This window comes from Stegostoma tigrinum, chromosome 14, assembly GCF_030684315.1.
Source record: "Stegostoma tigrinum isolate sSteTig4 chromosome 14, sSteTig4.hap1, whole genome shotgun sequence".
NCBI lineage: Eukaryota > Metazoa > Chordata > Chondrichthyes > Orectolobiformes > Stegostomatidae > Stegostoma > Stegostoma tigrinum.
In genome coordinates, this window is record NC_081367.1 from 24,172,299 (window position 1) to 24,291,549 (window position 119,251).

A 119,251-nucleotide genomic window follows, 5' to 3' on the forward strand; every position below is an offset into this window, starting at 1 on the left:
TATAAACACCTCGGTCTGAGGACTTGCAAGCACATCAGCAGGAGCAAGATATTAATGTACGTATTTAATTAATCTTACACATATTTCTAGGCAATAAGTATTTCATTATATCTATTTACATTCAACATTGTATGAGGGAAGTATGAATAATGTGCTACTTAAAAGTGCTTCACATTTTGTCCACAAAGTCTAAGGTTGAACTCCATTATTGACATATTTATCCACAAATTATAAGCAACATTGCTTGATGCATGAGATGTTGTTTTAGGGATTGTTTTTCCAGAATATTTAATCACAGGATCCTCCTTTAGTCATCTGGTTGGAATGCTTATATCTCCTGTACAATTACATTGTTTTATGTTTGCAGGTGCACGTGCCACTGTGAACTACACAAAAGGTCATTTTCAGCTTTGAAAAATTGGCTAGAACAATCATTATTCACAAGGTCCTTTTGTCTTTTCCTATTATTGAGAAGTTGCACAGGAAAGTTTCGCTGTGAAATTCTCATGTTAAGTTTTGTTGCACTGTTTCCTTCTGGTTCATATATTAGCTTATCATATCCTATTTATACATATACACATCCAGATGTATTTCTTTAACTGTAGACATGTCTTCCTCATTTCTGCTTATAAATATTGCTTTGCAGGCAGCCTGCTCATGAGAACATAACTTTTAATTTGCCAAGTTTTCATATTTCCAGAGATTGATTAATACATTCATGGATTATATCATGCAGACAATTCTTTTGGTATCATCATTGAAGGGGTTTTAATTTTCTTTTCTCATCCTTCCTAATTAGTGAAGTCAGAAACAGCATATCAATGGGGTAAGCTTTGGCACTAATGCAATATAAACACATTGAAGTAAGCTTCTGACTGTCCAATAGCAAGATTCTTATCTTGCTTTTTCTCAATTTCAAGAATCTAATTTGCAATTCTTGTCATATTTTGACTTGCCATTGTCTCTATCATTCAAGGGCTGGGCAAATTCTGCCCACAGTAATGGTCAAGCACAAATCAGTTGCCTGATGTAACTGTCTGTTGTTCAATTATTTCAGGACACAACGCTGTGCATGTATAACAGGATCTCCTGCTGAAGAACAGATCCAGTTCTTGATGTTTTACCTCCACAGTAAATCTCATGGTCAAGCGAAGAGGTGTGGGATTTGAGATAGGGCTGGGCACTTCAAATGAAACTGCCTTCAATAACCAAGGCTCCCACTGCCATCAGGCACTGAAGCCCCATTCAGTGCAACAGCCTCCCTCTCTCACTCAACATCAAACCATTTAGGCAACCTGAGAGCTGGGTGGGCTGGTAGAGAGGCAGTGAGGGTGGCAGTAGTCCATCAGGAAGAGGCTCAGTCTTAGGTAGATCAATAGAGACTTGTCCTAAAGTGAGCCTGAAATTTGGCAAGGTAGACCGTGAGTAATTGACATAGGAATAGAGGTGTCAACCATCACTCACGAATGACATTGCTGAGGAGTTTGAGCTGAGTGATGCCACTTTCCTCAGGCAGATCTCTGCTTCACAGAGTTCAGACATTCCCTACCATTGTTATACCAAGCTCTCCCTATTTGCTATTAGTCGAACTTTTCATAGCCTGGTGCCTGATAGTTCATAATCCGACTGATACTCCAATAGATGTAATGAAGTTGAGAATAGCAAAGGAGTTGGGGGTCACACTTATTAAGAGATAATCCAAGTATCTTTAGAAAACATGCGTAGTGACTGCTTTTAAACAGTGCCTTATGAGGTCAGCAGACCAGGCACAGTGATCTTTGACTTTTTTCCACAAGCTCAGGGTGAATCAACATGTACTGGATCCTCCAACTGTTTGAGGAGCAGGGAATTGGGTTGTTCTTTTATCTGCATGCACCTTCACTGTTCTTGAAGGCTCATGATAGCTGGTCAACATCAAGCCTTGCCAGACTGTCATTTATCACAAGTAGAAGAATGCCCACTTAGTGGAACTCCAGGAGTTGCCCTTGTCACCGGAATTATCAATTTTAGCAACAAAGATCTTCAAGCAAGGATGTCTGTAAGTTTCCTTAAGCTTGCCAGTGCTGTGGGACAGTACACTGACTGGAAGAGACATCTTCAACCTCATTTCAAAGATGAATATTGACCAGTTAGGGGAGACCCACAGAAGGTGGCTTGCTTCTACTCTTCCCAAATATAGAATGGCTTTCTGTAAAGATGATATTGAAGACATTGGTAATAATGGGAACTTTGCAACCTTGTGAGCCATAGAATTCAGTAAAGGTTCTTTACTGCAGGATCCACCTAATCACTAGGAGGAAGCCTAAGGCTACCTACAACTTATCAATTCTGTAAGCCTCCCTTCTCGTTCACATGAGGAAGAAAGATGAAAAACTGAGGATCTGTGTCGATTACTGAGCATCCTTCAATGCAAAGGCGCATAATGATGCTTACCCCCTATCAGGATTGGATAAGCATTGCAAGTTCTCAAAGCTGCAAAGTATTTCTGCAGTCTCAATCTGGCCTATGGCTACAACCAGCTATGCATGCTGAATAATCCTGGTGGCCAGCTCAGCGAGTGAATAATGAACAACACACAAGACTATTAAAGATGGTGTCCAAGAGGACCGAAGAGGGAAGTACCGAGAAGTAGATTGACTAACTGTAAAGGTGACAGGCCACAACAGACTTTCCAATTATCGCATGCATGTTTTGAGGTTAGAATATCAAGGGTCAGAATAAGATATGTGGATCCCTGAATCCCAGGGTCATTGAGTGACTGAACAGCGGAGGCCATACCTCTGTTGCTGAACCAATGGTTGGAGGTAAGCCTCAGAAACTGGTTAACAGAGGGGAGTTGCCTGAGGCCAGCAGTCTGTTGGATTGATATGGAGGGAAGGAGCTCACCCAGTGGTATTGTTGGGCTTGAAGTATTGATTTATGGAGGCAGATAGTGAATCAGAATCCTGGAGTGACCTGTGTTTTCTGAATTCAATGGGTGCTATCAGTGAAAGGAAGCCTATGCCCACCCACAAAAATATGGCAGGCATACCTAAAGCAAATAACTAAAGCAAACATTGCGAGCAATCGTGACTCTTAGACCCCTGGCTGACCGAGTCCCCCAACATGGATGATCCTGCAGAAAGCCGGAAACCTTAGGAGGCACGTATAAAGGTAGCCTCTTAACTAGGTCCTCTCCAGCAAATGCTGAATATCATACTAACCCATACCATACGTACAGATTGGTAATACAAGGAGATTGGTAAGTAGACACAAACATTCTATTCATCATGGCATAAGTGAACCTGCTAATCACGCAACTGCTGAGCGCACAATCACTATGTGCTGTGTAGTTGCAGGGAGGGCACATTTCTAGTAGGGAAGAGTATGATGGGACATCCATCAAAGGTAGCAATGGTGATGGAGGGCACTGAGCAGTCAAATGGACTCTTGACTGGGAAATGACATCTTTTATGGAAGGAGGGCTATGGAAAGGTGCAGCAGATAAATGAATCTTCAACCAAGTGTAAGCAACAGCTTTATTCCACGTGCATACTGTCAGTTATTCCTTGCTTATCCTTAATTTTCCTTCCTCTTTGTACTGACATGCCAATGGAATAAAGGGTACCTGTTTCATGATCTTTGGGTCTTCCATATGTTGAAATCTCATTTTACATATTATTATAGGAACAATTTGCATTATTGTGGATAAATGCAGGATATACAAACATCACTCTACCACTTTAATGGCAATTAAGTGCTAAATAATTTGTTTGCAGGTGCAAAGTTCAACTAATTATTTATTCTAACAGGGTAGTTCCCCCATCCAATCGTCTTAAGCTGTTCCCAATCATCTCTCATTACAGAAAGACTTTTACTAAATCCATATTTTACAAAACTTCACATTTCATGTTTCTGACTGAAAGTTTTTAAATTTACAAATATTAGATGAAAGATGTTGTAATTCCATTGTAAAGAAACTCCAAACATCAGCATCGCAACATCAAGGTGACAACACATTGTATGCCAATAGCAATTCAAAAAATAGGAGGGCTATTAAAGAAACTGCTGATTCACTATTGCCCACTGTACGCTATCTTACAAAGTCAAAGTTACTGCCAAAGTGTTTTTATTTCGGTTGGATGTCAAATTCTTTTGTGTTTTTGTTACATTAATTTAGCAGCACTGCATGATGAATTCGCTTTGATGTTGTACAAGACTAGATTGTCTGACTAACAGATTTCCTCCACAATAAACAGAAAGGTTTATTTTTGCTAGTTATTGTGTCAAATATAACAGGTAAGGCAAAAAAAAGGCATGGTAATGAGGCACCAAAAGGAGTGTAGTGAATGTGGCCTAGGAAGCTGCTGACAAAACAACAGCAAGCCCTTTTTCAAAATATACAGTTAAGCAACATTGAATGAATGTCCTAGATCTGATCTTTCAGTGAAATTGTCACTGCTACCAACAACAGTGCACTATTGCACAAATGACAAAGACAAATGTAAAGTGCTTAAAGCATCCTGAAGGCATAAAACACATTGTGGGAATAGAAGATTTAAGTTCTTCCTTTACTCTAATGCAAATATTAATTCTTGGCAAACAAGTTTTTAATCCATTATTTTAAACCAATATTATCACATTGGACTCAAGTAACATGTGAAATCAATCATTTGTTTGTTGCTGTTCGTGGGAGTGCGTAGGGATGTTGGTGGTGACAGGTGCATGCTAAGGAAGGCATCATACATTTAATTGAAAGTTTGTTTTAGTACTTTGCAGCATTTTATTTTAGATTTTCTCAGAAACTTACCATATAATCAACTAAAAATACACCAACATAGAATCAATTGAGTCCTAAATGTGTTAATTACAATATTATCAGTTTCTGGTCGTTATTATATGATGTTATTAGTTTCTTCAATAGTCATTTCTGTAACATTCAATTAGTTGCATGCTCCAAGTACAAAGCTACAAATTATACATTTGTCGAACATACTGGCGTACTCTTCAAACCAACTTTCAAGTCATCCAAATGAGTAGACTGCAGTCTCTAAGAAACTATAAATGTATATGCAACTGTGCGAGTTATAAACATTCTTAAACAGACGTCAAGGCTTTGTAAACGAGCACTTCTACCATGCGTAGTGTAGGCCCAACTAAAAGCTTTAGATAGTGCAATCTTACTCCTAATACTTGCATTGGTGATCAAGAGAAATGGAGAGCTTTTTCATGCAGGAGACAATTCCTAGATTAGATAGGATTCCAGTTAAGATCTATAAATAGGAAGAAGATGTGGTCCTCAATAGACTTGCAGATCTGCTTGCAGCATGATGGGAGAATGGGATCTTTTATTATCTCCCTCTATGAAATGAGACAAAGATTTTACTGTTCAAACTAAAGGGAATCACCTTATTCTCCGTTGCAGGAGGAGTCTTGGACACACAGCTCCTCATAGACTCGTTCACGAGGCCTTCAATACAGACAGCCAGACAGACTTGAGGGTACATTGATAGTGGGATGCCCTGCAAGCCTCCTCTCCATTCTTTGTAAAGCATGTGAAAGCCAGGAAGTTTCAAAAGTTGAACAAAAATTTTGCACTGTGTCTATATCCAATGCTCTTACAGTAGTGCATGTTCTGACGCAAACAGTCAGTTTTTTAAAATGAAAAGGAACGACAGGAAATATACACATCCTTTTCAAATTAGTCTCTCTAACCTGTATTGACTACTAGCTTACTCTAATGAAGAGCTTAGAGTTTGTTTGCTGATTGACTTCCGTACATCCAACACAAGGGCACAATGTAGCTCGAAGAGAGAGTACACGAAGCAGAAAATGCCTTCAGTCTTATTTGCCTGAAGAGCACAGAGGTGCATACAAACATTGATCATGAGGAAATCACAATCCACTGCAGATTAGCACCGACAGCCTTAATCTCAGGTTCTGAAAAACAGTCACTGGACACAAAATGTTAACTGATTTTGCCCCACGACCGGAGATTTCCCCAGCAGTTTATTTTTGTTTCAGATTTCCAACATTATGCAAAATGCCAGAGTCCACCAGGATGCATACAACACTGGATCAATTCACCTGGGCCATCTCCAGCACATCCCTCACCTTCCTGGACCTCTCAGTCTCCATCTCAGGCAACCAGCTTGTAACTGATGTCCATTTCAAGCCCACCGACTCCCACAGCTACCTAGAATACACCTCCTCCCACCCACCCTCCTGCAAAAATTCTATCCCCTATTCCCAATTCCTTCGCCTCCGCTCCCACGATAAGACATTCCACTCCTGCACATCCCAGATGTCCAAGTTCTTTAAGGACCGCAACTTTCCCCCCACAGTGATCGAGAATGCCCTTGACTGCGTCTCCCGTATTTCCCGCAACACATCCCTCACACCCCGCCCCCGCCACAACCGCCCTAAGAGGATCCCCCTCGTTCTCACACACCACCCTACCAACCTCCGGATACAACGCATCATCCTCCGACACTTCCGCCATTTACAATCTGACCCCACCACCCAAGACATTTTTCCATCCCCACCCCTGTCTGCTTTCCGGAGAGACCACTCTGTCCGTGACTCCCTTGTTCGCTCCACACTGCCCTCCAACCCCACCACACCCGGCAACCGCAGGAAATGCTACACTTGCCCCCACAACTCCTCCCTCACCCCTATCCCAGGCCCCAAGATGACATTCCACATTAAGCAGAGGTTCACCTGCACATCTGCCAATGTGGTATACTGCATCCACTGTACCCGGTGCGGCTTCCTCTACATTGGGGAAACCAAGCGGAGGCTTGGGGACCGCTTTGCAGAACACCTCCGCTCAGTTCGCAACAAACAACTGCGCCTCCCAGTCGCAAACCATTTCCACTCCCCCTCCCATTCTCGAGATGACATGTCCATCATGGGCCTCCTGCACTGCCACAATGATGCCACCCGAAGGTTGCAGGAACAGCAACTCATATTCCGCCTGGGAACCCTGCAGCCATATGGTATCAATGTGGACTTCACCAGTTTCAAAATCTCCCCTTCCCCTACTGCATCCCTAAACCAGCCCAGTTCGTCCCCTCCCCCCACTGCACCACACAACCAGCCCAGCTCTTCCCCCCCCACCCACTGCATCCCAAAACCAGTCCAACCCGTCTCTGCCTCCCTAACCGGTTCTTCCTCTCACCCAGCCCTTCCTCCCACCCCAAGCCGCACCCCCATCTACCTACTAACCTCATCCCACCTCCTTGACCTGTCCGTCTTCCCTGGACTGACCTATCCCCTCCCTACCTCCCCACCTATACTCTCTCCACCCATCTTCTTTACTCTCCATCTTCGGTCCGCCTCCCCCTCTCTCCCTATTTATTCCAGTTCCCTCTCCCCATCCCCCTCTCTGATGAAGGGTCTAGGCCCGAAACGTCAGCTTTTGTGCTCCTGAGATGCTGCTTGGCCTGCTGTATTCATCCAGCCTCACATTTTATTATCTTGCATACAACCCTGTTCAATGTCAACTGCTCCTGCGGCCTCAGAGGCATGACTACCAAAATTCACGTATGCAACCTAAGAGGGCTGCTGTCACTATCCTTTCACAATGATTCTCAACCGTCTTCTTATGGAAAGAAAACAAGATTGCCGGAATGCCTCTCAAATGCTGTCTTTCGATTTAGCCTGTGTTAGATGGCACAATGCATTTGTGTACACAGTACAATAGGGGGTCTAATGGCCCCAGGGTGTTCATGCTGGTCAGTAGATCTGACCATATGAAACCCATTTTCTGGCTTTTGGCCCAAATCCCTGTAAGTGACAAGTAAACATCTAAATACCTAAAATGTTGAGTTATGCGTGCTCAGTCACAGCAGTTTCTAAACAGTTTTGCACTGTCGTTGGTGTTCAGGTCATGGTCACATCTATTAGAACAGCCTCCCTTGCTCACTGAAGCTTATAGAACATAAAACATAACAGCACAGTACAGGCCCGTCAGCCCTCGATGCTGTGCTGACCTGTCATACCGATCTCAAGTCCATCTAACCTACACTATTCCATGTACGTCCATATGCTTATCCAATGACGACTTAAATGTACCTAAAGTTGGCGAATCTACTACCGTTGCAGGCAAAGCGTTCCATTCCCTTACTACTCTGAGTAAAGAAACTACCTCTGACATCTGTCCTGTATCTTTCTCCCCTCAATTTAAAGCTATGCCCCATCGTCCTCGCCGTCACCATCCTAGGAAAAAGGCTCTCCCTATCCAACCATCTGATTATTTTATATGTTTCAATTGTAGCCACTGCCAACTCTTCTGCAGCTCTTTCCCCATCTTGCCTGCCATCTCAGTTCATGACCTGTTCCCTGATCCTCCCACTTGCTTGAGGCCTATCCCATTCCTTGAGGTTCTCAGTTGCAACCAAGACTCTTGTCTCCCTTGCCCTCTAGTGAAGGATGGGGCAAATTATTTTAATTAGCCAATCAACAACTAGACTTTTAAAAAGTAGATTTCTTCAATGGTTGGCTTTGACCCTATCAAGTGTTTTCAATTCCAGTTTGAAAAGGAACATAACTGCAACAGCTTCAATCTTAAGAGTGAGCATGAACATCACTGCCAGTACCTGAGGAAGTATAACAAAATGAACTTTCCAACTCCCACCTGTCTGGCTGCTGGACCTACCAGAGTTTGTGCAATTGTGGATGGCAAAGGTCAGGAGTGGGGAGGGAAATCACTTTCAGCAAAACCAGGCCATGTTTCATTGCCTTGAGTGACAGCAGGCTATTGTATTATGTAAATTTGTGTACTGGAATTGGAAGAGCTCTATTTCCTTGATAATCAATTGGAGACCACTGGCAACAAATCATGCTGTCAGCTCAAGAAAACTTCCCAGCTGTAGCTATCATGCCCTGATTCTATCTATAGGGAACGCCAAAAGGGAGGACTACCAAGTTAAGAACTGGCTGCATATCTGGTGAATCCAGTGTCAAAAATAAAAACAACACATAGCTTGTTTCAAAGAAAGCCATACTGCCACACAACATGACAGCATGGATTGTTTTAATGTGCCATTGCTTCCAACGTCTGAAATGCTGTGAAGCCTTGTATAACTCTGGTGTCAAAACACCAGAGTGCTGTATAGTGCACAGTTCATCTCTAATCAAAAAAGTAGATGAGTCTTTGCCACTACAAAATAAAAAGTAAGTTGCTGCCTCCTCAGGTGACATAATACTTTTAGTCAGGCTGCCCCCGAAACCCTCCAATAATTGCAATTCCAACATTCCCATTCACCAGCAGACCTACACCATCCACCAGACTAACAACTGTACTATGTGGCTTTTATTTTTACATTGTGGTTTAAAAGAAAATTAAGCAGTAGCATCTGCATGCCAAGTCAGTGTCACATTAGTGCAGTACTTACAACATGTCAGTTCTGTTGAAAATGGGCATGGATCAAAAGTAATTTCTACAGATACTGCCAGATTATTTCCAGCATTTTCTGGTTGTAATCATTGAGGTGGTATAGGTTAACTTCTGGTGGCATTAGCTGCCAACACAGCTTTTAAATAAAAAAAAAAGCACCAGCTATCACTGGTTGGATACTACAGTAAGTAGGTAGCTATAGTCCTACCAGGACATAGGAGTGCTCTCTCATGACGAATAAAATAATAACTGGTGGTGCTTTAACCAGAGGGTCACCGCACCTCAAAAAAAAATAAAAGGGAGTCTTTCGTGGTAACCTCAGCTGGGCCAGGAATGGAATCCACACTGTTGGCATGACCCTGCATTGCCAACAAGCTGTCCAACCAACTGAGCATGCAGCACCAAATTAGCACATTGTAGCATTTAACCTTGCTTATTCATCTTCAAATTTCCAGCCCATCACTTAGGCCAATGCTTGGAGGCAAGGACGGTTGGATTATACAGAAACCTGAAAAATAATTTTCTCCATGCTACTTCAAAACTACTCAAATAAATATTGATGACATTTTTGTGAAGTTACAGGAGTGAGAAACTTCATACAGCCTAGATCTAGAAGTTATTTTAAACAAAGTCTCCTTAAGTCATGTTCATAAAAACATTCACCAAAAAAAAAAGTTTATAAAACTCACTGATCAGATGCCAGAGAACATTGGTATTAAAACAGTTTATGAACTTCCAATCTTATGTACATTAAGATCTAATGTTTTTAGTGCAAAGTGACCTCTTCAAAAATGGGGAAAAAGTGACAAGGATGCAACCCTGGAAATCTAAAATATGTTTAAAATATTTTTACATTTAGTCTTTATCCCTGTATATAATCGTGTACTCAGACTTATGGAACAGTGCCAGAGAAGGAACTTAAAATCTGAAAACACTAGCTAGTGCCAATTTTGGAACCAGTGAAAAATCTACATTTATAGCCTCAAAAGTGCTTTTCTTACATGAAAAGATTTGTGACACATGACAGTCAAGTAGATATGGTACTGAATTCATTTAAGATGTTAAAAACATTTCCATTGCTTATTGCAAATGTTCTACAATTTGTTCAAATTCATAGATCAGATAAAACCTGTATGTCGAACCAGAAATTCCTATTTAGGCAGATTAAACAAAATCTTGAAGAGCATTTAAAAAAAAGGATGATCTTCATACCTTACATATGGGGAACACAAATTTTAATGTTATGAACTTTCACAAATAAGCAGTGAGGCATCAGCATTCAGATAGGACACCAATTTTTTGGTAGTATTTAATAACAGAAAGGTTATTGGTAATAAATGATTAGATTTTAGCGTAAAGCATTCTTTCAAATCAGATTGCATAACATGTCAAAATACCAGAAAGATCTTTGCTATAATAATTATTCAGGAAACCATGTTACTTCCTCGTGTTTCAATAAATATTAATACACAATTACTCCAACATTTAGTCAAATAATTTGAATTGCTTCTGAGAATTAAGAAGTGTTTATTATTGAAAAAAATATGGCAGCAACTTGCACAACAAAGTAGATATCAAATTTTTAAAGTTTGTACCCCAAAATATTTAACTACAAACTGGTTAAAATTTAGCCTGGAGAGAGAGAGTAGTGTGAATTACTGTGCAAATCTAGAGGTTTGCTGACCTTTTCCATGTCCGAAATTACTATATGGAAGCTCCATAATGAATGAGAACGCTGGGCAACTTTCCAATAAAAAACAGGACAGTGGTTCTACACAACTAAGATATATGCAAAACTGAATCAGTGTAGAATTATTTGAAACTTTGTTTTATCTTGGATAAGAGCACATTGACATTTCTCACTGAAACAACTTGACCATTTGCCCAAACAAAAATAAAAACTGTTCAACATTTCCACCTAATATTTCAGAACTTTGTTTTGATCTAGTAATACATGGTCAAAAAATAAAAAATAAGAAGAATCGCTCAAATGCTTAGTGTTCCTCTCAGGTGCAATACTATACGTGTATAAAACAAATATTAAAATTCTGTATACAAAAGACCAAAATCAAATATTCAATGCAAGGTAAAAAATGTATCCATGTAAAGCTATTATTCATTCCATTCTTAAAGTCAGGTGTTTGTATACATTAGCACTGCACTTCACCAAGCCACTTGGAAGGCAGCAACTCGACATTTCCTGCATTTATAGTGGAAATCCATTTGAAACTTGTCCTATCGAAATTGGTTTTTTATGGTTTTGAAACTTGTCCAATGAAAAGGACTGTCCCTGCATAAGCAAATCAGAGAAGAAAAGCTGTTACTTTGTAAGTCATACCAAAGTATCACTTCAGTTAAACAAACGTCAGTGTAGATAAAGCATTGCAAATTTTAACAACTGCTTTAAAAAAAATTTAGAATTTAAGACAAATACTCCCACAAACGAGTACTAGCACCTGGGATGCAAGTCTGTATATGTTAGACCCAAAATGGTTTTCCAAACAGATCTATTGAAGTCATTTTAAAAACTGACCAAGAATCCACAACCTCTACAACAGATGTTCTAAATAGAATTTCACCATATTGTGGATTGATATCTCATCTATTGGTTCCTGTCTGGAGCTGCCTGAACCAATCCACTTAGAGGAACTGTTACTGCCCACTCTACAAGCAGAATTATCCTTTTTTAGGGGACTAGGAGAGCAGCAGCAGAATCTTTCATTTGCCACCCACTCCACAGGCTCATGGTTGCCTTGTTCAGCATTGGAACGTAGCCAGATTTCTTAAATTCAAATTAGCACCAACTCAGCACAATTGATTTCCTGTTAAGTGAGATGAGACCCCAAAATGAAACAGTTTGAACTATTTTAGTCCATGTAGAAATAAAAAAAGGGAGGAATTTGACAGAGTAAAATTGTCGACAATGTTAGCAAAATTAACATACAGGTATATTGCAGCTTTTAAATAGCTGCACGTAGGACTTTTTTGGTTTGTGGCTATAAGTGCTTAGCATATTGAATATGTCAGCTTGCAAGTTCAGGAACAGAATGCATTTGAATAGCCAGGGCTTGTTATGACAAGCACGCACGCGCAGAGTCTCAGGCCTTTCAGCGGCTCTCTTTTGGAGCACGCACTCCAGCCTTCTTGCTTTTCCTCAAAAACATGTCACATTATTCCAGAAAATGATGTCAGAGGATAAGTTACATTTTCAGGCTACAGTAAATTCGGGTTGTGTTCTGCACATGCACAAAACAGCTTTTAACAAAGTAAGTGTTACTTTGATCATAAACCAATTTCTTCTGAGCTATCCCCAAATGCTGCCACTACCACTACTAGATCATACTGGCAGATTGACTTGATAAAAAGAAAGAAAGAAGGGGGAGATGAGCAAATTCTTACAGCCTTGTAGTCCGATGAACATGATCCACAGTAACAGTCAGTCAATCACACTGACTGTCCTCAAACCGGCCTCAAGCTATTCATTTGTATTAAAGAATCAAATCAAAGAAGCCAGACAGATTATCTGGCATAGAATGAAGCATGAGAAATCTAGAGTGACAAAACCTCAGCCTTGTTGACACTGCATAGCCTCTTTACCAAGATCTGGGAATTTGTTGCAAAATGGGGAGAGCTGTCTCAAATGTGGTGAAGCAACAGCCCAGTCGTATTTTTAGAATCACAGACTTTACAGATAATGGCTAGACAGCACCTTCATTTTTGGTGGATTCTGTCCCATCAGTAGGGGGTGCCCTGAATATTAACTGGAGGCCAAGTCTCATTGCATCCGGTCAAATATAGCCTAGTTAATCTACCACAACATCATCTGCAGCAGGTGGTGATGGAAGAAAGAAAGAGTCCTGTCTCCACACAGAATATGCTACAATGTTATGCAACACTATGTTAAAAGGATAGAACAGATCTAGTAACACTAGGAGATGCCCATGGACCAAAAAAAAGTGGAACAATGTGCCCTCAGCCAAGCACATCTCAAGTTACCATCGAACCGGGGGTGGGGGAAACTAACCCAAGTTCAAATGTAAAGTCCAGCAGCACATGCCAGGAAGAACACCAAACACAAGAAAGTCAACCAGGTTAAAACTATAACCACAAGTCAACTTGCACTGCCAACAGTAGAAGCAGTAAAACCAATAGACAGAGCACAGCAATTCCATACTCACTGTAGATTTGATTTCTGTAGGTCCTCCCACACCCAGTCATGAAATGATGCTGGACAATTAATTAAACTTAGCAGGGATGCAGTTCCCCAAATATCCAAGATGGGGAACAAAGTACACCATTGTTGCAAGTACCTTGCAATCTTCAACCAGAAATGCCAAATGAATAATCCATCCTGTTACCTTCAGGTCGTCCCCAGGATCACAGGTATCAGTCTTTGCTGCACTTAAAAAAATAAATCACTCCAAGGAAAAAAAACCAAGAAATATCTAGAGGCCCGAATACTGAAAAATGTTTAACATCTGCAGTGATATTACTGAAGACTTGTTCCAGAACTTGCCGTCTCTCGCCAAGCTATTCCAGCTCCAGTACAGCTACAAGATTTGGGCAATATCCAGGTTTGGGTTAAATGTGTGGTGGCAAACAACATGTACACAAGTGCCAGCCAATAACCAAGAGAATCTAACCACTGCCCCTTCACATGAAAATCATTCTATGATCACCAAATCCCCAATGTCAATCCTCAGATATTACTATTGACCAGAAAGTCAACCGGATTAAGCAAATAAATACTGAGGCTATAAGGACAAGAACAGGTCAGAGGATGGGAATTCTGCATCAAGGTAACTCACTTCCCAGACTCCTCAAAACCAGTCCAGCATCCTTAAAGCATAACGCTCCTTTGTTATGGAATACTTGCCACATGCGCGGATGAGTGCAATTCCAACAGACAGCTTGATACTATCCAGAACAAAGCAGCCTACGTGTTTGTCTGTGGATGTGGTGCTATTCACTTATTCCGATATCAATACTCAGTAGCAGTAGCGGCAGCAGTCTGTACCATCTGCAAGATGCACTGTAGAAATTCACCAAGGGTCCTTAGGGAGTACCTTCCAAACCCAAACTATTATGATCATCCGGAGAAAACAAAAAGTTGCAGATAAATGGAAACACCACTTCCAAAGAAAAAATTTCCTCCATACCACGCCATCCTGACTTGGAAATGCATATTTAGTTTCACTGGGTCAAAATCTTGTAACTCTTCCAAGAATATTTTGGATCCATACCAAGCAGACTGCAGTGGTTCAAGGCAGCAGCTATAAATCAATGACAACCAGGGATTGACAAATGCTGGCCTTGCCAGTGAAACTCTCATACCACTGAAAATGAATAAAATCAGGTCAATTTAAAAATTGATGAGCCTAACAACCAATCTTGGTTTTGTAATATCCTAATCTCAAGTACTTTTAAAAGAACTTGAAGTGGTTTGAGAGATGGGATTGGTCGTTGTTTGTATTTTTTAAAAAAATAAAAAAGTATTAAATCCCTAAACTCCAGCCAACTGTGTAATTTTTCCATTTCCTTTGTCTCAGTTAACCAATGTGCTGATAGAATCACAAAGGCTGCACAGAAGACATTATGTAGTGCTTGAAGAGTTTTAAAAAGTGGTTATTGAGACAAATTTGCAGACAGACAATTGGGAGGTCCATAAATATTTAAGTTCATACCAAGAAACTTCAAGGATCTGATGGTATTACATTGGGAAATGCCAAACATGTATATTTGTTGCAATTTAAAAAAAGACCTTTTTTTTCCCCAGAGCTCCTTGTATCTGTTAAATGCCCTATTAGTTGAAGAAAGAAGGAAGCCCCAGTCAACTCAAAAACAAACAACCAAACACTAAATTCCATTGAGGGGCAAAGTGATTCAATAAAGGGAGTTCGATATTCTGTGCAAGTTTAGGGCCTCCTTTCTCAAAAGACGGGAGGGCATTTAAAAAATATTGCTAAGTCTATAAATAGAGATGGTACATAATTCCGACAAAGAGTGATTGAGAATGCTAAAGCTTGTAAACATTTATCAAATTAAGTGACAAAGAACCAACATATGATTCAGCTAAATATGTAGTCATGTATGATGGACCATTGCAATTCCCAGCAAACTTTATCAATTGAAAATTAATTTGTCAAACTGCTAAAATTAGTACTTTCGAAATAAATTGTTTTAAACAAATGTTAGTGTTTTCATATTGATGTCAATATCACTTCTTTAAAAAGTTGCTTACCTGTAGGATTGTGCCGTACAAAATAGACGAATGGTTTGTCGACCACAAATGAAGGAATAATCCTCAAAGATTTTACCATCATAATTGCAGCTGTAATAAAAAAGCAAACTAGCTGAACCACAGCATTTAGGCATTAAATAAGCCATAAAAAAAATAGTATTACAAAGCAGATCAATACCAGCCATGTGGTATTTATTCTAAATGGAAGATCCACCCCCCCCCACTTCATTGGATTCAAAACACCAAAAACAAACTAGACAGTTAAAGTAGTCTGCAAACAACCTGAAGCTAGTTCATAGTTTGGTGTGCAAAATTATAGTTGTATTTGGAAAGCATAATTAAGACCACACTTGCAGTTTCCCCCCCCCAAAATCTTGTTAGTGGCAAGATTGGTTTTGCTTGTGACTTTATTCATTTCATTGAGCACAAGGGCATCAGCTAATACGTAGAGGACAATGCAGAACAGTATCTGGAACTACTGCATTGCAGGAGACTTAAATATCCCCAACAAGTGTCACATTACCATTTTGCATGAGTGGATGACACACACACACACAGTCATGAAAAACGCTCCTTCAAATAAAAAAAGCTTTTCCAAACTGTTGATCAAGACATGGAGGAGGGAAAGGTATGTTTCCAACCTGTAGATGCAACTCAGTTGCACCGAGTCCGTCAGCACAGTGGGCCTAGAGAAATCAGTGAAAAATCAAAGGGTTGCAGAATTTAAGCTCAAATTTTAGATTGCTATCTTGTGCTGGATTTAAAAAAAGTTAGCATTCAAAACTAAGTTTGCAAAAAACCAAGGCCCCTTGACCAAATCTCCATGAAACATTTTGACCAATTTCAGTCATTTATGGGATGGATCAAGGTTTGTTTTCAGCTACACAGTGAAATCATGAGTCTAGGATGATGATCTGGCCACAAGTTAAAAACAGATCTTCAAAAATTGCTAAGGAAACCCAGAATCTAGATTGTTTACCTACAAAACACTCAGAATGGAAAATACTAAAAAGCTGACAATTTATTCAGTTAACAAAATAGCCTAAGCCATGTACAGCAAAAAAGGCATTAAAAATAATTGTCAGGCCTGAAGTCAGTATTCTTTCTGCTTCGAATGTTGCCTTCAGATGGGTGCAACACAGTCCATGTCATTCACAAAAAAGTCAAGTTGGTTTTGCACTGCAGCAGAACCCAAGAAGCACATTTACAGCTGCAGCTGGAAAATAGGTAGATGAGCATTCAGACTCTTCAGGCTCCTCAGTTGGAGGATGTAGGGAGTGTAGAATTGCCTCAAAAGGAAAAAAAGAAAACATAACGAAACAAAAACCAAACCATTTGTCATACAGCAAACAGCATTGCCAAGTTTGGCAAGAGCCTGTGGCTCCCCAGAGCTGAGAGGTCAAGTTCCAGCACATCTTAACTACTAACTGACTGGGACAGTAATTTGACAACCTGTCAATCTGGGAGGAGGAGTTTGACCAAGTCATGGTTATCATTTTTAACCTGGATTCGCTATTGTTACACCTTTACTGTAGTGGCATGCTAGAAGAAATCAAACCTTGTGTTTTCCAGAAATTCCAAATTGCTGGAATAGTCATAAGTTTTGGAAATTACACAAATCCCCCATTTACTTGATTTTTTGGACAAAGGCTGATAAAGCATAGACTCTTTGTACAAGGACTACCATTTCTTAAATTTTAAAAACATCAACCATCAGCATATAAAACTTCACTCAACTCATAACCCCTTGAAAACACCACTACAGACAGGCAAAAGCCAAACAAAAAAAAAGGGTGTCATGAGCAGAGGCATAGGATGGAAAGGCAGCTCAGTGGTTTGCTGAGTTGATCATTTTGTGGCTCAGAACACTACTCCCTCCCTTCACCAAATACTGTCACATATTTTCACAAGACATAGGCAACTGATTCCCACTTAAAAAGATTCAAACATATCAATTTGAAGAAATCAAAAGCTTCCAGCAACTGGAGGGGGAAAATGGCTTTAGGCTTAAAAAACCTCTTAGGCAGTCCAATGGTTGCAGCTGAAAAATAACCATTCACGAGCTTTTCAGCTACCTGGGAGCCAAAAATCACATTGCTGTTCACAGCCAGAAGGTTTGTATCATGGATAAAGTCGACATTAACCCATGGACTAGCTACTGGTTGCCAGCCAAAGTGCCATTTGTACACACTCCTTGGCTCCAGCTCATCTGCAAACTAGGTTTCCACTGCTGTTAAGCAAGCACCTACGTAAACTGTGCTTACAATAATAAAAAAAAAATGTTTCTTGCTTGAGAATGCCTTTAACAGTCCTTGGGTTTTATAAACCAGTACTTCCCATTTCAGTTCACAAAAGGAAAATTAGAGCACCCTATGGATAATATTCTTCAGGCAATAGCCTACTATTTCAACAAAATAAAAGTCAGGTTATCCAAATGTGACTCATCACAAGACTGAATTTAAAAGTGGTTTACTCTTAAGTACTACACCTCCGACAATTGTAAGTGGAGTGCCTGCTTCAAATTTTAGCTAGAAACTTTGATTCAGAAGCAAGCATAGCACCAAGTGAGCCATGGTGCCAACCATCAAAATGGACCCTGAATTAAAGCACCTGAGGAATGCATTCTCAGTTATATCAAGTTGCATTAGATAACTACACATCTGGTGTGGTTATAATAAAAGCAGAGTTTTAAAAATAAACTCAAATCATTGACCAATTGCTCTCATGCATGGCAACTTTTGAATTCAAGCAAGTGCATATAAACAAACTAGAGTGGAAATTTAAGAGCTTAAAAAACCCACAAACACTCTTCACAAGTAGTCATTTTTGGGATTCAACTTGTATGTGGATCACTAACTATACTGAAGCAGAAACTCTTAAGTTTGTTCTGGCAACACAACTGTTACTTCACGTTTGTTCAACAGATGTTTGTAATCCTTCCCAGAAGTAATTACTCACGTCAAGCTCACAGTAATTGAGCGATGTTCAGTTCTACCATGACAAAGTCTATTTCTTTCAGAAGGAAAATGCTTTTCCTTCATGGTTTAAGACAAAAAAAAAGCTTAAAAACGCCAAGAGACTTGCCTGTTGCTGCTGAAGCTTTAGTTCCGTCTTCATTCACTTCAATCTTGGCCTTTTGTAATACCTGTGAAACATACAGCTCACCAGATCCTGCAACAAGTTATCAAAAAAGGTGAAACTGTACATAAAAATACTTCTGGAAAATTTTTTTAAAAGCCTTAAGTACTTACTGCAAATCTTTCCAAAATTTGCCTTAGTTTTATCAAACATATCTGTGATTCCAAGAGCTGAAAGGGGTTTCTCCAAGTTGATCTCTGCCTCAGCGGTGAACCTACAACATGAAACATTTTAGGAAAAAAAGTGTGCAAAAGACACATTTGCTGGTTTGTAGCAAGTCTTATTATAGGAAAAAGTGAAGGGGACAGTCAGAATAAAAGGGGATCTTTAGGCAGGTATCCAGTCTCAGTGTGCAAATACATAGCTGTTAGTTGAAACAAGATTATATTCTGAATCAATAGCAATTAATCAAACTGCACATGAAGTCTAGAACATGGCTATTTGCTTTTCCATTTTGAAGCACGAGTGTAAAAAACTTCATACTTACTTAGGGACGACGATATCAAGTTTTTTTTCTCTCAAAATTCCCTTCCAGTCATGTATAGATTGTACATTGAGGTGAGGAGTAATTGTAGAGAGTGGGATATTATAATCTTCAGGGACAACAACAAACATACTGATTGTGCCGCCATGGTATGGCATCTCAAGGATATAATATTTCACATTAGTTGGTGTGATGGCCATACCTACAGATTAAAAAAGGAAACTCTCAAACCATTGGTCATGTCAAGTCCCTTTTAGTCAAGAGAAATTCTCATGTTCAAAATCTAGCTGACCAAAAGATCCCATGCATACACAATCTTTTACAAGTTAATCAAATTCAAATTCAATCTTTAAAAATAGTTGGGTTAAAACACAACCTATTAATTTTAAAAATAAAAAAAAAGTGTGCAAGCTACCAAAGCAAAGCTCAAATTAAAAAACAAAAAAAAAAGAAAAAAGGGCTGGCACTCCTCTAATAACATTTCTAGTAACTGCGCAAAGTTTATTAGTAATGATGCAATTTTTATCATCCTAAGAAAAACAACTGGCATCTATTATGTCTGCCGTGAATGTTTAAGCTAATCAAGTTGTGGGGTAGAGGATGGATCAAATTCTTGCACACTTGTGCATTTCTCTTCATGGATAATCTTAAATTGATTGTCAACAATTCCTATTGGCCTCAAAATTACATCTGAGAATTGGATTTGGTATTGCAAATTTAGCAACAATGGAGTACCTTGCAAATAGCCAAAGTGGATATGCTGCTCAATACAGTCCACCAATTTTTAGGACATCAGGAGTATATACCCAACACAGAAGTTCATATGCCATGTCCCTCATGAGCAGACAGGCCATTTTGACTCAACAGCAGCACTGTTAGTGATGAGCATGTTCACGTTGCTACTATAGAATAGGGTAAAAGAGCTGCTTCACCTGTTGCTCAGATTTAAGATGCCTTATCTTTATTTAGGCACATTTCAGGACTTAAGAATGCCAGACTTAAGCCTCATGATTTTGCATTATATACAGCAGGAAACAGCCTAATCACAGTAGGCAACTTGCTAGATGGCTTTAACATGCCTATTTTAAGGCATCAGGCTTGCACTGCCTACCAGTGAAGAGCCTAATATGCCAATGCAGGTGTAATGTTCATCATGAGAGAGTCATACATCCCAAAGACGGGCAAATTGCCTCAAACAGCATGCCCTATTCTGCTGTGTGCAATTAACAAGTGACAGACTCTACCCAAGCAGTCCCTGCTTGCAAAGTTCATTACTCAGAGTCCAAAAATTAATAGCAATCTAGTTGCAGAATTGCATTTAATGAATCCAGAGAATGGGCTAATAATGGAAGACAACCAACCAATTTAAGATGTGTCATCAGGTTCACATACTGGTGGTCATGCATATTAATATTATGATCCTGTTCTTTTGCACAGAAAGAAGATTTGTATCATTTAAGTTGAAATGATAAGCAGCCAGACATTCTTTGTTACATTCAGGGCAAAATCTTTTGCTCCGAGCTAATCTGCCTGGTTTAAAATTTAACCAAAGCTTGACAATTAGCTATCATAACTTATGGCTATGCCTATACCAAAAATCCACTTGCCAGCCAAAATCATTCATAGCAGGCACTTTTCTCTTTAACATTCCTGCATATAGAATACATCTCCAAAGTTCTCTGCTATCAAAGAAAAAAGCAGAGCAAAAGAAGTGAAATGTGGGGAGTTGGAAGAACACAGGAGGTCAGGCAGCACCAAGAAAGCCGCTGTTTCAGGTCGGGGTTAGGGTCCTTCAGGGGGAAAAAAATCCTGATCTGAAACATTCCTTTCCTGTTCCTCTGCTCCCTGACCTGCTGTGTTCCTTCAGCTGCACACTTTTCTCAGACTCCAGCACCTTACTATCTCTAGCTTTTTTTAAAAAAAAAGCAGAGTTAAAGCCACACAGATTAGCAAAGATCAAAGTTTCATTGCTGGTCAGTACTAGGCCAACTCCTCCGCTGGGGTGGCAGCAGTGACGCAAGTAGCCTTGAAATACCACATAGAAATAATATCATTGGTCAGGCTGGGAACTTTGGCCAGATTACAAAGCCACTGTTCTCTGATACTTAACATAGGGAGGGAGGTATGAAATAATTACCACTCACCCCCAATAGACAATAGCTCAAAACAAACAATGTGACCCTACACACAACTTAGTTTCTTAACATATTGCACTTTATGGATTCAGGAATGCAAATATAAAGCCTGCTGATACATTTTGCTGCTTCAACATCTTGCACAGATTGGATAATTTCCAAGTGTATTGACCAATCCAGCATCTGGTTGAAAAAGGTTACACACAGACATTCTAATTAATGCCACACTTACCAAAGTTGAAGGTTGCTTTTTGAGACATCATTGGAACTTGATACACACTTCCATCAGCTGCATGGAAATCCCTATTGTGAGTATTTTCTGGGAGAAACCTTGACTTCCACAAACCCTTGAAAAAAAGTGCACTGACCACCACTAGCCTGGTGGTTCCACTGAGCATCGATGGTGAAATCAGATTTGTAATCATACCTAAAAAAAAAGTTATTACTTCAGTAAAACAGATACTTGAATGTAATCCACAAAATTCACTTTATGGTTAAATCCCATTGTTGATGGCAGAAACTGCACATAGAGTATGTAAGCACCAGGTACAATTTCATATCACACATGTACACACACACACGTCAGCCAATCATGTTGATGGTCTCTCCACTATATATATAGAGAACATACCTCTGGTTTGATTTCTAGTCCAGAGGTTGATTGCTGATGCAGCTTCCACAGGATTGTCATAATGCACATTTCTCACTACAGCTTGATACAGGACTTTAATCTTTCTACGAAAAGACTGTTCTATTGCATAGTCACTGGGTGCAAATATTCCATTGGCAATAGTTATTATGCTCTGATTTCTGCTCTCGGTTAGAGGCTTGTGTATCCTTCTGACTTTCTTGTAAATACCTGGTAAGAAATTGATCAATATTTTAAGTTACCTTGAAAGCATACCTTTTGTTGTACTATTTCACTAATTGCATACAGTAATTGAAATACTTGTATGCAAGATGAACCCAAGGAATATCTAAGATGTTTCACCCAGTCACAGGATATTATTTGAATTGTAGGTGTTTTTACTATGTAAATATAACCAACAACATTTACATGGCTACCATGTAGCTGTGCAATCAATAGCAATAACAGTGACTTCTAGAAAGATGAACTACATTATTCAGCAATACAAATAGGAACTCTTGTCTGAGAGTCAAAACGTCTTGTATAATTCTTTATCTAGTAAAATCAATAATTACTCAGCCATGTTGCCAAATGATTATGGAAAATTAAACTTGATGTTAATGTTTGGGATGACCGAAGTTGCGTTAACTGAATTCACGTGATAAAGTTAACAGAAGAAACTGACACTTCAATTTTGAAAGAATATGCCTAGAAAACCATAAGAACACCATCAAGGACATGGTTACTGGATGAAATTCAAAAACATGTTCCTTGCTTATCAGAGTGCAATTGCAATCAGCATCTGCTGAACAAATGTAATGTCAGCTGGAATTAAGATCAGATTTTAAAAAAAACTGGATTCCAAGTACCACAGGCATTATAAAATGTCTACCAAAACCATCATTTCACAGCAGTGCCTGAAAAATATTAATGCTTGTGGACAACTTGCAAAAAAGCAGCAGTTACATATACTTAAATCCATTTTATTCAAGTCGTTGTGTAGTAAGGACTGAGCTCAAAAATCATTGCTAACTGATTAGGTCATGCCTATGTAAGTGAAAACAGACCAAAGGGACAAAGAAAACACTAAGTGCAAAAGATAACTCTAACCAAGGCTGTAGTGTATTCGAAGTGTGACAAGAATGGAAGTTAGCCACCATGCCTACATCCAGGTAACTGTTAAGGTGAACAGACATTTGCTAACTTAAACGAGCACTAACAAAAACAAAAAGGAAAGTGGATCAAACATCAGAGACTGAACAATGGTATTGGAAGCCTCTTCTATAGTCATCACAATCCTAAAAACAATAGCCACGGGAATGAGAACTTATTTTCCAAAAATCAAGGAAAACCCAAAAAGTTCTTTTTTTGCCACTATGGTCCAAGTTGAAAAAAATCTCATTCAAAATGCTGAATTACAAAAGAAGAAGAGGCAGTTGATATCAAGTGTTATAAATGCTAAAAAGATTAAAACGAACCATAAGAGTTGTATTTCAGAGCAATGTTCAATTGCTGTCTTGTTCTTGCACCTGCACCTAGCTGCAGCATCCCAAGTACAGAGGCAATTCCATGGGGAGATACAATTGTGTTCTCTGTTGGATTGGAATTAACAACATGATTGAAAACCTTCATGCCCAGGTCTGACCCAATTTCTGATATTTGGGTGTGCTTCCATTGACAGTGGACAGATTCCACAAGCATGCTGAGGATCAAGATGCCTACTTTGCCCATCATGTTTACAATATTAAACTTGAAAGGCATCTGCAAGATGAAGAAAAAAAAAATTAGTCTGCAAACCGGTTTAAAAAAGTGAATTTAAAGTAGTCAACTACTTCATTTGATTGCAATTCAGCTATGAGTTAAATACACAATATTGATATTATTTCAATTTTTAAAAATAATGCATTCCAATTACACCACACCCTTACATATTTTTCTAGAATTGGTCAAGTTGTGGTATTTCACAAATTGATGAAGTTATATAAAGGATTAGAAAATCAAGTTGAGTTTGGTGCATGTAACAGTCATTGTCCTTGAATCATTTTCTGTTGCATTTGTGATTTTGTAACTTATTGACTGGAAACTTAGTATTAAATTTTCAATTAATTGCCCAATTTACCCAAATATTGGGGGTTCAAGAATATTTAATTCTTTTCTCAACGTATTAAAAAAGGAACACTTAGAACAAAAAGCAACAAACAAACAATTCACCTTCCTTTTTGCAATTGGTTTCAATGCAGTTACGTGAAACATGGCAGAATAGATGGACAAAGTGAAAAATTGAGCATTTGCCAGGGATGCGTTACACTGAAATGTTGCAGGTGCCTTACAATTTTCCTCCAAAATAGATTACCAGACCGATTGTGCTGGTTTTTCTTGCACCTAAAAAGTAATTCCGAGGACCTGAGGAAGGTCAGCTAGCCAGTCAGGGGCTCAAACACGGTAAATATCCAGCTCCATTGCAGCTAACTGAAGAGATCTACCAAGTATCCAACAACAAAAAAGTAATTAAGATTAAATCCAAAATGTCAAAGGCTCAGAAACAATTTTCAGGCTTCACTATTTGTATTTGTTACCTTCAAACAAACCCAAATAAAATGTTAGTATGTAAACTGCTATTGTTACAGCATAGGAAGCAGCCATGCAACCCACAATGCCCAATTTACTCAACATGTAACCAGTCACATAGCATCATTTGCCCATCTTCCCGTCACATTGTTCATTTTCAATAAGATTCTAACTCACTCCAGAGTGTCTTAACTGAACTTGCCACCAGCAGACAAGCAGTGCCTTCTCAAGCTTAACCACTTGACTAAAAAAAATCTTTATTGCACTTTAGCAAATTGCTTAGTGAAATGAAAAGGAGATTCATGCAGGTCTTGATAAGAGAACTGATTACACAGCTGAAGTGAGAAGATACCAGTTTAGAAAGAACTTGTGAAGAGAGAATCACAAAAGGGATTTTCATGGGCGCCTCTTGCACATTATTCAAGCTCATCATTCCTGCACTAGCTTGGTAAGTGAGCATCATCTTTGTGCCATTCTCCTGATTTATACCCATAACCTTGCGCTTCTTTTTATTTTAAAAGAGCATAATGTGCATTCAATGCCTTCTTGAAAGTTTCAATTAAACATGTCTCCACCACATTTCCAGACTGCACATTCCATCCCTTAACTACTCACTAGGTGTTAAGTTTTTTCTCACTTCATACTTGCTTCTTTTGCAGATCACTTAATATCTATGACCTCTACTCATTCATTTTATGAGCAGGTATAGTTTCTACCAAATCAACTCTATCCCGCCTGCTTGGGATTCTGAAAGTGTCTTACATGATCAACTCCTCTTAGTTTCCTTCTCTTCAAAAAGGAGAAGATTCCCAACTGTTTAATCATATCTTATCAAAACAATGTGCTGCCTGAAGTGTGTTCCTGCAGCTCCATTAGAGGAGGAGAGTCAACATTTCAGCCTGGACCCATCAACTGAGGAACAGCACCAGAGGAGTACAGAGAAATTAGGAAGGACTTAAATACAGAATTAGTAAGGCTAAAGAGTGCCATGAAGTGTCCAACAACAGGGCCAAGGAGAATCCCAAGGTTTTTTATGCTTAAATTAGAAGAAAGAGGGTTACAAGGGAAAGAGTGGGCCCTCTCAAGGACAAAAAAGGGAAGTTGTGGAGCCACAGGAAGTGGGAGAGATTCTTAATAAGTACTTTGTATCAATACTTACCAAGGAGAAAAACTCTGATGTTGAGGTTGGGGATGAGTGTGCAACTACCTGAGAGAATGTCAACATATTCAAGGAGGATGTTGCAAGTATCCTAAATTGCATTAAGGTAGACAAGCCTCCAGGGCCAGATGGTGTCTATGCCAGGTTAGCGAGACCAGTAACTGGGCAGTGTTCCACAGGGATCAGTCTTGGGGCCTACTGGATTGTTTTCACTGGAAAGACTGACAGAGAGGGCCTAGAGGTCTTCAAAATCATGAGGGGCATAGATAGGGTGGATAGTCAAAGGCTTTATCCCCAGGGTTAAAATTTCAATTACAAGGAAACAGGTTCATGGAGAAAAGGGGAAAAAAAAAGTTAAGGGAGATGTGCAGAAGTTTTTCGTGCAGAGACAGTAGTAGGATCCCGAAATGCACTGCCAGAAGCAGTGGAAGCAGGCACATTGGGATGCCTCAAATGTTACCAATGGTTACACGAATAGGAAGAGGAGAGAGATAGGGACTGAATAAGAATAGGATTTTTTTTTCAGAAAGTTTAGTCAGGGAACGTTATTGGCACAGGCTTGGAGGGCCAAAGGGCCTGTTCCTGTGCCATATTCCTGTTCTTCTGTTCCCTGATGCTGCCTCGCCTGCTACGTTCCTTCAGCTCCACACTATTGACTCCAACTCCAGCATCTGCAGTTCTGGCTGTCTCTTCATTCAACCAATCCTGATATAAACTGAAAGTTTCTCATCCCTGGAACCATTCTTGTAAATTGCTATTCTACATTCTTCCTCGAAGATGACACCCAGGAGAACTGTACACTATACTCCAGCTGAGGTTTAAGCATACAATTCTTTCACTTCTATTCAATGCTCTTAAGACAAGGAAACTGCACACTTTCTTTGCTGCTCTCTTAACTTGTCCTTCTACTTGCAAGAAGGTCTGCACGTGAAGACCAGGTCCCTGTGATTCTACATCACTTAGAATTCTAACACCGATTGTCTATTAAAACCGAAAGAACTGCGGATGCTATGAATCAAGAACAAAAACAAAGATGTTGGAAAAACTCAGCAGGTCTGGCAGCATCTGTGAAGCAGAAAACAGAGTTAACATTTCAGGTCCGGTGATCCTTCCTCAGTTTTCCTTCCAGCCTTCTCTACTCAAAAGAATATGCTTATCTTCTCCACTACACAAAGACCTCATCCTATTCTTTTAGATCATTTCTGCATCCCCCAGTACCTTCATTTCCTGATGGAAGGATGGCACCCTGAACTGGATCCTGTGCTGAGGCTTAAGTTTCACACAGACTGCCTGCTCTCAGATCCAAAGCTTAGAATACACTGCAGTTTATTAACTACACTCAATCTGTCCTGTTACCTTCAGAGACTTTCATATACCTGCACATCCCTCTATACCACCTTAAATTAGAATCATTAAAAAGAATAATTTTACATTGCTTGCCATTGAACTTCATATGCCACCTGTGCAACCATTCCACTAACTTCCTGCCTGTTTGAAGCTCTGTTTATAACATTTCAGTTTTGTATCAGCTACAGATATAAATTTTTGCCACCTGCACTCTTTTACAGCATAAAGGCATCATTTCTAAGACCAGCATACATTGTCCTCAGTGGCTTGCTCAGCATTTCAGAAACTCAGAGTTAGCATTACTGTTGGTCTAGAATCACATGCAGGCCAAACAGGATATTGATCCACAGCCATACAAGGGATGTCAGTAAACCTGCATTTTTTAAAAAAAGGATGTTGTGGTCACCATTACCACCAGTAAGTTTTCAACTGCAGATTTAAAAATTGTGATTTAATTCTACAGCTGCTACAATGGAATCTGAACCAGTGTTCGCAGGACATGCCAGAGGTCACTGGACTTAAAACTATTTTCTCTTCAAAAAGATGCTGCCAGACCTGGTGAGTTTGCTTCTACAACAGAAACAGAGGCTACTGGCCTACTCATCCAATGCCATTACCGCTCCACCACTGCCTCAACAAGTCAGGTGAGCAGCACAATATTAAATACCTTCTTGGAGTCCAGGCACAAAGATAAAACATCCTCCTGATTTAGTTGAGCACGAACCAAAATAAAAAGAAACCCATGTTAGTTTTGTTTTTAAAGATTTACACTCGTCCGTAGCAGTCAGGAATTACTGAGAGAGAGTACCCACTCGCCCCAACCAAATAAGTAAAATCAGTAAACGTTGCTGTGTTTCAAACCTTGTCTTGGAAGAGGATGCATTACAATTCTCCAGCCCTCTAGCACCACCTACTGGTCTAAGCCAGACGAAAATATGGCCAATGCCTCTGCAATTTGCACACTCACTCCCCACCCTGACCACCCCCCATATTCTTGTGGACATGGCATTTGGATCAAAGGACTTTTGCAAGTTAAGCTGCAGTAGCCTATCCAATAAACACCTTATCAATTGTAAAATCTCCTGGTGTCTGAATGATCTTCATCACAGCCAAGGTGTTCTTGTCCTTAAAGATACAAGTGCATTCATTTAAAACCTCTGCTTTTATGTAAATCCTTGTTTGGCCCCTTTTGCCACCCTTTGGCAATTCCTTTGTTCATACTCCCCGTTTACTTTTCTGTACATTGTACATGCAGCTCACTCCTCAAACTGTACTGTCTGCTGGACATCTGTCATAAATAGACTTAAAGTCTCAATTTCTACCCTGAGTAATTCAGGGAGTTCAGGATTTGTTTGCTTTTTCACAGCAATCATTGATTGTGCCTGAAGCCTAGAAAGGCAGTCCACTGTTCAGCTATAGCTTTTCCTGCCAACCTTTGCAAGTTATTCAGCTGCGATCGGTTTCTTACCTCAAGTTGGCTTTTGTCCAATTAATTTTTAAAAACAAAAATCAGGATCACTCTGAATTATAGGCCGAATGTGGAAGGAAGTGAACACAGTCTCCTACGTCACCTGCTTTTGTTTTAAAGAATGGACTTTATTCATAAAAAGTGTGATGCATCAATCACAAATGCAGTTTGGTTCTACACTGGAGATGCTAAGAGCTGCCAATGCTGGAGTCAGAAAATACAGTTGGAGCTGAGGAATACAACAGGTCAGGCAGCAAAGGAGCAGGAAAGCTGAAATTTCAGGTTGCGACCCTTCTTCAGAAAAGAAAACAACAAACCTTCCTGCTCCTCATGCTGCCTGACCTGCTGTATTATCTACAAATACATATTGGAGTTTGACTCCATCCAAAAAAAAACCCAAACCAAAAGGGATCTTTTACTTCAGCATGACTATATTTACACGCATCTGACACACTAGGAGGATCCAAAAAGTGACCGGATCCACAGGGAGACAGTAGGAACTGCAGATGGTGGAGAATCTGAGATAACAAAGGTGTAGAGCTGGATGAACACAGCAGACCAAGCAGCATCGTAGAGTACGGAAGCTGACGTTTCAGGCCTAGACTCTTAAAAGGGTCTAGGCCCGAAACGTCAGCTTCCCTGCTCCTCTGATGCTGCTTGGCCTGCTGTGTTCAGCCAGCTCTGCACCTTGTTACCTTGGAGCCACAGAGGTTTTTCTGCTGAACCTCAGACAGTGGTCTTCCCTCATTGTACCTTGGTGGCATATAACCACTTCTCCACCTGCAACCCACCACCCCCCCCCCCCCCCCCGCAAAGTTTGCCTGATCTGCTTCATTCAGCAGGACTTGCTTTCTCATGAGCACAAACATCATGTTGTAGAAAGTTTTCCTAAATGCACACACCACTCTTTCACCCTTACACTGCTGATATCCTGCTACATTCAAGACAAGTGTCACATTACAACTAATTTTTGCACCTTGCTCTAAGAATATATAGTATTAATTCTTAGCCTGTATAACCTTTTATGGGTTAACGGCTTAATAACAGTGTTTACAACTGCATGCATAGTTGTCTACAAAATTTAAATAAATATAATTTCACTAGAGCAGAGGGAAAACCATGAAGATATATGTAACAACGACTAATAAATTTCAGGTCTTCAGAATAGCTTCCAGTTTATTTATATTGTTGGATAGCCAATTTTTTTGTGACTCGTTTACTTGTACATCGAGGAAGATTTTTTTTGCTGCAACTCAATCCTATGTTTCTTTCAATGGCTCCATTTCGAGCCACCGTTCCCGCCTCCCCCAGAAGTATTTTTTGCGCTTTGGGGGTGCATCTCAATATGCAAATACTAAAACGTATTTCTCCTTAAGTACACCTCCCGCCAAACCAACACCACCAAAAATCACTGTTAATATGGCTGGTCTTGAGAGAATTTCTTGCTTTTCTGTTAATTCAGCAGTATTTAACAATTTGTAGAATACGTTGGCGACACCACCTCTTATAATACAGGTTGATCCTTCGGTTTTCCAAGCTGTTCAAACCATGGCCCTTTGTTTATCCCCACTGCAGTGGACTGACTTGCTTCTTTTTTTCGTTTAAAAAAAGGCTGCTTACTCAACGTCGTTCTAAAAATGCAAAATATTTTCCCCCAATCCATCGAAGGAACAAAATGGAAGAGATTTGCATTTTCAAAGCGAAAAAAAGATGCAGACCCAGAGTATGTTAGAATTCTTGACAAAAAGTGACTCGCAATCACTTTCTGAAATCAAATTGTACAGTATCTTTATTGGTAAGGTCACAAAGGACTTCAAAACAGCACAACCAAACTTACCAGTGTCATTAAACACTTGCGTTATTGCATTTCAGAATTTTATAGACTGGATCCCAAATATTGCAGGAGAATGTTGTAATTTTCACACCAGTGACTTGTGGGACTAAAAAAACCTGTTTTAAATGGTCTCCCTTTAAATTGCCTCATTAATCCAAACTATCCGTTAATTTAGTTTGGTTTACCACTTGCAAATAATCCAACTGCGATGCGGACATTAACAAATTTCAAACTGCAATGACCATTGCAAAACAGCACTGGTTTAGCTTAAGAAGCCGAATAAAAACTGCCGGGATTACAAGAGTGGTATTAAACGTGCCCAGTGTTTCTGCAAACTATTTAAGGCCCTGAATAACCTGCATTGTTTCAAACCCGCAGACAGGACAGAAGTACGGTTTCTAGGACTTTTTTCCCCCCCTCCTTAAAAAAAACGAAACTACGTTTCACACCAATTATCTTTTCTTTTCAATTAAAAAAAGGGACAACTCCACCAGATCTGTGCAATTCCTACTCAGGAAAACTGCACGAAGCAATAAATATGAATCATCCCCACCCCCATGTAAGTAACTGAAACAATTGCCAATTTTTCAAAACAATAGCTTCATTAAAGACAAAATCCAACATTTAAACACACTAAATTAATTATTTTCGGTGCGGACCCACTTACACAAAGACCACGCTCGATCAACTCGAATAATCCACCGTTACAAGCGAATAACACTTCAATATATACTTGTCTTCTGTCTCCTCCTCACAAGTGGGGACAGCCAGAGGTGGGAGGCTCCACAAAACCTGGAACTCATTCACAATCCCAATCCTGGCGGTTGGAGGTGTCAGAGATAACAACCCTGTGAAGCTGAATGAACACGGCCGGCCAAGCAGCAACAGAGAAGCGGGAAAGCTGACGTTTCGGGCCTACACCCTTCTTCAGTTAAGGGGTTTCAGCCGGAATTCAAATCCTATTGGTAATCCAATCCGGGTTTTTACACCGTCCGCCGTTCCCTGCGCCCAACGCTGTGTACATCATGAGTGACAGGTCAGTAAATGTGTATCGTCAGTGCCCCCGAGGGGAATGGCTCTTATCATCAAGTACGGAAAGGAGACACCTCGTACACACAGGGCTTTTATGTGCAGCAGTTGTGTGGTGACCCACATAAAGAGCATTAATGGAAAATCGCCAATATAAACGGTTCCAGTTGATTTGGCTCTTCCGTTAAAACATCCCACGTCTGTGCTGCGAACATTGCCCAGAGTCATTTCCGACCACTGCCTTTACAAAATTTCACCAGCTCCGACCGTTAAAGCAACTCGACGTTCAAGGAAAAGAATTCATTTAGTTTGAAAAAAAGAGTTTCGCCCTTTCAAGATGAGGCATACTTTTAGAACTGAACTTGGGAATTATTCGTACCCAACAATGAATTGTTTGGGAGCTTATATTTGCAGTGCCGTTTAGTTTAGCTGTGCACCTATTACCTATTACAAAATCTGCAGAATTGCGTTAACCAAACTTTATTTTCAATATAGCAGTTTATCAAATGGTGAGGCAAAAAAATGCAGACCTCAAGTACGTTGCATGTGCATGGTCTTAACACTTTTCAAAACAGATGTTAGCAATTAATTTTCATCCTGTTTAAACTACAGGGCACGGGTGCCAGCCTTGCAACATTATTTGCAATTGATTGGGAGGCAAGAGAACAGAAATAAAGGTAGTTTACTTTGGGGCAATATGACAAGTTATCCTGAAAGCTTTTGAGTTGGAGCTTCGGTTTTTCATGATACAAATCAATAACCTCAGCTGCATACCATTTCAGATGCTGCAAGAAAGGACCCACCCTTGACATTGTATCAGAGATAATGGGAACTGCAGATGCTGGAGAATCCGGGATAAGAGTGAATACGTTCCCTTCTGGACCATGTCTTTCATAATAATGGGGTGCTCCTGAGATGCTGCTTGGCCTGCTGTGTTCATCCAGCCTCACATTTTATTATCTAAGAAAGTGTAGAGCTGGATGAACACAGCAGGCAAAGCAGCATCTTCGGAGCACCCCATTATTATGAAAGACATGGTCCAGAAGGGAACGTATTCACCCTTCTTTGCCAACAGGGGCCTTGAAATGTTGGCAGGTGAGTTGGTGGTAAGGAGTGCTGTGTTTATTCCTACTGACAGGTAAAGGAAACAATGCCACCAGTCTCAGTTAGCCTGGACTGAGTTAGTGACCCAGGTCAGTTCAGTGGCTGAGGTTAACACAATGTACAACAGTGCAAAGGGAAGGTTAATGATCTTTTGTGATCAGCAAATACCACTGTGCCTCTGCTACCTCACACTCACGTGGCCACCACTTGCTCGAACTCTGCCACTGCATACACGTCTCAACAAAGCTGGACCTTGCTCAGTACTGCACTCATCATGCCCACTCAAGTTCTGATTGATCTCATTGTTCCTAAGCTATTGTTTTGTACCATACTCTGTGCTTCCTATTCATTAGGGAACGCCCTTACAATCTCTCCTGAACCTGCATCATGACTAACTGTTCTTCCATTCACTGCCAACATACTCAGTCCCTCCCTTTGTTTCATTGCAGGGAACTGATGTCTCCCAGCACTCCAAGTGATAGAGCTGTAATTTCCAGATTGGTTGCACCTGACCTCCGGTATTAACTGTTGACAACCCCTGAGCTGGAAATCTGGAATTGGATGAGTCCCTTGTCTGATCATAGCAGTTTTCCCAATGAACTGGTTTTCCTTGATCCCACTCAGTAATGCTCACCTTTGACATTTAATATGGCAAATCGATTGAAACACATGAAATGTAAACTGCTGATACATGTTTTAAGTGCTCCACTAATGTCACATTGTGCTTATACAGCAACGTCTGTAGCTCCACAACTGTTCAGTACTCCAAACCAGAAGCTACCACCTCTTCCTATGGGTTAAATAGGAATGCAAGTAAGTAAACTCCAAGTAAGCATAAAACCAGTGAGCGCTAAGAAAGTAAATTAGGAATCATAAGATGCATCCTATGTAGATGTAATGAGATGGATGTGTGTCCCTACTTGCAAAGTGAACTGGCAGAAGTATGCAAGATGTAGGTGTCCCTAAGCTCCAAAGTGAAGTTTGAAAGGCTGAGATGATGTGGGAGTTGAGCCTTTGGCAAACCTACTGAAGTGATGAAGCTGGCTGTCTTTCCTAATTGCCAGGACAAAGAGTACAGAAGGATGGTGCCCATTGAGTAAGTAGGGTCTCATTGTGATGAAGGCACACTTGAATAAAGGCCCTGAGAAACCGGCAGCAAGCTGCTGCCACCAATTTACTACTCACTTAAATATCAGAAATTAATGCTGTCTCATGTCTTGAAGGAAGAGAGAATTGAGAATGCATGGAGACTTTATTCAATGTGATCTAAGTGCATGGAAATAAGATAGTTACAGCTCATTAGCAAGATTCAGAATTCATCTTTTGAACCCTAAGGGAAGAATTGAATTTTCTTTTCTCAAAATCAAAATCCAACTGTTGCATTTTTGCCATATTTTCCCAATTTTCTCACAATTGCTCACTCCATTCCAAGGAGGGGAAAATTTCACCCTATATCTTTTGAACTTAGAAAATTGAGAGAATAATTGTGGTTTATAATTATTAGGGATTTGAGAAGCTAGGTACAGTGAAACCATTTCACCTGATGGGAGAATCAGGAACCAGATTTTTAAATCGGAACCAAGCCGTTCAGAAATAAGAGATAACAAAGTGTAGAGCTGGATGAACATAGCAGGCGAAGCAGCATCTTAGGAGCACAAAAGCTGACGTTTCAGACCTAGACCCTTCATCAGAAATGGAGTTTGTCCGGAGGGAGGAGGGTAACTTCTTCAGGTTAGGCATCACTAGAAGTGGCTTCGCAGTGAGGTTAAAATTGTATCAGGGATAATGTGAACTGCAGATGGTGGAGAATCCGAGATAACAAAGTGTGGAGCTGGATGAACACAGGTCAAGCAGCATCTTAAGAGCACAAAAGCTGATGTTTCGGGCCTAGACCCTTCATCTCTCAAGCCATTCAGAAATCTTCTTCACACAAAGAATCATAGAAATTTTGAGTTCTCTTTATAAAGTTGTGGATATTGGGTCAATTGAAATTTCAAAACAGATACATGGACTTTTGTTAGCGAAGGGTATCGAGGGATATGGAACAAAAGTTTGCTAAATTTGTTTTAGTTTCAGATCAGCCATGATAAAACAGGCTCAAGGGACTAAATGGCTTTCTCATGTTGCTATGTACACATAAAAATGGTGGTTGTGATCTTTATGAATGTACCTTATTTGATCTTTGAGCAAACAGTAACTCAGCCAAAAGTCCAAGATATGAAATATATAATACAAATGCACAATGTCTTCAGGGGTTTCTTTGGTTCCACAGAGGCTTTAGATTTTCATAAGCCATTCATTCATTCTGTTGATGTAAAATATACTGAGGAGCTAAGTAATAAAGTAAATATATGTAATTTTGAGGAAATGACTGTCATTCTAAAACAGTCTGTTTGAAGGTCTGGTTTAGTAATACTGAATCACCATTACATCAGTGTTCATTTTTTTTAAAGTTAACTTTGTATAACCCAAGATGTTAATTTTGGTTTTCACTGGGTTTTGAGGCATAATGGAATCACCCAACCTTCCGTTCTGTAATTGACATACTGCAATTAAATCCATTGGTTAGAGTTTGTTCTCATGATTTACAGTCAAGTACATTTCAAACAGATGACTTCTTTAATTCTCATGTTTTGACAGGAAAAGCAACACAGGCCTAAATTTTCCTCCCATTTGCAGCTTATTTTGTAATGGGCTGTATTGGTTGAGGAAAACAGAGCCAAGAACAGTCATACCATTCACTCTCTTATGGTACTTTCTTTGATCCTAATTCAGGTGAAAAATGTCACCTCATTTTACGTCATTGATATCAACATTGCCATCAGTATTTATTTTAGCTCTGACAAATGGGCATCACTGATCTCAAACGTTAATCTGAATATTATGGGGGAGAGCATGGTGGTCAGTGGTTAGCACTGCTGCCTCACAATGCCAGAGACCTGGGTGCCAAACTAGCCTCGGGTGACTGTCTGTGTGGAGATTGCACATACTCCCTGTGTCTGCGTGGATTTCTGCTGGGTGCTCCGGTCTTGTCCCACAGTACAAAGATGTGCAGCTAGGTGTATTAGCCATAGCTAAACATGACTAAACACAATTAGTGACATGTTTATGACATTTTGTGCCTCATATGAATGTGGCAGGTTTGACACGTACTTTGGGCATACCTTGAATGGTCATTCACGCAAAACCTTTTTTAAATACATCCTATCTTCAAGATGGAGTCATGAGAATTCATGTGACAAGGTCAGTGAGAATTTTGAGCTTCCCAGTCATGATTGTTTGAAGAATGACATGCATTAATTAGCTTTGTGTAGTTGTGTGAGGGCAATTTTCCTTGTTTGCTGTAGTGGCACAAGTGAGAACAGGAGATTTGCAGCTTTCATGGAGCTTAGGGACTAGTAAGAGCAAGGGAGAAGGAATCCCAAAGGAACACAGAGAGTTGAGCTGGAAGTTAGAAGGATTGAAATGAGAAGGGACTGGCATCTGTGTGTGTTGGAGGATAGAGGTGGTGGGAACTGTCAGTCAAATAAATAAGGTCCCTAAATTGCTGTGTCAGTACTTATCCAGATTTTGGTCCATCTCAGGGTTTTGGCTGGCAGAAACCTACCGGGGCTTTGAGTTTATCCACAACATTTCAATTTATCACAATTGGGATTCCTCTCAGACAATATCCTTTACAACGCATGAAAGGCCTCTGAATCCACAATCTCAGCCGTACCACATAGATATAACACTGGACACTAGCATGAACACGCAATAAAAAGGAAACAAAATATTGTTTCTTTCGCTATAAAACATGATCACTATCTCCCCTGTAACCATCAAGGTGTTCCAACCATGGAGCATGCTACTATATTTAGTTTTCTGACTAAACTATTTTCAAAGTAATGTGAAATCTTTAGAAATGAAATCTAAATTTTTACCTGTGCTGTGACATGTTGGCTTTTATTAAGAGAGGTGTGAAAGACAAAGGTACGAAGTTAGGCTACAATTGTACAGGACTTTGTTGAGTGTATATCTAGAGCATTGAGTGCCGTTTTAACTCTCATTTTTTAAGGAGAACTTACTTTTGGACCTGCACTGAAAGTTCATGAGACCGGGAAGATAGAGTTGTCCTATGATGAGAGACTGAGTAAAATCTCTGGTGTTTAGAGAAATGAGAGAACATCTCATTGAAACATACAAAACTCTGAAGGGGTTTGACAGGTTAGAGACTGAAACATTGTTTTCCTCAGGCAGGGAATTTAAAACAAGTGGGTACAGTGCAGGATGAAGTCCAATCGATAATTTATGACTGAGGAAGGAGAAATTCCTTCACTCAGAGGGTTGTGAATATTTGAAATTCTTAATCCCAGATGGCTGTGGATGTTTCATCATTGCTTATATTTATGACTGGCATAAATAAATGTTTGGTCTTAGAGAATCAAAGAATATGGGAACAGTGGGAAAGTAGTGTTAAAGCCCAGCATCAGCCATGATCTTACTGAATGGCTGAGGAGGCTTGATAGACCATATTGCCTATTGAAATCCTCATCACATGTTCTTGCATGCTAATTTGGACCAACTGAATGTTGATTTACAGAGCATATCATTGTATTGCAATGAGATGTAGCAACTTTATGATCAAGGTGTCATAGGATGTCTAAATGCATCAGTTCCTTCCACATTTTTAAATCTAATTAACTTCCCAAATGTATTAAATGCATTGACTCCACTTCATTATATTGATTTTTCAGGAACACCTCAACTGCAAATATTTGATGAGTAATCTAACATACATACATCTCGGAAATTGTTTGGTCTTACATCAACCACTTTAAAGTTGGTGTCTAGTTGGCCTGCTTTGAAGCTTTTTCATGTTTTCCATATATCGCCTATCAATTATGTTTTCAACTCTACCTGTGTAATTTTCTCTCTAACACCTCACATATGCTCTATCTCTGCTACTGTAGCCACCACACATCAAGGCTCATTCTCTACCACACTCACTACTGCCTGCAACATCTTCCCTCTTTGCTGTCATTCCATCGTCTAAGCACTGACACCACTAACTCTACATGCCTTCTGCGTTGCTTCCTCACACACTCGGGACACCACCCAACTTGCACTGAAAGTAACAGCTGTACCACCAATTTCAACTCCCATAACACCTGCCTTTCTTTCATTCCAAGAGAAAAATAGCTCCCAATAGAGCAGAAAGGGTCAAGCTAGGTAGTGGGCTGCCTAACCTTTGGCTTTTCACACCTTATAAGGAGAGCATCCAGACAGAGGAAGGCTGGACTGCTATTGAGGGTTGCCCTTGACATAATATGCTATCTCCCTTGACTGACTGAGTACAGCTGACAACCATGACAAGCTTCCTGGCTTTGAATCTGCATTAAATGGAAAGACAGAACAGTAGTAATATGAGCCCAGTACATTTAACTGAGGAAGTAAGAATAAAATGATGTCAGGGCATTGCAAGCCAGGGATGCCGTGAACACCTCAGGTAGGTTCAGGGAAAGGATAGTGCTATAATAGTGAGTGAAGAGCCTGAAGATGCAGCCTGGTCCAGTCCATGAATTGGGTATGTGTCCCTGAGTATTAAGCTTTCTTACAGCAGCATTACCATGGTAGTTGTTGCACAGTCTAATGTGCAGCATTGAAGTGCAGAAGCACCCTGTAGGTGGATTGGAGATGTGCCATGATGGCTCTTCGAGACACGTGTTGGATGCCAATGTCTGTGGAGGTGGAATATGTGTGACTGGTGCCATGGATCATGATCTGAGATATTGATGCCCAGTATCCAACATAGAGGTCCTTCAGAGTAAGCAACATGCTGAAGTCATCAATTACCTGCTCTGACTTCCATACTGTGAATTCTCAACTCCTAACTTGTTTGATAAAATAGGAGGTTGTATGCTGATGAAGCAAGGCATTAAACAGATTACAATCCTCCTTAATTGGCAGCTTCCCACAGCCTAGAGAAAACTTGCCTTGCTGCTTGGTCATATAAAAACTGGGGCAAGGTGTTCCTGACATTGAGATAGGCCTCGCCAGACCTCTCTTCCCATTTGCCACAAATCCCACTATAGCCCATATCACCCAGATCCCTATAAGATTCTGTTCCGTGAAACCATTATCAATTGTTGTAAAAACCTATCTGGTTCACCAGTGTTACAAGATCGATAGCAATGTGTTTGACTCTTAACTACTTTCTGGTCTAATTGAGGGATATTTCATATTAAAAAGGCATTTGAGTGGGCATATGAATAGGAAGGGTTTAGAAGGTTATGGGCCAAATGCCAGCAAACTGAAGGATATTCCACTTTTAAAAGGCATCTGGACGGGTATATGAATAAGGAACGTTTAGAGGGATGTGGGCCAAATGCTGGCAAATAGAACTAAGTAAAATTGGGATGTCTGGTTGGCACGGTTGAGTTGGACCAAAATGTCGGTATCCATGCTGTGTAACTCTATGACTCTATGATTCTGAAACAGCCTATTCAGCCATACAGTTCAATGGCAATTGGGGATGGGCAGCAAATGCTGGCCTTGCTGGTAATGCCCATATCTCATGAAAAAATAAAGAAACATATATTCTAAGTCTCAGGTCATTGTTAATTCAGGCTAATACCTATATGCCTCTTGTGCTCAACAGCCTTGGGCAATGTCCTTATCTTTATGTACAACATTATCTTCCAGGTATGCTATTTGGAAAATATGCGTGTTACTCACTATAATGGCATAGTAGGAACTTGCTGCAGCCTGAACAGCCAGAGGGATTTCAAAACAAATTGTAAACCACATCTTTTGAGTATTGCAAAACTGATTGTTGATCGTACAAAGAAGAATAACTGTAACATTTTAAAAATGATTATTTCTAAAAAGATACATTTCATGCTGTTTTATTCATTCCAGATCAGCGTGGCCAAGAGAATTTGAGAGTTTGCCAAGCTTGTGATGATTGAATCACCACTTGATGCAAAACATATGCAAATTTTTAAAAAGTACAAGTTTTTGAAACTAGGTTTGAAGTTTTAAACCATCTGCAAGCAAAGTGAATGCATTCACTGCCACAGCCACAAGACCACCTTCACAAATTTTACAATCCAACAATTCTTAAAGCAAAAAACCAAAAGAACTGTGGATGCTGTAAATCAGGAGCAAAAACAAAGTTGCTGAAAAATCTCAGCAGGTCTGGCAGCATAATTGGAGGAGAAAACAGAGTTAACATTTCGGGTCCAGTGACCCTTCTCCTCCACAGATGCTGCCAGACCTGCTGAGCATTTCCAGCAACTTTGTTTTAGTTCTTAAAGCAAGTTTGCCGCGTGTACTCTCAAAGTATGGTTACAACCAGTTAACTAAAACGTTTTGTTTCTTAATGTGTGCTCCAGTTTATTTTAAGAAAAACATAAACTGATTCTGTTTTATCAGCATTGAGATATCCGGATACTCAAAACAGGAAAAAGAATTGACAAATCTCTATATATTGCTTTTGCGTTCAAACTTGCTTATGCTCTGTTCAGCCCAAACACAGTCTCCAAATATTTAACATTGGTTATACATTTAACATGCATTTGGCTCAAGACCAACCTTGTGCAATCTCTACTTTCCTTTCAATGTGGCCTTATTCCTCAATTGCTCATTTTCACAGATCTGTTTAGGTAGATGTGTAATATTTGGACCTTCCAGTTTTCAAATATTGCATTTTTCAAGCCTGTTTGGCAGCCAGGCAGAGCTGATGTCACTCATGCACCTGAACTGTTTTGTGAGATTGCCAAATAGCAGTTAAACAAATCAAATTCTTGAGTTAGGATCCCTGGTTTCTCCAGATTCCCTAAGATTACACTGAGTACAATTGAACTGCTGTCCTGAAAGCTGGCTCTGCTTTCACTGATCAGAGGAGTCTCGCAGATCTAATGTATAATTAATTAGAGATACTCGGAAACTATATGAACAGAGAAGGCAATAGCGGAAGATTATTTTCCTTATTTCATTGACATGGATGCTGTAGATCACATGTTCACTAAAACCCAACAAGTGAACTATATTTTGATAAAGTTGTGGGCTGACCAATATGTGACTTTTACTGACAGCAATGTGGTTGCTTCACTCTTACCTAATTAGAGATAAATGACAAATAACATTTTAGTGAGTGACACCCATACTCACACCCACCACTGCATCATTAATTGTGTCTTGTGTGGCTGTAAAACTGAACAGCATCAATTCGCCGCATGTTTATAGTGAATTCATCAAACGTGCAAAGTGGAGATTGTATTGGATCACAATGCTGTCGATTTTCTAACCTTGTTTCGATTTTTTTTTTAAGCATCTTTTGAGTTACTTTTTTAAACTTTCTGCCAGTCTTACAGTATATTTTAGTTAGTGTGTTTTTCTGCATCATGTACCTTCAATTTGCCATTTATCTCACAATCCTGATAAATTTTGATTTCCTCCTATCTTTAAAATGGATGTTTTCCTTTCCTTATGCTTTGCCTCTGTGGTTTATTAATTTTTTGTGCTTTGTTTGCATTTTTATTTTGTTGTCCATATCTTGCACTTTGAAAATAAAACACAAAACAATCTACAAGAATACCAGAATAGCATGTCTTTTAAAGGAATGGGAGATAAAGAAGAAGGGTAGCATTTTTGTTAATGAGTGACTGCTGAAGAAAGTTTCAGTAGGTTCAAGAACAGAACTGATTTGGCTAGAGCTGAGGAATAAGAAATGTGTAATTAGATTGCTCAGTGTAATAGAAAGATGAACAATTAGTCAGAAAGATACAGAAGCAAAACATCAGCAAGGAAATTATAGAGAAGAATAACACAGAGGGCAGTTATAACAGGAGAATTTAAGTTACTATATATCAACTAGAATTTTGATAATGGTTGGGGCAACAAGCAAAAGGCATTCCTAGATTGTGTTCAGGAGAATTTCCTACATCAAATGTGTTTAATCCAACAAGAAAGGAGGCACTACTAAGTGCCTGGTTCTAGGGAATGAGGTGGACTAAGTAAATCAAATGACAGTAGGGGATCTTTTAGGGTACTGTGATCATTGTATCATAAGGCTTAGGATGACAGCAAAAAATCACATTGGTCAATCTAGAGTAAGAAACATCAACGAGCAGAAAGTAGTCTTTAATGGGGCAATAATAATGATATGCTGGGTCGACTAGAATTAAAGATTGGAAACTGAACAGTGGAATACTTTCAAAGAGGACATGCTCTGAACACAATCAAGGTGTATTCGGACAAAAGGAAAAAGTAGAACAAACAAATGTAGAGCTCCCTGGATGAAAAAGGAGACAGAAACTAAACTAAAGAAGAGAAGATGTGTTTATGAAAAGTGTCAAGAAGCGAATACAGTTGAGGATCAAGGTTGTAGACATGCTCGCCGAGCCGGTGGGTTTTGTCGCCCTGCAAGCTAACATCATCAGTGCACCTCCACTGAAGCATCGATGTTCTGTCCCGCTTGTTATTTTTATGCCTCGGTTTGCTGGGGTGATTGGTATTATATCCGGTTTTTTTCTCATTGAGTTAGACCCTGTGTACAAATCAATGTGTTTGTTGATGGAGCTCCAGTTGGAATACCAGGCCTCCAGGAATTCCCTGGCATGTCTCTGTTTGGCTTGTGCAATAATACATCTGTTGTCCCAGTCAAATTCATGTGTGTTGTTGTCTGTGTGTGGTGAGAGAAGTGAGAATTGGTCATGTCTCTTGGTGGTTAGTTGGTAATCATGCATCCATATGGTGAATTTTCTTCCGGTTGGGCCCATGTAATGTTTCTCACAGTGCTTACATGATATTTTGTAGTTACCCAGTTTTGCTGGTTGTGGGTATGGGATCCTTTGCATTCATCAGTAGCTGTCATGGGGTGGTTGTTGGTTTGTGGGCTACTCTGATACCCAGGAGTCTGAGTAGTCATGTGGTCATCTCGAAAATGTCCTTGATGTACGATAGGGTGATTAGTGAATCTGGTCATGTTGTGTCTTCCTGTTGTGGTGTGCGTCGGAGTTAACGGCGGGTTGTGCTTTTCGGGTAACCATTTCTTTTGAAGACTCTGTATTAGTGTTCCTGGTCTGCTTTGCATAGTTCTGGGTTGCTGCAATGTGTTGTGGCTCATTTAAATAATGTCCTGATGTAGCTCCGTTAGTAGGTGTTGGGGTGGTTGCTCGTGTAACTGAGTATCTGGTCCTTGTGTGTGTGGTCTTTCTGTATACGCTGGTCTGGAGTTCCCTGCTGTTTTTCTGTTCTACTATTATGTCCAGGAAGAGTAGTCAGTTGTTGTTCCTTTCTGCTTTTATCCCAGAAACGATGTTGTTTATGTGTCGGTTTCTTCTAGTTTTGTGTGTTTAATAATCACAAAGGTGTCATCCGCTTACCGGACACAGAGTTTGGGTTGTATAGTGGAGAGCGCAGTCTGTTCTAACCTTTGCATTACTGCTTCTGCAATCAGCCCTGATATTGGGGATCCTATTGGAGTTAGGTTGATTTATTTATATATGCTGTCGTTGAAGGTGAACTGGGTTGTGAGGCACAGATCTAGTAGTTTCATGGTGGTGTCCTTATTGGTTTGTTGTTGTCCTGGGTTGTCTGCATACTTGATTTGTCCAGTAGTGTGGCAATTTTTTTTTGGCTTTTTTTGAGTAGTGTTGTCCACTAAGTATTTCTATTTCTGTTGTGGTTCTTTGGCAAGTTTATGTGTTGGTGTACCTGATAGTGAGATAATAGGTTTGAGGGGAACCCCCGGTTTGTGTGCCATGGGGAGTCTGTAGGATCAGGGTGTGTTCGATCTCTCTGGCTTCATTTTTGGTAGCCTGCCTTGCTGATGTCTCCTGAGTTGTGTAATTTCTTCAGGGTCGTTGTAATCCAGTTTCCGAACTGTGATGTGGGGTCTATCGCCATGGTATCTGTTAATAGTGTGTTAGCTTTCTCGATGTATTTATTGTCTTCTATTGAGGATTACCATCATGCATCCTTTGTCTGCTGGTAAGATTTCAATGTTCCTGTCTTTCTTGAGTCTTTCCAGGGCTTTTCTCTCTTTTGTATTGAATGTGTTCCACTTCCCTTTTTTGCTCAGTATTGGGACAATCATCTGTCTGATGTACTTCTCCCGCGAGTCCGTTGTTCTTTAGTATTGATTCCAGTGCAGTCAGGAAGCTGGTCTTTTTGGACTTTTTGTGGGCAAAGCTAAATAGAGAAGGCTCAGAAAGGAGTTGAGAAAGAAAATATGTGAAGCAAAGAGGCATTAGGATCAAGACTGGTGGCCAAAATAAAGTGAAATTTCAAAATTTTCTTCTAGCACATCAAGAGTAAAATGTTGGTAAAAGGAGGAGTAGTTTTGATCTAGGTCCCAAAAGGGGTTTACACGTAATGGCAGGAAACATGATTGAGGTGTTAAATAAATTTTTGCCTCTGTCTACCTAGCGGAAGCTGCTCAAGCCATGGTAACAGAGAAGGGAAGTCAGTCACTAGAAAGGTTTAAAATTGATAAGGGAACAATATTGGATAAACTGTCGGTACCTAAATTTGATAAGGCACCAGGACAGGATAAGATGCATTCAAGATGTTGAACAAAGTGAGATGGAAAATTACACAGGCACTGACAATATATTTTCAATCTTACCTGGATTTTTGGAGAGTGGTGCTGGATGATTGGAGAATTGCAAACATTACATCTTTATTTAAAAAGTTTATAAAGATCAGCCCAGCAATTACTGACCGGTTTAACTGGAGTGGTGGAGAAACAATTCTCTGGGATAGAGAAAATAGTCAAATGGAAAAATGTGGATTGATTCAGAAGAGTCTGCACTTATTTGTTCAGGGAAAATTGTTACTACCCAATGTACTAGAATTTTTTTGAGTGGTTGCAGAGAGGAGTGTTGAGGGGAAGACTGTTGATGTGGTCTACATTGATTTACAAAAGGCTGTCTATCCAGTGTCAAAGGGAAGTTGTAGATCATGTTTGAGCTCCTCATGGGAGCATAAGGCGGCGCCGATACAATCATCAATGTAACGGAGGAAGAGGTACGGAAGAGGGATTGTTCCACATATCCTACAAAGAGGCAGGCATAGCTTGGCCTATGCGGGTACCCATGGCCACCCCCTTTGTCTGTAGGAAGTGGGAGGAGTTGAAAGAGAAGTTGTTGAGGGTGAGGATGAGTTCAGCTAGGTGGATGAGGGTGTCAGTGGAGGGGGACTGGTTGGGCCTGAGGGACAGGAAAAAGCAGAGGGCCTTTAGGCTATCTGTATGGGGAATGCATGTGTATAGGGATTGGACGTCCATGGTAAAGATGAACTGTTGGGAACCAGGGAATTGGAATTTCTGGAGGAGGTGGAGGGCGTGGGTGGTGTCACAGACGTAGGTAGGGAGTTCCTGGACTAAGCTGGAGAAAATGGGGTCAAGATAGGTGGAGATGAGGTCGGTAGGGCAGGGGTAGGCGGAGACAATGGGTCGACCAGAGCAGTCAGGTTTGTGTATTCTCGAGCAATTCATCCACTTCACCAACACTTTCCAACCCAACCTTAAGTTCACCTGGACAATCTCTAATACCTCTCTCTCCTTCCTGGACCTCTCTGTCTCCATCTCCGGCAACCACATAGAAACCAATATCCATTTCAAGCTACCCACAGCTACCTAGAATAAACCTCCTGTCACCCACCTTCCTGCAAAAATGCCATTCCCTATTGTCAATTCCTTTGCTTCCACCGCATCTGCTCCCAGGATGAGCCATTCCACTCCCGTACATCTCAGATGTCCTCATGTTTCAAGGACCGCAATTTCTACCCCTCAGTGATCGAGAATGCCCTTGACTGTGTCTCCCGCATTTCCCGCGACTCATCCCTCACACCTCCTCCCCGCAATAACGACCAAAACAGAATCCCCTTCGTCCTCACGTACCACCCCACCAACCTCCGGATCCAACACATCATCCTCTGACACTTCCGCCATCCGCAATCCGACTCCACCACTAAAGACATTTTTCCATCTCCACCCTTGTCTGCTTTCCAGAGGGGCCACTCTCTCCATGACTATCTTGTCTGCTCCACACTCCCCTCCAGCCCCATCTCACCCGGCACTTTTCCCTGTAACCGCAGGAAGTGCTACACTTGCCCCTACACCTCCCCCCGACCCCCAACCCAGGGCCCAAGAAGACTTTCCACATCAAGCAGATGTTCACCTGCACATCAGCTAATGTGATATGTTGCATTTGCTGTTCCTGTTGTGGCCTCCCCTACATCGGGGAAACCAAGCGGAGGCTTGGGGACCGCTTTGCAGAACACCTACACTTGTTTATCACTAAACAACTGCACCTCCCAGTCAGAAACCATTTCAACACCCCCTCCCATTTCGCAGATGACATGTCCGTCCTTGACCTCCTGCAGTGCCACAATGACACCTCCCGAAGGTTGCAGGAACAGCAACTCATATTCTGCTTGGGAACCCTGCAGCCCAATGGTATCAATGTGGATTTCACAAGCTTCAAAACTCCCCTTCCCCCTATTGCATCCCAAATCCAGCCCAGCTCATCCCTGCCTCCCTAACCTGTTCTTCCTCTCACCTACCCCCCCTCCCACCTCAAGCCCCACCCCCATCTCCTACCTCCTAACCTCATCCCGCCCCCTTGACCTGTCTGTCCTCCCTGGACTGACCTATCCCCTCCCTACCTCCCCACCTACACTCATCTTTACTGGCTCCATCCCCACCTCTTTGACCTGTCTTGTCTCCTCTACCCATCTTCTATCCGCCTCCCCCTCTCTCCCTATTTATTTCAGAACCCCCTTCCCCTCCCCCATTTCTGAAGAAGGATCTAGGCCAAAAACATCAGCCTTTCTGCTCCTCTGATGCTGCTTGGCCTGCTGTGTTCAATCATCTTGTTATGTGCCTCATTGATCGAACAGGAACAGTGCAACTTTCCCATGCATGTCAGGTTTGTCAGAGGTCTATCATTATCATGCATTCTGTTCCCAGACTGAAGAAGCTGGCATTGGGAAGGAGGGGGTGATGGCACCAAGAACTACTGCCTTACTGCTTCCTGAAATCCCCCACAGCCATCTCTTCTTGAAACCCTACCCCACAACCAGCCCCCACCCACCTTTGGTCAGGGATCCACCATGTTCCTGTTCCTGGTTCCATTGGCACTGACAGTAGGTCTTCAGTTGTAAATGCACTTGACACTTTGAAATGAAAATATTACCACTCATCACCGAACAGATCCTCCGTCTCCTTCCTAAACATTGTTTCCTCAGCCATCCATACTCACTAATTTTCAACCTTCTATTTCCTTCTATTCCTTTCAAGCTAATGCTCCAGTTTCTACCTTCCTGCCAAGCTAGCTTAAACTGTCCCCTATTACACGATCCAACCTCCCTTACAAATTGGTGATCTGGAATTTGTATAGGTGCAACTCACCCAGTTTGTACGTCTCACCTCAAAGAGGTTCCAATGCAGTTAGCAGACTCTAAGATTCAAGGCAGAAAGAAATAAGTCCTGAATGGTTTAAAACCATTGAGGAGACTTCCCAGAAACTGAGGGATGTGAAAGAGAGGCTGAAGGAACCCAAGACAGCTTCCAATATCGGCTTCTAGAGGGATTAATGAAAGGAAAAATATTAATTGTAGGCATGTGCAGAAGTTACAAACTTCTGGTGACATTCACAACATACTACAACAGTTCAAAATGGCGGCTCATCACCATCTCAATATATGGGCAATATATGTTGGCTAAGCCAGTGGCACCCATATCCTGTGAGTGAATTAAAAAGAAATTCTGCTTGGCATAAGACTAATTGAAGAAATAAATGGATCAGAGAAGAAATGCTCAGAGAGAATAATGAAATTATGACAAAAGGTGAGATTTGAATGACAAGATGAAGATGATGGATCTGGAGTAGTAATTTAACCCAAGAGATGTTGTTGTAGTTTGAGATCTTTCGGCAGCTGAAAGAAAAATACTTCATTGTTGAAGTACCAGGTGAGGTGAAAGATGAAATGGGGCTGTAGGTTAGGACAACTCCAAAATCATGGGAGTTGATTCTGCTAAAGAGAAAGGTCACAAACTGTGATTGTCATTCATCACCATTGATTCTGCTTCACTGGCCAGCAGTTTTCTCTGCACAGCAGAAATTTTTTCTCTTATTCCTGCTCTGCCTATGACCTCTCACCTTGATCTTTTCCTTTGGAGTTGTCAACCTGGCTGTATCCATGTCTCCAATCACCTTACATACTTTAACCTATGTACTATTATAATCATTGTCCACTTACACTTAAGATCCACAGAAGCAATTTCCCACCAACATGAGGACAACATTTTAATGTAACAATTCCGCCAAAAGCCACAACTTGAAGTACTAATTGGAACTAATCTCATGTTCACTGGCATTGATTGAGACATCAAAGTCCCATGCTGTGAAAGGTTTCAGACTGAATAGATTGGAATTTCAATTCTTTTCTCTTCAGTCATTGAAAACCAAGCTGTCATCTCAACAGCTTGTGGATAGGTTCAAACTGAGGATCTAAACAAATTCACTTTTTAAAATTTGGTATAGTAAAAGCCTGATCTCAGAAAGCTTAACATGTCATGGCTGAAACATAGTGCTGACTCACATGCATATGCAAAATCTAAATTTATTTCCAGAAAATTGGGTTGTCTCTTATGTTAGATCAACTTATATGCTCTGATTTATAGTAGATCCATAGGAGTTTTCAAACAATAGGAAAGCAAATATCATTACAATATAATTAATACTTCCAGAGACCAAAATTGTGTCTTAGCTTTATATGATATTTTGTATGGATTTCAAGAGAAAATTCCTGGTACAGTGCTTGAATAGTGGTGTCTAAATGATGCCAGAATCACTTCCCTCGTTTGACTAGACACACTTAAGTCACAATTGTCTGATTTTTTTTTTAAACGGTTAAGTTCAATAAGTACTTATGGTGGAGTACCTCTCAGAAGAAAAAAAATTGTAAAAATGATTTTATTTGTCAGCCTTGGCTCTACAAATTGTTCCAGCATTAGAATTGGAAGATGACTTTTTCAGTTGCAGTGGAAGCATTGATTCAATATTAGCTCCAATACATCTCTTTTTCCTCCTAAATGCCAGTACCCAATAGTTACTTGAACATCTACACATTTTTTCTTCCTGTACTTAAGTACTGATTACCTGGAAATAATTAAGCCACGTTAGATTTCACTTCATCTACACAGAAAATATTTCATCTCATTAGGCAGGAAGTCAAATGATCTCCAGGACCACATATAACGTTAACTTCTCCCATCTGGGGCTTTGATGATACCATCTTAATTGGGTCAACATGAATTCCTTAAATGCAAAATACTCAATTGTAAAAAATGTACAATAGTACAATAGCACACGCTTACAATTTGAAATGTTGAGTTTCTTTACTTGTAGAATTCTGCAAGTATAGTTTAACACTTATTCATCTGACTAAACCATAAATCAATATGGTTAGAAGATATATTGTGAAAAGCATTTTAATATATCATTACCAGTAATAATACAGTTTATACAGAAAGGCATTGCATTAACAAATTTTGGAGAGAAAAATGTAACTTGGATTTTTTCTTGACGTTCTATACTATCAAGTTGTGGGATGGAAAAAAAAATACAGCTAATTCTTGAAGTTCTGAATCCTCTTAATAAGTTTCATTCTCACATAGATAAAAGACTTCATCCGTCAATCCAGGTTTTGAGTCGTTGAAAAATTTCTTCTCTAGCTTTAGTGAGTTGTGGTACATCAGTTTGTTTTTCAGGATACATGTCCGCACAATGGGCTGTACCTGGGTAACAAAGGAAAACATTCAAAAATGAAAGTCCTATTAAAACTGGCTTATGTGCACTGTATTTTCATATAACACTCATTTATATTTATTGCTTTTAAGAACATGCCAAATATATCTTGTATACACATGTATACACTCCTTAGTTTAATGTCAATGATCCTTGATAAAATTAATGATAACTAGCTAATTGTAAAACAGCCACGAATTGCGTGACTGAATTCACCAACAACGGATCATTTTTATAAGTAGTACAATGAGCAATTTATACCTCACAGGTATTTTGTTAGGCACATCAAATCAGTCCTTCGGATTCTAAAAAAAACAAAATCAGAAATATTTTCTTCCATGCTCTTCAACTAACCATTTCTTTGAAAATATTTTTCTTTGTCCTTTCACGAGATAGGAGATATTTCTCATCCCTTATTGCCCTTGAACATGGCTTATTTCATCATTTCTGAGGACAGTTCAGAGTCAAACGCTCTAGACCTGGAGCCATGTGTAGGCCAACAGGTAAAAATGATGGATTTCCTTCCCCAGGAGCACATACAGATCTGGGTGGCAGTTGATTTTTACCCCTTATTTTGTATACTCATGGAAAGTAAAATGTCTACAAGAGGTGGTTTTCTGCTGAGAAAGGGGAGGCAGTTAGCTCTGGCAATATCCCTTCTCTCTTAGTTGAAAGGTTCCCTAACATTCTATCCATTCTAAACAGTGACTGAATTTACATCTATTCTCCTCCTTCGCCTGGAGCAGTCCTTTTTTTCTAATAAAACACATTTTAAAATTGAAGTTTAAGGATGTCCAAAGTATTTTAGGGATCTGATCCATTGTCTTGACTACTTAAACTACTCAATATTGACATACAATCAGACTATGGTATCAGCTTCAACAGCAACATTAGGCAAATTATTGCCCTCCCTGGTGTGACATAAGTACTGACCACAAATTTGCTAAACTATGGACAAATGAAAAAGATAGACTTGGGGCATCAACATTAAATTTTCTCGACTTATTCCTCAGGCCAAAAATGGTGAATTGAGAATGTTCCCATTGAGTGGTGACTGCCTTTTTCCATATATTTACTCTGTCCATCACTGACACTCAGTAGCAGCAGTGCATACCATTTGCAAAATGCATTGCAGAAATTCACTAAGGTTCCTTAGGCAGTGCCTTCTAAACCCATGACCACAACCGTCTAAAAAGATCGCAGGATACAGGGGAACACTACCACCTCCAAGTTGCCCTCCGAGCCACATAGCATCCTGACTTTGAAATACATCACCGTTCCTTCAAAATCCTGGACCTCTCTCCCTAACAGCATTGTATGTACCTGCATCAAATGCAGTTTGAGAAGGCAGCCCACCACCACATTCTCAAAGACAGCTAGGTACCAGCAATAAATGCTATCCAGTGATGCCCCCATCCCATGAATGAATAAAACATTAATAGATCGTTCTCTGCACCTTCTCTGTAGCTGTAACACTATATTCTGCATTCTGTTCTATTACCCTGATGTACTTATGTAAGGTATGATTTGTCTGGATAGCATGCAGAACAAAACTTTCCACTGTATCTTAGTGCATGACAACAACGAATTGAATCAAATCTAACCAGAAGGCACAAATCCTTGACGTTTAAATCAGGCAGATACTTGGTGGCCACAGCTTGCTGAATGCTTGTTCTGGCCGCCGTCCAACTGCCTCTTTATCACAACATTCCTGTAGGCTGCTTGGCCACAATTCTCTTCACCATTCATGCATGCAAGTTGGCATCAGCAATCCACCAGCTTCACAACATTATCATGCCTACTCTCAGAACAACTCAGACACCATTCCAGCCTTCAACACTATACCCTGGAGCTCATGGCCACCTTTGACGGACATGCTGCTGCTCAGTTGCTTAGTGTGCAGGCACACTCATGCATCTCTGTACCTGCACATGATGCAACTCATGGCCTCACCTTGCTTTCTTGGAGTTTACTTATGTTACTATTTACTGAAGGCTGTCAACCTGTGTACATTCCTCATTGCTTTCTTAGCACAAACTCACTGGCTTTAAGAATGTCTCTCAGACTGCACTCCTTCCGTGCTTTACGTTGGTTTCTTAGTGAACAAGGTCTTTAAGTGCTCAGTTACAGGCTGCCATCTCTGTAGCTTGTATTTTTTCTTAGCACCAAGTGAGATGCAGGCAGTATGCACTGAACAGTTAATCTATTGGTCAGATAATGGGTGGCCATGCAGCACCGTGCTACATCAATGTCATACTTAAAGCATGTGCCAACTGTCCACGTGGCAAACACACTGGATGCAGTTGGTGATGTGTGAAAGCAAAGGGAAAGCAGTTCTTAATGTGTTAAAGGAGACACATTACAGCCACAGTCAATCAAGGGGCTCGTCTGATTGCATTACATTTAAGTACTTGGTGCTACCAGAGTTTGGAGATCTGTTCCTGCAGTTCAGGAATTAGGCTATGGTCAGTCCTGGAGGTCATGTGCAAGTAGTGTAGTGATTACAGCTAGGTCAGTTAGGGTGCCTTGAAGAAGTCAGGATGGGCCAAGTTTTGTTACAATTATATAAATGGAGAGACTGCTAATAATGAAAGTGGATGGAAGAACAGTTAGCAATGATACACGAGCAGGAAAGGTAGTGAAGTATTCCCACAGTCATTTAACTCTCCAAAGAAAGTCAATTAATGAGAGTAGCATTTCATCCTTCACTTATCAGAAAGTCCCACCTCAGAGACGTTTCTGCTAAACTGACTGGCTGACAGTTCTGTCATCTTAACAGAACTAACTTGCATGGTGTCTATTGCTGAGTATACATGGGTCTAAAAGCCAGAACCTCAAAGATCTGAATAGGTGGGGAAAGAAGAGTGCTGATTGTCATGCATACCCAAGTCGGGGAGACAACACCAAGGATGGCAGCAGTGGGCCGGGGGGGAGGTTGGTCAGTTTTAGAAGCTGGGGCTTTGGGAAAGGAGCCAGTTATGGAGGTGCACCCCCTCTCCTCACCCAAAATCGCAGCAATCTCATCTATTGGGAAATGTATCAATGCCCGCTAATATTTCTCAATGGACTCCTCCCATGACTATATAAAAAAAAACAGGGTGCAAAACAGCTCTTAAATAGCCAATATTATCTATTTAAGGTCTTCAGTTGGGCTAAGGACAAGCAGACTGCACTACACCTCAGAGGAAAGGCCACCCAAGTAATTTTTTGTCCCCTTCCAGCACACTTACCAGTGGGGTCTGTAAAATTTTGCCCACCATTACAATTTAGGAAGCGCAGCTACCAATTCCCGCAAACAGCAATGAAATGAATTCCTCGGTCATCTATTTTAAGAATTGGTTTAGAGTTGAATGTTGGCCCAAGACACTCCTACAAGAGTGCCTTGTGATTGTTTACATTTATTCAAGAATGGGCCTTCGTGAGGTAGGACGTCTTTCCAAACGAAATGCGTCACATACATTTTCACTAATATTCACTAAATACTCCCTCACTAATGTGCAGAACTGTTGATGAGAGAGTGGAAAAATTAATGAATTGAGAAAGGAGCAAAATAAGGGAGAGGGACAACAAAGTGTGAAGCTGGATGAACACAGCAGGCCAAGCAGCATCTTAGGAGCACAAAAGCTGACGTTTCGGGCCTAGACCCTTCATCAGAAAAGATTCTCCAGCATCTGCAAGTGCCCATTATCTCTTCCACCCCCAACACACCAAAATAAGGGACAGGACAGTGTTATGGAATCCCAGTTGATGGAAAACACCAGAATATAAGAGCTAGCATCTCCTCCACGTACTCACAATTATTATTACAATCTGTCTACTACTAAATGATCAGAGATAAGGGGAACTGCAGATGTTGGAGAATCCAAGATAACAAAGTGTGGAGCTGGATGAACACAGCAGGCCAAGCAGCATCTTAGGAGCACAAAAGCTGATGTTTCGGGCCTAGACCCTTCTTCAGAGAGGGGGATGGGGAAGAGGGTTCTGAAATAAATAGGGAGAGAGGGGGAGGCGGACCGAAGATGGATAGAGGAGAAGGTAGGTGGAGAGGAGAGTATAGGTGGGGAGGGGATAGGTCAGTCCAGGGAGGACAGACAGTTCAAGGGGGCGGGATGAGGTTGATAGGTGGGAAATGGAGGTGTGGCTTGAGGTGGGAGGAGGCAATAGGTGAGAGGAAGAACAGGTTAGGGAAGAATGGCTTGAGGTGGAGAGAGGGGGAGATTTTAAAGCTTGTGAAGCCCACATTGATACCATTGGGCTGCAGGATTCCTAATCGGAATATGAGTTGCTGTTCCTGCAACCTTCGGGTGGCTTCATTGCGGCACTGCCGGAGGCCCATGATGGACATGTCATCTAAGGAATGGGAGGGGGAGTTAAAATGGTTCGCGACTGGGAGGTGCAGTTGTTTATTGCAATGCTACACTTGCCCCCACACCTCCTCCCTCACCCCCATCCCAGGCCCCAAGATGACTTTCCATATTAAGCAGATGTTCATCTGCACATCTGCCAATGTAGTATACTGTATCCACTGTAGCCGGTGTGGCTTCCTCTACATTGCGGAAACCAAGCGGAGGCTTGAGGATCGCTTTGCAGAACACTTCCGCTCGGTTCGCAATAAACAACTGCACCTCCCAGTCGCGAACCATTTTAACTCCCTCCACGATGCCACCCGAAGGTTGCAGGAACAGCAACTCATATTCCAGTTGGGAACTCTGCAGCGCAATGTTATCAATGTGGACTTTCACGAGCTTCAAAATCTCCCCTTCCCCCACCACATCCCAAAACCAGCCCAGCTCATCCCCGCCTCCCAAACCTGTTCTTCCTCTCACCTATCCCCTCCTCCCACCTCAAGCCACACCTCCATTTCCCACCTACCAACCTCATCCCACCCCCTTGACCTGTCCGTCCTCCCTGGACTGACCTATCCCCTCCCCACCTCCCCACCTATACTCTCCTCTCTCCGTCTTCGATCCGCCTCCCCCTCACTCCCTATTTATTCCAGTTCCCTCTCCCCAAACCCCTCTCTGAAGAAGGGCCTAGGCCCGAAACATTAGCTTTTGTGCTCCTGAGATGCTGCTTGGTCTGCTGTGTTCATCCAGCTTCACACTTTACTACTAAATGGTCCCTGGTTTCATAAATGGGATGGTTTCCACTTTGGACATATATTGCACATGAAATTGGACCGGTTAGGTTTCAGTTCAAATTTCCACTACAACCTAATTGGTATGATCAAAAGAAAATATTCCAAACATCTATGTAATTGGCAAATTTAACGGCAACATCATTTTTCTCTGTATTAAAACTGTTCATTGAAGTTTTCAATAGTGGTAACCAAAGGAGTTCGATTAACATGTTGAATTTATCACATTTTTAGTTGGGTGTCATTTTCACTATCTGTGAGTAACCTAATTTTAAATGTTATGAAAAGATATACTGAACCACTTACTTGTCAGTTTCATTGTAAATTAAATACTTTGTAGTATGTAAAAATATTTAGAATATTCCTACTCATGTGCACCTAAGAAAATGGGCTCAATTTGAAGAACTTATTAAATAGACCACAATGGGTTGTGTGAATTGAAACTAATCATTCTTGTGATTTTGTTCTCAAGACATTGCCAGCTGTGTGGATGGGACTGGAGTTCAGCAACATGATTTTTAAACCAGTGCTAAATGTCAAGAAAACTAGATTTACTCTGTTTGCAACTCACATTTGAACATTTGCAATCTTTTGCATTTGTTTAGCTGTTTTTGCTGCTAAAACATAGTGCAAACTAACCAAAACGCTAGGTCAATATATTTCATATCTACAGGTTCATTACCTTGAATGTAAATAGCTTTTTGTTGTTTGGTAATTCCCAGTATGTGCCAGGGATCCATTGAACCATTAGGGAAAACTATCCGACTCCCTTTGATGTTCGTACCTCCATAGTTTTCATTGGTGTGTTCCACAGCATCAGCAACTGCAGAGTCATTAAATTCTGGGCCAAATAAATCTACACATTGCTGAAGTTTGTACCTGTAATAAAAGAGAATAAACTAACATGCATTTGTAAAGTTGCCTATTGTACTAAATCAATCAATAATAATTTTGATACTACATATATTTCTACTGCTTTGTGAACTATGCCAGATATCACTTTGGCAAAGACATTACCATGTGTGCAGGAGCAACCACCATTGCTACGCAGAGTCAGCAAATTTTGACCTCAATCATTTACCAACAGTTTTGCCATTTTGGATCTCAACAGAATGCTGTTTCTTAAATGTATAAAGCTGAGCTTGCATTTATCAGAAGGAAGTGATCTATGACCCTCACCCCCACTATATCCTCTCAAACCAACCAGCAATCTTTAAAGGAAGTGCCAGGTATTTAAAGATTTGTTGCTGGTTGACTTATATTGGCTGTTGTTGCGACTGTGAAAAGTAGTGTATGGTTCTTACAACTCTTTAATTTTTCTACAGGCGGGTGCAGTAGCATGTGCTGAAATATTCTGGCTTCACTTCAAGGAACCTGAATGAAACATTTACACCCAGACATGGGTGTAGTAGTTTGCGATTGTTTTATTAAAACATGACAAAGAGAGTAAACACAAATGCACAGAACAGGATAAGCTGCTCGATAGGAGGAGTGGATCCCTATCTGGAGGTCATGTCTGTACAGTGTGTTCTGGGAACATTTATCTTATTAAGACCTTAGCAAGGAACACTGAGTCAGATGTTCTTGCTTCAATAAGGATTTCCTTACTGGGAAATTTACTGCCTGCAGCAATCACAGCTACATTCACACAGCAAGGGAAGATGGTATTACCAAGCCTCTGGGTATGACCTAGGGCCATGAACCTTTAGACATCAGGCTCCTTGCAGGCCACAGCTGGCGATATTTGCAACAACTTTGATTTTCCTGATCACTGTCATATAATGCTCTGTATTCCAAGAGAGCTGACTACACTCACATTTCCTTGCCACAGAGAAGCAAGTGGAGAGTGTGTGTAGCTTGCCATACTGGACTGCATTTCCATAAAACGGAGTTTCATTGACTCAATGTCAACTTCAAGATGTACCAGAACAGAATGGGATTCCACTCCCTGGATGTCCAACTGATGTGTGAACATACATGGAGAATCACGCAGGTCAATGCGTTCATTCTGCAGCAGACTATTATGTTAAATGCATTTGAGTCACCATGACAAACTATTGGATAGTTATTGGGTGATACAGGCTTTTATGATTGATTCATGAATCATCAAAGTGAGAGCAATGTGAAGTGGGGTTTGAGAAGCATCATTAAGGCTGGCAAATGTCATCATCTTGATTGTGTCATTTGCAAGGGCCTCTTTTGCTGGCCTAATAATTCATAGCACCATCTCCTCCAAGGACTCAGAAGATGCTGGCATTTTAATCTGCCCTTAGTTCTTCAGTGCTTCCTCCGCTTGTATGACTTAGCCTTGCAAGGATGAGGGAAGAGAATCAGTGAGAGCATTGCACAATATTTCTAAGATGTATGCATCAGGGTTGAATAGCTGGCAGCATGTGGAATCTGAGAAGCACAGGTGAGAGTCTGGCAGCACTGGTAAGTATCTGATGGCAGAATGGCGGGTCTGAATCTTGTGTATGGTTGGTAAGTGATGCTGGGATGTGGTGCATTGAGCTGTGCGTGAGGTTGGTGGTGTGCTGGCTGGGAGATGGCACAAGATACTTTCACTGATGTTAATTACATGTGTGAGGCCATAGGAAATGTTGCAACATTGCACCGGGTCATCAGGGTAGGATTGCTTGAATTGCCCTCCATGGTGAGCTGCTCCCAAATCATTTCCCCTGGAGAGCCTCCTGGCTACCAGTGTAAAGGTGATGTCTCCCCTCCATTCCACCCCCTGCACTCGGGGTCTGCACCAGAGACCCAGGACTCTACAGCTTCATTGATAGCCTTATTCCTTCTCTAAAATGTGTTTGGATATAATTTCCTCAGCTGTTGCAGTCTGAATGCATTTAGTCTACTGTGCTCAATATGCATTTACCCGCGGCTTCAACACAACTTTTCTGATATCAATGAGATGAAGAGAGATTCTAAAGGATGAATTGCATTTATGTAGTGCTTTTCATAATCTCAGGATGCCTCAATGTGTTTTACAGTCAATGACGTGCTTTTGAGGTACTGTCACTGGTGCAATTTAAGAACGTGACAGCAGTTTGTGTAGAGCAAACTCAACTAACAGCAGTGAGATAAATGACCTAATCAGTTTTAGCCATGGTGGTTGAGGAGCAGGTATTGACCTGAATTCATGTTATTGCTAATAATCAGAGATGTATAAAGGCCACTAAAGATATTCCAGATATATATTTGCGAACTTCTGAAGTAATCCATCCACTCTGGCATGTAAATATATCACCGCTCCTTCATTGTCGCTGAGTCACAATCCTGGAATTCCCTCTTATATAGCATTGTGGGCCTGCGTACAGCACATGAACTGCAGCAGTTTCAGAAGGCAGTTCACCACCTCCATCTCAAAGGCAAATAGGAATGGGCAATAATGCTGGCCAGCCAGTGATGCCCACATGCCACAAATCAATTTAAAGAAATATCAAGAAACCAGATCATTTCTTCATTGCTGTACTAGTACGTAGAAAATTGAGTTTTTTTGATTCTCTTGTGGTTGTCGCCAACCATTCTCCAAGTTATTTTCAGCCACTAATAATTTCTATTATAAAGTGTAATTCAAATGATACCTTTCTATGTGCTTAAAAAATGGAGTTCCTATGGCTGATGCCAATGGTGTTTCCTTGTTGTCAGCACCAAAATACTCTATAATTCTTGCTCCATGACTTCCTCCTGGGAAATGGCTATGCATATATTGATGTCGGCTCCTTCAGACAATCCATTATGCTTTAAAAATCCATTTGTAAAGAGGCAAATGACTCCTCGATATAACATTGATGTTAGAACAGCTTTTTTTTGAAAGCCAGCCCAAAAAAGATGTGTATCCATATAAATGTGTATTCATGCATGCGTACCAATCTAGTAAGCTGGATCACAGCGGTGCACCAGTTGGCCCATCAGTAACCAGTGCCACAATTACCTTCACATTGTTGGTATCTCACATGTGCTTCTTTGTCATTTTTCCAAAATGCGTATAATTGTGCTGATGCTTGTTCCAAGTGATGGTGATGATGATGGTTTGTACACAGAATTGTAGTACTCTTCAGGCGTAGTTCATGAATCTTTGACTGTGAAGGGAATAGACGCTACCTTTACATAAACACACATCTGCTCAAATACTGCAATGTGCTGACTTAGCTGTACACTGTCTATGATACATTAGTGCAATATACTGTGCAAACAGTCAAGCTTATCAATAATATGACACAAAGAAAACAAAAATTCAGTGTTGTCTCTCTCCCAGTTTCTGAAGCCACATACCACCCAAATTCTTCATTCAAAATATTGTAATTGTCGTCTTCTCGTATGGAGTGATTTCCTTAGTCTCAAGATCCAGCTCATGATATATGCTGTACCCAGGTTTTATGTGCTAATCTTGTTTTTAAATGCAAGATCAAGGAGAATTAGGATTGTCTGAACTATAGAATCCCTTGCCTACTCTTTCTTTCAGCATGGTATGTACAATGCCATTGTCATCTTAGCTGCAACAATTTTTATTGATCAGAGATAATGGGAACTGCAGATGCTGGAGAATCCAAGATAACAAAGTGTGGAGCTGGATGAACACAGCTGGCCGAGCAGCATCTTAGGAGCACACAATTTTTGTTGACACAATTTTGTTTTGAGTATTCAATTTATGGCTGCAAATTTCCTTTGACTTTTCAGCAATATTTATGCTTTACTTTTGAGTTCTTTGTTAATTGATTTTTCCTTAGACCATAAAAGGTGATGATGCTGATACAGTTCCTCCACCACTGGTGACAGAGACAGCAGTATGTGCAATCTACAAGAAGCACTGCAACAACTCAGCAAGGCTGAATAGACAACACCTTCAAAAGCCATGGCCACTACCATCTAGAATTGTGCAAATGCATGGGAACTGCACCATCAGCAAGTTCACTTCAATGCCACTCTCCTGACTTGGAACTATATCAGAATCTTCCATTTTCACCGAGTCCTAGAAGACTAGAACTCAATCCTTAAAACTATTGTGGATGTAACTACACTAGATGGTTCAAGAAGGCAGCTCACCACCACCTTTTCCAGAACAATTAGGGGTGGGCAATAAATGGAGCCTTAGCCAGTGCACCCATATTCCTTGAATGAATAAAACAATATTGTCATAGCTCGAAGTTTCTCTGCTGGCTTGAAGACATACACTCCTTAGTAAAGCTATGCTTATGCATGCAACTTCTTGTAGAGTAAATGAATTGTTTCACATTTAGAGTTTGGTTATTTCTTCTCCAGTTGTGCCATGCACAGGGGATGTTTTTGAAGGTGATTATGGCTTGTTACTTTACTTGAGAAGTGTGAAGATTATTATTGCTGATGCAATATGATTTGCTGCTACTGCTTTGTAAATTTGTCACAAAGAAAGTCAGATTTTACAAGTGATTCTTACACTTCTGTGGACCTTGTCATATTTTAAATGTACTTTAGCTCAGGATTATCATGCTGATGTTCCTCATTAGACAGGAGGTTATCAATTGAAACAAACTCTGAGCAACAAATTACCAAGAAATGAATTTACCTGAGAGGAAAGCCAGAAAAAGGCTGCATTGATGATTCAGTTGACTGATAATAGCCAAATTCTGTACATGACTGATAGGCCCACTGCCTGCCTGGAATGGAAAAAATGCGATTGGAATGTACAAATACATAAAAGTACATTTGTCTACACTTCTCCTGTGGTTTAGTCAGTAAATACACAAACTGGTGGTAATACTAAACCAGATATCTCAGGTTTTTCTCCAAGTCTGTGGCAAGCCAACTGCACAGCAGTTCAAATTATAAAAGCAAAATAACATGGATGCTGGAAACCTGAACCAAACACAGAGTCATAGAATCATTGAGATGTACAACTTGGAAACTACCCTTCGGTCCAACTCATCCATGCCGATCAGCTATCCTAATTTCATCTGGTTCTATTTGCCAGCAATTGGCCCATATCCCTCTAAACCTTTCCTATTCATATTCCTATCCAGATGCCTTTTAAATGTAATTGTCCCAGCCTCCACCTCTTCCTCTGGCATTTCATTCCATACACTCACCACCCTCTGCGTGAAAATGTTGCCCCTTAGATTCATTTTAAATCTTTCCCCTCTAAATATTATCCCTCTCACTTAAATATATGACCGCTAGCTTTGGACTCTTCAACCTTGGGAAAAAAAACCTTGACTGTTCACTCTATCAATTTGATAAACTTCTATAAGGTCACCCCTCATCCTCCAACAGTCCAAAGAAAATAGCCCCAGCCTAATCAACCTCTCCCCATAAATGAAACCCTCCAACCCTGGTAACATCCTTGTAAATCTTTTCTGAACCCTTTCAAGTTTAACAATATCATTTGTATAGGAAGGAGACCCGAATTAAACACAATATTACAAAAGTGGCCTAACCAATGTCCTGTACAGCTGCAGCAAGGCCTCCCAACTCATAGTCAATGCACCGACCAATAAAGGGAAGCATACCGAACACCACCTTCACTACCCTGTCTACCTGCGACTCTACTTTCAAGAAGCTATGAACCTGCACTCCAGAAATAAAACTCAGCAGGACTGGTAGCTTCTGTTGTGGGAGAAATAGAGCTAATGTTTCAAATCCAGTGTGACTCTTCAGAAGATGAACAAGAACCATACTGGATTTGAAACATTACCTCTGTTTCTCTCTGTACAGATCTTGCTAGTCCTGAATATCTCCAGCAATGTGCGTTTGGCTCAGATGCTACAATTGATCTCGGTGCCGGTCACCTAGCAAAAGGGGGAAAATGTTTCCTTCTTCTGACCAGAATTGTCCGTGAAACTTACATCTGTCAACATTTTTGTCAGGACAGTATCGATATAAACAATTACTCCCAAAGCTGAACAGGCTCCCCAAATGAACTGTCTAGACTTGCACACAGAATAACCACGCAGATGTCTAATGGCCAAGAAACTAAGCTCAGAATGAATATCACCTTCAGGAAAGAAAAGGGAGAAAGTTTTAGGTACAAAAAGGAGGAAAGAAAAACAGGCTCTATTTGCAGTTTAGCTATGTTCTAGCTTCACACTCTCTTCAAAGACTTTGTCATATTGATATGTAAATATGAATGTGAGAATAAAAGTGCAGGCTTTTTAAAAAAACAAAGAGCCTGGCTACATTTCGGACGCACATCACAATGCAACAGTTCTGAAAAATTAGCATAATTTAAATCATGCAAATTCTTAAACTGGTCAGACACTCCTGTTTAAAATTCATTTAAAAATTAATCAAGTAACTCAGGAATTGTTTGCTTTAACAGAAGCATATAAAATATGCTTTGAAAATTAATTAAGCACTGCACTGCTGATTTTATTGTGTTGTCACATAGATGGGCACTAACTTCACAAAAGCCGAATGAAAAAGAGGGGTTTTAGTTTAAAATATTATTTTAAAGATCTTAAAGTCATTTATTACTTTAAATTGATAATTTAGAAAAGGCTCTTCTTACTGTTTCAAATAAATAATGAGAAATGATGATATAATTTCAAAGAGATCTGTGACTATTAATTTGCATTCAATGAGAAATAAATATTCAATAGGAATAGTCATTAATCTAGCATACTTCAGATTTGAGAAATGCATTCACCTACATCACATGCCACACAACCCACAACATTTAAATTTAAAATGTCATAGCATATTTGCACTCTCAGTAATTCACATTTTAAAATAAACTTTCTGATCCCACATCAAGAACACAATCAAAATGGTAATCTTGATGTATTTCAATAAAACCAAATCAAATAAAATATTTCAAGGCAAAACCAAAAATGACAAAAATGTAGAATGGTGGATGAAAAAGACTGAACCTATGAATTACCAGGCTTTGTACTTTAAAGAACATTCCACAATCAACCAGTAAATCATCAATGCAACGCTGTACTATACAATTATATAATGTGTAATGTAATATATGGCCACTATATGCACCATGTGGCTAAAGTAATTTCATTCTTTTCTCACCTAGCACTGTTATTTTGCTGTCAAAAAGTTTCTCCTGTTCGGGTGTTTATTACTGTCGATGAGATGAAAAACAAAAAAAATACGTAACACAGCATGGAGCCGGAGGAGCACAGCGGGCCAGACAGCATCAGAGAAGCAGGAATGTTGACGTTTTGGGTCGAGACCCTTTTCTGAAGAAGACCTGAAACATCAACTTTCCTGCTCCTCTGATGCTGCCTGGCCTACTGTGCTCCTATAGCTTCACACTGTAATATCTCTGACTCCAGCATTGGCAGTTCTTACTATCACTAAAAAAAAAATCTCTGATGAGGTGACCAGTGTAATGTAATCAGTTGAGGTGTTCAAAGCTCTTGGGCTGTTGCTCACGTCAAGAATCCATGCCCTCATCCTATAGATATGGGAGGAACTAGAGCTGCCAATTCCCCTGACTTCAGGAGTGCAATAATTCCAACTTGATTCAAAAGTTATAAATCATGATGTGGAACTGTCAAAGTATTTCCTGCTTTGTGTCTTTTGATACATCTTTAAAGCATTGTGGCTCAACTGGCACAATTCCTATGGTGGTAAATAGATCAGGGTTGTTCAATATATGGCCCATGGACTACAGCCTGGATTGCCAACAGGTTCTATGCAGCTCACCAATCTTTCAGACACAAGGGTGAGGTATGTAGGTCAGTTATGGTACAGCCCAATAACATCCCAATGACAGTAGTGAATCAGGAGGTTGAAGAAAGAGAGGAACTCAGTGAAATTATAATCACCAGTGAAGTAGTACTGAACAAACTAGTGGAGCTGCAAGTGTCAGGAACCTGATGGACTTCATCCTAGAGTTTTAAAAGAGGTGATTAATGAGGTAATGGATGCTTTGGTGTTGATTTTCCAAAGTACATTCAATTCTAGAAAGATTCCATTAGACTGGAACATAGCAAGCTGGAGTCCTCAATTCAACAAGGAAGGGAGGCAAAAAACAAGTTCAAATCTGCGGATGTCACATAGAATGTAGCTAAATGTGCTCTGAAGACAAGGATGCAAGAGTAGATAGACAGATCAAGTGAGTGACAAAATATAGCAGATGAAATATAATGTAATATAATATAACATAATATAATGAAATAAGTCTCCAAGATTTGGGACTGCAGCCATCTTGTTCACACACAATTGCATAAATCTACAGGCTCTTCTGCTAACCTGGATTTTACAAAGTACGGGTGAGGCAGCACATAGTGGACACAAAGATCACTGTACTGAGGAACAAATCATACTCTAGGGTCTGAAGATTAACATCATTAATGCCAAGATTTACGATCATTGAACTTTTCAGACTTTTATCTCCTATCTAAAACCAAAACCTTACTCTAACCCAGAAGAGTCTTTTCGTGGAAATTGCCCTCAATGTTTATACTTATGCCCTTCAAGTCACTGCACAATTTGGTAACATATATGACTGCAAACAGATTTTCTCAAATAAGATCACTTTCTGATGGATAGAAGTTTATCAACTTTGTTATATTAAGTGTGTGGGGAGACATTATCTATTTGTGCAAGCAGAATCATTGGCGGGTAGTTCACTAAATCAGTGTACAAAATACTGACACAGAAGTAACTAATAGCCTTCTCACTTCATGTTAATAAAAATGCAACTTCTTATGTTCTTTTAAATTTCTAACTTTTCTCTTTGGCTGCATAAGGAAGGAAAAATCAGAATGTTGTCTCTCATGAAAAGTTGTTCACCATTAGATGGGTTCAATAATTTGAAAGTTTCTACAGTATCTCAATTAATATTGGACCAAATAATTTTTTTTAATAAGTTCCATTCCTCCACTACTTTTGAATTCTGAAACACAATAAAACAGATCTTGATAAAAGCAGTTTTTAAGTACTGATTGCTTCCCTACTTCCATCTGCTGCTGGTGCAGCCCAGGAGGTGTTCAACATATCAGATACAAACTTGCTGTAACTTGCATCTAAACACTTCTCTTCATATGTCTTCAGTAGGAGATGTGACACCTTCGCATATCTCTCATAAGGTATACCCAGTGATGAATCCTCCATTATAGTACAGAGCACGTCAATAGTAATGTTAACACCCTTTGGGTCCTGTTTGTAAAATATAAAAATAAATTATTGTAGACACTGAAAGGAAAATCCATGAAAAATTAAAAGAAGACAATTGACTATTTTATTCCCTTCCCTTCTTCAAGATATTCTTTAGCAAAGAGAAGGCTGAATAGTGGAGATACTTGACGGGTAGAAGGTGGATGTAAAAAAATGTTTCCACTTGTGGGGTGTTTAAAATTATGGGCAAAACAAATCAGATTTATTAGTCATTGTTTTAAAGAATTCAGGAGCAATATCATTATCCAGAGAATTTGCTATCATATGACATAGTTAAAGAAAAAAAGTATAGATATATTTAAGGTGAGGCTGATAAGCATATTGCAGAGGGAAGAAGAGAGGTACATGCCAATGTAGTCAAATGAAGCATAAATACTGGCAGGATCCAATTGGGCCAAATAGGCTGTTTCTGTGCTAAACTCATTGTAGTTCTCTATACTATCCCTTCATTTGCTCTCATCTCTGCTACTGTTCACATGACATTGATTGATATTTGCATGCACGGCGTAGGATGGGGGTTATTTTGGATAGAACTTCTGCTTCATGTTCTGCTTTGCCTTTTATCTATGGTTTGCTTTGTCCAGATCCCTTGGTGTTGATTTGTTGGTAATCCTTGTCTGCAATTACAAAACGTCTTGATATAGGCATGTAGTGTAATTGTAACTGTTTATTTACACTATATACATTACTATAATCAATTACATTATATGTAGATTTTTGTTTGTCATGAGCACATCGTAAGTTTCTGACTGGTTCACATTATTTCCTTAATGCACGGCCTCAAAATATTTCACCAAGTTGCCACAAATCCTGCTTTTGTTCTAGCTGAGCAAAACGGTGCACAAAGACAGGAGGATTGTGAGCATTCATTCACAAGAGTTCCTGAAAAAGCATTCATAGCGTCTGGTGAATGTGAAGAACAAAAATAGACTGGAACGGACAGCATATCCTTGGGCTTTGACTTTACTTCATTGGAAATGATTATTGACAATACTCTTGACCTTGCTGTATCTGAGGGACAGCCATTAGTTACTATTTATGGCTTGATTTGATAAAAAGGATATTCACCTCAATATAAGCATGAAAAAGTGACACTCATGATTGTATTAAGTGGAGTGGCAATCAGCATTCAGTACCTTCACCGACACAGTGACATGCGTTGCAACAACTGACCAAGGCCCCTTAGACAGCATCTTCCAAACCTTTGGCCACTACCATCTAGAAGGACAAGAGCTGTAGACACATGGGAACACCACCACCTACAAATTCCCCTTCAAGTCATGCACCATTCTAACTTCAAATTATATCACTGTTCCTTCACTGTTAGAGGATCAAAATTCTGAAACGTACTTCCTAACAGCATTATGGGTGTATCTCCCTGTGTCTCCGTGGGTTTCCTTTGGGTACTCCGGTTTCCTCCCACAGTCCAAAGATGTGCAGACTAGGTGGATTGGCCATGCTAAATTGCCCGTAGTGTTCAAGGGTGTGTGGGTTATAGGGGGACGGGTTGGGGTGGGATGCTTCAAGGGGCGGTGTGGACTTGTTGGGCCAAAGGGCCTGTTTCCACACTGTCGGGAATATAATCTAGCCTAATCTAGTCTATAAGGGCAATTAGCAATAAGCAATAATTGCTGGTCCAGCCATAATGGCCACATCTAATGATTTTTTTAAATGCTAAAAAGTGTTAATGGATTATTCAGTCTGAAACCCAATGAGCCAATAAGAGCAAATAACTGACAATTTTCAAAATTACCTTTGATTCATCACTTTGAACATTCACTTTTTTCAATGATCATTGCCAGGTGACCACACTGATGGCTGTCCTTTTACTTCACTTCTTTAGCATCCACAGCCACACAATGCTGACTCTGCTCCTGTGGCTGCCTTGTTAACCAAAATGACAGTACAACACACGCGACTGCAATCGTTTGGAAAGTTGCAGCTAATCAAATACCACCCAAAGATCAAAATATTGAATTTGTGGTATCTAGGAACTGAACATCATAGTAACTGCACACAATGGGACAACAGTAACTTAATCACGAATTACCACTTATCTCTCCTTGTATATCTAGGCCAGCAGATGCCTACTCTAAAACTAAGGTCAGTCTAATTGGATATATTTGTAAGAGATCGGTCAGGTTCACACCACTGTTACAAAACACCAAATTGGTTTTTAAGAGTTAAGTGATCCAATTATGAACAGACAATACTGTTGTTTAAGATTATAAGTTTTCTTCTCAGGTGCCTTATTTTAGAAACTTGGTTGATTTTTTTCAGTAGTTCTATAAAGACCAATCTTCAAATGCAATAAATGAATCTTGTAATAATTTCTAGCATACGTCATGTCTTCACCACAGGGAATTATTTAGCCTGTGTCAAACCACATGGTTAGAATGTGCAAACTGAACTTGCTACAATCTCACCACTTAGAGCAGAATCTTATTCAGTGAGCTACACTGAGATGTGTGGTGAGGCCCATCTTGATGTTCAGATTGTCTACCTCCATCATTTATGCTTCTCTCATGCAGTGTGATGAGATTGGCGAGATTGGCAAGATGCCAATTGTTGAGGATTAATGCTTGTTAAACACCTTTTTGATGCCACAACTCACCTCATTAACACTGAAACTGCCAACTTATAAAATTCATGAAACAGGTTCGACAATAGAAAAACTGGAGAAGGAAACCAGAACACACACTGGTAGCCAATACCAACGCAATGAGCTTTGGCATTTTAGTGTTAGGGACTGAGGACTGTTGCCTCTGTGCAAGCACACAGTAACATAGTACAACAGTGAAGGGGAAGGGGAAGGTGGACAAAATGTGGTGAGGGATTCCTCACCCTGGTAGAATGGAGAAGATCACTGAATTTCTTACAGCACTGCTGGCATTCCATTACACCATGGAAACTTCATGTACCTTGGTGGTGACCTCAGACCGGGCTACAAGGGTCTTATATGTAGCCTCCTGTGCCAATCCTCCAAGAAGAGGATGCCTCTCCTCTCCTCTGCACCACCACATCCAGCAGGACTTTCAGGTCACAGTGTCATCTCTCACTTCTCTGAAATGTTCATGCTTTGCCCACAGATGAGCAGGACATCTTCAGATTGAGAGTACTCCCGCTGGTTCACAGCAGCCTTCCAAAAATGGTACAGATGCAAGGGGTGCTGAAAATCTTTCAAAAGACACCACTGAGTGGCAAGTTATTCAGGCAACAGCGTGTAGTAAGATGGGACTGGAATTGAATGTGAGAGACACCACACAGCATGGTAGGTAATTGATGTGGCAGGTTCAGTCGAGTAAAGCAAGTCAACTTACGAGGCCCAATGGCAAAATACCCTCAAATAAACTCAGTGCCACTCGGTCTTATCCAATAAGGTATCTTCTAAGCTCAGTTCACACAAGCTTTTATTGAAAATGGAAAATTAGAATTAAAGAATGAGTCTATATGTCATTGGTTAAATTTGCATTTTAAACAGTAAACATACACTTTAATAAAAAATCAGCAATCGACAAAATTAGTCCAGTTTTTATACATACTTATATCAGTATAAAAAGGAGTTTGAGAGACAGTGAATACATATACTAAGGTGATTGTTAATATAAGATCAGGATAGAATTAGATGTGAGGGATGCCAAAGGGGCAAGGTACGCTCTTAACAAGATGAGTTTGTTAAGATTCAACAAGAAAACTTGCTAGGCATTGTTACAAGAATCCCTTCAAAAAAAAACTGAACTGAATTCACATTTAGCAAAAAGAGCAAGAGATTCAGACTAAAATATTACAGAGAGTAACACCACGAATGACAATCATTAAATTAGTTTAGGACTTATGGAGATAAGATAATGGCTTATTGTATAATTTTTACCATTTTTAAAAAATGAAACCATTACATTTGAAAAAGAATATAGGTGGATTTAGAAAAGTCAGTGATATGTAAATGCTGCTAGTTTTGATGCAAGCCAATCTGATCTTCTGGCCAGATACACAGTCATTTACATTTCAGAAAATCTTACACTCCTTATGTATACAAACTAGTACAAATAAATACCCCATGTTTATTGTAGAGCTTACCTCAAAAGCTCTGTTGTCCTTATTGTATTGGACTACATCCATGAAATTTCCAGCCAATGTCTCCAATAAATAACCAGAATCCATTTCAGATTTTATTTTAAGCTTGTCACATAAGCTGAGAGGATAAATAGTTTATGGTTTTAAAGAAATGTATATTCAAATTCTAAGAAAGCAGAGTATTGGTAATTTATATAAGTTAGCCCTACTTGATAAATCGTTAAACATTTTATATGCTAAGATTACTTTGTGCTATTTTGGTAAATATCTGCCAACTTTCATTAAAATGTGCTTTTGCAAACTTTTTATACTTGAGCAAAGTCAATGAATATAACACAATACTAATACAAATATTAAGTATATTTGAAGTGATCAATTGGGTTTGACAGAAAAAACAGGATGCTAAGTAGCCTAATCCCAATGTTAAAGGACTAAGCTGTCAGAGATAACAGATGAACCAAAGTCGTTGAGAAGAAAACTCAACCAAAGCAAAACGTGGCTATTGATGCAAGTCTAGTCATGAACATAGAAAATGAAGATGCAGGTTTGAGGAAATAAAAGGCACATTTACAACTGTTGCTGGAAGTCAGGAAGATATGGTTTGTGGTAGTATCACTGGGCTAATACTCCAGAAGCCCAGCTAATGCTGTGGAGTTTAGTGGGATTTCAGTTCAATTAACATGTTTGGAATTCTTCTCCATAGTAGTGACCATAAAACCATCAATTGTTGTAAACATCTATTTGGTTCATTTATGTACTTTATGGAAGTAAATCTGCAGTCCTTACCTGGTCTGACCTACATGTAACTCCAGATCTATGCAGCAATCTGGTTGATTATTTTTCCCTCTTTTTATATTTTGAAGTGCTCTTACACAAAACTGATTTTTTTCCATCACCAAATGACTCAATTTTTTTTCGTCTATTAACCACCACTAGTAAATCACCCATGTTTTTCCGATTGATTAATTTACTTGCAAAGCCTGTTAAGGGCAATGCATCTGGTTGATTCTTAAGTTAGATGCCTTCAAGGCAGAGATCGACAAATTCTTGATCTCAGAAGGAATCAAGGGCTACAGGGAGAGTGCCGGGAAGTGGAGTTGAAATGCCCATCAGCCATGATTTAAATGGCGGAGTGGACTTGATGGGTCGAATGGCCTTCCTTCCACTCCTATGTCTTATGGTTTTATGGTCTTAAGGGTCATTTGAAATGGTTTAGTAAGCCACTTTGTTTAAGAGCAATTAGAGATGAGCTGCATGTGCTGGTTTTGCTAACGAATGCCTCACCCTGTGAAAGAATAGTCACGTCGATTTAAAGAAAAAGTGAGTGAGAAGTAAAAATTCATTTTAAAGGATTTGTTGCAGCCGTTATTATAGAGGCCTGCGGCTGAATTATTGTATCAATATTGGAGCATGTACAGAGGTGTCTAGGTGAAAAAAATCTGTACTGTTGAACAGCATGCTGATTTGCCAGCACCATCCCATCTGACGAGCACATAGTGCGAACAGGCGATGACAGTGCAGAAGGGCACTGTACCTTAGACAATATAGCAGTGGAACCCAGTGTATGGATGACAAACCTCCAAGTCTAGCACCTGCTATTTTACTTGGGGAAGAGCAATGGGGCAGGAAGTTCAAACATGCACACTTCACAGAAGGAGCAGCATCTTCCACCCCAACCTTAAGTTTACCTGGACCATCTCTGACACCACCCTCTCCTTCCTGGGCCTCTCTGTCTCCATCTCTGGCATCCACCTGGAAACCGATATCCATTTTAAGTCTACCAACACCTACAACTACCTAGAATATTCCTCCTCTCACCCACCTTTCTGTAAAAAGGCCATCCCCTATTCCCAATTCCTTCACCTTCACCACATCTGCTCCTGACATGAGTTCCACTCACAAACATCCCAGATGTCCTCTTTTTTCAAGAGCCGCAACATCCCCTCCACAGTGATTGAAAATGCCCTCGACCATGTCTTCCACATTTCCCGCAACTCATCCCCCACACCCCCTATCTGCAATAATAACCAAAATGGAATCCCCCTCATCCTCACGTAACACCCCACCAACCTCCAAATCCAACGCATCATCCTCCGACATTTCTGCCATCTGCAGTCCGACCCCACCACCAAAGATATTTTTCCCTCCCCACCCTTTTGTGCTTTCCGGAGGGACTACTCTCTCTGTGACTCCCTTGTCCTCTCCACACTCCCTTCCAACTCCACCACCCCCAGCACTTTTCCCTGCAACCGTAGCAAGTGCTACAACTGCCCCTATACTTCCTCCCTCAACCACATCCCAGGCCCTAGGAAGACTTTTCACATCAAACAGATGTTCACCTGCACATATGTTAATGTGATATACTGTGTCCACTGTACCTGCTGTGGCCTCCTCTACATCAGGGAAACCAAGCAGAGGCTTTGGGGCCACTTTGCGGAACACCTACGCTCAGTTTGCAACAAGCAACTATACCTCCCATTTCAACTCCCCGAGAACTCTTCAGACGACATGTCCATTCTGGTCCTCCTGCATTGCCACAATGACGCCACCTGACAGATGCAGGAACAGCATCTCATATTTCGCTTGGGAACCCTGCAGTCCAAGGGTATCAATGTGGACTCACAAGCTTCAAAATCTCCCATCCCATGAACACATCCCAAAACCAGCCCAGCTAGTCCCCGCCTCCCTAACCATTCCTCCCACGTCAAGCCCCACTCCCATCTCGCACCCACTAACTTCATCCTGTCCCCTTGACCTGTCCGTCCTCTCTGGACTGACCTATCCCCCCCATAACTCCCTACATACATCACCTTCACTGGCTCTAACCCCACCTCTTTGACCTGTCTGTCTCCTCTCACCCTATCTTCTCCTTTATCCATCTTCTATCTGCCTCCCCCGTCTCCCTATTTATTTCAGAATCCCCTTCCCCTCCCCCATTTCTGAAGAAGGGTCTCGACCCAAAATATCAAAACTTTCCTGCTCCTCTAATGCTGCTTGGCCTGCTGTGTTCATCCAGCTTCACACCGTGTTATCTCAGATTCTCCTGTATCGGCAGTTCCTATATGTCTGTAACACTTAAAAGTGTTGCTGTTTTTAATCAGAAGCAGTTTTTAGATTTTCAAAATATGATTTGTATGCTTTAAACATTTGAGGAAACAATCAAAACCAACTAGAGTTGTTTCAGAGGCAAAGTGTCGTTTGTGAGGAGTCTGGATACTCATTTGGGAGAGGTCAGATACCCTTTGGGAACTATCCATGCACTCATTTGGGATTGTTAAGAGTGGACATGAATCCGCATAAAAACATGGATAATATTTGTGGAACTGTCAAGCTGTCAAGTATTGAAATCTCCTGCTCTTTAAATGGTAAGAAAATGCAATCTGTAGTTGAATGAAAAGTGCTTGTAATTTCAATAAATGTTTGCAGCAAAAGCCTGATGGCTATCAGTATAGGATTAGTGCAGCTTGGCTAATGGACTGCTTCCACAACCTATCACTATCACAGTGGGAGTTTGGAAGTTAACAGTTTGACTTAAAGCTCTAAGTAGTCATTAATTGGTCAGCTGTTTTTGACGTGAGTACCTCTATGCCTATCTGCTGTTGAAATTTTACTTATATGCTGAATTCCTGTTGATTTTTCTATAATAAATTCCTAAATCAACAATTACAATGTCCAATGAACAGGGCCTCTTTGGAAATGTGGAGTTATAATTCCATTCGGACAGTTTGATTATAGTGAACAACAAAAAGGCGAAGACAAATCAAGTCCTCTTTACACAACAGTCATCTGTTCTATTCTACAATGTAAAGGTCCATAATCACATTTTGGCAGCTGCTGTCAAACAACAAACATGTAAGGTAGACAAACAGGAGGCTGCAGGAACACAGCACGCCAGGCAGCATCCAGAGGAAGGCAACAGTCAACGTTTTGGGTATAACTCACTCAGGGATAGGAAGAACGGCAGATGCTGGAGTCAGAGATAACTCAGTATGGAGCTGCAGGAACACAGCAGGCCAGGCAGCATCAGAGGAGCAGGAAAGTTGACGTTTCACCTCGGGATCCTTCTTCAGAAATTAATTCAAATTCCTGAAGAAGTGTAATACCTGAAACATTGACTGCTCCTTTCTTCCAGATGCTGCCTGGCCTGCTGTGTTATTCCAGCTTCCCGTTTGTCTACCTTGGATTCCAGCATCTGCAGGTTTTTTTTTGTCTCTGAGTACATTAGGTAAGTGTTGTGCTAGGTGCAGGAAGGATAGAGTGCCAGGTGGGGACAGAGGATATGATACCACTTAAGTAGGCTGCCAGGGTGCAAAGTGGCAAGGGGGCCATGTAAGTGAGCTGCCTTCTTGAACTGCTATAGGAGCACCCACAGGGCTGTTAGGAAGGGAATTTTAGGATTTTGGCATAGCCATCGTGACGGAATTGTAAGGTAGCTTGAAGTCAGGATGGTGTGTGATTTGGGGTGGTATTTGAAGATGGTGGTATTCCCTTGCATTTGTTGCCCTTGTCCTTTTAGATTGTAGTGGAAATGTTGCTGGTAGGTATGGTCAATGGAGCCTTGGCAAGTCTGTGTAGTGCATGTTGTTGAGGTGTTCATACCGCCGCTGATGTATGTTGGCAGTGAACGGAGTGAATGTTGAAGGCAGTGGATGGAGTGCTGATCAAGTGGGTTGCATTGTCCTGAAAGGTATCAATTTCCTTGAGTGTTGTTGGAGCTGTATCATCCATGTGAGTGGAGACTATTTCATCACACTCCTGACTTCTAACTTGTAGATGGTGGATAGGTACTTGGAAGACAGGAGGTGAGTTACTCGTTGCAGATTTCCTAGCTGCAGATATACTCTTGTAGCCACTATGTTTATAAGGTTGTTCTGGATCAGCTTCTGTTTAATGTCTAAAGTAACTCCAAAAATCCACGGTGGATATAAGTATTTTGACAGCAAAGTAGGAAAAAAAACTGGGCTGTCAATCCTAACAGATCTGTATGTGTCACCATTGAACACTTAATGGGGACATTAATAGGTTGTTACTCTTATAAGCAAAATCATTAAAAGAGAAAAGACAAGATTAGGTACCCCAACATAAAATAAACATTACTTAAAGATAAAATGAAGAATTTATGTCCAAAATGTGATCATGTAAGAGGTGTTAATGAAGGAACACTGCCCTCAAATGGAGCATCAGAAAAAATCACTTGACTGAAACACAATACAAATGTGGATGTAAATGTAGTTTGAATATCTGGAATATTTCAGGCATGGGGATTGACAATCCTCTGGCTCTTTGCACCTGGAATTGTAGGTATTGACATAGAGAGTCAGAATTTCCTGAGATTCAGCATCACTAGCAGCACATTCAAACTCTCAGGTGTACAGGAAATTCTGTGGAGAGTGTAGGTAGTTTGAGACCTAAGATTAGATTAGATTAGATTCCCTACAGTGTGAAAACAGGCCCTTCGGCCCAACAAGTCCACAACGTCCTTTGCAGCATCCCACCCAGACCCATCCCCCTATAACCCACACACCCTTGAACACTACAGGCAATTTAGCACTGCCAATCCACCTAGCCTGCACATCTTCGGACTGTGGGAGGAAACTGGAGCACCCGGATGAAACCCACACAGACATGGGGAGAATGTGCAAAGTCCAAACAGACAGTCGCCCAAGGCTGGAATCAAACCCGGGTCTCTGGCGCTGTGAGGCTGCAGTGCTAACCACTGAGCCACCGTGCCGCATCTGAGTTGAGGCTGATCATGGGGTGCAGATTCATAATTCCTTGAAAGTGGAGTCAAAGGTGGACTGGATAGTGAGGAAAGTGTTTGGTAAGCTTCCCTTTATTGTTCAGCGCATTGAGTGTAGGAGTTGGGATGTCATGTTGCAACTGTACAGGACATTGCTTTGGCAACTTTTGGAATACTGCATTCAATTCTGGTCTCCCTGCCGTAGGAAAGATACTGTTAAACTGGAAAGGATTCAGAAAAGATTTACAAGGATATTGTTGGGTTGAGATGGAGGGGGGCAGGGGGCGGGGGGGGGGGGGGGGGTAGGCGGCTGCAGTTGAGCTATAGGGAGTGGCTGAATAGACTGGGGATATTTTCCCTGGAGCATTGGAGGCTGAGGAGTGACTATAGAGGTTTATAAAATCATGAGGGGTATGAATAGGGTAAATAGACAAGGTCTTTTTCCAGTGTGGGTGAGTCCAAAACTAGAGGGCAAAGGTTTAAGTTGGGAGGGGAATGATGTAAAAGGGAAGTGAGGGGCAACCTTTTCATGCAGAGGGTGGTGCATGTATGGAATGAGCTGCCAGAGGAAGCGGTGAGGCTGGTGAAATTATAAGATTTAAAAGGAACATGGGTAGGAAGTGTTTAGAAGGATATGGACCAAATGCTGGCAAATGGGACTAGATTAATTCAAAATATTTGGCTGGCACAGACGAGTTGGACCAAAGGTTCTATTTCCATGCTGTCTGACTGTATGACCCTATGTTTCTATTTACTTAATTGATGTCCATGTGAATATACTTTCCAGAAGTTAACAGGACAGAAATCAGTAGAAAGTGGTGACAAAGTAGCAGTGTCAGTGGATTGATTATTCAGAACCAGAGGGTAATGTCCCAGGGATATGGGCTTAAATCATAGCAGATGGTGAAATTTAAATTCAGTGGAATCCGGTATTAAGATGTTAGCCTAATGGTTATTGTCGATTGTTGTGAAAAACACTCTGGTTTACTAATATCCTTTAGGTAAAGAAATCTGCCGTCTTTACCTGGCATACATGTAAAGCCAGACCCAAAGCAATGTGTTTGGCTCTTAACTGCCTTCTGAAACGGCCCTAGCAACCACTCACGCGTATTAAACGAGGGGATGAAAAACAGACCATCAGGTGACGACTCAGATACCAGCAACAACAACAACAAATATAGCTCTGTCACCTGTGCAAAGCCCTCTTCACCAACATCTGAATGTTTGTGCCAAAATTGGCAGAGCTGTCCCACAGACTAGTCAGGCAAGAGCCATAGAGTCATAGAGTCATACCTTAAAATATCCCAGGAAGCACCACAACCATTCCTGTTGATTATCAGCTAGGTCCCCCTTTCTCCCATCTGATGAAGCAGTAATCCTCCATGTTGAATACCACATAGACAAAACAAAGAGGGTGTTAAGAGCACACAATTTACTCTGGTTGGGGGGACTTCAATGCCCATCACCATGAGTGGCTTAGTAGCACCACTACTATGTGAGCTGTCCAAGTCCCAAAGAACAGAGCTACTAGGAAACATTCATTTGACCCTATCCACACCTATCTCCCTGCTGCAAAAGCATCCTTCTATGATAGTATCAGTATGTGTGACCACTTTACATTACTCATGGAGTCGAAGTCCCTTTCTCACATTGAGGATAGGGTTCACTGTGCTAGATGGGACAGACTTCAAACAGATCAAGCAACTCAAGACTGAGCTGAGGCCCTCTGGCAGCAGCAGAACTATATTTAACCACAATCGTATTGACTCCAACATCCACGCTGTGGATCATCCCTTAGCACCTACCTCATCCCAGCCCTCAGATGACATCACTTTCTGTCCCCCTGAGGTCACTCACCCCAAACCCCAGCCCTTGCCATGTGTTCACCATACCTCCTGACATTCCCCTCCCTAGGCTGAATGTACTTTTCTCAGCAAAGGATTCAGCTTCACACCGTTATGCTCCCACCTTAATGAATTTCAGGCTCGTCGTGATTTTGAACTTTTTTTCCACCACCTCCGCCTCCACACTCACTTCTTCGGGCAGGACTCCCTCTTGTTTCACTGATCCCTTTAACCATCTCTAGAATTCATCCTCCACCTGGACCCATTCCCCAGCCTCTTAACTGCCCTTGATCTCTTCATTAAAAACTACCAACTGTGACATCTGCTATCTCAATTTCTCTGCTCCAAACTGTCCCCTTCTGAAATTGTCGCACATCGCTCTCTTAGGTCCAATCCTAACTGTATGATCAAGCCCACCAACAAATATGTTGTAGTCTGGCACACTGATCTTTACCTAGTGGAGGCTCAGTATTAACTCTTGGACACTTCTTCCAAACATCCCCTGGACCATGACCCCACATCTGAACACAAAGCCTTTGTCAGCAGGACTGTCACCAACCTCATTACCTCCAGAGATCTTGCGCCACCACCCCCCCCACACACCACTACCACCAGAGAGCCTGCTTCTACCTCCTTCCAAAAATCCACAAACCAAACTGCCCCAATAGGCCCATTGTATCAGCCTGTTCCTGCTCTGCTGAGCACATTTCCTCCTACATTGGCTCTATCCTCTTTCCACTTGTCCAGACTCTGTGCATCTACATCTGCAATTCGTCTGTTGTCCTCCAGCATGTTGACAATTTCCAGTTCCCTGGCCCCAAATGCCTTGTTTACACCATGGATGTCCAATCCCTCTATACTTCCATTCCCTTCCAGAGTGGTCTGACAGCTCTTGACTTTTTCCTTGACCAGAGGCCTAAGCAATCACCATCCACCCCCACTCTCCTCTGCCTGGCCGAACTTGTTCTCTGACTGAACAATTTCTCCTTTAATTCATCTCACTTCTGCCGAGTCAAAGGAGTGGCTATGGGCACCAGCATGGGTCCCAGTTTTGCCTGCCTCTTTGGGGAGCATGTGGAACGACTCTTGTTTCAGTTTGACATTGGCCCCTTCCAACAACTCTTTTCTCAGTACGTTGACCACTGCTTCAGAGCTGCTTCATGCTCCCACCAGGAACTTGAAAACTTCATTCATTTTGCCTCCAATTTTTATCCCACTATAACTTTCACATCATCCATTTCTGACACTTCCCTTCTTTTCCTTATTCGTCTAGCCTATGTGGGCAAGGGACAAGGGCAGGGAACTCTTTTAGGGTTCTCCAGTTCCCGATAGAGGACATTGCCTGACGTTCATTTCTCCATTGTTTTGCCATCTCACTCCTTTCCCCACCCCACCCAAGTAGCCAATCAAACCTGGCCCTCCACATCTCTCACCCAACTACTTGAGGTTCTGCTTATCCACCAGAATGCATGTTAATCTGGACTGCAATACTTGTTCTTCTTCGGGGACTAACTGCAGTCCCAACAGTGCCCACCACTCAAACACACCATTGCTGGTGCCACAGAGATGCCAGCCAATTGGTTTGGTTGACAACGGTTAAAGGCATGATTTTCTCCCCAGAGGGGATCAACTCACTAAATATAAAATACAGGAGAGCCAATTTCTTGTGGGTAGGGTGCTGACCAAGTTCTTTTTAACTGGGGTCAGGGAATACATGACGCACAAAATCCAGCCAAATGATTAAAAGTACTTTCTTTCTGTGCTAAACCCATTTTCGGCTTCACATAACTCAAACAATAATTATATTAAGAAATACGTTTTAAAGCAATTTTAAAAATGTTCCCTAACTGTTCTGGTTCAAGATAAGTTTGAACTTTGGTGATGTAGCTAAGTTTAAGCAGAAACTCAAAAAGAATAGTTCTCAAAAACAGATGAATTCAAATTGTGCCTAAACCACCAATAGTGGCCAAACTGAAATTTTATAGATAATGTTTTACTTGATGTTCTGTTCACTTTTAAACTGAGGCACCTTAAAAGAGAAGGTTTTTTCATCAAGTACTACTGTTTTAATAATACTTTGCACTGAATTCTAGTTATTTTTAAGTACGTGTCATGTGCGTGTTTGCTTGTGCCTGTAAGTCTGTGTGTTTGTATCTTTCTATCTCTGTATGTGTATAGAAAATTAATTTGTATTGGTTAGACAGGTGGTCACAACTATAAGTCATATCCATTTTCAGATTAGTAAAGACAAAAGTGTCATTTAAGAGCTAACTGAATGCCAAATGAAGGAAATGTTAATGCTATTCAGGGTAGCCTAACTGACCAATTCCACTAGTAGTTATCTTTTAAACTTGGAAGTTGTTGGTGTCCAATGATTTCACCCAGTGTTGCCTTTCACCAGGGTTAGCCTGATAGTAAATCAATATTACAGTACAGATTATTGTGCTTGCAACGTTTAAATAGCAACCTGTTTTTAAATAAGTCCAAGTAACTTCATAGAATGCTTCACTTTACAGCTGTATAGTTTTGAAATCCTCCATACTTACTGGAAATCTCGAGTTATCTGTTTATATGTGCTAGCATTTGCCAGTAATTCAATTAGTGTGTCAGAGGCATCCTTCACTAGCAGAGGACATGGAGTATTGACACTTTCCAAAGAATAATTCACTACCTCCAAATACTCTGAAAAATAATGAAAATGAAGTCCCAAATTACTTCCAATTCTTCTGTTGTCAATTTAACAGAAGTTATAAACCGTGATTGAAATTAACAGTAAACCCCAGGAAAATGTTCAAGTGTGTGTGTACATGTATATGTATATAAGGCAATCAATCAATCAGGTACAGACCCAACATTTAACATCTGGATTTCCAAATGGTATATTCAAGTAAATGTTGCACAATTTTCAGTTACATAAATGCAACGAATAAATAATCTCTGAAAGAAGATCAGCAGGTCTTACCTTTTCTGATATTGAGTTGCACTAATTAAAATCTGTCACAAAAATTCAATAATATTCTAGCACACTGTACTCTGTGCATTAGTTGAGAGTAATCTTTTCATTCCAATTTTGTTTGATCAGAAACTCACAGTCAGGCTCGGTATGTTCCAATTTTGATAATGTTCTTTTGGTAATCTTAACAGCATTTTTTTTTCTGATAAATATCCTTCAACTAACACCACAAAAATATATTGATTGGATGGTTATCTCAGTTTTAGTTGTGGAACCTTGCAGTGTAAAAATTGGCTGCTCCTCTTCTCCACTTTACAGCAAGAACCACACTTCAAAAGTACTTCATTTGCAGTGAAATGTTTTGGAACATCCCGATATTGTAAAAGGTGGTGGATACACTGAAATTTTTCTTTATTCTTTCAATTATCAGGTAAAGTACAGACTCCAAATGTAGAGAGTTTCTACACCCATGCCCTAATGGTATGTTTCAACAACAGCCTCAAAAAATCAATCACTAATGCAGTACTATTTCCACTCTAGCAGTCTTAGAAACCAGGTTGATTAGTTCAAATTGTTTCAAGTTAATGGTACCTTTGTTTTGTCAACTGATGTTCTTAACTCATTGGAAATGATACATGTTATTTTGCACGCTGAAAGATATTATTTTTGTTTATCAATCTGTGCTGCTTTCAAACTTAGGCCTGACTTTTTATGCCCCTAACAATGGAAAGAAGGCAGTCAGTGGCTAGCGTTGGGGTGTGGGTTTAAACAATGGAGCATGGGAACCTGACTCCAACTCCGTTCCCAACGGCCCCCAGTTTCTGTTGGTTTGTGATAACAGTGAGGGTCTCAACCTCACACTCTGCACTCCTGGCCTGGCTGGTTCCACCTTGAGATAGAATCTTCTAGCCCCTTGAAGCTTAGATGGAGTTGGATCAGCTTCTCCATGACTTGTGGTCATGGCCACACAGGGTTGTCATGAATCGTAGTCTGAGTGTAAAAACTTTTGAAAGATAAAGTCAAAAGATCTTACCCATGTCTGCCCGTACTCGCTCCATACCAACGCACACCATCAATCTATGCCAAAGCTCCTCCGAGCCTTCCTGATGTGTGTTTGGCTGAGGGTCCAGACTACTTTATTAACAGAACTAACCGATAAAGGAAATTTTGCCTGATTGTCAATTCCTAAATTCTACAATAAGCCAATTTTCTGCGATGTGTTTTATCAATAGCCAGTGTTGATTTGTTGGAGATAGAAAGGTACTAAGTTTTAAGGGCTTCTGATATTGACACTTCTGGTTGATTAACACTTTTATACTTTATTGTTAACTATGGGTGTGACCTTCTGACAAATTCTTCACCGAATCATCTACCAATCAGCTCATTAAGAGCCAACTTTGGGCCTCCTGCAGTGCCATAATGATGCCACCCGAAGGTTGCAGGAACAGCAACTCATATTCCGCTTGGGAACCCTGCAGCCCAATGGTATCAATGTGGACTTCACAAGCTTCAAAATCTCCCCTTCCCCCACTTCATCCCAAAACCAGCCCAGCTCATCCCCTCCCCCCAATGCATCCCAAAAGCAGCCCAGCTCGTCCCCTCCCCCCACTGCATCCCAAAACCAGCCCAGCTCATGCCCGCCTCCGTAACCTGTTCTTCCTCTCACCTAATTCCTCCTCCCACCTCAAGCCGCACCTCCATTTCCTACCTACTAACCTCATCCCGCCTCCTTGACCTGTCCGTCCACCCTGGACTGAACTATCCCCTCCCTACCTCCCCACCTATACTTTTCTCTCCACCTATCTTCTCCTCTATCCATCTTCAGTCCACCTCCCCCTCTCTCCCTAATTATTTCAGAACTCTCTCCCCATCCCCCTTTTCTGATGAAGGGTCTAGGCCCAAAACGTCAGCTTTTGTGCTCCTAAGACGCTGCTTAGCCTGCTGTGTTCATCCAGCCTCACACTTTGTTATCTCGGATTCTCTAGCATCTGCAGTTCCCATTATCTAAGAGCCAACAGGAAGCATGTTTAGTGTCTCAACTAACACAGTCCTTGACACTGGCATACTGGGTCACCAGAATCTTCTGGCCAGTTAGAAGCTGGCAGGTTCTGGGTCATAAGATCTGCTGGTCAGGGTCAAATTCTTGGGTGATCCAGTGGGGGTGAGAGAGTAAGTCATTTTTATCTTCTCCTCAAGAAGTGGGTATTGGAGATAGTGGAGCTGGGGACATGACATGTCAGAGGCAAGAACAGAGAACTGGATTTTAGAAGCTACACGCATGACCCATCTGTCCCTCCAATTGTGCAAAGGTTGAGGCAATTGGGGGCTGCCCTAATTCCACAAGTGAGCTGCTTGGTTGACCAATTGTTTTCCACTTATCTTTTTTCACTGCTGAGATACCTGTGATCAGGGAGGCGTTGAGTTAACAAACCACTTAAGGGATTTAATTGCCAGGCAGTCGAGAAAACTCCAATGGATCTTTTCATCCAGCACTGAACTCTAAAGTAGTAAGAAAGGCAAACTCAGCCCATTACTTCCTGTTTTCACTATCCCCTCATCACCTCCAGGTAAACTTGCATCTTTATATTGTTAATTCATTCTGTATTCTTGGTGATGAAAGAAAAGTGACTGCGGGTGTGGTTTGTGGTGTGAGCGGTCAGAGGTAGATGGTCTAAAATATAAGCATTATGAGAGAAGTGAGATGAGCCCTGTGAACATCCTTACCTCAGCTTTCGATGACCCTTGTAACAATCTCCAATCTGGTTTCAGAGCTAGCATTACCCTCCATCCGTTGTCCATTTCTCACTACCACCAGTATCAAACCCACACCCCCACTCCACATCCAGTTTAACATCCCCAATCAGGGAACTCATATTCTATGTTCATTTGTGATGCCAAGGCATACAAATCTATAATCCAAGTGCTAGAAAATGGGATTAGAATAGTTAAGTGATTGTTATTGGTCCCCACAGACTCAATGGGCTGAAGGGTCTATTCTATGCTGATCCATTAATGTTGGCCATGGGATTAAATGTAGGCCAGGACATCAGGAAGACACCTGGCTCTTCTTCAAATAGTACCCTAGAGTCCTTTATATCTACCTGAGAGGACAGCTCAATTAATAGCACAGTGGAGAAATGCAACACATGGTTCTCAATGACACAAGTTAGGAGGTTCCAGATTCAAACACGACTCTGTGCTGAATAAGAAAGAAACACACTGCAGCAGCACAGAGCTACATGAAGATGAGGAAGAGTACCTCTTCCAAGTATCTAAAGACAATGGATACCCAAAAAAACTGTGTCAGAGATGCCTATCACGTGCATGACAACAGGGTGAAACTTCAAGCCCCGACACACTAACCACACTACCTTCCATCAGGAACACATCAGAACTGATCCTAAGATTCCAATAACCACTGGGCATCAGAATAGCACACAAACCCACATCAACCCTATGCCAACTGCTCGCCCGGACCAAAGGTTCATTACCCACTTTGGACAGGACCAATGTTATGTACAAGATTCCCTGCAAAGACTGTGAGAAACACTACATTGGACAAACAGGAAGGAAATTAACCACAAGGGTACACGAACATCAATTTGCAACAAAAAGACACAACTAATACTCACTCATCTTCATCCACCTGGATTTGGAGAGCCACCTGTTCGATTAGGACAACACCAGGATCCTGGGACAGGCAAAGCAGAGACAAGGACAGCAATTCTGGGAAGCCTGGTACTCTGGTGTGAAAGCCATCAACAAACACATAGAGCTAGACCCTATATACAGTCCAATGTGAAGGAAAACTGGAAGTGAAGTAATCCAGCTCAGTGGACACCAGAGTTTAAATTACAGGCAGGAAAACACAACAGCACTTCACTGGAGGCTGCACTGATGATGTTACCCAGCAGGGTAATGAAATGTGTGCGGAACAATCAACTAGCTCGGCGAGCCAACCAACCACAACATCCACAATCCGAGCTACAAATTTACTCTAAAACCTTAAAGAAAGAAATCAATTAGAATTAATGTTCCTTACGTTCATCTTCATCAAGAGTCAGTTTCACCTGGACAGTGGTGGAGAAATAATACTTATAGCTTGGATAATATTAAAATAGCACTCACCGGGAAAGTTGACGACAGCCTGGACTGGTGCACTAGATGCAACAGCAGCATAGACCAGATGTGGATACTTCAGTCTAAACCATGCTGCAAGAGATCCAGGATAAGAACCTCCAAAAGCAATCCACTTATTTTGTGTAAGGTTCAATTTCACATCCAACTTAGTTCGAAAGTGGGCAAGATCTGCGAGTGCCTGATCACTACGGAGGTACTGAAGATTTGAAATGCTCAAATCCCTTGAAAAAAAATCACAACAAACACAGCATGGGGGTTAATGATGGAACAAGAGCAAGGCAAATATGATACCGTTATCTACATGATTTACAATGCTACCCATCTATACCATCAGCAAAATTAGATTTTCTATCCTATTATCTAAATCGATGATAGATATGGTGAATTGTTAAGGCTCCAGCACAAATCCTTGTCTTCTTTTTAACTCATACACAGATGTTAGCATCACTGGCTAGCCCATCCCTAATTGTCCAGAGAATATTGAAGAGTTGTCTACATTGCTAAACATCTGGAGTCACATGTAGGCCAGACAGGATAAAGAGAACAGTTAGCTGCCTTTCAGGACTTTAGTGAAGCAGATGAAAATCAACAATGGTTTCATGCTCATCATTAGACTCTTAATTCCAGATTTTTATTGAAATCAAAATTTCATTAGTTGCCATTGCAAGATTCAAACATAGGGCCCCAGGACATTGCCTGGGTTCCTGGATTAAATTGTCAGGCGATACCACCACTAGACTATCGACTTGCACACTTTATTGGGTGGGGTTTTTATGAGAGGGGCACTATCAGTAACATTTTTCCAACCAAAGCACCTGTCCATTGCCCCTATACTTTCACCTGCTGCTTGTTCAGTTTCCTAATCAAGTTGATAACAATGCCTTCAATTTCGTTGGCTTCAATGTTAACTCACAATTTCTTATGAGGCACATTAGCAAATGACTTCTGAACAAGAACTTGAGTAATATTCACAGATATTGCAATTTCTATGATCTTAGTCAAATCATCAAAGAATTAAATCAAGTCCATGAGAAGAGACCCATCCTTAACAAATCAATGATAACAAAGTGTGGAGCTGGATGAACACAGCAGGCCAAGCAGCATCTTAGGAGCACAAAAGCTGACGTTTCGGGCCCAGACCCTTCATCAGAAAAGGGGGATGGGGAGAGGATTCTGAAATAAATAGGGAGAGAGGGGGAGGCGGACCGAAGATGGATAGAGGAGAAGATAGGTGGAGAGGAGAGTAGCGGTGAGGAGGTAGGGAGGGGATAGGTCAGTCCAGGGAGGATAGACAGGTCAAGGGGGCAGGATGAGGTTAGTAGGTAGGATATAGCGGTGCGGCTTGAGGTGGGAGGAGGGGATAGGTGAGAGGAAAAGCAGGTTAGGCAGGTGGGGATGAGCTGGGCTGGTTTTGGGATGCAGTGGGGGAAGGGGAGATTTTGAAGCTGGTGAAATCCACATTGATAACATTGGGCTGCAGGGTTCCCAAGCAGAATATGAGTTGTTGTTCCTGCAACCTACGGGTGGCATCATGTCCATCCTGGGCCTCCTGCAGTGCCATAACGCTCCACACTTTGTTATCTCGGATTCTGCAGCATCTGCAGTTCCCATTATCTCTTCACAAATCAATGTTGGTTCTCTCTGATCAGTTCCTCTTCAAACTCCCCACAACAGATTTTAGGCTAATAGGTCTATAAGCACATGATTTTGTTCTCTTAACTTCCTTAAATTGCGGAGTGACACATAATTTTCTAGTCTAAAAGAACAGTTTTGGTGGTCTTGATGACATTCTCACCTAATTTCTTTAACATCCTTCAAAGGAAATCATTAGATCCTGGTGATGTGTTACATCACACTGCCAATATTTTCTTTGCTTTTACTACAATGTTTATGTTAATTTTGGTGAAGTCTTATCCTTAATGCAATATCTTTGAAGTTTCTGGCCTGCTAACCTCTTCCTCTGTTGCAGTGACTGCCTCAAAGCCCAGATTTTCATCCTTGAGGCAGGAAGGATGATTTAGACAACTTCCTAGTGTTGTGATTCTGCTTTCTGTCCACCAGTAGCTATCCATTCTATTATCAGTTTTGGGATGGACAGGAGGGGTAGGGGCTTTGGGCTGGTGCCAGGGTAACAGCCTCCAAAAGCAGGCCTGAAGAAGAAACAAATGCAAGCAGACACCAAGTTGAACAAGTTTAACACGTTTCGGGTCAGGACTCTCCCTCAGAAATCGGGGAGGGGAAGGGGGCTCTGAAATAAATAGAGAGGTGGCGGACAGTGAAATTGACCATATGGTAAAGTTATTGCTGCCCCTCCTATTTATTTATTTCAGAGCCTCCTTCCCCTCTCCCATTTCTGAAGAAGGGTCCTGACCCAAAAAGTCAGCTTTCCTGCTCCTCCGATGCTGCCTGTCCTGCTGTGTTCATCCACCTCCACACTGTGTTATCTCTGACTCCAGCACTGGCACTTCTTACTTATCTCTGAACAGGTTTGAAGATCTGTGTCGCTTCCTAGTTCAGTTTGTTCAAAGAACATGAGGACCTGCAACTCTTACCCACTCCCTCAACTCACATGCCCACTCGCCCAATATTCTCTATATATTGAATCACAACTGGAAAATAACCCAATAAGTGCTTTGACTGCTAGAGCAATTCTAGAACAAAATAAGAACAGAAATCAAATATCATGCACAGTTGTGAAAATTAAAGCAAGCACAACGTTTAAACCTACGTTGTTGGCTGACTTTTCCCATAAAATCGATGCTCTATCAGTATACAGAGGGCACCCAACTTTTCTGCAAATGTCAGCCAGGCACCATAATCCATCCATGCTGGGTTTGCAGTTCCTTCTCCACCAATCATCAGAAAGACGGGACCCCCAGGCTGATAAAATGTATCATTGATATAAAATCTCTGGGAAAATAAACAGAAAAATGGAGCAGGACGAGTTTGCCAAATTGACTTGAATTTTACTCTAAATGTACACACTGGTCATTATTATTTTGACCAGACTAAATTCGAAAGTTAATGACTGAATAAAAGACTGAGAAACTAGACCAAATCTTTGCACTGTAACCAATAAATAGTAGCTACAACAAAAAGCTTCTTGAGAGTAAAGCTCGGATGTCTTCTGGGAAATTATCACAACAATAAAAAGAACAAGGTCATTACAAATATGAATTGATCCAAAGAAAGCAACCTCAAGGACATTAAATACATCAGTCAGACAAATACTCATATTAACTTATCAGCAATTACGTGATACTGCTACAGTAACATTTTTACAGATGTACCTGTCTGCTATGGAAAACCTCTTTTAGAGATGGACAAAACTAGGAATTGTACTGCCAAGATGGACCTTTTAAATGATAGTAAATTCTCACCCACTTTTAAGAATTATCCAATTGTAGAGTTTAATTGTTTACATTTATTCATGGGATGTGGGCATCACAGAGCTAACATTTATTGTCCATCCCTAATTGCTCAGAGGGCAGTTAATAGATAACTACATTTGCTGTGGATTTGGTGTCACATATAAGCCAGACCAGGTAAGCATGATGGTTTCCTTCCATAAAGAACATTAGTGAACGACATGAGTTTTTCCCAATAATTGATAATGGTTCATAGTCACCATTTGACTCTTAATTCCAGATTTTTATTGAATGTGTATTCTATCATCTGCTAAGGCAGAATTTGAACCCAGGACTCCAGATCACTACCTAGGTCTCTGGATTAATAGGTCAAGCGATTGCAGAATGCCATCAAGTTAAAGTTACTACCAAACTATTCACTTTATATACCACTTATCCTGTTACAAAGCAGTTGCTCAAGGTTATTTATACCCAACCTTACTGCTGACAAAGAAATTCTCAGACTTGAATGTGTGCTTGAGTGGATCTTTGAGCCACAGTTTCAAGTGCAACATTTTGCACAAATCCATGGAGTGTATATGAGCAAGTGCAGCTAGCAGGATTCAGCACATGTACAAATTTTCCAAGGTATGCCAGCTTGTATCTTAGTTGATGTTGCTTTATTTTGCTTCATTATTTCCTCCTGTACTCTGCATGATGGCGAGCATATTAGGATTAAATTGGAGCGATTCCTTTACTTCCAAAGTAAGAAGCAACCGATAACTTTGAACCACATATTCGAAGTACTGCAATGTGATGAAACTGGTGAGAAGTCAGTAACCAGATTAAGTTCATTTGGGTTCCCACAAACAATTGAGTGCACCATCAAGAAAAGCAAAAATAAGACAAAGACTTGTGTCCAAAGTGCTACTCCAGTTAACGTGGTGAAAATTTTAACTTTTGGGCAATGCCCTAGGGCCATCCTTCGCATCTGATAACCTCTCCACAGAAATACATGTAGATAATCACCCTAAGCACAACTTATCATTTATTTAACCCACAGATGAAAATATTGTCACTGGGTTCAAGCTGACAAAATGCAAGTTCTGGTGGGGCTACAACATTATTCGGGAAATTAACAATACTACATTGCTTGGCAAGAGGTTAAACAGTTAACCATGAACAATGTATGGCATAAGACTATCCACAAAATAATTTTTGAATTTCATGGCTTTGATGAACTTACCAAATCTATTTCCCAAGGCATAAAGACGTGGTAAGATCTTTTTTTGAAATAGGCAAAGATAATGTTGAGAAGTTTTTTGAAGCTAGGTACAGACTAAGAGGAGAAATGTAGCTGGAGTGAAAATGTGCTATATCAGGGAAAGATGAAGAAGAGCAGTAATCATCACAAAGCAAGCAACAAACATTGTAGCACATGTCAGAAGCATTCAAGCTCATTAAAAGAGCACTAATTTTTTAAAAAAAATCATAAACCTTCAGCTCTCAATCATTCGAAAAGTGATGAAAAGAAGTAACAGTGCTATCAAGCAGCACTTGCTTCACAGCCACGTTCACTTTAGGTTTCACCAGCACCACTCAGCTTCTGACCTCATTCTGGTCCTGGCTCAAACACGGACAGAATAGCTGAATTCCAAAAGTGAGGTAAAAATGACCGCTCTTGATATCCCGGCTGCATTTGACTGAGTGACCATTTGATTAAAGAGCCCTAGCAAAACTGGGGTCAACAGGAATCAGAGGGAAAATTATCTACTGGGTGGAGTCATATCTGGCACAAAGGAAGATGGCTGTTGGGCCTCAGTCATCTTCAAATCCAGGACATCTCTACAGGAGTTCCTCAGTGTAGCGTCTTTGGCCCAACCATCTTCAGCCGGTTTATAACTGATCTTCCCTCCATCATAGGATCAGAGGTTGGGGAGATGTTTGCTAATCAGTTTACAAAGTTTACCATTTCCAACCACTTGGATATTGAAGCAGTCCATGTCCAAAAGCAACAAGACCTAGACAATATTCAGATTCATTAGCGCTGCACAATTCCAGGCATTATTAAATTCTCTCTTGTTGGAGATGGCTATCGCCCCTCGACATTTAGTGGCACTACTGTTACTGATTTCTCCCATTACTAACATCCTGGGAGTTTTCACTGACCAGAAAATGTACTGAACTAGCAATATCAGTACTGTGGCTACAACATCAGGTCAGAAGCTGGGAACATCACAGTGGGTAACTTGCGCCAGAATGCTCCAAAACTATCTACCACCTTCAAGGCTCCAGTCAGGAGTGTGATAGAATATTCCTCACATGCCTGAATAAGTGCAGCTCCAACAACACTCAAGAAGCTTGATACTAGTCAGGTCAAAACAGCTCACTTGATTGGCACCATCTCAACAAATATCCATTCCCTCCACTACCAATGATCAGTAGTAGCTGTGCACCATCTACAGACTGTTACTGAAATTCAACAAGGCTCCTCAAGCAGCACCTTTCAAAATCCATGAACACAATCATCTAAAAAGACAAGGGTAGGAAATACATGGGAACACCAACATCTTCAAGTTCTCTTCCAAGCTGCACACCATTCTGACTTGGAACTACATCTCTATTCCTACAGTGTTGCTGGGTCAAAATCCTACAATAGCCTCGCTAACAGCACTCTGCGTCTTCCTACACCAAATAGACTTCAGCGGCTCAAGAAGGCAACTCACCACCACTTTCTCATGAGCAAGTAGGTATGGGCAATAAATGCTAATCCAGGCAACAATGCCCATATCTCCTGAATGAAACAAAAAGACCACCCCAGCCATTCGCATAACTGAGATACCCATGGCCAAGAACTGCTGATTAAATTTCTGAATGATAATAAACGGATTGGAAACAGTTTAATGTGGGATGTGGTATTTGCTGTGATATTGTACTTTAACAAGTTCACAACATAACTGGTCTTGTATGGAGCCACGTGGTGGAATCCATGTGTCCTGGTGTGAAGATCAACACAAGAAATGAATTACTCAACCGGCAGGATGGGTCTAAAAGATGAGTTACTCAACAGTACGATAAAGCCAGGTGAGGTAGGAGAAGCTGGGACTAACAGTCCGGGAGCAGTTCTGAAGGTGGACTTTGTGAGCAAGTGCCCCATCAGCACGCTTGATCAACCTGAGGGCAGACAGGCAGTATCACACTCAAAAGAGAGCATCGGTTAATGTAATTGAGATATTTACTTACTAACCTACATGAAGTATATTAAAATACTCTGTTTAAGTGGAAACCTGTATATCCTAGTTGGTACTTGATACCATTGAAAAGCACATAGGACAAGATATACACAGGTCAACACAAGTAAAGATTAAGATGCAACAATCTATTCAAGCATTCTTCACATCTCCAAACCAAGACATTATCTAAAATGAACAAAAACTGGGACATAAAGGCCTCCATCTTTTTTCCCCAGTTACTTCTTCCCACTTTATTGATGGGGAGTGATAATTGTCTTTGTGTATTATTTATATTTGCCTTACATAAAGTGAGTGTTTATGTAAATTAGTAGGACCAAAATTCGTGGTTGGGTACATGTCTCTTCATGATTCATTCATCTAAATGGGAAAATTTGCCTTGATAGCAGATTGCATATGTGGGAAAATGTGAAGTTGTTCTCTTTGGCAGGAAGAATGAAATAGTAAAGTATTACTTATACAGTGGAATTCAAATTGCAGAGGAGGATTTAGGTGTTCCAGTGCATAAGCCACAAAAGGCTTGTGTGTAAATTTAGCATTAATTAAGGAAGCTAATGGAATGTTATCCTTCACTATGAGAGGAATTGAACATAAAAATAAAGGTAAAAACTGAAAGAACTGCATATGCTGGAAATCAGAAACAAAAGCAGAAATTGCCGGAAAAGCTCAACAGGTCTGGCAGTATCTGTGGAGAGAAATCTGAGTTAACATTTCTAGTCCAGTGACCCTTACTCGGAACTGAAGGGTCACTGGACCTAAAAATTTTAACTTTGATGAAAGTAAAGATGCTACGCTTCAGCTATACATGGAATTGGTAAGACAACATCTTGAATATTCTATGCCATTTCAGTCTCATTATTCAAGGGAAGATGTGAATACATTGGAGATAATTCAGAGAAAGCTTACTCGATTTATAACTAGAATGGGTAGGTTTTCTTATGAGGATAAGTTGGTCAGTCTGAGCTTGTGTTGACTGGAGTTTAGAAAAATGAGGGATGACTTGATTGACATGTATAGGATACAGAATGGTCTTCAAACGGAGAGTATGGAAAGCTTGTTTCATCTTGGGGACGAATCCAGAACAAGGAGCCAGTGTTTTAAAATTAGGGGTCAGCTTTTCAGGGCAGAGATGGGGAGATTTCTTTTCTTTCAGAGGGTGGTGGAATTTTGAAACTCTCTGCTCAGATCTGGAGGCAAGGTTATTAATTATTTGTCAGGCCATGGTGGATAGATTCTCATTAGGTAGGGGAATCAAGGTGTATTGCGGGCACATGGCAAGATGGAATTTAAATTACAAGCAGAGCAACCATGACCTTATTGAATAATCTTGCACACGCTGAATGACCTACTTCTGATCCTATTAAATAGGTTTCTGAGTCTGATAGGAGTAATTTCAGTTTAAGTCATGTTTCGAGGACTCTTTCTATTACTTAAAACAGAATATTCCTGCACAGAACAATTTTGAGACAGTCATAGGAGATAAGAGAACAAGAAAGTATAATTTAATTATTTTACATTTTATTAGATTACAAATGTTTTCTGCTTATTTAAGTTCTAGAGGGAAACTTTTGCATAAATATTTGATAATCCACAAAGTAATAAAAGACACTTATCATTAAGATTTCCATTTCTCCATTACTTGCCAGAGGATTTTTTGGAATTATCTCGCGAAGTTTCAATTATCTTATTGAAAATCGGCAAAATGTTCTGCAAATGTGACACAGAACACAATGTATTCTGTTACTAAGCCACATTACATTGTATATGTAGGCGTCTATAAAGCTTTTAGCAGTCAACGAGAAAAGGATTATCCTGGCGGTTTGATATTTACTGCAGTCCCCTGTATCTCAAGAATGCATTGAAGGTTACCTGTTTCCACACCCTCCCATCTGCGGCGTTGAAATGATCCAGTCTCTGGACGAACCATTGCTCTGTCCCTCTAAGACGTGATTTGTGCCGTACAATCCGGAGGTACCTCGAATTATGAAAACCTAAAGCACACCACTCACAGGAAACCAAAAGAACAACAGACAACACAAGGCGAGTCATCCTCATCACCGATATAGCCTCACTACACATTTATAGACATTATATGAAGACGTTTATCAAGAAGAAGCGATTTAATGGACAAAAACTTCTTGGATCAGCTGATGCTACACAAGTCACTGGAACAGTGACATTTGGCAGTCGCATCCTGTACAGTCATGTGGTTCACAACGTTGCACACTGAGCAAAATTGGCAAAGTAAGAATCACAATTGTACTATTTCGGCATCACAACTGAGTGAGTTACATCACAAAGCTATTGGAAAGAAGTTCTAAGAATAATGAACGCGCTGTTATCGTTGAAAGGACCATCTCCACAGAATACTATGGAGCACATCTTTCAGATCTGTCCTCAATTAATTTTTGTTTATTTCAAATTCCCGTGTTCTCTAGTTATTACGGAACGTAAACATTTTTGAGGTTATCGCTCAGGAAATGAAATGGATTATATATTTTTAAAATAGTCTATTCTATCGCGATGTACACTACCAGTCACGCTTGCAGACGCAGACTTTTGCAAGTCTGCTGCCAGCCTCTTGAAAATGGATTTATCATAAATGTTTTGAGCTGGCCAGTGCGTGCCAGTGAATTAGGATCTAACTTAAGGCACAGTTGTAAAAGTCTATTATGAAATCATTTGCATTCATTAGCGTTTTTGCGCATAATCAAAACATCTAAATAAGTCACAAAGACAACTGATAGAAGCATAGTTGTTGTGATGTATTATATAGAACCCCATTGAACTTAGAGCACAGAAATAAGCCATTTTGGTCCAACCAGTCTCCCCGATTCATTTAATCTCGGTGTCTTTATTCTCTCTCATTCTCTTATCTAGTTTTCCCTTGAAGCCAACCACGTTTTTAGGTTATCAGCCACCCTCGGCAAAAAAAAGTGAATTCCACATTCTAATCGCTCGTATAATTGAGTTTATATTAATTAGTAACTGTTTTGTAGTGACGGCCAATATTTTTGGAGTCCCCACATGTGGAACAGAGATCCCATCAAATCCTTCATCATTTTACAAATTGTCAACACTCAATATTCACGTTTCTGAAGAAAACAACTTCATCTTGTTCAAACTTCCTTGGCAGGTATAACTGGTAAGTTCTGTCATATTCCTTGGACATTTTCTTTTGCATCTTCTTCAGTTTATCAATTTTTTTCTGTTAAGAGGATCAGAAATGTGTGCAACAGTACAAATCTGATCTAAGCTTCTATATAATTTTAGCATAATTTCCCTAATTTTCAATCTTACTCCATTACCGTAGAAAGGTATTAGGGTAAGCAGTTAACATTATATGATGTCCTATGAATGACTTAATAACAGGAAATCTTAGTTGGTGTTGATTTCTGGCAATAACTTTCATTGTATGAAAATATGCTTTATTTGTAATCTGTTGACTATTACAGGCAAAGGTTGAGGATAAAAGACATGAGGATAACTGAGGGATAAGATTTATGACCATCTGGAAGAGCATGGCTTGATCAAATACAGTCAACACGGCTTTGTGAGGGGTAGGTCATGCCTTACAAACCTTATCGAGTTTTTTGAGGATGTGACTAGTAAGGTTGATGAGGGTCGAGCTGTGGATGTGGTGTATATGGACTTCAGTAAGGCATTTGATAAGGTTCCCCATGGAAGGCTCATTCAGAAGGTCAGGAGGAATGGGATACAGGGGAACTTAGCTGCTTGGATACAGAATTGGCTGGCCAACAGAAGACAGCGTGTGGTAGTAGAAGGAAAATATTCTGCCTGGAAGTCAGTGGTGAGTGGGGTTCCACAGGGCTCTGTCCTTGGGCCTCTACTGTTTGTAATTTTTATTAATGACTTGGACGAGGGAATTGAAGGATGGGTCAGCAAGTTTGCAGACGACACAAAGGTCGGAGGTGTCGTTGACAGTGTAGAGGGCTGTTGTAGGCTGCAGCGGGACATTGACAGGATGCAGAGATGGGCTGAGAGGTGGCAGATGGAGTTCAACCTGGATAAATGCGAGGTGATGCATTTTGGAAGGTCGAATTTGAAAGCTGAGTACAGGATTAAGGATAGGATTCTTGGCAGCGTGGAGGAACAGAGGGATCTTGGTGTGCAGATACATAGATCCCTTAAAATGGCCACCCAAGTGGACAGGGTTGTTAAGAAAGCATATGGTGTTTTGGCTTTCATTAACAGGGGGATTGAGTTTAAGAGTCGTGAGATCTTGTTGCAGCTCTATAAAACTTTGGTTAGACCGCACTTGGAATACTGCGTCCAGTTCTGGGCGCCCTATTATAGGAAAGATGTGGATGCTTTGGAGAGGGTTCAGAGGAGGTTTACCAGGATGCTGCCTGGACTGGAGGGCTTATCTTATGAAGAGAGGTTGACTGAGCTCGGTCTCTTTTCATTGGAGAAAAGGAGGAGGAGAGGGGACCTAATTGAGGTATACAAGATAATGAGAGGCATAGATAGAGTCGATAGCCAGAGACTATTTCCCAGGGCAGAAATGGCTAGCACGAGGGGTCATAGTTTTAAGCTGGTTGGTGGAAAGTATAGAGGGGATGTCAGAGGCAGGTTCTTTACGCAGAGAGTTGTGAGAGCATGGAATGCGTTGCCAGCAGCAGTTGTGGAAGCAAGGTCATTGGGGTCATTTAAGAGACTGCTGGACATGCATATGGTCACAGAAATTTGAGGGTGCATCCATGAGGATCAATGGTCGGCACAACATTGTGGGCTGAAGGGCCTGTTCTGTGCTGTACTGTTCTATGTTCTATGTTCTATGTTCTATAACTGTTTTTGCTCAAGACACAGTCAAGAAATAGTACCCAATATGTGCTTTAAATTGAATTAACTGGGTTAGGCTTAAAGGAGTACAAATTTGGTACTCCATGCTAAGAAGGACATTAGCATCAGTGCAGGCACTGGAAGCATCCCAACTGATCAGACATCTAGGCTCTTCTAATTCTGGCCTCTCGTGCTTTCCTAATCATAACTGTCACGATGGTGGCAATTGCTTCAGTTGGTTTGAGGTTTCCTTAAAACATACGGCTTTCATTAAACTTGGTCATCTGACCGAAGAGCTCCCCATGTGGCTGTGTGACTTAATTTGTTTGATTATGTTTCTGTGAGGCATCATTTATTTTTGAGAAAGGTCTGACTTCATCTTATTTTTATTTTCCCACTAGAGTTTTATTGAAATTGCAAGTAGAAATCTGATGTACACTTGTCATCATATAAGGTTTTGTTTATAGTAAGTACTTTAAATATCCATTTTTCTTTATTGTTCTGATGTTGCTTCTACACTGTTTTCATTTTGTAATGGAACACATATTTCATTACATTTATTGTTTGCTATAGACTGGATCATTTCTTTCCTTTATTCTTGTATGGGATGTGAGCATTTCTAGCAAGGCCAATATTTATTGCCCATTTACTGTTGCCCTTGAACTGATTAGCTCTAAATGGTCACTTCAGAGGATAGACTTGAATACCACATTGCTGCAGATCTGCAGTCATATTTAAGCCACCAGGTAAGGATGGCGGATGTCCCTAACTAAAGGGCATTAGTGAATGGATGTGATTTTACAAAGGACAATTGTTACATTGCTGACTTTTAATTCCAGGGTTTATTAAATTCAAATTTTAACTTCTGCAATGGTGGGAATCAAACACATGTACCAGAACATTTGTCTGGCTTTCTGGGTAACTGGTCCACAGACATTACCATTATCTCATCTCTTCGTACAAAGATGTTGCATTACATTTGCACAAACTTCTGTGAAGAGTTATTCAGGGTTTTCTAAGAGTTTTAACCATTCTTCAGAAATGTACGGAGCAGAAAATTTCTTGAACTCTGTTGAAATTAAGTTGAATCAGAGGCTAAAACAGAAAAGATTTTCAAGAACATTATGTGGTAGGGTGGCAACCACAAAGTACTGCACCTTCTGGTGAGAAGAAAACATCCAAAAATATTGCTTTTTGCAACGTCGGAAGTGCTTGTAAATTCTGGGACAAGTAATGCAAAACTCAAAAGTTTAAATTTCCGAGTAGAATATCATAGATTTAGACTTCAATGATTTCTTTCAAATTTATCTCCGAACATGTTGGCATTCTTCAACTAGGACATTGTGAACAATCTTAAAGATCAAAATGTTTCAGCATAAAGGAGAAAAACATTGAAAATGCATTGTATGTGGTCTTGGCACAAATCGTCTTTCTATAAATTTCACAAACACAGCTAACATCACCTAACATAAAATAAATCAGATGACAATCTAACACCTGGAAAAATATAAATGGAGAAGAAATTTAAAAGGAAGTTTTAGGAAGATATATTCTTCCATCATCTAGATATACAATAGTTTGTGTCAGTAATAATTCCAACTCTAAACCCTTAATGCAAGCTTGGAAAAAATTGGCTTAACTTTATTACACCTTGATAAAGGTCAGCTGCTTTTGCGTACAGTAACTTTAACTCCCTTTACTGAAACAGCTTCCTCCTTGGTATCCATATCACGGTGCACTGTGCCATTTACAGTCAGGATCTGAAAACATATCAATGAGATCAATAACTCCAATTACAAAATATATCTGTCCGTGTGTTAATCTGGTTGAAATACAAGGAAGAAATGATAAGAATTTAAGAAATTAGCTGATATTTGTACTGCATTTACAATGTCAGAAAGTTTAGAAACTAGCAATGAGGTCCATTTCTCATGTCTAATTGTAAATGTGACGTGAAATATATGAGCATATTTAAATGCCATTTTTCACATGGTTGCAATAGTTTGGCTGTCAATGTGGTCTCTATTTGCGATGAGATGATCATTTAGACAGGGCTTCTGCCTTATAATGCTTGTTTGCACTGATGTGCATTCAAAATATTTTGCGCTGACATAAACTGGTCATGCAATAAAGCCAATGTTATCAGATTGTACAGGGAATTACTGTTCCTTAAGAATCAACAACTAACCTCTCATTTAAAAATTGTATTTCTCATACATAACAATATAAATGTATTCTTACCTTATAAGGCTGACTCCATGGCCCTTTTCCAGTCACATTCACTGCACGGACCCGGAACAAGTACTCAGAGTTTATGTTCAGGTTAGTAGCAACAAAGTTTGTGCGTCTGATTCCAGAGAAGACCCCAGCTTGATATTGAGGTATAGCCATCTCTTTGTCAATTGAAATGATCTCTTGGAACTGCAGCTCAAAAAAGAATACGGTACGTTCTTCCACTGGAAACAGCCATTTCACCTATTTAGACAAAATTTAAAACAAACGGATGGTAAAATTTGAAGTAGTACTGTTGATTGACATTTCCTGGTGTACTAAATAACATTAAAAAATGCAGATAGATGGATCAGTAATTCATTTGTTGAGAAATTCATAGAAATGGCAGATGCTGAATCATGATAATGATATAAATAAAACATGGAGTCATCATGTATAACATAATTATAGACATTAAGTTAAAAAAGTATAAAATAATAAAAGGACTGCTGAAAAAAAAAGTATGTATACCTATAATTACAATATATAGTAAAATTCTGATCACTTTAATTGACAGAATAAAATGCAAAATCCACTGTACTCCACATTTTGTTTAAAGATCATAAATTATATGTTTCAGAGATAGTAGGAACTGCAGATGCTTGAGAATCTGAGATAACAATGTGCAGAGCTGGATGAGCACAGCAGGCCAAGCAGCATCAGAGGACCAGGAAAGCTGACATCACCAAGTGGAAGCGAAAATTTCCAGCCGACACATCCCCAAAACACTCTTAGATACCCTGTAATTATAATTTTCTAAGTTGTACTCACACTTAAAATTTGCTGTGAACATGTCTAAATGGAAGCCATTGTGAAAGGTTTGAGTCTTCCTCCACTAATCTCTCCCCTACTCCCAAATACAATTGCAGTTACTCACTGTCCACACTTGATACATGAAATACACCAAGCACATTGTTTAGAAAGATCTCAGATTTGATCTCTTGTATCAGTTGAATCTCAGGTGAAGTGGCTATAGAAGTATAACAGCTTTCTCAGGCTAGCGAAAGGAAAATTGACTAAGGTTAAGAACTAGAAACTTACCTTGTGCACAGTTTCTGTGCAGAAGTGAGGAAAACAAATTAATTTCTTAAAACAACTGGGCGAGAATTGAGTTCTGTGATAGTCTTTTATTTAGAAAGTTGAAACCTAGATTTATGCATACACTTCCACCCAGCAATACATCGAATGCCATCTTAGTACCAACATTTCAGCATGAGCATTGAACAACTGCTGGCACTATTTTAACATCAATCAATGTTTGACATCAGTGTGCCATGCTGCTTTGACGCCAAAATTGCCCTTTCTAAATGTCATGCTGATATTAATGCTGTCATAATTTCCCACAATTGAACAAGTGTTCAACAACACAAAGGAACCCCATTTTGCATCGGCACACCTTAAGGGATCACTTAGTTTAATTGTTGGATTATTTCTTCTAGCTGCTGTTACAATTCTATGCTTTTTGGATGCTTTCTTTTGCTTGTTCAATTTTTTCCGCAGTCAGAAGTGTAAAACTATGTGGGTCTGATGTACATTTTTACGAAAAAATGTTTTAGCAGGATATTTCTGCTTTAAAAGCTGTATACTGGACATTAAGTTCAAAAAGGCTCTTCAAGATGAAGGCTACAGCAGGTCGTGTCTGTTATAGGAGACTATTTCAAAACCTATTGTAACTACATAATCGCAGCCTTAAATCACAAAAAAAAGCAATGTTTGGAATTTACCTGGCCCTGGACAATACAATGGGTCCTTCTAAAATACAAACAGTTCTTCTTGCTTCAACAGACATCAAAGTGGTGTTGAATAGCAATAGTTTGAAAAGCTAATTAGTTCAACTAAAAGACAATGGACAACTCTTGCTACAGAACCTGGATTGATCCACTCTCACAGTGGGAGAAATTTTGGAGCTCTACAAAATTGACTTCACTTAGACTGAATATAGAAATTGTGAGGCAACGGCTTCAAGAAAACACCTTGCGCAGGCAGAAAGGTTCTTTCTTGAGTGGAGTGAAGAGAAAAGGAATACATAGAACAAATACTTTTTTATTTGAATGAAACTCAAGCAGTGTGAAAGTTATTCAAGACCTAGGACTCTGCTCCCTCTTCTGAAAGTGGATTCTTGACTTTCTGACCTGCGCATTGAAATCAGTAAGGGTAGGCAACAACATCTTCTCCACAATAATCCTCAAAAACACTGCGTAAGCAGCCCTTACCTGGCTCCTTATATACTCACAATTAAAATTCAGCTGTAACTCCATTTACAAATTTGCTCCTGACACCACTCTTGTGAGTTGGATTTCAAACAATACGAGACAGAATACAGGAAAGAGATAGACAGTTTAGTGGCATAGAGTAAAGACAATAATCTCTCACCCAACATCAGCAAAATGAAGGAGCTGGTCGTCAACCTCAGGAAGCAGAGTGGAGGACACGCCCATACCTGTACCAATGGCGCTGATGTCGAGGTGAGCTTCAGGTTCACAGGAGTAAATTTCACTAACAATCTATCCTGGTGCATCCATGTCTGCATAACAGTCAAGAAAGCACACCAACGCCTTTATTTCCTCAGAAAGCTAAGGAAATTTGGCATGTCCAAAATGACACTTGCCAATTTTTATAGATGCACCATAGAAAGCATCCAATTCAAATGCATCACAGCTTGGTATAGCACCTGTTCTGCCCAAAACTACAAGAAATTATAGAGTTCTGAATGTAGCCCATTCTATCACAAAAACCAGTCTTCCTTCCATTGACTCCATCTGCACTTCCGGCTGCCTCAGGAAAGCACCCAAAATAATCAAAGACCCCAGCACCTCAGGTTACCCAGGCAGAAGTACAGAAGTTTAAAACATCATGCTAACAGATTCAAGATCAGCTTCTTTGCTGCTGTTATCAGACTTATGAATGGACTTCTCATATTTTAAAATTGATCTTTCTCTGTGCCTTCTTTGTAGCTGTAACACTATATTCTGCATTCTGTTCTGTTGTCCTGATGTACTTTTGTAAGATATGATTTGTCTGCTTAGCATCCAATACTTCTCACTGTATCTCAGTAAAGCTGACAACAGTAAATCAAATCAAAAATTGTGAAAGCACAGAACTAGTGAGAAACAAAGAACCATCTCTGTCCTCAAAAATCTGCCGTCCTGCAAAGACTACCGCTTCAAGAAACACCATCCATTCATATACGTTAGCCAGTGCACCTGCTGAATCAGAGTTCAAGTGTTAACCTCTCCGTTTCAACAACAGGGAACAATAATAAACCACAGAGACATATTAGACTTCCTTACTATGAGTATGCTTGTTCTTCTTGTTACTTGTTTTGATCTTGCTATTTGCAATTTTTACTCAATAACTTTATCTATTTATTTATAACAAACCTTCACTAATAACTTGGAATAAACTAACAATTACCACAGTTAAACAAGGAAGCTTAGCTGTGATCTAACTTTCACTGGAATTATTACAAATAAAAGGAGGGATATCTAAGCTATAGTAATGTAGCTGTCTGACTACATGGCAGTCATTACTAGTGGCCATGACAAATAGATAACACTGAAATACTTCATGGTAGTCTAAAGGCCTGTGCTGATATATGCCGCTTCCAGATTTGAGTGACCCAAAAGACCTACCTTTTGGAATTTAATCTGATCGGGACAATGAACAGAAGTTACAAATATCAGGCTGATACTCTATATGAGGAAGGACGAGGAGGAGGAGGGTGACCAGTGGACATCATAAGATCAGAGATAACAAAAGTGTAGAGCTGGATGAACACAGCAGGCCAAGATTTGCTCAAGATCTTCAGAAGTAGACTAAGGGAGTTGTGAATGAAATGTGGCAACTGTTGCTGCAACAGCAACATCAAATCAGGGCAGGGAGACAATAGTTCTCAATTTTTTAATGCAACTGATTCCTTTCAAACTGCTGCTGGAGATAAAATCAAAATCTGAGAGTTTGCAGTGCATTTCTGCACAAGGAAGGTCAAAGAGACACAGATTCACCTCTTTCCCTCTTGCCAGAGAAAATCAAGTAGAGTGATCATGAGAACTTGCTCAGAATGCAAGCTTCTGTTTGGTGCAGGGTTCTGTTAACGCCTGAATCACTAAGCCGTGTCACAGAGCTATGGTTTGCCCATGTGAATGCTGTCATTTTCCTGAGCTGAAAGGGATTCGATTTTCATTGTGCAACTGGTGTGCAATGATGAGGCAGTACTTCCTTCAGGTAAAAGGCTGTAATCCTGGTAGCAGTCGCAATTCATTCACTCCGCAGCAATTCACTGTGCCAGCTGCATTTACTCACCGCAACATGTCACTGGGCGACATTAGATTTCCAACCGTGATCTGGTTCCTGAGTCCAGTCCAGAATTTAGGCATTTGCATACAAACAGAACATGCTGCCACAAAGAACAGTATATGACAGACCATTTTCAATTGAAATAATGCTTCTGCTTCATGGGCAAATTTGGAAGAGCTCTGCATTATTCGGGTGCCAAGTTATCATGAATTATGGAATCTTGCGTATCAGGGATGAAGCTGGGGAGCAGCAGCATGCAGAGTGGGAGGCTGATGTGGAACAGGAGTACACGTAACAGGAAGTAGAAGAATAGGAAGAGCATTGGAGGAGTTAAATGCCAGTAGCCACTTTCTGTCTGGTCTGCGCTTGATCAAACAATTAATGAGCAGTTCTAATAACCTCACCAACAGCCTCAGATTGTTTATCTTTCATCAATCACTGGCCATTACATCACAAAATGCAAAATCAAAGGTCATCAGAAAATTCATATACCATTGCAGATTATTAATTACATCATGCAATACTGCATCGCAAAGTTCCTGCAAGGAGTTTTTCCAATGCCTCAGGTATGAATAATAGGAAAACTGCTGAGTTCCATCTGCCAAAACCCTCGGAGCAGCTCTGCACATAGCTCTGCCTGCAGGCTGCACCTTCACAGCCTGGGTCGTAGCAGTCTACTGGCTCACAAACAACAGGAAGAGCATTGCTGCTGTGTGAGATAGGGCCACAATTCCTCAGGGCCATGGCCAATTTCCTGGAGTTACACATGCAATGATCCCAGAAACCTGTTCAATAAGAATTTGATGGTTTATTGTGGCACCCTGGAAGCTCTTTGGAACACTGGTATTCGAAGTCATGATGTGCTTCCATTGCAGTGCTCACAACTTTAGTGAAAGTACTAAATGCTAAAATCGGAGCTATGATGTTGGCCATCAGATACTGCATCAGAGTTCCACAGTGCTGTTAATGAAAGTGACCACCCTGTACTTCATTTTGAAAATGGCGTGTTCCACGTTCCACAGCCATTTGCTAAGTTCATCCTGTATTCTTTCAAAATCGTTGATGTAAAATGCTCCGGTGCAAAAAGAATTGACTTACATATACCTAGAAGTCTTCTTATTCAACTTGGCTCATCAAAGTCATCATCTAACTCATTTTCAGAAGCAATGTGTGACCTCGCTGTCTTGTGAGTTGGTGGCTGTGATATCCTTTTTCCCTACCTTGACTCCAGCAAACTTCAGCAAACAACCTCCATATGTCCCTTCTGTTCGAGGCTCTAAAACGGTGTCAGTATCTGAGCTGGTAGCATTAAGAGTAAGATTGAGTGACCATGTCCCTTTCTTTTTTGCTCAAAGTATTACAACAGTGATAGGTTTGAAAAAAATCCCCCAAGATGTAACAGACTCACTGAACTCTCCATTAAGTTGCACTGGACATTCACGCCAGCAATCACCTTAAAGCCAACAATGCGAGGAACATTGGGTATGGGCACAAATCATTGAAAAAAGCAGGCAGCTTTATCATGCATTTATCTGAATTTATCATGCCTGTCTACAATATCATGAATAGGCATTGGTTAGTCATGCATTATGATCTCTGCAAATATTTTCAAGTCTTAACCAAGTTCATTCCCATTAAATTCGCAATGTTCTATAGACAGAAAACAGGTAACCAAAGAAGAACAGGCATGTCAAGTCTAAAAGGAGAAAATTTGAGAACTTGTAAGTAAAGATGTTGCCATCACTTAAATTGTAATTTAGTAAAACCGCTTAGCTCTAACAGATTGGATTTAAATGGATTAAGTTATGCTCAAAGCTAAAAGCTTCATTGGAAAAATAAAACTGATAACAAAATGAATAATTTCAATAAGTTTATCTGTACAGGGTAAATATTACCTTTGCAGAGGTTCCATCCACAGTGTGCTTGTATATAGTAGGAGCTTCTGATAGTTCACGACTTAAGGTATTCACAGGCTCATTCAGAAAGTAGTGTGTTGATATTTCTGCTGAGTCATTATTTCCTGTGTCAAATTGTACACGATTATCAAACAAATGAAGTTTTCCAACATTGCATGTTAGTATAACGTTATTCATCTGAGACAGCAATGGATCATTTCTTGTACCTCGGTTTAAAGTAATGGTCTTTTTGGGTGTGTATGCATGACAATGTTTCTTATGATCAGTGCTAATGTGGATGTCACTCTGTGGTCTCAATTTTGGACAAGCTCGGTGGCCATTTCTCAAAGTGTGGGTTTTTGGAAAACTAATATTGTACAAGTGATTTGAAGAATGACTCTTGATTGAATCTTCAATGGGTGTCTTTGAATTCGTTTCAAAATTAGTTGTTGACTGTGATTGACCTTGCATCGACAGTGCAAATCTTCTATTGCATCCAGTTTGTGCTTGATGGCTACTTCTTACAAAACTTTTAGTTACCAACTTTGGATTCCTGTAGTGAGGTCGACACCCAAGTTTATGCCTTGACCTTCTGGTGTGAAGGACATTATTTGCATTCCACAATTGCAAGGGTTTTGAAATTTCAGCATTGCTAAAGGATTTGCTTTTTGCACTGTAGGATTTGGTTCCAAGCAAATAATGCATTTTTTGTTTCCTGACATCCATTTTGTATCCCTCTGAACTGTACTGTTGTTGATGCTGGGAACTGTGTGTGGTCTTTACAGAACATTCTCTTTCAGATGAAGAATTCAAATGTTTGCAGCAAAAATTATTTCCAAATTCACCATGTGATCTGACACTTGAAAAACTGTTGCAAGCATTTTTGGACATTTGACTCGTGGATGAACCATCACTGACAAAACAGCTTGAGGAAATGCTTTTCTCATCTTTAGAACACATACTCTTGCCTAAGTGTTCTGAACCATTCTTAATAGAATCTGCTTGAGATGGTTCTGTATTGGGAAAAGTACAAGGTGCAATCAATTGCAAAAGTGGTGAAGTGATTTTACCATTCTCTCTTTCCACTGACAAGCAAGAACTATTGAAGGAAGAGTTAATTCCAGTGCCACTGTCTGGCAACACTCCAGAAGGAGTGCATAATGTATGATCTTTCAATAAGTCTATATTATCATTATCAGTTGGATGCTTACCATCTTCTGTTTTAAGAGAGGACTTTCCATTTGAAAAATAAGTATCTTTCTGATGTAAGTCTACGCTGAATGCATCTCCACTGATAACAGTCTCATTGCTACACTGCTGCTGACACTGCCAAGCAGATATAACCCTTGTATTTCCAGAAATACACATGAAATTTGTGATTTCAGATGGGCTTTGGCAGTCACCTGATTCTTGATTTCTGTCAATATATAGCATTTTTGTTGGCACAACTGAAGCATTTTTACAGGGGTCAGTTCCATTTGCATTGCAAAAGGTATTGTTTATACCCTTGAATTCAGGGATTTCAGTATATTTACAATGAACACCACCTGGCGACATACTTGCGTCAAATTTGGAACAGCACAAGAGAGGAAAATGCTGATTTGTACTGACTGGAGTCCGACTGTCAAATTGGTATTTATGATGTTCAAAATTTGGCAGAGATTCACAGCAAATCATATTAGGTGCATTTGAAATCACATCCATCTTCGAAGTAAAATGCTTGCTAGAACTTGTAGCATAAGTTGATGAGTCCATATCAGTTTCATTTGAAATGGCATCTGTCTTAGATGTGCATTCAGAGTTGCATATGCTGGAATCTGCCACATGACTACATGAGTCTACATTGGTTGAATTTATTGTAACATTGTTCTCAGATGCACATTTAGGTCTACGTTCGGAAGAACTTGAAACATTTGTGTGAAGATCTGAGTTGTGTTCATCCAAGCCGAAAGCAGCTGTACAAGAACGTGAGATACAAGAGCAAAGGTCTAATTTTGGAGAACTTATGTTGGTATGAACTTTAGACGTAAATGATGGGCAATGTAAATTAGGCGAAATCTCATGTATGTTGCCGGTAACTTTCATCTTCTTCATTTTGTTTGGAACATTCAACGCTTGAACCTTTTGGAAATCTCCACTACATAAATACTCTGAGGCAGTATCAGATATTTGTGAACAAAGTGCATTAATTGCATCTTTTAAATGATCTACATTGAATTCAAAGTCTTCAAAAGGAATTACAGCTAACGATTTATTAGGAATAACATAAAGCATGCTTTCAGTCAGCCGTTTGTTTATCTGTGCAGATGTTTGAAGGAATATAGCTGGACTAGTTTCCTTGAAAGCTTCTATTGCATATAATATCAATCCTTCCAATTGTAACATTAATTTTGATGCTGATTCAATGAAATTGTCAACTTCATTTTGCTTCTTTATATTTTCACTTTTCATAATATCTTTAATTATCTGCTCTTGCTGTTTAAGTGCTTCTTGTAAGGAATTAAACTCCTTAGTCACCTCTGCATTTCGTTGCATTGCATTTAGCTCAATGTTAGTTTTCATTAACTTCAACTGCTGAAAACATTTTTCATAATTTGCTTTGACTAAAACAAAAGAGCATACAAGTTAGAGAATTCACTAAAGACATCCTAGGTCGAAACAATCGCAACATTTTGATGTAATTTGCAGAACCTGGTTGTCATACGAACAGAGTAGTGCACAACTATAGAAAACTAAAATTATATCTGACTATGTAACTTAAGAAGACCTTGAATTTATATTACAGAAATATATTGTATAAAAACATTTTTAGCTCAAAATTATAGTTTCAAGTAAAGCAGTAGTAGCCTACCATAATTGAATGTTGCAATCGTTAAACTAATAAACTGAATGGAAGCAAAGTATTCTTGAATGAGAACACAAATCAAGCAATCAGGGAGGTTGTAGTCTGATCTCTTTTCTTCATTGGCTTCAATGGAAAGCTTTGCTAAGATTAATTTTACCCCAGTTACATGCATTACAGTTATTTTCTTTCAAGTGCAATTTCCTGTGTACATTCTAACTAATTTAACATGTATGCGAGATAAATTCAATTAAGTGATGTCAAATTGGCTCAATTTGCATATCATGTACCTTCAGAGAAATGTGAGACATTCTTCTGCATTTCTGCTACTTCACATTGAAAGGCCAAGTCAAGAGAGTATAAACGATGATTCCTGTGGGTACTCAATTTGCATTCATCACATATTGGCAATTTATCCTGTACACAGTAATGTTTCAGATTTGTAAAAGGATGGTAGAAACACTTAATTTGATCATCGGTGTACGATGAAGGATCCATCAAAACATGAGATAGAAATGCTTTATTCTTGTGAATTTTTCGAAGACATTTTTCACAGAAATTTAGATTGCAGTTGACACACTTCTTCATTGCAATATGATTGTCTTTCTCATCACAAAGTTGACAGAGGATCTTTGTTTGCTGGGGGTTTATTCTACCTTTTCCATTTCGCTTTTTCTTCTTGACATTTTCAGCATTTGCATTAAATGCTTCTTGTCTGTACCTTGTCACAGTATTGTTTAGCAAATAGTTCTCTGGGAACTTAACTTCATCTTCTTGGTTGAAACAGAAGCTTTCCTTGCATGAAGGGCACTTAATACATATTTGACCCTTCTTTTCATGCTTTATTTCTCTGCTGAGACAGCTGTCACATAAACTGTGATTGCAAGGCAACAAATATGGGTTGTTGTAAAGTTTTCCACAGGCTGGACAAGTGAGTTCTTGATACACTGTACCATTTACTTCTTTCTTTTTTTTCATTTTGATCAGTCCTTATTTTCTTGCATGGCATTTATTGAAATGGGTCTACAAGAAATAATTTTGTTAGAAGAACTTATTGAAATAATCATACCAATCTGTGTTTAGTTCAAACATTGTTGAAAAATTGCCACAAATTATTCTGATTCCATGTTATTATATATAAAGTATTAGCCAAGTTTAAGAAAATTCAAGTTCAGGACTGATAAAATAGTGCTTAAATCCTAAAAATATGTGTTAGTAAATTGGAAATTGAAAGCCAACAATGATTATGTAAAGACTTTTTGTGACATGTTGTTTGTCCTTCATAATCGAAGATTACAATGGCGTAAGCTTGAAGTAATTGAGGGACAAAAATAGAAATTGCTGGAAAAGCTGAGTAGGTCTGGTAGCATCTGTGGAGGGAGGTCAGTGTTAACATTTCAGTTCGAGTGACCCTTCCTCAGAATGGATGTTAGCTGTGAAAATATTGGTGTATATGCAGAAGGTAAGGTGGACGGAGGGGGTAAGGAGTAAACAATAGGTGGAGATGGAGCCCAAAGAGAAAGAAATGCAATTAGACAGACAAAGGAGTGAATAACGATCTGGTGAGGAGGGTGAATTAACTGTTAATGAGGACTGTTAGTGACAAACAATAGATGGTGTCTGATAACAAAGTGTGGAGCTGGATGAACACAACAGGCCAAACAGCATCTTAGGGGCACAAAAGCTGACGTTTCGGGCCTAGACCCTTCATCAGAAGATGGTGTGTAATAGCAGACAATGTGGTAATAAGGCCTGGTTGTGGGGGTTGGGATAAGGACATGGGAAAGCTCAAGCATTAAAGTGTTTGAACTTTATATTGAGACCAGAAGGCTGCAGGGTTCCCCAGATGGAAAATAAGATGCTGTTTTTCCAGCTTGCGCTACAACTAGAGCTGGATGAACACAGCAGGCCAAGCAGCATCAGAGGAGCAGGAAGGCATCTCAGATTCTTCAGCATCTGCAGTTCGTACTATCTCTGCGCTGGAAGTAGTTGACTTCAGTTTCAGGCACAATGTTCAAGGTGACTAAGGCTGAATGAGAATTAGAGAGCCGTATCTAAAGAAATTGAAGGGGGCATAACGTATGTGATGATAGACAAGAATATAAGTAGATAATATACAAGAACACAAGTATAAGATCCTGATTTCAAATATAGCTGCCACCAAAGCAAATTTAAAAAATTGCATAGAATCTTTACACTGTTTAGAATGAGAATAACAATGAAGGTGATATTGACACACACAGTGAATGAAATCACAACAGTTGTCATAATCATCGTTGACAATAACCCTTTTATGACTTCGTCATTTTTGATCCTCATCAATGAGCGTTTCATCACTTCACCTCTGGTTACTGTTTATATAAGTACTTCTCAGGCATACGTTAACTCTTTTTTATTGCCTAACTTAAAGCTTGTCACTAAATGTCTCACTGTTGATTACATAATTTAAGTTCAAAGCACACTTAAAACAAGAAAACTAGCATTCCTTCTAAATTACTGGATAAAGTTAAATACATGTAAATATTTAGAAAAGCATCTCAAAGAATGAAAATAAACTTTTACAGATATATTCATTAGCAACTTTCAAGTTCACCAGCTATGTTCTCCATTATGACAAATCAGCATGTCACCAGTATGACAATGAGCTGATTACTTCAGCTCAGCTCATTGTCAACACAACAACCACACAACAAAGCAATCAAAGTATGCTAACAGTATACAAAGCAAGGCAAAGAAGAAAATGTTACACGCATCAAAGAAAATTCATGAATAAATTTGGTTTAACAGGAAATGACAGATTTTACAAACCTCTTCGGTTGAGCCAATGACTTTTCAGATTAAGATTTACAAAGATACTAGAAAATTTAAAATTCACAAATCCTGTCAGAGATTACCACACAATATAAAACTACACAACAAACAGAACCATCTCGGTCATTACTTTCAATATAAGGCTTTCAGATATTAACTTGTAGTAAACAACTTGCCAAATATACAGGACTAACAACTTGCAAAGAAAGTTTCCAAACTTAAAACTACATTTGAAAATTTATGGAACAATAGACCTTCCTAAACACTAAAACATAAAGCAGCAGGAAGAAAGGGAATCTTAGTATTTTCCTCAACAGCAAAATCAGAAGTTGCTGGAAAAGCTCAGCAGACCTGGCACCATCCATGAAGACAAATCAGAGTTCACTAATTTTCTTCCTAGCTCATGATTTGTTCTAGTCTTTGCAATTCTTCAAAAATTTTTGACTATTTACATAATTGCCAAAATTATTTCTCATTTACAAAATATACCTTTAATTTGTATTGGCATTTACAAACTATTGTCTTTTCTACAAGGCCATGAAAAAACTGTGTTGGTCAATTCCACCACTCTCTTCCAGTCACTGGTCAACTCACTTCACTGAACCACAAAGACAACAAGGTGTAGAACTGGGTGAACACATCAGGCCAAGCAGCAACAGAGGAGCAGGAAAGCTGATGTTTTGGGCCTAGACCCTTCTTCAGAAATGGGGGAGAGGAAGGTGGTCTGAAATAAATATGGAGAGAGTGGGAGGCAGATAGAAGATGAATAGAGGAGAAGATGGGTGGAGGGGAGACAGACAGGCCAAAGAGGCAGGGATGGAGCCAACAAAGGTGAGTGTGGGTGGAGAGTTAGGGAGGAGATAGGTCAGTCCAGAGAGGATGGACAGGTCAAGGGGACAGGATGAGGCTTGTAGGTAGGAGATGGGGGTGGAGTTTGGGGTGGTAGGAGGGGATAGATGGGAGGAAGGACAGTTTGGGGAGGTGGGGACAATGGTTTCGGGATGCCATGGGGAATGGGAGATTTTGAAGCTGGTGAAGTCCACATTGATACCATTGGGCTGCAGGGTTCCCAAGTGGAATATGAATTGCTGTTCCTGCAATCTTTGGGTAGCATCGTTGTGGCACTGCAGGAGGCCCAGGATGGACATGTTGTCTGAGGAATGGGAGGGGGAGTTGAAATGGTTCGCAAATGGGAGGTGCAGTTGTTTAGTGCAAACTGAGTATAGGTGTTCTGCAAAGCAGTCCCCATGCCTCCATTTGGTTTCCCCAGTGAAGAGGAGGCCACAACCGGAATAGCGAATGCAGTATACCACATTAGCAGGTGTGCAGGTGAACATCTGCTTGATGTGGAAAGTCTTCTTGGGGCCTGGGACGGGGTTTGGGGGGAGGTGTAGCACTTCCTGTGGTTGCGGGGAAAAGTGCCAGGTGGGGTAGGGCTGGAGGGGTGTGTGGAGCGGAGAAGGAAGTCCCGGAGAGAGTGGTCCCTCCGGAAAGCAGATAAGGGTGGGGAGGGAAAACTGTCTTTGGTAGTGGGGTCGGATTGCAGATGGCAGAAGTGTCAGAGGATGATGCATTGGATCCCAACGTCGGTGGGGCGGTACGTGAGGATGAGGGGGATTCTGTTTTGGTTGTTATTGCGGGGAGGGGGTTATGAGGGATGAGTTGCAGGAAATGCAGGAGACAAGGTCGAGGGTGTTCTTGAGCACTGAGGGGGGGGATGTTGCGGTCCTTGAAAAATGAGGACATCTGAGATGTATAGGAGTGGAATGCCTCATCCTGGGAACAGATGTGGCGGAGGCGAAGGAATTGGGAATAGGGGATGGCATTTTTGCAGTAAGTTGGGTGGGAGGAGGTGTATTTTAGATAGCTGTGGGAGTCGGTTGGTTTGAAATGGATATCAGTTTCCAGGTGGTTGCCAGAGATGGAGACAGAGAGGTCCAGGAAGGAGAGGGAGGTATTGGAGATGGTCCAAATGAACTGAAGGTTGGGCTGGAAGGTGTTGGTGAAGTGGATGGACTGTTCGAGCTCCTTGTGGGAGCACAAGGCGGTGCCAATACAGTCATCAATATAACAGAGGAAGAAGTGGGATTTAGGGACAATGTAGGTACAGAAGAGGGATTGTTCCACATATCCTACAAAGAGGCAGGCATAGCTTGGGCCCACGCGGGCACCCATGGCCACCCCTTTGTCTGTAGGAAGTGGGAGGAATTGAAAGAGAAGTTGTTGAGGGTGAGAACGAGTTTGGCTAAGCAGATGAGGGTGTTAGTGGTCAGACCTGTGGGATAGGAAGAAGTGAAAGGTCTTTAGGCCATCTGCATGGGGAACGCAGGTGTCTAGGGACTGGATGTCCATGGTAAAGATGAGGTGTTGGGAATCAGGAAACTGGAAGTTCTGGAGGAGGCGGAGGGCATGGGTAGTGTTACAGACGTAGGTAGGGATTTTCTGGACCAAGGGGGAGAAAATGATTGTGAAGAATACAACAGGATATAGGTAGATTGGTGACTTAGGCATAGAAATGTCAGAAGGAGTTTAATCCAGACAAATGCAAGGTGAAATATAATACAGTATGGAGCTGGTGGAACACAGCAGCCCAGGTAGCATTGGACGAGCAGGAAAGTTGACATTTCAGTTGAGACCCGTCTTCAGAAATTTTGAAGGGCCAAATTTGAGTGTGAATTATGCTGTAAATGGCAGAATCCTTAGGAACATTAACGTACAGATGGATCTGGGTGTGCAGGTCCACAGTTCCCAAAAGTGACAACGCAGGTGGCCAAGGTGATTAAGAAGTCATATGGCATGCTTGCTTTCATCAGCCAGGGCATAGAGTACTAGAGTTGGCAAACTATGTTGTGGCTATATAAAACCATTCTTAGGCCACATTTGGAGTATTGTGTGCAATTTTGGTCACCATTCTAACAGAAGGATGTGAAAGCTTTGGAGAGAGAGTGCAGAGAAGGTTCACCAGGAGGTTGCCCAGTCTCTAGGGCATTGGCCATGAGGAAAGGCTAAAAAGACTAGGATTGTTTTCACTGGAAAGATGGTGGCTGAGGGGAGACCTACAAAATTATGAGAGACACATAGGTTGGATAGTCAGAGGCTTTTTCTCCGGGCCAAATTTGCAATTACAAAGGGGCACAGGTTCAAGGTGAGAGGGCAAAAGTTTAAGGGAGATGTATGAGGAAGGTTTTCCACACAGAGTGTGCTGGAGCTTGGAATTCACTGCCAGAGGTGGTGGAGGAAGCAGGTACTTTGGCGATATTTAAAAGGCATCTGGATGGTTACGTGAATAAGGAGGGACTAGAGGCATGTGGATGAATAAGGGCAGAAGTATGTTTTTTTAGTTTCGTTGGGGCATGATGATTGGCACAGGCTTGAAGGCCCGAAGGGTCTACTCCTCTTTTGTTCATGTTTGTCTTCTGGGTGGTTAGCGTAGTCCTAATGAGCATGAGGTAGATGGTAAAGCCAATCTGCACATGTAAGGCTTTGCTGTAAGTAGCACAGGAACCCTCCCACAGGCAATTGAATTTCACATTGATTGCTATTTTGGGATCTTCATTTGGTTGCCCTGGTGATTATTTTTATTCATTCATGGGATGTGGCTGTGCAGCATCTTATCACCCATTCTGAATTACTCTGGAGAAGAAAGTTGTGGGCTGCCTTCTTAAACAGCTGCAGTCTATTTGGTGTAGGTGCAGTCACAGTCCTTTGGGAGGGAGCTCAAGAATTTTGCCACAGTGATAATGAAGGAATGGTGTTGCAAATTCAAGTCAGAATGGTATGTTAAAGGGGATCTTACAGGTAGTCTTCCCATAATTCTGTTTCCTTGTCCCTTTTGTGATAGGGACTGCAGGTTTGGAAGATGCTGCAGAAGGAGCTGTGGTGAATTATTGTATCTTGTAGATGGCAAACGTTATGTGTTGAGTGTGAATGTCTTGTTTTAACAACCAACTTCTTTTGAAACAGGTTACGACATCTTTTGGACAGATGGGACTGCTTTCCTGAGGTAGGGATGCTACCTTGACAAAATGCCACAAAACCCCGAACAGAGATTGCATCTTGAAGGATATGCCAACCAAGCAGACTGCCTTGTCTTGTTCTGGATGGTGTCAAACATCTTAACTGTTGGAGCTGCACCCACCCAGGCAGGTGGGAGTATTCCATCACTTCCTGATTTGTGCCTTGTGGATAATGTAAGAATTAGGTGCAGGAATAAGCAAACCGACCCCTTCAGCCTGTTCTGTCATATGATATAATCCTTGCTGATCTCATCTTGGTCTTAACTCCACTCTAATGACCACTCACCAGAACCCTTCAACCCATAAGTAATTGGACAGGATTTTTTTTGTCTCTGACCTGCTCTTGTAGTTACTATGTTATAATGGCAAGTCCAGTTCAGAATCTGGCAAAGTGTAAATCCCAGGATCCCTCAGCCACCATCATTCCAGTGAATCCTAGGATGATGTTGATCATTGGAGAGTACATTCCTACTCATGTTCAAAGGTATACGTGCACAAACTGGGACTTTGGTAGCCAGAATACAACTTAGAGTCATAGATAGAAGTATAGAGCAAAGAAATGGGCTCTTCAGCCCAACTCACCCATGCTGACCATGTTTCCTAAACTGAACTACTCCTATTTGCCTGTATTTGCCCCATATCCCTCTAAATTCTCTTGCGTTCTTAAGTTTCTTGACCATTAAGATTACAACCCATGCATCCAACATCTCTGTAGCCAATTCTAAGATGCAGTATTATAGATTTTAATAAAGCATCATATTCCCTATAAAATTAGTGAAATAATAGCATTAAAAATTCCTATTTTAGATGCAGCTGGGACTCGTATTCCTTATAACCTGTAGGTAACATTGCAGATGCCTGGATGTACTATAGGTCTGTAGCAATTGGATTTGAAGCATTACAAAAACACTGCCAAAGAGAGGTAATGCAATCACCGTTTTCTATTATTTACCACAGTTAGGTATTAGAAAATTACAGCAAAATGAAATTTGTTGATTGGTGGCAGTCACTTAATAGATTAATCAGAATGTACCAATATTTAATTTTACTTAAGCTCATAAGAAGTTCAAGGAGATAATAACATTGTGCATCCAGATCATAAAGGACTTAAACTGCCAGTTTTACAATAGAATAGAGAGCCCAAATGTGTGGTTGGCTACCAAAGCAAAATATCTTAGATGTTGGAAATGTGAACAGAAAATACTCAGCAAATTTGCCAGCACCAGGAGACAGCGAAACATAGTTAATGGGTGGAAAATCCTACAGAGACAGTGGGTTCTCGGTCAATGACTAGAACGCTGTTGAGACCTGCATCTCGCATCTGATCTTGTGTCAATCAGACATTTGTCTGAACGTGGTACACCTTCCCCTGACATAGGACTGGATGGCAGAGGCTGCAGAAGGCAGAAATCCTGGCTGTCGAGAGTGGCCAACTATCCTCCTACCCAAGACCTTGGATCATTGCTAGATTCTAGGGCAGACGTGATTGAGGGCAACAGGGGAAGAGAGGGATCAGGACTGTGGGAGAAGGGAATCAGTCGTGAGGCCATTCCCAACCCTCGGAGCTTACAAGAAATTCCCTGTGTTTACTTGTTATGCTCCATGTATAGTGAATCCTGCATGAGCCCTAGTTATGCCTGTCTCTTTGTGGGGTACGTGGAACATTCCGTGTTCTGATCCTATTGTGGCCCCCACCCACAATTCTTTTTCTGACATATCGATGATAGCATCATCCAGAATCGGAAAAGATCATCAATTTCGCTTCCAATTTTGACCCTGTCCTCACTTTCACCTGGACGGACTCCTCCCTTCCCTTTCTGGGGATAGACAGGCCACTAATACCACCTGTAAACCCACTGACTCCCACAGCGATCTGGACTGTACATCCTCACATCCTGCTTCCCGTAAAGACGCTATTCCATCCTCTCAGTCAAACCATTTCCGTTGCATATGTTCAGATGAGACTAACTTTGACAAGGGAACCTCTGAAATGTCCACCTTCTTCCTCAACTGAGGATTCCCCTGCACAGTAGTTGACAGGGCCCTCAATCAGGTTCGAAATATCTTCTACACCTCTGCCTTCACCCCTTCTCTTTCCTCCCGCAACGGCAATAGGGTTCCCCTTTTTTCCTACCTACCATCCCACTAGCATCCAGAAGATCATCGGATGCCATTTCCACCACCTCTCGTAGGATGCCACCCAGACACATAATTCCCCTCCCCTCCCTTGTCTGCCTTCCGCAGGGACTACTCCCTCCTGAATACCCTGGTCCACACTTGCTTCACCCCCAACGCTCCCCCACAGCCACACGGCACCTTCCCCTGCAACTGGCGAAGGTGCGACACCTGCCCATTAACCTCCTTCCTCCCCAGTATCCAAGAGCCCAACCATACCTTCCAGGTGAAGCAGCATTTTACCAGTACTTCCCAGATTCTAGTCTACTGCATTCGCTGCTCACAATGTGGTCTCCTCTACATTTGGGAATCAAAACATAGATTGGATGACCGCTTCATAGAACATCTACATTCTGCTTGCAAAAAAAGGCCCTGAACCACCAGTTGCCTGCCACTTCAACACCACCTCATTCTCTGGCCGAAATCTCTGTCTCTGACTTGCTGCGGTGTTCCAGGGAAGCTCAACGCAAGCTGGAAGAACAACATCTCATTTTTGACTTGGGGACCCTGCAGTCCTCCAAACTCAATATCGAATTCAATAATTTTAGGGCCTAAACTCTTCCATGCCCTAGCCCACTACCTGACACACCAGGCCTGATATCCCATAGCCTGCCATTAGACAATGTCTATTGTTAGTCATGAAGAGACCCCATTAAACAACTATTCACCCTCCTAGCCAGATTGTTATCAACTCCTTTGTCTATCCAACTGCTCTTCTCTCTCTTTGGACTCTATCTTATCGTTTACTGCCTACCCATTACCCCTCCCTATTTTCTGCACATAAAATGATGTTTTCCCAGCTACCATCAGTTCTGAGGAACGGTCACTGGACCTGAAACATTAACCCTGATTTTTTCTTCACGGGTGCTGCCAGACCTGCTGAGCTTTTCCAGCAACTGCTGTTTTTGATAGTGAATCCCCAATGTGTTTACTTGTCATGGTCCATGTTTCATGAAGTTCCTGTTTGCCATTTGCTTAACACCAGTGGCAGTAGGTGAAGACTTTAGTTGCCACAAATCATCTGTTTAAGCACAGGGACCCAAAGGCATCCTTAAGACATTCCACCATGGACTGAATTGGGATTGAGTACAGAATGGGCCAAGCTTTCCCCTGCCACTATCCCATCTGATTAAATGCCCCAACCCCACCAACTCTGCCACTAGTCAGAATACAAGATTTCACTCAACATTTCTGGTCAATGGCCTTTCAGTCGAGAAAGTTGCTCACAATGATGTAACAATCCCAAAGAACTGGGAATGGAGTTCGTCCACTGTGATATTGATGGTCCTGATTTACCAGATCAGACGAATACTGGATCCAAGCACTGTGCTAACAGTGGGGTAAGTGGGATATGAGGGAATGGGAATGCCCAGGTTTCCTCATGCTCCTTTCACTTTTGTGCTTGACCACCAGCTGGTCTTGTCTAGGATGCCTAAAATTGTTGGCACCTTTGAGGATGGTTCTTCTCCAATTTGGATATTAACAGCGTCAGCTCCAAAGTTGTGACAATACGGCTACTTTTACAGTCACTTTCAGTATGATGGATGGGGGTAGGGCAGGGAAGCTGGCCTCCAATGAATTTGCTGTTGCACTCAATCTAGATTGAGAGATCATAGTTATAAGATAAAGGGGTAGCAAATTTAGAACACAGAACTGTACTGCACCAGAACAGGCCTTCAGCACTGTTGTGCTGAACATGATGACAAATTAAACTAATCCTGCTTGCACTTGGTCCTTATCCCTCCAGTCCTTATGCTATCAAAAAGTTTCTTAAACACCCCCATTGTATTTGCCTCCACCACCATCCTGGTGGTGCATTCTACACTCCTACCATTTTGTAAAAAAAAACTCCCCCCTCACCTTAAATGCATGCCCTCTAATTATACACATCTCATCTCTGGGAAAAATATTCTGACCGTCAACCCTATCCATGCACTTCACAATGTTATGGACTTCTATCAAGTCTCCCGTCAGCCCCTGCTGCTCCAGAGAAAACAACCTGAGTTTTTCTAGCCTCTCCTTACAGTTCATACCCTTTAGTCCAGGCAGCATCCTGGTAAACCTCTTCTGCACCCTCGCCAAAGCCTCCACATCCTTCCTGTAATGTGGGACCGCAATTGAATGCAGTACTCCAAGTTTGGCCTAAACAAAGTCTTACAAAGCTGTAACATGACATCTTGACTCTTGCACTCAATTCCCTGATGAATAAAGACAAGCATACCATACACCTTCTTTACTACTCTAGCTACTTGCATGGCCATTTTCAGGAGGCGACAGACTTGAACCCCCAACATCCCTCTGTACATCAGTGCTTTCCAGGGGCCTGCTATCGACTCAACATGGATCTGTATAAGTTACTATCCCAGGACTCAGTGGATGCCAGCATAGAATAAATTTCAGGAGGACACAGATGGATTTTTTTATTAATAATGAAGGGTTAGGGAGGGCAGGCAGATTGTACTGAATAGCGGAGCCAGCTTAAGGTGCTAAATTGCCTACTCCTGCTCAGAGTTCCTATGCCGTTATGTTTTTCAGTTCTAAGAAGCAATGACAGGCATGACACTTAGCATTACAATCTGCAAGCTGGATGGCAATGCAGGCACCTCTTATGGATCCTGGTCCAGTAGCCTATTCCCTTAACAATGATGTATTTTTATGTTTTGGTGATGTTCCAGAAGTATTCCTCACTCCTGTGCTCACTTTCCCAGTCATTTGGGGCACTTATGTTCAAAATCACCCAAACAGAAACTGTTAGAATGTAAAAGAGGCTTATCAAAGGGGTGTGGGATAGTGGGATCAAAAAAGTTGTGTTTGTTCTTGAAAAGAACACCATAAAAGTACAGACAGCACTGATTCAATAGCCACCTTAAGTAACTGTGTGGAGTTTGCAAGTTCTCCATGTTTCTGCCAGGTGCTCCAGGTTTGATTCACAGTGCAAAGATGTGCAGGTTGGAGGGACTGGCCATGCTAATGTGTCTGTAGTGTCCAGAGATGTGCAGACTAAGTGGATTAGCCTTGGGAAATATGGGAGGGATGCTCTTTGGCAGGTCAATGCAGCCAAATGGCCTCTTTCTGCACTGTAGAGATTCTGACATCACATAGGGTGAGATATGGAGGTAAGTGAGATCCATAGTTTTACTCAGAAAATTACTCAGTATGTGTATAAGAGCAATGACTACTCAAACCAACATTTTGCTTACTTGCCTTAACATCACCACTTCTGTTTGAGTGTCAAATTATTAAAGTATTTGTACTTGAGTTACTAACATCAAATCTATACATTTTGTCCAATATAGCTCCTTCAAATGGAATCTAAATACATATTAAATTTAATGTAGTCATAATGATCCATAATTTCCTGATAAAATAACAGGGAGGCTAATAGTATCAGAGATAATGGGAACTGCAGATGCTGGAGATTCCAAGATAATAAAATGTGAGGCTGGATGAACACAGCAGGCCAAGCAGCATCTCAGGAGCACAAATGGGAACTGCAGATGCTGGAGATGCTCTGATGAAGGGTCTAGGCCCGAAACGTCAGCTTTTGTGAAAGCTCTCTGATGAAGGGTCTAGGCCCGAAACGTCAGCTTTTGTGAAGCTCTCTGATGAAGGGTCTAGGCCCGAAACGTCGGCTTTTGTGCTCCTGAGATGCTGCTTGGCCCGCTGTGTTCATCCAGCCTCACATTTTATTATCAGGGAGGCTAATAGCACAGGTCATTATGAATGCACAAAAGGTCCAGCACTTCAAGTAGGTTGCACTATTAAATACAAAAATCCAAAAGTTGCTGACTGAGATGTAGTACTCTAACTTTAGCTTTATAAAGAATGGCACCTTGCAGTCTGCATCGCTGCTGAAATATTTTCAGCATTTTGCCATGCAAGAACTTTAAAACTCATATGCACCAGCAGATCTAACAAAAGCCTGATATTCTAAGATTCTCAACCTACCATAAATTGCATTCAAATCATCCAGTCTTTGAAACAAATATCACCAAGGCTCTGTGATAATGGGAACTGCAGATGCTGGAGAATCCGAGATAACAAAGTGTGGAGCTGGATAAACACAGCAGGCCAAGCAGCATCCCAGGAGCACAAAAGCTGACGTTTCGGGCCTAGACCCTTCATTCTAGACCCGAAACGTCAGCTTTCCTGCTCCTCTGATGCTGCTCCGCCTGCTGTGTTCATCCAGCTCCACGCCTTGTTATCTAGGGTAGGATGGGGTTT

At 40.7% G+C, this 119,251-nt stretch overlaps 2 protein-coding genes across 3 annotated transcripts; both read right to left on the minus strand.

The window, feature by feature from the left end:
- Positions 1-7,346: 7,346 nt before the first annotated feature.
- On the minus strand, positions 7,347-31,326 carry serpine2 (serpin peptidase inhibitor, clade E (nexin, plasminogen activator inhibitor type 1), member 2). 2 transcript variants are annotated; one of them, XM_048542394.2, is made up of 10 exons: positions 31,049-31,326; positions 24,217-24,484; positions 23,484-23,766; positions 22,009-22,236; positions 21,610-21,804; positions 19,246-19,444; positions 18,872-18,972; positions 18,705-18,791; positions 15,621-15,710; positions 7,347-11,669 (listed from the first exon to the last, which is right to left on the minus strand). In XM_048542394.2, the coding sequence occupies exons 2-10, from the start codon at positions 24,256-24,258 to the stop codon at positions 11,632-11,634; spliced, it is 1,263 nt and encodes a 420-aa protein (XP_048398351.1). In that variant the 5' UTR covers positions 24,259-24,484; positions 31,049-31,326; the 3' UTR covers positions 7,347-11,631. The 2 variants fall into 2 exon arrangements, with proteins under 2 accessions (XP_048398351.1, XP_048398352.1); XM_048542395.2 differs by lacking the exon at positions 24,217-24,484 and having other exon boundaries at positions 7,348-11,669; positions 31,049-31,321.
- Positions 31,327-48,549: 17,223 nt separating this feature from the next.
- prss16 (serine protease 16) lies at positions 48,550-92,444 on the minus strand. Its single transcript, XM_048542393.1, has 9 exons — positions 91,788-92,444; positions 86,049-86,230; positions 83,309-83,541; positions 78,774-78,909; positions 68,647-68,761; positions 64,350-64,551; positions 60,002-60,092; positions 55,136-55,332; positions 48,550-49,306 (listed from the first exon to the last, which is right to left on the minus strand). The coding sequence occupies exons 1-9, from the start codon at positions 91,995-91,997 to the stop codon at positions 49,197-49,199; spliced, it is 1,476 nt and encodes a 491-aa protein (XP_048398350.1). The 5' UTR covers positions 91,998-92,444; the 3' UTR covers positions 48,550-49,196.
- Positions 92,445-119,251: the final 26,807 nt, after the last annotated feature.

Coding starts and splice junctions, on each gene's coding strand:
- serpine2 (XM_048542394.2), bottom strand. CDS start 24,258: ATGTTTCACGTAACTGCATTGAAACCAATTGCAAAAAGGAAG. Junction 22,237..23,483: donor TCTGAAATACAACTCTTATG/GTTCGTTTTAAT, acceptor ATTTCTTACCAG/GTATTTACAAGAAAGTCAGA. Junction 18,792..18,871: donor AAATTTTGGAAAGATTTGCA/GTAAGTACTTAA, acceptor AACTTGTTGCAG/GATCTGGTGAGCTGTATGTT.
- prss16 (XM_048542393.1), bottom strand. CDS start 91,997: ATGTGTAGTGAGGCTATATCGGTGATGAGGATGACTCGCCTTGTGTTG. Junction 64,552..68,646: donor AGGACAACAGAGCTTTTGAG/GTAAGCTCTACA, acceptor TTTTACAAACAG/GACCCAAAGGGTGTTAACAT. Junction 49,307..55,135: donor AAAAGCTATTTACATTCAAG/GTAATGAACCTG, acceptor TTTGTTACCCAG/GTACAGCCCATTGTGCGGAC.